The following is a 144,179-nucleotide window of genomic DNA, read 5'->3' on the forward strand; positions in this document are numbered from 1 at the left end:
GATAATTTCCCACGGTACACCTAAAGATCTTGCACAGTGGTTGAAAATCACTGGCCTAGAAGATGAGGACAATGTGACTCTTGTACACATGCAAGAGTTAAAGTAGAAGTTTTATTAAAAAAAAAAAAAAAAAAAAATAACACTTACTTTTATAGGTGGAAAGCTATTGATCCCTCTGTTCAATAGGTTCTGTGGTGTGTCATCTACCTTCTTCGTCCTGGCGCAGACTGGATGCGGGCAGGTGCAAAATTGGATGTTTCCTCCTGAAAATGTAAAACAAAGTGTTAAACTAATTGCAGGCATGTGCAGAAGGAACAGAGTGGATAGTGAAGATGGATCCTGGAACACTTAGAAAAAGATATGTGCACACTTGCCTATTATGGCAAAAGATCATACCAGTAATGTTTAGTTTCATTTAAGGTATCAGAACTAAATATTGGGGACAACTATGGGGTGTAAGGGCCTTATTTATCAAAGCTCCCTAAGGCTGGAGAGGATACACTTTCATTAGTGAAGCTGGATTGAAAACATTTGTTAACCTCCCTAGCGGTAATCCCGAGTGTGGCTCAGGGTGAATTATTCATACCAAAAGCAGTAACCCTGAGCCACACTCAGGGTGAAATTGCCAAGGAATTTAAAAAGTTTACCTGGTAAGCGGTGCCCGCGGCGTCCTTCAGCGGTGCCTGTGGCATTGTCCGGTGATGCCTGGCATCTTATTCCCCTTGCAATGCCGGCCAGGCGTCTGTGTAACCTAGCGATGCCCGTCCGGCATCTATGTCCTCGGCATGTGAACGTTGGGGACGTGAGGCCAGGGGAAGCAGATGCCTGCCAGACATCTGCGTGTGAGCGTGGGGCTGGGACCGTGCGGCTGGGAGGCAGGAAATTTAAAATACTAACTATTTTTTAATGTATCGCTTTTACATTTAAAAATACTTAATATTCATACTGCCAGGGAGGCTAACATATAGCAAAATACTTTTAGGAAATCCATTCCAGGTTTGCTGGACCACACAGCTTCGCTGATGAAAGAGTATCCTCTCCAGCCTTGGAGAGCTTTAATATACAATGCCCAAAGAATCAGAGATTCCAGGCAGTCAGCAAAGTCAGATATGAGAATCACATATCATAAATATCAATGTCAGGTAACAAACAAACCAATGAAACCAACTTCTTGATAGTGATCTTACAGCAAAACCACTCCATCTTAAAAAAAAAAAAAAAAAAAAAAAAAAAAACAATAATGGGCGGAAGTTTGATCCAATCAGCTTCCCACATCCAGCCATAAAAAAAAAAAAAAACGATAGGCCAAGCTCAAAACATGATTGGTCCCAGGTGAAATAATGTGATCACAGAGCAGGCATACTTAAACACATTTGCCCCCAAGGGGAGCTTTTTCATGGACAACTCCTAGACAACTGTTCCTGCTGCCTGAGGCTGCTTGGGGCTCTATTTATAAAATAAGGAATCAAGACATTCCCTCATACCTTCCACCATGGGATTCTTCCTGGTTCATGTGTTTAATGACTATATTTGATTCCCTTGAGGGAATGTCAAATTTCCACGTTTTATAAATAGCCCAAGTGTAATATACATAAGAAAAAAATGAAGTGCCTAACTCTCAGTGTTCTCCCCAGCTCTTTTTATCCGGGCGCACCACTTTTCAGTAACCACCCAGATGTTTTTGGTTTGTTACTGAAAATTTTGGATCATAACACAGAGACCTCCAACTGCCTACAGTTTATACACACCCAAAAGTTTGTGGGGAAAATATTGACTCATGACATGTGACCCCAGCTTTAGGCTTTTTTTTTTATGCCAACAGTCATGTGAGAGTGTATTTGTTGGGAGGGGGAAAGGAGGGATGGAACTTTAATACCAGCTTTAATTTTCCCATGGCTCAAATTATTTATGTCAATATCCAATCAGAGTATGGGGAGCTCCTAGGGAAAATTCCATGCTTTATTACTGTTCTTTCCTGCCTAATGATATTCAAAGTTAAAATGCAGACCATAAAAAAGTTACTTGAAGCAAACCTTTCCTAGTGTAGGACAGAAGGTTTCAAACCCATGACAGGATTACAAGGAGAAAATCAAAGAAAATAAATTGGATGCAACTACCTTGTTTAAATACTGATAATGTGCAATAAAATGCAATTTTACATTGTTTTGATAAATTTTAAATTGTGATTGGGTCCCGAAACATTATTAAACATTAAACGCTGTATCTAAATCTACTAATGTCCTGTAAAGTTATGAGTACCTATTCTCTGCATTGATATCCACATAATAAGCCATGCTTAGGTTTGTTGGTTATACCAGCTGAAATGTAAAATTTGCTGTTGGAGGTATCCAGGTACAAAAGGTCATGTTATTAAAAAGTTCACCACTACGTAAAATTTGCTTTGCGTGGGTCGAGTCACATGATTATTGTATTACATCTCTATGGAAGGTCCGACCAGTTTGTTGTCAATACTAATCCTTCCAGGATGACAGAGGAATCTCTTGGGGTGTCTATTCTTGTGGCTGCATACCTCTCTAATAGGTGACAGTCCTACAATCTGCTCAGCACATTACTAGCAAATATTTATGCTTCCTGGATGACAAATCTGGCACTGCTTGGAGGAATCTGGTTGCTCACAGCTCAGCAGCATTGGATACTAGAGCTTAACAACTTGTGGACTCGGATCCATTTGCATTTAGCTTGAATTATGAACCCCTAAAAGCTTAAATAACCCCCCTGCACTCAGCTGCATACAGCATTAGACTCAAGAAGCTGCCACTTTCTAATATGTTTAATTCAAGGACTGGTATCATTTTAGTGAATCTGACATAAAGAATACAATAATCAGAAATATAAATACATTTTTAAACAAAGAGCATTTATTTTCTTTGTCCTTCCAATCTAACTCCACATATCAAAGTGTCTATAAACACCTCGCCGATTGAGTCTAACTACAAAGCTTTCCTAAATTGGTAACTGATGCTAGACAGACTTTTCCATGCTAATTTCTTGTCTTTTACCTTTTGTTTGTTTTACCTTTTGGATGCTTTACCCAAGTACTACCGTTTCTCCGCTATGTGCTTTTAGTGGCATGCATTACATTTGCAAAATCATGGCAATTCAAGCATCTTTTACTAAATAATATTTACCCCAAACTCAATTGGATTATGGTCAATGAAAAGCTCTCCAGTACTTTTAAAAGGTAACTTTCACAAAAAAAAAAAAAATTCATATATATATATATATATATATATATATACATATATTACTCCAAATATCCATCCAGTGCTGTCTTGTCTTCCCTTTTCTTTTTGCCACTGGAAAGTATGATGAGCATGGCCCTCTCCTTTCTTCTAGGTTCGTTTTCACGTCACTTGAATTTGCACTGTGTAGATGTAAAATTGGGTGACATGTTTAAAAAGTTGCATCATAGGAAAGCCACTGATGATGCATGCCTGATATTGGGCATTTTTTTATTATTATTATACAGTATTTATATAGCACCATCATATTACGCAGTGCTGTACAAAGTCCATAGTCGTGTCACTAACTGTCCCTCAAAGGAGCTCACAATCTAATGTCCCTACCGTAGTCAGATGTGATTAATGTAAGGTCAATTGTTAGGGAGAAGCCAATTAACCTAACTGCATGTTTTTGGGATGTGGGAGGAAACCGGAGTACCCGGAGGAAACCCACACAGACACAGGGAGAACCTGCAAACTCCATGCAGATAATGTCCTGGCTGGGGATCGAACCTGGGACCTAGCGCTGCAAAGGCCAGAGTGCTAACCCCTGAGCCACCGTGCTGCCCGTGCAGCATGTGCATAAGAAGCAGCCCACAGCCACCTGCTGCGACAGTAAAGACAGAAGGAAAGGGGACCTTACCAAAAACTTAAAAAAAAAAAGTTTAAAAAAAACCTACCTTTTTCATTATACAAATGGGATAACCACTTATTCGACTAATAGATAAAATGTGATGTTAGGTCCACATTAAGAACAAGCTTTTAGACTTTGATAAAACATAGGACCTGTGGCTTGTTTACTTTTCTAATTAGGTAATTTTTTTCTTTTCAATACAGTGTTAGGTGTTACAACACCCTTTTCTGGTCCCCTCTCTCTCTGTTCCCATATTTTTTCTTTTATTTTCATGCTGATATATTATTTGTTGGCCATGGCTTGTTATTATTTTTATACAGGCTTTATATGACGCCAATATATTATGATGTGCTGTACATTAAATAGAGGTTGCAAATGACAGACAGATACAGACAGTGACACAGGAGGAGGGGAGGACCTTGTCCTGAAGAGCTTACAATCTAGGAGCTGTTATTCCGTTTACTGAATTGTTGTCTATGTTTCTTTAAGACGTTGGCATGTCCCCTTCTCCTCCCTATTATTTGGTAATTTCCTTTTAAGAGTCCATAAAAACATTTAAATTTAAAATAAGTCCACTGTTTCACAGTTCCGCTGTCTCCTTATTTAAAGGCTGCAAGTCTGGAAGCACCTTTCACATTGTAGCTCTATAGACTTCTGCGGTTGTAATATGCAGGCAGGAAAGGGAAGACTTGGATGCACTATTTGTGAAGACATAGACATCAGTTTTCGTGCCTAACTGGACATAACTTTTTTTCCCGACATTTATTTAGTTATTTTGCTGCAACTTTGAAAGCACCTTTAGAATTTTGGACAAAACATAAATATAGGCAGGTGAAATGCCATCTGACAAAGATAATGTAGGGAGAACACTGTGGCTGAATACCACCAGGGTGGGATTCCTGATAAAGCCATCTAGGATGCCATGATAACGGGAGCAGATTACCCTGATGGGGCTGTTTCCAAAGCAGGTGCCCTCATTTGGGGACCTCAAGTGCCACCTACAAAACAAGGAGCATTGATGGGGCCCCTAAATTTATACCTGCCAACTCACAAAACTTTAACTTTCATAATATGCTACACAAAATGTGCTGTCCAGACATAGCTGTCTCATTCCCTTGTTTGAACCGCAATAGGTAGGTAAAGAAAACCAAAGATTCAGGAGCAATTTAGGGACACTTGTGTTTTTTGGCAGTAAAAAATTATATTGATGTCAAATTATTATTTGATACGTCAAAATCAATCAATAACATAGTGTACAAAAATAGCGATTGGCAAACCCCATTTGCACTTCATGGGGTAAGGGAGCGGTTGACTAGACAAACTGAAACCCTACATAATAAATCAAGATCATAGTAAGTGTTTCTTATTTCTACGCGTTTCTCCATGGGGCTTCCTCAGGGGACACGTTGGAAACGCTGTAACTGGCTGAGTTAGGTCTTACAAGAAGCAAATTTCTTGGAGGTAAGAGGATTTTGGAATCCAAGGTGCTCAGTGGTAGTTTACAGATAGGATAAGCTGCTGAAGGCTATTCCAATGTAGGTGGTTGCAAATTGTTTGTCTAGTCAACCAGGTTTCCTACGCCAGGATGTGTAAATGGGGTTGACCCATTGCTATTTAAGTATACTATGTTATTTATTGATTTTGATGTATCAAATAATCCTTTGACATCAATATAGTTATTTACTGCCAAAAACCCTGGCTTTCTCTGTCATTTCTCACACCACCCTCTAATCATCACATTGGGGCGGCAGTGCAACCACCTAGGGGGAGTATTGACACCTATTCTATGGACACTTGTGGCTAACCCCCCCCCCCCCAAAAAAAAAAAAAAAAATTTTCATTAGTATGGCATCATAAGAACATAAGAACATCATAAGCACATTGCAGGCCACTTACCTTCTGTGAACCCTGATTTCACAGGAAAGGGGAGATGTAGGTGAAGATGTGCTAGTAGGAAAATGTACCCCTTGGCTATCTGTCACGAATTCCATTATTCTGGAAGTATCCATTGCAGAGTTTATGGGGTTCAACAAATATTAGTGGCCCCCATAACTGATAAGATGCATTATATGGTTCGTGTAGTTTCTGCTTTTGTTCAGAAATAGTGAGCATGGAGCAATACATGACTGGCTAGCCAGGTAGATTTAGTTTTGTCTATTTTATGCTGTGGGATGAGGAGGGGGGACACAAGCTCCCGGTCTAGGGGAAAAAAACTATAAATCTGGCCCTGATCGCTACACATAGGAAAATAAAATGTAGCATGTCAATTTTTTAGATTCAGTTCATGATGGTCCTTTTTGTGATTAGTCACTACAACATGCTACACTTATTGTTGTCTATATGCAGTGATCACTAGCGATCAGTAACAGGGCAGCCATCGGTGATGATCGCTATAACATAAAACCACTTAGGCTCTATTTATAAAACATGAAATCTGACATTCCTTCCAACATTCCCTGGTAGGAATCCTCCAGGTAGGAAACCTCCGAACCGATTGACTGCACTGCGGGATTGAAGGGTATTGTTTTTGTTTTGTACGTTTTTGAGTTTAGTTCCTCTTTAAATACATTTTTGGCAGTGCTGGAGGACTGCAATGTGAAATGTGTTCCGATGAATTATGGGGTATAGGACATATTGGTATACGAGCTCCCTGGAAGTGCATAGAACACATAAGTAACCCTGATCCTGCAGTAATTGCCGTACATGTACAAGCTCGTGCTAACTAGATCCGTACAGCTTCAGGCGGATAAGTACACAAACCATCAGTGTGACTAATGTTGTCAGCAACCACATTCACCCGCCTCCCCTCCCGCACCAAGCGAATTTCTCAGCTCCGCCCAAACCACGCCCATCCAAGTGGTCCCGCCTTCTTTGGCAGCTCCGCTGGTCATACAGCGCTCATGCAAAGTAAAGCCCCGCCCCCGGTGCAGTAGGTGTGCGGAGTGGAGCCCCTCCCAGTTGCCAATTATCGGTTTCTAGCTGGCCCGACTTGTCGCCCCTCCTCTAGTTCTATCTACTGTGTTTTGTGCTGGAAGGAGCGGACTGCTAGCTGGAGCAGCGGCCGGAGAGGAGGTGCACCGAGCAGGTGATAAGGCCTGGGGGTGGTGCAGGCTGCACTGGGGTAGCTGACAGGGTTGTGGGGGGTATCTGCTGAGGGTGACAGTGCGCCTCACCCATGTAAAAGCAGTGGTGTTGTCATAGAGACACAAAGCGTCCCCTTCATTAGTAATGGCTGGAGGAGTGATGTCATTGGCTGGAATGTCATTCATGTATAAAATATAAAGGCAGATCATGTGCAAGGTGTGATGGATAGGATGGTGCAGGGGGAGCTGTGATGTGTGATGTGTGATGTGCTGTGTGATGTGTGATTGTGTGATGTGCTGTGTGCTGTGCTGTGTCAGGGCTGGGGACATTGTGTCTACATGTATACAGACACTGTATGACTTCATTCATCCAATCACCACAGCTGAATTATGGGAAATTGGGGCCAGATGTACCATGAACCTGCCAGGCCCTGCACCTAGGCTAGGTATTGGCTCTGCTTATGGGCCAGATCACCCATTAAACACCAGCAAGGGAGTTATTGGCACTCAATGCATTCTTTGTAAGCAGCCACACATCTTACAATCTGTACATTCACCTATCTACCAACAACTAGGGTCAGTCTGCAAAATGATTGGAGAGATCCATATATACTGGCAGAGTAGGTCCCTCTATTACCTAGTTTTGGTAGATCTGAGCTGATCCTACAGCGTATGATGACTCTTCCAATCTTCATTGGAGTGCAAAGTATCCTGGCCAGGACACTATCTGCATGGAGTTTGCAGGTTCTCCTTGCAGGTTCCCCCTGTGTTTGCGTGGGGTTCCTCTGGGTACTCCGTTTTCCTCCAACATTCCAAAAACATGCAGTTAGGTTAATTGCCTTCCCCTAATAGATTGACCTTAGACTTAACGACATATCATATGGTAGGGAAATTAAATTTGTGAACCCCTATATCTAGTGACATGACTATGGACTTTGTACAGCACTACGTAATATGTCGGCACTATACTACTGAGTAATAATCCATACATTTCAATTCCTTGCCTTTGAAAGATAGGGATATATTCCCAATTAATTAGAAACAATACGTCTGTTCCAGTATCAACATCACAAATCACGTTGTATGCACTGATATTCATCCAACGCATTTCTTGGAGCATTTTTTTTTTTTAAAGATGTAGTTCTCAAATTGCACCAATCTTGTTTGCAAAGATCTTTCTATATTTCATTTATTGGCTGGGTTTCCACATAAAATATGTACTGTTATTATTAATATTATTATTAAACGGGATTTATATAGCGCCAACGTATTGCGCAGTGCTGTAAATTAAATAGGGGTTTACTATACATTAAAACCGGAGATAGAGGGGAGCCTCATTTATTCTTTTTTTTTCTTGGCATGGGATGCCCCTTGTTAGGGTTTTTTTATTGCTGTGTGCCCAATGGAGATGTCTGCCTGATGACCATTGTCATAAGGGAAAATCCAGGATACAGAGTTGGAGAAGGAGATAAGGGGGAATCTTTTAATGGGGAAAGTTTTTGTGGTGAGAGTTTTCTTTTCACTTAATATAGGATCACAGTATGTATTGTTCAGGCCAATGCTAGCAAAGGGTTCATTACATCCAGACCACAGGCATTTAGTAGGCACACCACAATCTCACCAATTGGAACACACATGACAATAAAAACCTGATGCAGAACACCATGAAATCCTTTCTGTATTCTGCCAGAAATAGTTCTTTGATGTTTGCTTATCTGTTAGATTACTCCTAATGTTTGCTAGTGACAAGGTTCCAGGAATTAAGGAAAAGTATCAGAACTGGAAGTAGTACAAATCTGGAAAAACTTTTTGTCTCTGTCCAAAACAAAAACATTTCCAATTATATACAAATAACAAAATAGTTTTGGCTGGAAACTGATCCACAAAATGTAAGGGGGTGCTTTAGCCATAATTTATACTCCAGCCTTTTCTTCAGATCCAGCATTTCCTCTCTTCAACCATTGGATAGCCACCAATGATGAAGGTTCCAAGATGGCAGAAATACATAATATTATTACGCGTTTATTGTATTGGGGTATCTAGGGGAGCCATTTCACATGTACATTGATATTCCCAGGTAGCACAAACTAAATATAATTCTGCCCAGGGGGACTGTGGGTCATTTATGATAAAGGACCAGATACACAATTCCATAATGAGAAAATATAGTACATGTGGAGTAAATATGCACAGATTTAGGAAGTTCAAATATTACGGTCCATGTACAACACAATAACTCATTTTTTGTGGAGATGACCTAACAAAATATAATATTACTTATGTTTCAGGTTTAAACTGACTAAATTTGCTTATAGCACCGTCCTGTAGGTTTACCCAAGAATGCTGATTTTTACTGGAATTGCTTAGCTTTATACCCAAAGTCCAAAAACCTACTACTGACTTCCTGAGTCATAACCTTGTCACACGCACGGCTCCAAGACTTTTCTAGAGCTGGTTCGACTCCCTGGAATGGTCTTCCTTGTCTTGTTCAGCTTGCTTCTACTTTTTGCTCCTTTAAAAGAGCCCTCAAAACCCATCTATTCAAACTTGCTTACCCGTCTTCTTCTGTTTCTTAAAACCCTCACTTTTTACCCACCATTCCATAAACTACCTCCTATTGTGTGATACTTCCCACACCTAGATTGTAAGCTCTTTGGAACAGGGTCCTCTCCACCTCCTGTGTCACTGTCTGTATCTGTCATTTACAACCCCTATTTAATATACAGTGCTGCGTAATATGTTGGCGCAATATAAATACTGTTAAATAATACCTATTAGCAGTGTACTTGAACCATTGTAAACTGTCAATTTATTTCTTATTCTTTGAATTTGTTATAAATTGTGATTTGAAAGTGATTTTGATTTCCCTAGTAGAGTCCTGAGGCATCTATCAACTTTCTGATCATACATTTACTTTGTTCTCATTATTGGTCAGGCAACAAAGTAAGCAGGATACTTTTCACTTGTATGTGGAATTTAGAGTCCATCTTTGGGTTTGGGTGGGGGTTAGGTCAATTGTGTCCAGTATGCTATAAGTAGAAATGTAACCATTAAATTTAGCCACTTTGTGAAAGTTTATTTTTCTAGAAAAACTAATTTTGACAATTTGTCAGTAGTAGAATTTTTAGGACATGCTGGAATGGGCAAAGGTGCTCAAAGCTGCTAGCATGGAAACATGCCAAGGTGCAGACTGAAGGACCTGGTCTTCAGGTGCGAACTTGTAATGTAGGAACTTGTGCAATTCCCAATTTAATCTTGCTGTTGGCAGCAATCTATGACCTGGTACCAAGGGACCTTTTTTAGTTTGGTGGTGTCCAATTCATATTAAGGCAGTATTATATCCAGATGCCTTACCATATTTAACTGAAGTTGAAAGTCATAGTGGAGCACACATTTGTACCCTGTAAGAACAGCTAGGTTATGGCAATTTGAACATTGATGGGCTCAATCAAGTCTGCAATTATGGTTATATAAAGTATAGTACAATGTTCTTGAGGCGGAGGGGAGCCAGGCACTGCATGTGGTAGGACAGATAAATAATACTGGCTCCATCATTATCCTGAATCTGTTTAATATAATCAACTTGGTTCCCACATGGCACCATCCCTACAGCCTATGAATCACAAGTTTAGCCATGTCCTCACCAAAAAAGATTTTGAGTGGCAAGCTAAAAAAAAGTTTACCAGTAGGAAAAAGATAGCATCCATCCACCTATTGATAAGGTAAAATCCATCCACACGCAATCAAAGCAGAGCTTCCCTGCTACTCTGATTGTTTCATTTTGTCAGAGCACTTTTACTACTAAGATAAAGAAGGTGAAAAAGGTTTCTTCTGTAAGAATTGTACTTACATCTGTTCCATCAATTTGGTAGTGTGGTGTACTTGTTGAAAAAAACATTCTTTCTTGTCTGAACTTTTTGACCTTGAGAGTTTCTTAAAAACTTTCACCTACTTCTGTTTTCTACTTTCTAGTAGCTCTTTGTGCAACTTCCTTTCTTTTTATCACATCATCATTATGTTAACCTTGTTTAACGAGTTTGATTCCTTGTCTTAGGGATTTTCAACAATCTAAAGAAATCTTTGGTTATCAAAAGAAAAGTGGTTCCCTGACATCTCCAACTAGATTTCTGGATTGTTTATTTCTGATATGGTTTTGCATTCTGTATGTAAACATGATTGATAAGAGGTTTGGGTAGAGCATGGTGGCCAAGGGTTTCTTGAGCAGTACTAGATTCATGGCCTTGGTGACCACTGTTTGGTGACTGCTGTGCTACACTATATATTAGCAAAAAGTGTCTTTACAGTGTTATTTTTCTCATGTAATGATAATCATTACATCATGATGGGCTAAAATGCAGGAATCGAGAATAAATAATATGGAAGGCATGAGAAAAGGAAGAGTTAGATACAGACCCTGAGTACAGTGTAGAGATATTGACTCATGAGATTGTAATGCAACAGATACATTCACTGTTCTCTAAATTATTCATATTTTTTTCAGAATACATGGGCATTTTTCATGCCCCAGAAGTGCAATATAAAAAAAACACATTTTACAATTTAATCCAAAGAGTTATGTTCGTCTAGCTTGGACTTGCATGCTCTGTTTTCTCGGTATGGCTGGAGATCTGTTCTGGTGAATGTATGGTTTTTACCAGTTCTATGTTTTTTTCTCTTTTTTTCAGGGAATGCAATGGTGGAATAAATACACAAAATCAAGATGAATAAAATAAAAGCTCCCACAGAAAAATGGTGAGTGCAGCCCATGTATTATCAGATATATTGTTATTTATGTTAATATTTATATAGTGAGAATGAACATCAGGCCATAGTGAGAGGCAGCTTGTGTGTAAATACTTCTGGTATATAGATCAGAATGAAATGTTTAATTATCCTCAATGCTTCTATGAGATCACATGACTGGGAGATGATCGTCAACACTACTGCACTGACCACGAATAATACTACTACTAATAAAAAAATATAATCTGTGATTGCTTTCATTTCATTTGCTATATTTGATGGTTCCAAATACTTATTTTTACTACTTTTTAAATGATCTAATAATATTAATAAAGTTACAGGAAAAAGTGTTATCATGTGTATCAGGTCAAGTTATAGGCGGAGTCCGGTAGGATGACTTTGCATGTCATTCACTTTGGTGGTGGTAATAGAGATATTCTTGCACGGATCCTGAGATCTACCTCTCTAGGAAGTCAGATGTTCAGATCTCATCAATAGAGTCCCTAAAATACATAGAAATCACTAGGTGACCTGTTTACCATAAGCTAAAATATTGGTTAATATAATGTTTGACTACACTACTTTTTCTAGTACTGTTTAAAATTATTCAGTTCTTGAAATGTGATGTTCCCTTTAATACTGTATTTTGATGAAGGACATTGAAAAGTTCTGTTTTATTAATTCTTGTCTAAATAAAACACGAATTATATGAGAACATAAGTATTGCACAGGAAGTCTGAAAAAATGTATTCGTTCCTACACATGCTGCATACTGCTTATCTGTGTTTTGCATGTGACAAGTTCGGTCCTGAACAAGGTTATTTAACTTCCATTTTATGGCATACATTCTTTGTATGCTAAATAGGTGCTACTATTGTATTTAGATTTTTCTTGGCAGCATAACTTTCCTGATTATCTGTGTCTACCATAAGCTGAACTCCAATCATGGGCTACATACACATGTGCAATGGTTCTTGTCTGATAATCGGCTCAGGGCAGATATTGGAAGAGAATCTTGTGTGTGTACAGTGCTCATCGTCTTGGCAGATCCATGGATGCTGAACGATTTTAATGGAAGTGAAGGGGAGAAAGCGGGGTGCAGCTCCATCATTCTCCCCCTCCCCTCTCCATAGAGCAGAACAGCGCTGTATGTACAGCACTCGTTCATGCATCGTACGTCGTTGGAAAGGACAGTGAAAGGTCATTTCTAGTGACAATTATTGCACATCTGTACATAGCCTTAGCTTTTATCAAGAACAGTTTCCTCTCCAGCCAGAATGTCCCTGGCTTGCCCTATTAATTTATTGGGTTTCAGCTCTTTTAATCCTACAGGCATAATATTAGTAAGTTTTACTTGCAGTATTCTGGCCAGAAACACCCACATTTCTAGCTAACAGCTTCAGGTCCAAACTCTGTAAATCTTGGTATCTGGATCTGCAACAAAATTACATTAGTTGCCTGTAATTTGTACAAACTAAAAGTTGATTGCCTGTAAACATTTATGCATTAAAACTAATAAACTAATAAACAGCAGTGAACAATTAAACCCGTTAGATTTTTTTTCTGTGCCCAGCTAGGAATATTTACCTTTACTTTCCCTTTTAAAGATGCAACATGAAATGAAAGAAATTCTTTGTCCTAAGGCCCAGTGATCACTAGGACAATTAAAAAAGCTGAATGTCTCAGAACACAAACAGGAATAAAAACTTTAGAGGTTCTAACAGTTTTTTTTATCTGTGCAAAATTAAAAAAAAAAGGTAATTGTTAGCTGAACTGTGATTTCATTTGAAAGTAATGCATAAATAAATAGATATGACTGCAATTTTTCTTTAGTCCCTGAAATGACCAAGGTGACTTTCATTTGCCTAATTTTATATATGTGTCCAACTAGCACCTCCTATAATTGGTGGCAGTGCTGTTCATTCTGCAGTAAAGTAACGGGCATTGCTACCCTCTAGAAGTTATAGTTTGTGAAATTATCCGTACTATCTAATGATTTTGGTTTTCTACACATATTGGCTGCTTGTAACTGGATTGTAGGGTTTATTGTCAATATAAATGTTAAATTGGAATCTGATCAAAAAATGTCATACAGTTTGACATGTCCTGTAGTAATAACCTTGAATCGCGTTCTTAGATTTGTTTACTCTTCTCTTGAGGTCACTGCAAAAGATATCCTATCTCCTCAAAACAGACAACTAAATACTGTTGAGACTCATAACTGTGTTTTATTGTGATTCAGATAGCACAGCCAGTTTCAGGATTTCCAGCAGATTACATGGCTAATAAACAATATAGTTTGGCCCAGAACCTGTGAATTATTTCACCTATAACTGGTTGTGGGTTTCCTTCCCAGAACTGCCAATTTAAATACTTTACTATATTTCAATTAGATTCAAATCAAGGCTTTGATTAGGCCACTTCAAAACTCTCAATGTTTGTTTTTAACCTTTTTTTGGTGTTGCTTAAATCATTTTTTGGGTTGAAAAAAAACATTTTCACATTAACTTTTAGAAAGGTAGCTTCACATTCTCCTCCAGAAGTTTTTCATAAAATGCAGAAATTACAGCTGACTTAATGGCAAGCTTCTCAAATTCTGACGCAGCATTGAAATCCTAAACCAAAATACTTCCATCCCCATACTTTAAAAATGTAATGGGGTTCTTTTCCTAAAATGCTGTCTTAAGTTTGCAGCAAACTGTTACTGAGGACAAACAACTCCATCTTGGTTCATCAATCCACCACACATTGCTCCCGTACCTGGTGTTTGCCTGGGTTTTCCTTTCTTTTAGATGTATATTTTAGGTCATTACTTACTCTATTGGAAAATCCATGAGCTGCAACTAAGACATAACATTCTGACAGCAGTATGTTTGTCTCTAAAAGATCTCTATAGTCCTGAATTTGGTTGTTCCATGCAGAAACACTCTGCCAGATGCTGCAAAACAGCCCTAAAACATAACCTACCCTCGTCCAAATTTCTCAGTAGTTGTGGTTTTCTAACTTTTGGAAAACTTAATGTATTCTTTCATAACAGAACATACAACATATGTGACCTACCAAAGAAGATCCAGTTTTGTCATATACATTATTTTATTATTATTACACAGTATTTATTTTCATATTACTCAGCGCAGTACAAAGTCCATAGTCATGTCACTAGCTGTCCCTTAACCACCCTAGCGATAAACCCGACCTTGGTTCGGGTTAAAAAAAATTACAATTATCGATAAACCCGAACTTTTCTCACTGTATGAAAATATAGTGAGAAAAGTTCGGGTTTATTCGTCACTTTCCTGGTCCCGCTGCGATCATCTAGCGTTGTGTTCCAGCGTCGTCCTCCAGCGTCGGGTGCCTTCTCCGAGAAGAAGAAGCCGGCTGGCGGAGAAGAAGAAGCCGGCCGGCTTCTTCTCCGTCCGTAGCGTGTACGTGTCCCTCGGCGATTATGTCGGCGAGTGAGCGGGAAATTCAAATTGAAACTCATTCAAACACATTTTGTATTGGATTGAATACAAACTCCTGTATCCAATCCAATACAAAAAAATTCAAAATAAATACAAAGTATGTAATTGGTAAATTCAAACTCTCATTTTGTATTGGATTGGATACAGGAGTTTGTATTCAGTCCAATACAAAATGAGAGTTTTAATTTTGTTCTCATTTTGTATTGGATTGAATACAAACTCCTGCATCCAATCCAATACAAAATAATAGAAAATATATTTATGTGGTTTTGTCTATAGGTATGTGACGGACACTAGGGAGGTGTTTTAGAAAAATATATTACTATACAGTATACCGAATTATCGCATTTTCAGTATTTTTCATTTATTTATGTATTCTTGTTTAAGCTGATTTTTGCGTCTTTTATTTAATTATAATAAAAGTAATTTTTTTTTTTTTTACATGATTGTGTGTTTCAAACATTTTTTATATTCATTATATCTACTAGAACCCTGTTCAGACATATTTCTGTAAGTTACAGGTCTACAATTAAAAAAAAAAAAAAAAATTCATGAAAAACAGAGTTACGCTTTTGGTACAGAAATCTAGACATCAGTGTAACGCCCAGGTGGTTAAAGAAGCTCACAATCCAATGTTCCTACCATAGTCATATGTCTTTAATACAGTCCAAGGTCAATTTGGGGGGAAGGCCAATTAACCTATCTGCATGTTTTTGGAATGTGGGAGGAAGCCGGATTACCTGAAGGAAACCCACAAAAACAAGCTAAGAACTATCAAACTCCATGCAGATAGTGTCCAGGCCGAGATTCGAACCTGGGACCAAGCGCTACAAAGGTTAGAGTGCTTAGCACTAAGCCACCGTGCTGCATCTACGTATATTCTGTCCAAATAGTCCTTCTGATACAGGACCCATTTCTTTTAAGGAGTATTCCTTACCCATGTATTTTTATACTTTGGATTTGTGTTGATTTAAGCAGAATATACATTGACATGTATCCTGTATTTGGAACAATATATCTGGTTGATCCTTGTGTGACAACGAATACCTATATACTGAAAATACTGTGCAGCTTCTCCATCATATTTTGTGCCTCCTTGTGAACACTTAGCAATCCCATACATGATAACGAAGCAATAAACATATTTTTTGTATATCAAGATATTTATTCTGTTTTATGTGCATGTTAAATATCCCCTTTTAAATGTAACTGGAGTTTCATTGAACCACTTCAGCAGATACCCTGTATGAATGTTTCTATGGTGGGGTTTTTTGGGTGGGGTGTATATTCTTGGCTAATAACTGCTGGTTGTTTCCAAACATAAGGTTGCCTGTTAGAAATGTATACTTCCTCTGTTGCTCGTGAATAAATGAGTCTTCTGAAGCTTTTCCATATAGTTTACTAGTATGTGAAGTGAAATGAGCTTTGCAGTTATGTGATTGCGAACAGCAAACTTTTATGTGAAAAATAACTGCGTGAACTATAGACTAAATAATGAACTGGTAAATATAGTTTAGTTAATAGAACATTTCTCAACATTTCTGAAATTGGGGGGGGGGGGGAGTAGAAATGAAAAATATTCTAGAATATGGGAAGACTTACACAGCTATGAATCCTTTACAGCCCCAAAAAAAGCACTATATTGCTTATGGTATGATGGTTTGTGGTCAGGTTTTTCCTGCAGAGCATGACACAGCACATACTGGAACAAATGCTCTTTATAATCACACATTCAGTATTTATAGAGAATGCATTAGGAATACTGCCGTCTAAGTGTATTAATGTTCACCTGTAAAATAGGCCATTAATCGAAAACTGCATTTTGTGAAGATTAATACATTTGTGTATGAACACTTTTTGTGTCATAGGTAAATTAAATTTCAAATCCTTTCAATATATTTTCCAATAGCTGAAAACTTCTATAGTGCTCAACCCAGGAATTTTTTTGAGCCAGGTGGGAGGAAATTGTAGGCGGGTGGCATCCACTGTATTGTGACCCAACTCTTCAGTAGCCACAAAAAAACAGCCAGGTGGTTACTGAAAAGTGCCGGGTGGTGCGCCCAGCTAAAAGGGCCCGTGGAGAACACTGCTCTAATAGGCTTTAATTTACTGCGCAAACAAGGATAAATAGATTATACATTACATAATGTCCTATTTATAGTACCTTAAGAGGCACAGAATTGGGCACTAAAAAGGAAATACTGTTGGCCAGCCCTTTATGTGCTATAACCCTGCCTACATCCATTTTGCTCAGTTTATAGCAATAGCACAAATTAGGCTTACAAATCTAGTATCACATTGGCTCAGTATTAGGTCTCTGAAGACCTGAAAAGACAAAGATTGATTCCCATGAAGGCAAAGTTCAAAAGTCTTTACCAAAGTTTGATTTATTGATCTCCATAAGAAAAGTAGCAACCTAAATGTTGATAGTACAAAGGTCCAAACAAGGGTTCGTATGTTCAGACGGCATAAAATCTATCTAACAAAGGAACTCTTGGTGTATAAACCCTTGGAGACTACCGAAAGTGCATCTTCTAGTTCAATGACACAAGATGTGGATGGCGTGCCTGCAGGTATATAGGGATGACAGACTGTATTTTTGCCCTCCCACTCAAAATCTGGGCTTAAGTAACAATGATGTTAAATTCAGTAACAGAGATGAAGTCTGGCAATGATACATTTGCAAGTTATTGCACCAGGTTTGCATATCACGTTCTACAGAGCCTGTCTGAGACTATGATGAAAACCAGAATGCTCTTCTTTATATAGAAAAGGTGAGAAAGGACTTGCCTCACTTCAAGACCAGAGCCAGAAGTCCTCTCAACATTGGTTTTGGATCTAGGGTTGTAGACAAATCACAAAACTCAGAGGTAATGGCAAATGTTTATGTAGTTTTCTGGTGCAGGCTTCTTAAATGGAACTAATGAAGAGGAAACTGCCTCAAATGAAGCTACTTTCAGCCCTCAAGCAGAGGGGGATGGATGGCTGGACAACATGACAATGAGAACAGCTGGATTAAAGTAGTTTCTTTCATCGTGGCCTTACTGTTGTCTTTAGTTAAAGTGTTGACTTCTCCTGTGGGAGAAAGATGTCCTGATGCCCTATTAGCAAAGAAGGTTTAAGGCCAGAGCAAACACCTTGGTAAATACCCATGGAGCAGAAGAGGGACAAAGTAGGAGAGCTACAAACTTTTATTTGCAAAATCTTACTGTGAATAAAACGTAGGAGAAAGATGTTCACTGAGATCAGGAGGTCTCCTTCATGGAAAGAGGTTATGATCAAGCTGGAGGATTCCAATAATTTGAATACTGAACTTGTGGTCATTGATGAACACAGTGCTTGCTTAATGATCCAAAACTCTCCACTTTGGTTTGGTTAGAAGATTTTAAAAAGGTTTGAATATAATCCCTTAAATTGCTCTGATGAAGGAACCTGACTATTCCTTGGTCCAAGAGAAACTAAGCTATGTGAAGATCTGAAAGGTGTTTAAGTGAGGTTAAACGTTTGAAATCATGCATACAAGGAATTAAACACTAGTTTGTAGCTTTGGGGCACCACCTCCCATAAACAAACATCTGATATGAAAGCCTTTCGTATGTCTGTTTTTCTTCAATGTCTGCATAGAAAACTTTGATTATTGATTCAGCTCAGCTTGTAGGTTATCATACACCACACATGGTAATTATTGTATTACTCTGTATGATTTTATGCTGTCACAGACAAATTGGTACTCCAAATACATTCTTTTTAACGAAGGGTCTTTTTTTACCATAATAATGCTTTTATTTTCTGAAAATATTCTGGCATTGACTTGCAGATTGTCATTAACAAAAAGATATGGGAAAAACCCTAAAGTTGTTAGGTGCACTGGCTGGTATGTGCAGTGTTTTGTAGACTATATACTAAGCATCTTAAAAATTAGATAAATAAAACAAAAATATATAATATATTTGTATAATTTATTTTTTTTCTATAGTATTTAAATTTATAAAGATAAAATAAATCTAGTTCCCTTTGCAAATATTGTTTTGTGTTTATTTCCATTTTAAGGCAAGTGTGTGATCAGCTTGGCTAGGCCTTGTAATAAAACACAGTTAATAAGAATGTTTCCTTTTCATGTCTTCCATGGCTTTTCTGGCACTGAGTTTGTATCTGCGTTTAGAAAAGATTAATTTATAATGGTAGCTACTGGCTGAGCAGATGTTTGTTCTTTGCGTCAGAACAGTGAGCAGGGTTTTCCTCTTGTTAGTGTCTACAGCAATGGGATCCAAGACATGGTTTATATATCAGCATTACAAGGACAAAGAGCCTGTTTAATAACATTTAAATTCACCCATCAACCTTCTGTAGATTATGACCATGTGTTGATTTGTTATGCAATGCTTTTAAAATAACTGGCAGAAGCCCTTTGCAGTTTTAGAGTCTCTTACTAAGAATCTTAAGAGATGGTAAGATAGAACATTTCAAGTGGGTTCCCTAGCAATATGATATTGCTTACTTTGAATATGGGAACATTTATTAGAGATGAGCTTTCTATTATTGCAATTTAAAGAAAGCTAGGCTTACATATATGTATACAAGTGAATTTGAGATCATACATTATAACCTTCCTTTACCATATTTTTTTTATTCCAGTTTAAACATTCGCACATAATACTGTTGAGGTTTCTTTACAGGGATAATACAAATTCAGCTATAGCTTACACATTACCCAGTTAACAGATATACTAAGACAGTGCAGTGCTTAACCCAGAAAATTTTTTAAGCTGGGTGGGAAGAAATTGTAGATGGGTGGCAGCCCCTGTATTGTGACCAAACTTTTTAGTAACCACCCAAAAACAGCCGGGTGGGTGCTGAAAAGTGGCGGGTGGTGCGCCCAGCTAAAAGGGCCTGAGGAGAACCCTGCAGTGTTTTTCAACCTATTTTGAGCCACGGTACATTTTTTACATTGAAAAAATCCTGCGGCACACCACAAATCAAAAATGTTACTAAATGACACAGAAATGTTGATTCTTTTTTTTTAAGTGGTTAATTCTCTTGTCTTCAAGAATAAACAAGGCAGTTAATCTACCTACTGCCACCTACTGACATAGAGGAGTATTATATTACACTAAAGCACAGACACTCGACAATGGTAATTGGATGCTTTCCCATGGTACTCCTGAAAATCTCTCATAGCACAGTGGTTGAAAATCACTGTACTAAGGTGCTAAAAAGGTAAAAAAGGTACAAACATGATCTCAGTGGTAAGTTCCTCTTCAGGCTGATGTAAAATACTGGAAAGCCTCAGTAACGAAGGCATTTTAGATACGGAAGTGTTTAGTGTCACCTCACTATGAACGTTCCTGTGCCTGTGCCGGACAATTACAGCTTGATCTGTACCAATATGTCTGCCATAGCTCTAGGTCCACAGACAACTAAAAAATGTGTTCACATTGGTTGAATTAATGTTGGTGGAGTGGTAGGACTTGGAAATCCCCACATAGTAATCCACGGTAAGCCATTTCAAACAGACATCCAGAGCTTTGGCAATTTCTGGCTCCTTATCTCTAAGAACTGGCTCTGACTTTGGTTCAGTCATGCATCCACTAGGTTCTGTTTTTCTTTAAACAGTCCAACTGGAGCGGTGATGGTTTAGCATTGGTGCTGTCACTTCCCCAGGTAACCCAGAGCATGCTGTGCGTGGTGTCAGGTGTTGAGACCCAACATTCATCAAAAAATTACCGCTGGAATGACATCCACCCCAGGATCAGAACATCATGGGGATCTGAAGGCTGAGGTATGTAGAGCCAGGGAAGTGCAGTCCAGCGTCAATCAGAATGGCTCCTCCAGACAGCATAAATCCACTGGAAATATATATAATTGCCAACAGGAAATTGACAGTGCCAAATAGTGGTATTTTGAAAGCTATTGTGGAATTTTCAGTTCGTGATCCTGTCATGTGTGGGATGGTGTCTCTCTCCTCACAGAGTCATGTGTCTGTGTCTTTTTCCCACACTGGGCCAGCATGGTCCTATGACCTCCTGCCTTCCCCTATTGGTTCAGAGACCCAGAACATGGCCAGGTTATGTGCCATCTCTGGTAATCCTTAGACTTTCCAGGTTTAAACCAGACCATAAAAGACAAAATTGATCCATATCACAAGATGGCCAAATACTTTTTGGTCTTTTGGCTAATATCTCTTTGTATCAAAGTGTAAGGAAAAAAAGTATTGATAATATTCGATATGATATGACTTTTGGTTTAATAATAAAATTACTCCTGTAAGTTCTGAGGTGGTCATTGGCAAAGCAGTGAACACACAACAAATTACATTCCATTGTAAACAGTCATACATGCAAAAAAGTTTGCCTAACACAATTACAAAACAATACAAATGAAAAATTACCAATATTAAAGGAAGGGCCTTCAAATAGTTACCATCTTAATGTCAAACACATACCTCTCCTTCCAAGCACTCCTTTTTATCCCAACCCGTCTTTGTCGTGTCATTTCCTTATCAACCTACACAATGAAGCTTCATTTGAGTTTTTCTCGTCTACACCAACGAAAATATTGGAACACACAGTATTTTTTTATCTTCGAGTCATGACCGCCCATGCTCACCATGGGCTTGATTTATTAAAGCTCTCCATGATTGGAGAAGATACAATTTCAACAGTGAACCTGGGTGATCCAGCATACCTGAAATGGATCTGGTCCAGGATTGAAAACACTTGCTAACAAATAGCAAATGACTTAAGAATTTAATTCCAGGTTTATTGGATCGCCCAGGTACTCTGATGAAAGTGTATCTTTTCCAGTCTTGGAGAGCTTTAATAAATCAGGCCCAAAAAATGGATTTGTGTAAATCCATTTTTTGGAGTTTATTGTAACTCAACACATATGAAGAGAAGGTTTAGGGTAGCAGTGTCAGAATTGATAGCAGTCTACATCAAAAGCATTTTATACAGACAATAATGACGGCTGGCGTTCAGAATCCTCACAAAGCTAATAAGTTCTTTTCGGCATTGAGTTTTCCCTGTTAATACCAGTCCCAAATTCAGTACCAACAAGAATACTTTTAGGATTATTTTTTTCCAATGAATGCAGCTTCTAGCAAATCACCTTGTTTAATGTCTTTTTTTTGTATAATCATGAATATTGTTATTTCAGGTTTGTTTAGATGGTATGTCAAGTTTTATTGTTGGCTTTTAGGTTGCGTTTTTAGAAATTTAAAAATGCTTCCAGCTGAAGTGTTAAATATAGCACAACCTAAGAATTTTTTTTTCCTCAAAATGCCATTAGAAAAATAATTTAGGTTTATACTTGGGTCACATCAGTAGATGGCACTGTGTAAAACATGGTAAAATACTTACCTTTCCCCTGGCTTCAACCCATGATGCTTGGGTAAGAGTGACATCATCATCCTTGCAGCGAAATCCTGGGAAATGTTGATTAGCTAAAATCATTGAAAATATGATTTTGCATTGTGCTGTATCTCTTCATCATTACACCCAATGTTTCTCAAACTTTTTAACATAGTGGAACCCTTAAAATTTATTTCAGATCTTCAGAGAACCCCTACTATAATTACTATATCCACACCTCACGGTGTATTAGTTTGGTAGTCAGTAGGAAGAATGCCTCTTACATTGCTGGCCCTTTTCTGTATGCCACCCTTTCAGATAGCCAAAAAGATCATTGGTGCCACATAAACTGACCTGAGAGTCACAAATTGCCCAAGGAACTTCTAGCAACCTCTGGAAAAACCCTGGTTGAGAAACTCTGGTCACACCAGTAGATGGTGTAAGATTTGGAGTATTGTGTTATGTATGTATCGGCAATAAAAAACAAACCTTGATTATTTCTCTACCCTGAGTACATTTTCATTAACCTTTTTGTTTTGATTAAACAATGTCTGCTTTTATTTGTGTAATGCAATTGAAATTTTTTGAGACTGGTTTTGTCTGCATCTGTTCCCTAAAGTGGTCACAAATATTATCTGTGCCCCATATTTATGTTCCTGTATATAAAGCAAGGGAAAGGCATTAGATCTGGTTTATTACTAACGGGCATCAATTGGAAACATTAGTTAAGTGCCAGGCACTTGTTTGTGATGAATGTATGTGGAGTGTTGTCAGTGTGTTTATATTACAGGTGTCAGCATCTACTCTCATAACAAAGATTACTAGCAGTGTCATTGGCGTATGCATAAATTATATCTCATGTTTGACTGTGATTCTGGAACACCAGAGATTTTACTGCTTTCATTGTGTGTGGAAATTTTGACTAAAAGACCATATTCAGTTACTCAGATTCCTTGTCAGTATTCTCTGGTATAACTAAATATGGTATTGGCTAACTTAAGCTCTAAAATATTTTTAACCCAGCATTTCTGTTTTCTTAAAAACTGATCTAGCCTTAGACGGACTTTAAATATTCTAACTGGCCCATTAACTGGTTGTGTGATTCACTTAATATAAACAGAGCTCTTTTTTTCTGGGCATTTAAAAACTTTCTTGCTTCTCTCATGGGATGATGATGATGAGATGCAGAAGTAATTTGGCCTCCTAACTCTTTAAATAAAGCTGCTAGAGGACAGGGTAGGATACCGGAGGAGTATTGGCTTAAATGGAAGGATGTGGTGCCATGGGTGTGATATGGAAGGGACTGGTAGCCATTGCCAGACATTAAAGGGATCCACCAAGAAGGTACATTTGGTAACATTGCCTTCTCTGTAAGCCTTGCATATTTGCATAAAGTCAAATGCCAAACATCTGTAGCCTGGAAGTAGACAACTACACAACTATATGAAGCCTAAGTGTGTTGGCATGTCCAGTGTGGCAGGATTTCTTTATGAGACGTTGAAGAAGGTCACTGCTGCTAGTTTTGCTAACATTATACCTATATTTTGGGTCAATCCAATGTAAAGTAGAATTCTAATTTTTGCACAATAGCAATTTTTATTTATTTTATTTGGCTTTACAAGCTTTTGCACAATACTTTGGACATATACAGTATATGCATAAATGCAGTATAATAATTTTATTTCAAAGATTGTTTTTTGTGTGTGTGTTTATGCAGTCACATAATCTAGATTTTCAAGTACTTGATAGGGAGTAGCAGGTTGAGTTTAGGTTGTGGGCTGCCAAAGGCAGGTTGTACTTTTTCAAAATCAATAAATAATCAAAAACAAAAAATATTGCTTACTTAAATGTATGGCTGGGTTGGTAGGTATAGAAGTGTCCATGCCTCCTTTTCCATTCTCTATTAAAAAATACAAAAATGAATACAGGCTAAGCGACATGGTTAGGTTTTTCCCACAGTCAAAGCTTTAATTGCAGATTGCATGTGCCATGGATGCTGTGTGATTTCTGTCAGTGGCAAGTGAAGTGGTGTCACAACAAGAAAAATTTTGCTTTATTAAATACTTGGCACCTATATGTGCCCTGGCGCACTTATTCTTGTATGTGAGGCACTTTTTGCTACTGCTAGCTAGGAATTTGACTGTGTTTGCCAAGACCTCAGAGCAAATGTCTTCCTAGAGTATACCGCATGACATTGTCATTATGCTGGGTCTGTTTTACATCTCCTTTTAATATACAGGGAAAATAAGAAATGATATCGGCTTTACATCCAGTCAATTGAAATTCTTTACAGTTAGTTTGCCAATGGCAGCTTATATCATCTCTCATCTGTAGGTCACATTTTTGCCCACGCCCATATTATGCCTATTTTTTTTCTTGCATTGGTTTCCTGCTTGGTGGTCATTAGTCTTGGAAGTTTAGTGCCCCGGGGCCTTTTCTAATTCTCCATACTTCTAGTTCTTATTATTGAAGTTAGAACATTTCCATGTATCAACGTTTTTTTTTTTTTTTTATTGACTATTGAAGTTACTTAAGTGGCTGCCCACCAGGGTCAATAAAGTGGTCCTTTTACCTATTTTAAAACAAATCCTAATCCCAACCATTACACCTTTGTATCACAAAATCACATACAATTTTTTTTATGCCAAATATGCCTTTTATCTTTTCTATGGATACCTATTTCTCCTTTCCTGTGTAAAGGAGTAGTTGCAGTGCCCTCAGACTTCTAGGATAGTTCTGACTGTTCATGTGTGTCGGTAAATATGTGCAGAAGCTGATGAGCAGAATTATTCTGTTACTAGAGCACTGGGTGCACATTTGCAGGATATGGCAGCTATAATCACACCAGAGCCTGTGCATGCACACCCAGTGCTTAAAACGTACCTAAACTCAACATTTTCACTTTTACATATAAGGGTTGTCTACCCTTTTATGTAAAGGGAAAATGGTATTCATTTAACAAAAAAGGGTGCAGCACCCCCTCTTTAAGTCTGAATTGGAGCACAGCGCCTCCCGGGATACCTACGCCACGCATCCCGGAAGGCTTGGGGTGAGACTGCAGGTGCTCCTTCTGCATATGCCCTAATCTCGGACATGCTCAGAAGGGGCATTTTTGCTATTATGGGATAGAGATGCCAATCTCACGCAAGCGCAGTGAGATGGGCTTTTTTTTTTTTTTCCCCTTTACAGCAGGCCACATCATCCGATCCCGCACCTGTGCAGTGCAAGATCGGTTGACGTTCCTAGAAGACGGAGGGAGAAAGTGCAGAATGAAGATGGCAGTGTCTGACGCTTCCTCAGTGCTGGAACAAAGAGGAATTTCAGGATGACGCAGGAAAAGATCACGGAAAGGACCAGTGCCATCGATGGACCTGCAGGATTAAAGGTAAAAGTCATTTTTTTGTTTTCGGTTTAGTTCCTCTTTAAGTCAGAGAATTTTTGCTGGCATGCCCACCCAGTGAAGCCTAACCCTTTGTTTTTGTAAAAAAAAAAACAAAAAAACAAAAAAAAAAAAAACAACATTTAAACTTTGGTAAAAGTTTCACTTACTTCACTTTCACAAAATAAATGTCTCTGAAATTGATCCGTCATTTAGAATTACCTTCTGACATATATACATACTTTGCTCCAAATAAATTAAGGGAACACTTTAATTGTAATGAATCTCAATCAATGAAATAATAATATCTTGAGAACAAAATGTCTTAAGTGCGGTCAATGGAAGACCATTATTCAATCCAAGGAGGGCTCAATTCAAAATCGCACTGATAATTAAAGTAAAATTTTTAAACCCCAAAATATTCAAACTTGCCTGAATTTCATTACAACAACTCATAACTTGGATGCTTAGCATTTTATATGGCATCCACATGCCTGTATGCAATACCAACAAAGTCTGTGCATGCCTTTGATGAGATAACAGATGACGGCCCTGGGGGATCTTCTCCCTATTTGACAGTAGGATGCACCAATACATAATGTCACAGAGGGGTTTGTATTGGAATCAGGTTTGGGGAACATAGGGACAGTCAGTGGCCAGGAACCAGGGACTTCGTAACACTCTGGCCCCGAGGCCAGGCATTGTTTCGCATGAGGAGGAACTCTGGGTCTCACTGCCCCATAGGTTCCAACCACGGACCTGAGGACTTCATCCCGGTACCTAACAGCAGTCAGGGTACTTGGTTAGCATGTGAAAGTCTGTGAGGCCTTCTAAGGATCTGACCACCCTTTCCCCAGACCATTACTGACCCACTGTAGGACAAGCCAACATTCTTCTTCATGGAGTTCGTTTCTGACAGTTTTTGGTCAGAAACATGCACACAAGTATCCTGCTGGAGGTCATCATGTAGTAGTGGTAGTGCTCTATCTGTATTTCTTCACAAAAGATGCAGGAACTTGTCCTGCTGCTGAGTTGTTAATCTTCTACGGCCCTGTTAGTTTTCCTTGAGTAAATCCCCATCTCCTAGTATCTCCTCCACGCTCTTGCGACCACACAGATGAATTTGCCATGCTGGAGGATCTCAACTACCTGTACAACCTCAGTGGGATTCAGGTACCACATTCTACTTCATAGTAGCAGTAGTGGCCACAGTGTTTGCAAAATGCAAGACTAATGAAAAACAGGATAAATAAGGAGAGAGAACTGTGGTCTGTGGTAGAACCATTCCCTCCTTGGGGATTGGCTGGCTGATGCCTTTCCTATTCACCTATTGTTGCATTCATTTGCACCAAACGGGTGAAATGGATTCTTCCAAACTAGACAGAATGATATTTGCAAAGTTAAATTGGCTTATTTTTAAACTTCATTGATGTATATACACACACATACACTCAAATTAATAAGTAAATACAATGTATATGGAATGATTTGTCAAATTGATGAAGTATAAAAAGTAAATTGTTATATATATATATACAGGTCCATACGGGATAGGGACTGTAGGTTTGTTCGTAAGTTGAATTTTTATGTAAATTGTAACAGGTACATTGTTTTAAAAAATACAATTAGGACAGATGTTGGTCTCAACATATTATTAGGCAGCATTGTGTCAGTTACTGTATAATATCCTCACTGTGAGCTAATCACAAACAAAAAAAAAAAAAAAAACTTAATGGAGCCTAGACATTCATTAACTTCTGGAGCAAGCTGTGCTTTGATATGCAAACAGAAACAACTGCAGAGTTTGTCTTGGCCAATAAAGAGTTACAAGATGTTGCAGAAGTCATGCAAACCGCCCCCTATCAAGCCTCTGTCATGGGAAGCCCGATCATATCTAGAAGTTGCCTGTATGTAGGATGTCCTTTTATATAAATATTTACAAACAAAGCAAAAAAAAAATATATATACACATTTTTTAACTGGACAGACAGCATGTTCTGGTATTGCTTTCCTTTCCACCATATGATCACATGTCATTTGTCAGTGTCATGCTGTTACCTGTACCAATAAACCACATGTTTGAAGCTTACATTTCTAGATTCAAAATCTTTGTATTTCATAGTGGACAAACTACATTGATACCAACTTGATTGTAATGTTTTGACTATAAACCAGAAGACAATCTCACATTAGGAATCTGTGTATTGCATTGCGTTTGCTAGAAGCTTGAATAGAATTGTTTAGTAGAATGTAGCATTGACACATTCCAACAGTTTCAACTTCTAAATCCCCTGATGCGGTGCTAGATATCGGTGTGTCACTTAGTCTTAGCTTTTGGCTGCCTTCTTAGTGTATTGAGTATGAAACACAAACACAACCAGGCCAGTGAATCCTGTATAGCTGATGCAGCAGCTCCAAAGACCCGGAACAGGTGATGATTGCTGAGAATAACATAGTCTGCTAATGCTCTCTGCTGCATATCTCTGGGAACTTTTCTCTGGCAGCTTTTTCCACGACCAAGGACATATTTGATCTTAATCCAGAACATGTTATTATCAGGGACGCAAACCCCTGCCAGTGTACATTCTTTGCACACATGTTCTTTTTGTTGCTTCAGTAATAAACATCCTTGAATTCTGAGAACAGGTTCTATTTTTGTATCTTGGCGCAGTATATGCAAATACATACTGCTTAATGAAGTTTACAAATCAAAACCTAATGCAAGCAATGTTCAGAAATTAGCGTTCAGCAATGGTAGCCTAAACATATTTTCCACACTACTGGTTTGCTTCAAGTAAAGTATTGGTAACTAATAGAATGCTAGAATTCAGTGTACGTGATACCAAAGTTCATCTATAATTAAGAAAGACCAAACCATGTGCACATATAAATAATTCTTAATATTATGCCTACAACCACACTCCTAGTTAACAAAAAAAAAAAAGGAACTAAAATTACATACTAATATGTTTGATCTATCTGTTGCTGTTTTGTAGTCTTTCAAACAATTCCCGTATTGTGAGCCTCCTGTCACAGCTGGAAAGGATCAACTCGGAATCGTCAGCATTGGATTCTGATAACACCAGATTTCTCACTGCAAAAATCCTTCACTTGGCACAAACCCAAGGTACAAAGTTTTTTTTATTTATTAATATTCTTTTTATTTTTACAGACGTGCCTTTGGAATAATAAACACATTAATGAAACATACATTCACTAATTTTTAAATGTTTTATTTGCTTTCCATTATCCTATTCAAAGCAGACTGAGAAAGGGTAGATTGGCAATGTAAGCCAACCAGACTCTAATGCATTGCTTAAACTTCCCACCTCAGCCATGTCTGCCCAGCAATTATATAAGATGCCTACTGCTCATGGTAGATCGCTTTCCAGTCTCTTCATTATTTCCGCCAACAGTACATCCCTTCCCAACCACAGGATCCCCTGGTCAAAACACATACCTTCTGATTCTCATCATCCACCCCTTCCCCATCACAGTATATTTCTCCTTGGCTATCTCACCTTCTTCACAGTATACAAGCCTCCCTGTTGCTTCCATTTCACTTACTGTGCATCTCACCTATTCCACTTTGCCATCCTTTCCCTTGGTAACAACACATGCTTTCCTGGCATCCACTTTACAAATCACCAAATAGTACATCACATGTCTTCCTGGTCCTGTGTTTATTCTTTGTCAGTCCACCACCAAATCACAGTATGTTACACTTTGCATCCAAATCTGAGCGCCCTTCACACTACATGCTTTTTATTAATCCAGCATGAATACCCAAACAAAGTTTTCACTTTGAAGTTATAACCACTTGCAGTTATAACCACTTTCTTGCTTCATTGGTACTAACTTCTCCTAAGGAGTTGCCTAGATAATTCCCCAGTGTTTCCACTGTGCAGTCCTCTCTGAGAAACAGGTCTATTCAAAAAATTTTCCCCACTACCACCTGTATGCTGCTCCCTGCTGTTATGCCCCTGCATGCGAAACTGCTACCCATCACATTCACGTGTCCCACCTCCTACCCCTGCATACATTGCCGTGCTCTGAGAATCTGCTCCACAAACCTACCCAGTGTGGAAAAAGTGGACATTTACTAGTATCTGTATGCGATTATTATTGCATCAAGAAAAAAAATACATGCTTGATGGTGTTTTAAAATATATGTTAGTCTAAGAAAGTAATGTAAGCTTCTGTTTTTTAATGGAAAGTGTTTTAATTGCACTATGCATCTTTAACGTAGAAAGGAAATAGCAGGATCTGAGCTCTTCACATAACTAGATGAAGAAGTGTCCAGAAGAACTAGGCAGGTTCTCATATTTTATAGTGTATCTCATAAAATGAAGAGTGGAGCTTTATTCTCCATTATAATAAAAACTTTCCAAATTTATATTATACACAAATTACATGACATGTTGTATTGGTGTCATAACTTTCTGTAAACATCACATGTAGTGGAAAAATCATGATAGCTAAAAATAATTTAACTTGGGATGGACAGAAGGCTATGTGCCATTTTCAGTAGGTGTGGCTTGGCATTTGTCTGCACTTGTCAGCGTGTCAGGAGTTCTGTAAGTGAGCTGTACTGTAAACTGCACCTTGCTGGGTTATTACTGATGAGCAGATTTCAGGGTGATATCCGTATGCCACTTATCTTGGATGGTAAGTGAAAGGCAAAGTATGTCTAACAGGCAGTGACATTATACCCTATATAATCAATTTATTATAAATTTTGTAATACCCTATATTTATATCATTAATTTCCATCTATACTGGTGGAAACATGCTGTGAAACATACATAAAGTGATATTATGGTATTGTTCTTGTGTTATATATATATATATATATATTTATATTATCATTTATTCCAAATAAAGACATATTTTTTTTTTTTTTTTTTAGCAATCGCCACCTGAACCCATTTCAAGCTTACATGCAAAATTACTGTTGGGTTAAACTTTTATTTGAGTGGGGTAGCCCCATAAAGGTTTTGCTTGGTGACTTGTTTACACCTGTCTACAGGGCTGCGTAATATGTTCGTGCTATAAAATAATAGGTACATTTTAATTTCAAAGTCCAATAACAACTGAGCCATCCTTACATACAAAAAGATCATTAACTAGTGGCAGATTCATTTTTGTAAAATTAATGAGTCACATTTTAAACTTGTGCAGATATATATTTTTTAAACTAGACTTGTGCAGATAGATTGTAAGAATATTACATTTTATAGAATAGTAAATGTGTAAAAAGATTGCTAAACTTTGGAGTCCAACTTGATTCCAAAGTGCTAGTCCTTTTAACCCTTAGTGAGTTTGTATTTGACTTTCCCAATTGGAGTAAGTTGTTTTATTTGTTAAAATTATTAGAAAGGATGGCAGTAGCTGCTTTCCCCTACAGCACAGTTCTGCCATCAACCTACTAAAACAAAGCTTTTGTCAATGTTAAATAAGTGTATATTTGTCTTTCTATGTAAATCAAAGGTTATTCTACAGCCTAAATGTGAGTTTGCATATCTTAGTATTTTTGTAGGTTTCCCATTATCTTAGGAATAATACATTATTCCTAAATAAATGATTATTTAAAGTGTGTATATCTGTTACTTTGCCTAATCAGGCTTTTTTCATCACATTTTTTCCCACTCTTGATCATAGTTATCCCTATTGCACCCCCCCTGGACATAAGCCATGGAAATAATGTACTTCCTGGTATGAGACCTTCTTCTCATTCCTTCCAAGTGTAAATTTTTTGACCTGGCTAATTGCTATGACTAAGCATAGTCATGTGGGAAGGCTAATAACCCATTATACTACATGATACAGGTCTCCATTATGTAAACAGTAAAATGTTATTATAAGTTAGGGATTTGCAGCAGAGAGAGTGGTGGGCGGTCAGCAAAACTGTAAATGGGCAAAGTGGCAGATTTACTTTATTTGGTCCTTTATTATTGTGATTAAGCCAGACCCTACAGTTCTAGCAATGAAATGCTTTTGGAGCAGTTTTTCTCTAGATCTCACATCATAACCGCCAATAGTGGTTTCCATGTAAGGCTCAGAGAGATGTATAAAGTTACTGATTTGGTCAATTGTAAATTTTAATGATACTTTGAGTGACCTTTAAAATGATGTACTGTTAAGCAATGTTGAAATATATCCTTCTCATTTCTTCTGCATGCAGAAAAAACAAGGAAAGAGATGACAGCCAAAGGTTCCACGGGTGTAGAAGTGATACTCTTTACACTGGAGGTAAAAGCTTGTGACTTTTTATACTTATTTTATTTATATATATATACTGAATAAATATTTAATTAAATTTGCTTCCGTGTTTAAGGGACAACTAAAGTATTAGTAAATCGCAGGCATATTAAACACATTGTGATGCTTAACCAACGATTAAATGCACAGTCACAGAAAAAAAAATTAAATATGCAATAATTACCCTCTTTTTGCCCATCCCCCCCCCCCCCCCCCCCCCACAATGGTCATATGACTGCTTTAATATTTGTCCTCCTAGTGAGTATATTTCAACTAGTACAGGGCTGTGTGTAGAGCCTAAAAATAATGCTGGGCACTTTGCACCAATGTCATCTGTCTTTGGAGCCATTGTCCGTCTCCACCCCAGCATGGATTTACTTCTTTACTTGCTGCGGGCAAAATTTTACAGGAAGACAAGGCAACTGGCAGTGCTAGATGTTTGCTACTAACAAATGTTGTTTACTAAGTAAATTATTTGGTAAACGTTGGTATGGACAGAAGAATGCAGTAATAGAATTCCATTTTAACATTTACATTTACAGTTGAAATAAAAGTAAGTTTTAAAAGTAAGGCTTAGTAAGGGAACGTAAGGAGAGCTTGTATGTTTCTTTATGAGGCTTGTGAATCAAAGTAAAAAGTTTTGGTACTAGTTTAGACTGAAATATTTAGCCATACTTTATTGTTTTTACAAATATATTTTAAGGTTTTAACAGAGTCAGACAGACCCCTACTGTCACATTATGTATAGGAATTCCAATCCAAAGTTTTTCATAGTTCTGTCTCTGTTCACACACTTTTTGTGTGCTTTCTGCATCACAAAGTAAAAATAATCTGGGAGAGTGGGAATATCATGCTATCGCCTTAGCAGATGTGCAGGCATGGAAACTTAAAGAATCTGCCCATGAAATTCCTTGATAGATGTTGTAGTACATTTTCCTAAAAAGCAAGGTTAAAAAAAAGTGCCTTTTACTTTTTTATCTATTATTTTTTTTTATTAATGGTTCATTTTTTTTAATTTTTATCTGTACAATTTTCGTTTATGTATCTATTTATATTATTTTTAATTACTTTTATGTATCTATTATTTTATGGTACTGTATGTGCTTTTAATATATTTTGTTTTTATTCTCTGATAAAAAACAAAAAGTACTATCAAAATATTTAATATTATTATATTATTTATTTTTACTAACCTCTTTCTATATTCCTTTCTACAGAATACTAAGGACCTCCAGACAATTTTAAATATTGTAAATATTCTCAATGAACTGATGTCAGCTGGTAAGTCTGTATGCATATATTATCCATATAGTTTTTTTTGTGGGGGCCCTTTTTATTAAGTATAAATAGATGAAAATACTGTGTAACCGACAACCATAATATTCATATGTGTCCTGACATATAATTACATACAAAAATAAATTAATTGTGCAGTCATAAAAAAATTATCAGTAAAAATTGCAGGCTTTTGAAGTATCTATGATTGCTGTGATTGTGGTGTTGACTTTAAGTTACTCCTTATTGTGATGGTTAGAATTTCACCCTTACAGACTGCTAAAAAAGAGCATTGGTGACATGCTGCTGGATTGCCAAGGGTAGATGGCCCCACAATTTATATATAGACACTATCTGATAGGAGTTGCTTTTGCTAAATCTTTAAGGTTAATATAATAGAATTTTTTCATTTTTTGTTACATACATACATGATTCTGTTCCCTGTTTTTCGTGTATGTTCCCCATTGAAACACATTCAATTAGATATATAGATGGAGAAAAAAATGTTTGTAAATGTATGGCTCTTGGTCAAAATGTGATCTATGGCTCGCCAAGAGTTCATTACCTAACACCGATTATCCATTTATACAGTTAATGAGAAATTTCAGCAGTAAGTCAGTAATTCAGAGATGTTCAGTAGCGAAAAAGAAACACAAGGAGAACAATCTGTTACACACACTGTATAGGACTTTTCTGGTGGTTGTTCACTTTTGTCTGTGTAATTTTTTCCATATAACAACCGGTGTTGGACATGCTTTTGCCAAAACTGTCAGTCTGTTATCCAGTGGCTTTTAACTACTATATGTGGCTCATTGGGTATTACAAGAGTAATTACAACAGTTCACACAATAAACACAAACAGTAAAAATGTGTGTTCCATAACTAGGTATTCTTCCATTGTGATCACAGTAAACTGTATGAAAGTGTATGTACACTTATACCTATAGCTTTACCCTTCCCTGTATGCTGATACAAGCTCAAGAAAATGTCGGTGAAGGAAAAATGCAAAGCTTAGCAAAGAAGGTTGGAAATGCTAGAGGTTGACAGTGTGCTCATTTCATTGGGCACTAAAACATCCTCCTTGGATACATCCAGATTTAAGGGTTTTTCGCAATAGGGGCACAGCAGTAGAAGTGCAGCGGTCATTTGCCCCCCTAACCAAGGATTTATCTATGGATACAATACATAATGCAAGTTTGTGTTAGTTGCTGTGATGGATATTGCTCATTATTTTAAAATGTATACATATACCGATGGCAATACAATTATATTTATTACTCTCGATCCTAGGTGGAGGAAGAAGAATAAATGTTCTGATATCTAAAGGTGGTACACAGATTTTGCTGCAGCTGCTCCTCAGCGCTAGTAAGGACTCTTCTCCAAATGAAGAGTTAATCGTTCTTCTCCATACCCTGCTGGCAAAGATAGGACCAAAAGGTTTGTGTAGTTTTTTAGTCATTCTTCTACTTGCACACATCTACATCTATAGGTACTTTGGAAAATACAAAACAATTAGTTACTTAGTTGGGTTGCTTAGTAAAGGCGTTTTTTTATAGAAAAGAAATTTAGCATTCTCTTAAATCCATTTTAATAAAATATTTTTTTTCTGCGCTCTACTTTTGGCATGTTAATATATACCTGCACCAATATTCAGAGTATGCCCACCATTGATTTAATGTCTAAAATCCACTGTTAATTTACATGGCATACATGTGGCCATGGCAGTATTTTAAACTATCTCTACGTTTGTTTAGTAATACTAGGTGAAGGAAGTTTTGTTGTGGTACAGAACTGGTTTAAGATTTCAAACTCATTGTACTGATACATATTGTACAGCGACAACTTTGGAACGACAATGATTGAAGAGGATTTATTAACGTGTGGTCACCAGTCTCATTTGTACAGTAGTGCGGACTGATCTGCCAGATCTTACAATACCAAAGGGAGTGAAATGCATTTTGTTTTTCTGTGATGTTCAATGTCATTTGACCTTGTTGATTCTTTTTTTACAGAGTGTGTATTGAGAGTCTATATTCCACAGTATTCTCCTTGTTGTTCTTTGGCACTGATTTTATTGAGTTTCAGTAAACATGAAAGTAAATTTCCTTGAATATCAATACAACTCTAACAAAAAATATACAGTATATTGATTACGTTACCAACATCACAAATAACTTATTTTATATGGATCAAAAGTTGGGGAGTTTTTTTTTTTTTTTACCACATCTCCATAGGAGTATCTCATTATCAACACTATCAAAATACATATTTTTTTACAATCTTTATATCTGTCAATAAAATCAGTCTATACAGACATTACAGTCTGCATATTATATAACTCCATCCAGTGACTTAACTCAACCCCTGTTTGAACAATAGTTTTTATTTAGCATGGCCTTCTGTATGGGGTTATTCTTGTCTCACAATGCCCATAATGGTAGTAAGGAATTTGTCTCCGTTTCCCAGATCTGCCAGGTTCTCTTGGATCCAAAGGTGTACTGATTCAGATTCCCTTGTACAAACGTTTCGGTTTATTCCGCATTGCTCTGCTGGGCAAAAGTTGCAGGCAGTGTTGGTTCATAAAAAACTATTTATCGCATTAGTTTCAGGGAACTGAAGCAGCATAGGTTCAATAGAGGTTGAAGTAAAACAGATGCCATATGCATATCTGTATTTATTAGCTTTGTGAAAGTAGCCATGTATTTAAAATGCAAGGCAAAAAACTTGCATTAGTTCATTTTACAGCTAACCTTCTATGGTAGGCTTAGTACTATAATGCATACATAGTAAAAATAAATAAATGTGTGTTCTACAAACTTGGTGATGTATTAGGGCTATGCAAATTTCAACTGGTAAAACAGTGTAGACTGGAAAGGAGGTGTTTTCTTGATCTGGGTACAGATTGGGATACCTATAGAAGTGAGGAGGTAAATTGTATGCTACCTATAGAAGTGAAGGGAATGTGCCCAAGTATTGGAATGATAAAAGCTGAAACTTCAACATCCATTTAAAAAAAAACTTTGTTACATGGGCATGATTTTAGGGTCAATGAGGGCATTGTGAAGTCAATTGGCCTTATTTATTAAAGCTCTTGAAGAGTGGAGAGTATACACTTTTATCAGTGAAGCTGAGTGATCCAAACAATCTGCAATGGATTGAGTCCAGGATTAAAAACACTTGCTAATAAATAGCAAATGACTTTAGGTTATCCATTCCAGGTTTTCTGGATCACCCAGTTTCCCTGATGAAAGTGTATTCTGTACAGCTTGATAATAAAGATTGATAATGAAAGTTTAAAGTGAAACTAAATTCAAAAAGTGAATATTTGCTTATTTTTCCTGAAAACTTAAAATGTTGATTATGCCTGATGAAGAACCCTATAAAAAAAGTTTAATTTGCCATAAAGTCTACCCAAATAAAACACTGCATTTACTAGTGTGTGAAGTTGTGTGGAGGCTCTAAAATAAGAAAGCAAAAGCCCTTCTTTTACCAAGATTGCAGAATAAGAAATATCAAGTTCAGTATGGAGGATGGATGAAATGTAGAACATACTAGTGACTAGTCCTTTGTCCACATCCTTCTTGTTTTGGGGCACTGGTCTAAAATTAATTTCCTTTTTAACTTTCACTTTAGATCAAAAACATACCAAGGTCAAATTGGATATCGGTTACCATGACCTAAAAAATACCTCCATATACTATCCAGCACTAACTCTTCACAAGAGCATGGAGCACAACAACAGCCGTACACCGTACAAATCCAAATAACCATAATATGAAAACTTAGTTCTTTTAAAATATCTTTACTATAGTTCCATACCAGCTGCAGCATTCTACATCTACCTTGCCAGTTAATATTTGTCCTACTTTAATATTGTACATGGTAAAAGAAAATGTGTGCAGATTTTTAAATAACTAAGTCACACTGGAAACTTAGGCTAGCCATTCGCATTACAAATCCAATACAATCCTTTTGAGATTTACCAAAGTGGTCGTGTGAAATAGCATTCTGTGGCGATCAACATTTTTCCTAATTGTGATTAACATGAAATCCAATAATAGTAATTATGTTTAGCCTAGAAGGGTGTGTTTTACAACCCTTTTAGTATACTGATGGCACTGTAACTCTCTCTCTGTACACAGTGGAAGACAATTAGTATTAGGAATTGCTTATAATAAAAAGAAAACATGTTGTGGAGTTTGAATAATGCTCTGCCCTTATGCATATATATATATTTTTCAATAAATAAGTGTTGTGTAGCAAAAATGTTTCATTGAAAACAGGGTGAATATGCTAAACTCAAAATGATCTTTTTGGTTATACACTTTATTTATTGATTTACCTTTTCTTTTATAATTTTTTAATCATATTTTTATCATTTTTCTATAATTGGTTACAGTAGAAAACTTGATTTGATGTTTTTTTCACAGATAAAAAGTTTGGGGTAAAAGCACGAGTAAGTGGAGCATTAAACATATCTCTGAACCTGGTAAAACAAAATCTGCAATATCCAAAGCTGCTACTTCCATGTCTTCAAGTGTTACGGGTGTACTGTATGAACTGTAAGTATCATTGCAGAAGGACAGGCAGATACTTGGATGGTTTTAGTAGCTAAACAGAAATTCATATTAATTCACATATGATATAATGTCTATTCACTTTCTATTCACTTTCTACAATGTCTGATCCTTTCTACAGTTCTTAATAATAATATCTGAATGCTGAACCAAGAGCAGTAATAATAGAATGCAACACCTTGATCAGTTTTTTTTGGTTTATAATTATATACACAATTAACAGTTTTTTATGTTCAAGATTATCTTCTGTGTTTACTTCTGTACAGGGATATATCCTAAAAACCTTTTGATTTTGAAAATATTACCGTAGTATTGTGTTTATGTTGCATTAACTGGTAAAACAAATAATAAATAAGCTATCTCTGTGTCATCTGAAATTTCATTTGCACATATACCCGGGTATTTGGTCTCCTGTCAGTGCTCCTGTTCTGCTTATAATTTAAACCAAATAAACTAAATTAAACCATGCTTTTTTGTTTGGATTGAAGTCCCAGGTTTATTTCAAGGTTAGTCCCATGAGCAGCTTTGCTTCCTTTCACATCCCCTGCTCCATTGGGCATTGGGAGCAATGAAAAGAAACCCTGTATACGCTCAAAGTTATTCCTGGAAATATGTTCCTGTCCAATGAGATGACATTGATGTCACAAAGGATGAAGGGAAATGAGTCCCATGCTTCCAAAATTTGAACATAGCAGTTGTTTACATTCAGTCTTAACTGAGAGCAAAGCAGCAGGTGAGTATTATTTTCTAAATGTGCCATTTAGAGCCTTTTAAAGTGGACCTATGCTGTACCCAATTTCTGATCGTCACTAACTAATGGCAGTTTTGCAAGTATTTTACATTGCATTATATTTGCATTCATTAAAACGACAAACCCAGCAAAATAATTAGAGCTGAAGCTCAGGGTATGTCTTATTTACTAAAATAGGTTATCAGTGCCATATTCACACCCAATACCTACATACACTTTATCTGTACATCTTCATCCAGTCCCATTACACGATCTTTGGCCATCTTGACTGACCAGGCGAGAATGATTTACCTTCATGCATGCACATGGGAATTAATTCCTGGCAACCAGTTTTTCCTGGATCGTACACTGAGATGCACCACTCACTGTACATTATAGAGAAGATTGTATTCAGGCAGGTAAGTTTCGTTTTTTCTGTTTGTTTTTTTTTTTTTTTTTGCAGAGGGGTGTCGTCTGCCCCTTCATTGTTATGTTTAATTCTACTTTAAGATTCCATGGGCCTAAATTATTAAAACTTTTCAAGGCTAGAGAGGATAAACTTTCTTCAGTGAACCTGGATGACCCAGCAGACCTGGAATGGATTTCTTAAAGTAATTTGCTATTTTTTAGCAAATGTTTTTAATCCTGGACTAGATCCATTCCAGGTTCTTGGAGAGCTTTAACAAATCAGGCCTCATATGTGGAAATACACTTAGACTCTAACAACAATATCTTTGTAGTATATCCTAACTCAGAAATATCTTTTATTTAGTTTTATAGTTTATCTTTTTAACTTAGTCTCCTTTGGAACCAATCCTTTTTGTTCTTCCTCTTGTTTTTTATTTAATTGTTTTTGTTTGTTGCCTAGACCTTGATGAAGGAAATGAATTATTTACCAAACAATATTTTTACACTTTTCTGATCCCTTGATCCAGCGTGTACATTTTTGTATTTGTTCCTTTGAAAAATGAGGATAAATAATTCAGTAAAGTAACACCCTAGGGTTTAACCAATCCTTTTTTTTTTTTCTTTTGCTGTAACGGAGCAGGGGTGAGCCCTTTGCTTGTACTTTGGGCTATGTGTGCCTTTTTCCCACCTCATAAATTTGGGAAGGATGATATATCCATATTGATTTTAGCACACTAGGCATGTATTTAAATTAATAGGATGACATAGAGTAGCTGTATGTTCCTGTACTTAACTCATAAAGAGTTTTTTGTGGAAATATGTAATTTTAGTATGTTATACATTCCTCATCCATGTTGATAAGTTTAGTAGCTCTCTGGGGTTTTAGTAGCCGAGAATAGGACAAGAAGTCTCTTGTTGCATAGTTCAGCTCTTAATAAAAGTTGATAGTAGTTCTCTACAGGGTCAAAGCACTGTAAACAGTTTTAGTATGTCTTTTTAACAAATAAAATGCAATAAGATTTAACTAATGTTTAGTTTAAAGATGGTTTTCCAGTCTTTAATAAAAACCCAGATTTAAGAAAAAATCGACATCTATTTAAAACTTTGTGTTGTAGCATATTCTAAACTGTTCTAAACTGTAAGTCGGGATAATGTCCTAGTCAGATTTGGTTTATGTGGTAAAATAGGTTGTATTCCTAAATGCAGTGACCCATAGCAGCAGATTAGAATCATGTATGAAAATAGAATTTCAGCGTAAATTCTGATTGGTACGGTCAGTTACTTTTGTAAGAACCATTTATTAAATTTCGTCTCGCAGTGATTGCAAGAGGTAATACTGACCCAGGATCATTGGAGAGAGCAGTTATTGTTTACTGTTTTTTTTTTTTTCAGATAAACATTTTTACTCATTTTATGTAATTGTCAATGCAGAAAATGTTTACTAATCTAATGATTTGAGCCTTGTTAATCGTTGCCTTTTTTTGTTGTAGCTGTCAATTCTGTGTACCTTGGCAAAAATGGAGCAGTTGAACTTCTCATCAAGATAATAGGGCCATTTAGTAAGAAGAATACCAGCCTTATGAAGTAGGTATACTTTTCTCCACTGTCCTCTAATTTTAGGACCGCCTTTTTTAAATGCATATATTCACCCAGGTTGTTCAAATTAAATATAAATCATCATTACATTATTGAAAATATTACTGTTTTTCTTGTTTTTTTGGGGGTTAGCTGTTGTATGATAGAACTATTATAACCTTAAGAGTAGCCACCAAAACATAAGCTTTAGTTGTCAGGAAGGCATGTACTGTGGGACCCAGAAGTGTTTTGTTACTGCAGCTTGTGATAGGTCTGCGTCCAAGTTTTGGGCTTTCCAAAGTGCTAGCAGAATGTCTGAAAGCTCCCGGAGGGCTGTATGTTAACCTGTTGACAACTAAATTACTCTGCTATAATAATAGTTTAAAGATAGTAAAGCTAATAAAACCTACAGAAGGATACAAAAGTTAACACGTCTCCTTATGCTGCCCTGCTGTTTCTAAATGATTGCCAATTATTGTATGCTGCCATTGAATATCTCTTATTCAAGCAGAATGTCTCTGCTTGTTAGAGACCGTCTACAATTACTGTTGTACTGATGACATTTTAAAGCTTTCGAGCAAACATGTTTCCAGACAACTTCCTTGTTTCTAATCCTCCTTGGCATTTTTATAACTTCATGTGAGGCTCTCACATGTAGCACTATTTTAGCAGAACTAATATGTTGATAGTACCTTTCAATAGCTAACAGTGAAAATTCACATTAATTTATTATACCTCATAAGTTATTATACCTTTATTTTTTTTCCTGTGTTTTTTTTTTTTCAATGTACTAGAGTAAATAATATATTTTCAGATTATGGCCAGGTTTATCTTCCTCTCAATGCTGATATCTCTAATGATTTTATTCCTCCCAATGCTGATATCTCTAATGATTTTATTCCTCCCAATGCTGATATCTCTAATGATTTTATTCNCAATGCTGATATCTCTAATGATTTTATTCCTCCCAATGCTGATATCTCTAATGATTTTATTCCTCCCAATGCTGATATCTCTAATGATTTTATTCCTCCCAATGCTGATATCTCTAATGATTTTTTTCACAACTGTTCTGCTGTATATTCTGCCTTTTTTCTGTTTGACCACTCAAAGGCCAATGATGATATGACTCCTGCATATGTTTGCAGAAATTGTTCCTTTTATTCTTTTTTATTCTTCACAACTTTTCTTTGAGAAACTGTCATCTGTATACCTGTTCAGCATTGCATCAATGGATGACAGGACCTAATCTTATTTTACCAAATTTTTCACTTTGTGCAGCTTGGGCTTTTGGGGCTTTACAAGGATACCTGGATTATTTTGGATGAACAATACAAATACATACTAGCATTGCAGGGTTCTCACTTATCACTTTTGTGGGGTTATATAATTTTCATTTAATAAAAACTTCAGGCTAGCAATGGACAGTCCGATGATCTTTCTTTAGAATAAGTAAAAGGGATCTGTGGCTGTATGTATTTTCATAGGTCACCCGAAGAGGTCCTCCAGTCATGGAGTGTTTTTCTGCTTTATTCAGCAATAGGAGCTATGTGGGCCCGGCTGCCTTTATAAATGTTTAATTTGTGTGACATATGGCTTATTTATGTGCTTTTTGTCATAGCTGATATTTAAAAGTCCTCTTTGCAGTTCTGTAAACACGAGGTTTGTTTTAAGGTTGCCTAGTGATGAAATATGTGAAATATGAAAAGGCTAGAGCTCCTTCTGCTGACTGGATAGAAGAAGGCACAGGGCAAAATATGGAATATTTTAGGTTTGCCCTTGCAAAAAAAAACAAAAAAAAAAAACTATCCTTACCATAATAAATACACTGGACCTGATTTAATAAATCTCATTTTCATCCGTGAAGCTGGTTGATCCATCTAACCTTGAATGAATTTGGGTTAGGATTCAAAACATTTGCTAGCCAGTTGCAAATTACTTTGAAAAAAATCAATTCGTGGTTTGCTGGATCGTCCAGGTTCACTGATGGAAGTTTATCTTCTCCAGCCCTGGAGAGCTTTACCTCCTTAGCGCTAATCCCGAGTGTGGCTCGGGGTGAGTTATCCATACCAAAAGCGGTAACCTTGGGCTACACAGGGGGACTTAAACAGCTTACCTGTTAAGTGGTACCCACAGCTTTCTCCAGCGGTGCCTGCAGGGTCCTCCAGCGATGCCCAGCATCTTCCCCTGGCAATGCCGTCCAGGCATCTGTGTAACCTGGCGATGCCCGGCTAGCATCTGCTCTATTTTATGTACTGCATCCCTGGCATGTGAACGTTGGGGATGTGAAGCCAGGGGAAGCAGGGCATCTGCTTGTGGGACTGTGCACCTGGGAGGCAGGACCAGGCGGGAAAATTAAAATACTTAGTATTTTTAAATATACCGCTTTTACCTTTAAAAATACTTGGTATTCATAACGCCAGGGAGGTTAATAAATCAGGCCCACTGACTGTATTTACAGTCAAAACCGCTATTTTTCTTTTTATTGAAAAAAGAATTTGGCATTTTTTAGAGAAAATTATCTCCATAAAATCGGGGTATCCAGTTTTTGTGGTTTTCTATTTACCCCGGGAATACTAGAAAATAATTATATAGAACCTCTTTAATGTAGTAAATGTGTAGGTGCTTCTTGTGTGTTTATACTTCCCACTCATCAGTATTAAGAGTATGGGTATGGTTTCTCAACTACTGTTCTTTTTTTGTTATATTTACAGAGTCTCCTTAGATACACTAGCTGCTTTATTAAAATCAAGTAAGTTGTCTGTATTTTGTGTGCTGTGCTATTTTATTTAATTGTCTAATATTGTAACTCAAAGTTGATTTCTAGAGTTTGAATATGCAGTAGAATTTTAACAAAAGGACATTTTTTATGCAAACACTGCAATCTTCTAATAAGTTTATAAGGACTTGGTGGTCCTTCACTTTAAATTATTATTTCAAGTAGCAATAGTGACAGTGTTAATTGTGCTGGTCAGGTTATACCAGAGGCAAAATATCCTGTAATGTAATGTTATAAGGAGCAGCCCACTCCCTGACCCCCAGGCCAAACAGTAGTCATCTAGGCTTTTATGACTATAGTAAATCCACTAACATCTAATTAAAATTATAGAATGCCTAGCCCTTATTTAAATACTGCTATGTACTTTAATTAAAAACATAATTTGCATTGAAAATCCAAATAAGTTTAGTCAAAAACTGTTTAGTTGTTCACCATTCCATCAATCGCCAGTATTTGTATAGATTCGATTGTATAAAAAATTACCTAATCGTCTGGTTATACAAAAAAAAATAGAAGTGTAGCTACTGAGCAAATCTAGCATTGGTTTTCTTTGTTTGATTTATTTACTTTATCATTTGTATTTGTTTTTATTAATGTTATATTTATTTTTGTTTTGTTTTTTAGAAACAAATGCCAGAAAAGCAGTAGATCGAGGCTATGTTAATGGACTCTTAACAATTTATTTAGACTGGCATCGTCATGACACTCGGCATAGGCATATGTTAATCAGAAAGGGCATTCTCCAGTGCCTTAAAAATATTACTAATATAAAACTGGGTAGAAAAGCTTTCCTTGATGCAAATGGTATGAAAATTCTCTACAACACCTCACAGGTAAATATAGATCAGAACCTTATTGTTTAATATGTAAATAATACATTAAATCATGAAATTGCAACAAAAAGAAAACTGTAGGCAAAGTATGGTTTATATTTTTATAAATCCTATAATAACTTTTTACATTAGGTACAGCCAGTCCTTTACATTGAATTACCTAGACAAGCACAGGATGATTTTTTTATGGAAGGTATCAAGGATTAGAATTGTGGTTGATGTGTTCATTTATCAGAAACAATTATTTTGATTTTAAGTGCCAAAAATTAGTTTACTAAGATCTTTTTCTTGAGTAAGGTGTGCAGCAGTGCAAAACTATTTAGCACATTGGTTGCATTTCCAAGAAGGAGGAAATCTAAAGTGAATTGAAACCTAGTCTGCTATTGTAACCGAAGGCCTATTGCTTCCTTTTTATGGCGAATGGGGAACAATGTTTTAACTGGATGTACAGAGAATCCATTTAAATAGGGCAAATTTTGTGGTAGCTTACCAAAAAGACAGTCATGGATATAACAGCACATGTTGTGCATATAATATCTATGCGTTAGCCAATTGTTTTTATAGCATCAAGGTATGGGTACAAATTAAATTTTATTGATGAGATGGATGTACTGGGATATTTAGATAAATTGAGATCTGACATGTGTTTTCTTCTAGGATTGTCAGGCTGTTAGGACGTTGGACCCGCTTGTCAATACGTCTAGTCTGATAATGAGAAAATGTTTTCCCAAGAACCGTCTTCCCTTACCAACTATCAAAAGTGCTTTCCATTTCCAACTGCCTGTTATACCTACAAGTGGACCTGTGGCTCAGATTTACAGCATGCCCCCAGAAGGTAGGTGTTATGTTCATTCAGTAAGGCGCTTCGAAGTGACATATTACATCCTCCTTTCATCCTTATATTATTGCTTTATTGTTTGATTTAATATATGGTCTTTTCTGGTCTGTGAAGGCAGTGTAAATAAACAAAACGGGGCTTTGCTGGTCGCTCGTGTGCAGGACTGAGGCTTGATGGGGCGGTTCGCTGCACGCCCACCATGCTCTACCCCGCTCCACAGCAACCTCTCCTGACTGGGCGGAGGCTGGATGGGGCAGAGGGGGGGTGTACGTACATTGCAGAAAGTTGACTGGTGCCTTCCTGTTGTGATAGTGTGTACTGTGCAGTGCTGTCCAGAAGAGATCATCTTCATCCTCTTCATCAACTCCATCAACTTCTACCAACATTGTTTAAGGCTGTACTGTATTTGAAAATGTTTAAGCATGCACAGAAAGGTAAAAATAAATATTATGTTGGGACAAACATCTGTCCTAATTGCATTTAATAAAATAATGTACCTATTTCGACTTACATACAATATCAACTTAAGAACAAACCTCCTACAGTCCCTATCTCGTATGTAAACCAGGGACTACCTGCACTGTAATTATCAGCTTTCTTACCTGATTATTCAGACATATATTCTCTGCATTGTTGGGATAGTTAAAGCCTTTCAAGGTGTAAGGATTAGTTGTGTCACCATTGAGAAGATTTTCCTTACTGTACTAGTGACACACTGGACAGGAAGTCAAAGGAAATCACCTCATCAGAAAAACAGTCAACAATAAAAGCCTTACACCAGTCTCTTCAGAGCTTATATATGAAAGACAATAGGAAATGAACAATTGGGCTTAAACGTCTGTCAAAAGAATGTATAAACTATTTAAACAATGTGTTGGTAACATACTCGTTTAGAGGGAAATTGCCACTGAAATAGTTAGGTAACAATTGTTTTTCTTTTTCCTAGTTGATGATGTAGTCGATGAGAGTGATGACAATGATGACACAGAAGCTGATACAGAAGCAGATGCTGAAAATGAAGATGATAATGAGCAAGTCTTAAAGGTGAGTTTGCAAGTCTATTTTATGTACTGCTTTAATTATTCAATATACATAATGGTTTCTATTTGTCTATATGCTGTGTTTTTTGTTCATCAAGATCTGATCTTTCACAGCCATGTAAATCCTTAGTCATTACTTGTATTCAATGCATATGTAAACTATAACTCATTTTGCCACCTAGTGGTTAATGATAAAAGGGCACAGCAGTCACATTGGCAAATGTATCATCTAATGAATAAAGTGTCAAATCTAGGAGAAAGTAGTTTCCTGCTGTTATCAAGTAAATTTTGAACCACGGCATGCTAGCAGCAGTTAGTTGTCTTTCAATTTGCAAAGTTTAAAGGGTCAAAGCAAAATGAACAAAAAAAAGAAAAACAACAAAAAAGAAACATTTGCAGTACATCTATGCTAAATGTGCATATATTATAGGTTTTATCCATTTAAAGCCCTCCAGGACAGAAAATTACTTGTTGGTCTTCAGGAAATGGTTTCAGGTTTATTTCTCATAGTAGGTGATACAACACACACAATATTTGTGTACTGAAAGTGTCAGCCCTACTCAGCTGTCATTGTGCTAAATTACTGAACCCTTCTCACTGTCCCTATTTCAAAACATAGAGAAAACTTGTTCTGTAGACTAGGCTAAAAGCTAGGAGGGCTAAATAGACTCCATGACATAATACTAAGTGAGCACAGGAAAGCTATGATTATCTGACAAGATCAGCAGGTATTATTTAGAGCTTATTGAACACATACAGTGTGACAAAACACTTTTTGTAGTATATTTAACAGACCAAAAGCAAAATAGGAGAAACACCGAGGTTTATTGCTATATACATTTTAAGTCACTTGTTCATGTTGAGTTCAGGCAGCTATTTAAAAAATGATATTTAATCCAGTGTTTTTTTATACAGCTGTCGAACATATACAAATCTCTTTGATTTCATCCCTCTTTAATCCCTTGGACATCTGTAACTATAGTGTGAAATAATCTGCTGTGTGTACAAATAGGGAACATGTAGACAGGAGGAGTTTAGCATTTGTATTTTATTGATGATTTTTTCTTTTGTGCTTTTCCGTTTTTAACAGAACGATGACATAGAGACTGACCTAAGTAAACTCAAACCTGTGCCAGAGTTGGGACGATCTGCAGAAGATCTAAAGATGTATGAGCGCTTGTTTCCAGAGTTGAGAGATGATTTCCAGGTAAACATAAAGATCATTGTTTTGAAAGGATGGTCCTTATCTACCATATTGAGGCACTTTGGAAATGTCTGACTATAAAACTCAAGTCAAAAAATGGTTTTATTCCATATATAGTTAGCCAACAGAGCCAACAATATGTTTTGGTGGTCACAAAGATGCCCCATTAATTATGGTTTAAAATAATAACAAAATGAGATAAAAGTGTGTGTGTGTGTGTGTGTGTGTGTGTGTGTGTGTGTGTGTGTACTCTTTCCAGACTCATTTTGATCATGGCCCAGGTTTCTTCTATTCAATAATTGATATAATTTTACTAATGGGATTTCTACACTTACTAGAATAAGTGTCTGTTATGTCCATTTGTCCATCTGTTCTGTATATTTTTAATGTGTGTTTTTTAGGCTTCACTGATATTAAAGAAGCTGTCTGCAAAATTTAGTGATGGTATTAAGTGGCATACAGACATGGGCAATGTTGGGGCAATGTCCTTTCACACTGGAGGAAAACTGAAAAAAGTAATCCCTTGTTTCTAAGATGAGAAAGATGGTGCTTGCTGTCTGCCCACTCAAGGATTGCCTCCTTTTGGTTCATTGGTGCAGCAAAGGGATCAGGAGTTGTGCTGTATCTGTTTTGTGTTTTGTCCTATTAAGCACAGTGAAACAGGATAATATTTTTGTAACCATATTGTGTTCTTACAAAGTATACCATTTATTCGCAATGCACTTTTTATTATATATTGATTTGTTCTCCTGATAAAGGAAAAATAATTATGCTTCCAATTGTTTTTTTATGGTGTTTGTATTATAAAAAAGAGGAGCCTGGTTGATTCTTTTGCAACAGCCTCCTTTTTGGTGTAATCTATGGGACTGGGCCATCAGTTTGTCGCTTAAATCTTGCAGAGATTAAAAGGCAGGGAGCTTAGACATGCCATGAATTGCTTCAGCTGCAGTTGTATCCCCTCATCTTTCCTCCCAACACCAGCACCACAACACTCAAGACTATATGCATTAGCATTTTGGTCATGTGCTTATGCTAAATAGTAATTCTTGTTCAGGTAATAGAACTGGACTGTTATAAATAGGCATACAGTGGGCCACATTTTTGCTGTAGTGACTGTTCAATAGACCAAAGGAGTTATTATCTTTTTACATGAGGTCAGTTTCTATTTTATGTATGAAGTTCTAGGTAGACCTGAGCAAATACAAGTGTATTTCATTGCGACCAAAAAACGAATACATGGCCTAGTAGAAAAGTTGGGAATAACATCTAATATTAAGCCAGTGTATGTGTACATTTGTCCAAGTTTGCTTAATACTCTAGTTATTTTCTAGTTAACTTTTACTTTGCTCATCTCCCACAGAACTTTAAAACTAGCACTTTTGTTTAACTAATGGCTATTTTAAAAAATTGGTATATATCCCCTTTTTGTTTATTTTCTTATTTAGTATATGTCCTCTTATGATGAAAATTTTATGTATGATAAAATCAAAAGATGGAAATGCAGTGATGTCTCCTAACTGTTACTAAATATTTTACTTCTACTAAATATTTTACAGAACAAAAATAAAAATTGCAAGTAACCTAAGTAAGAATGATTACGTGATTATGTCTTTTGTCTTATATTTATGCTAAAGGACTTTGAATTGGTCTCAAATGATCCAGCCCGTGGCGCAAACCAGGGTGGACCTATCATTGTCCCAACTGCAGAAGAGGAACCAATTTACAAGCCAAGACATATAATTAACGAACTGAACAGAAAAAGCAGTAGTATTTCCTTAGAAGATGAATGTAATAAAAGACCAAACTTCTTAGATGTGCCAAAGAAAGACATAAAGAGAGACCACATAGCCTCTTTTCAGCAGACTCAGGGTGAAACCGAAAAGTCCTCATGCTGCTACTTGAACAACGATGTTGTAAGAGATCTTGACAGACTCTCACTTCAAAAATCTTCAGCCAATAACCTTTGTAAAAATGGTTCTTCTAAAGATAAGCCTCATTCCTGTAGTAAACCTGCACAGAATTCATCATGTAGTAATAATTTGTTTGATAAGCATTCTGTTACCTTGGGTCCATTGTGTTGCTCTACTGCCTCACCTGATGATGAAGAAGAAGACACAAGTCCATTAACAAGTCAAGCCTTGCAGGATTTGCTGGACACCGAAAACTTACTGCCCCTCCACGATCCTGAACTGTATATAGAAATTGTGAAGAATACCAAATCAGTGCCCGAGTATTCTGAAGTGGCATATCCAGATTATTTTGGCCATGTGCCACCATTTTTTAAAGAGCCTATATTAGAAAGACCCTATGGTGTACAAAGGTGAGCAAAATGTTAGCTACACAGTTCATTTTATTAAAACAAGTAGTGCATTTATCAAACACTGACACCATTCAGTTTGTAAACAAATGGGTGTCCACATCCATATAGTCTAATGTGCTACAGGCCAGGACCAAGCTGTTACATTTTCTCTGTAGTACATAACCGTGGGATAGTACCACTGTTGTATCAAGTAAATATCTGTAATGTTGCAGTCCACTCAGTTTGAATTAAAAACACATATTACAATTGATGTATATTCTTTATATAAGGAGTGTTAGTTGGTTTAAAGCAAACTTTATACCCAAGGCTATAAATAAGAGTGTATTTTAAAAAGGACCCCTGCCAGTTTTTATGCATTTCTTATGTTAACCAGTATTTAAGCTGTTTATATGTGAAGGCTCCTAATATATTTTTTAATCTTAATGGGTGTATCTGTACTTGGTAACATTAAAGTAGTGCTGTTGCCTGTTTTCTTCATGTATGTCAACCTGTAATAACCTGGTAGTTAGTTCATCCTAGCTATTGTAATTATTTGGTGTTGCTTGATTAAAAAAAAAAACCAAAAAAAACAACATTTTTTTGTAAATCATAAAAGTGTTATTTACCTTTGTTTATATAGGACAAAAATAGCCCAAGATATCGAAAGACTGATTCATCCAAATGATATCATAGACCGGGTGGTGTACGATCTCGATAATTCTAGGTAGGTTACTTTTATACAACAGCATTGCTAAATACACATTGTGACAAACATCCTGTATTTAAAAGCGCACCTCGAGGCTAAACAAGTAGGCTTATGCAAATGCATTTGGAAAACGAAATTTAAACGTGGTTAGGCATGTTGCCTTGTTTAAGACTGGCAGTTCCTGGACAACTTACTGCGCCTGATTTATCAAAGCTCTTCAAGGCTGGAGAGGATACACTTTCATCGGTGAACCTGGGTTATCCAGCAAACCTGGAATGGATCTGGTCCAGGATTGAAAACATTTGCTAACAAATAGCAAATGACGTTTAAGAAATCCATTCCGGGTTTACAGGATCACCCATGTTCACGAATGAAAGTGTACCTTGAAGAGCTTTAATAAATCAGGCCCACTGTGTCTGCTGTAGAGATTCACCATTGGATCCACCATGAACAAGTACTCAAAACCGTTCAACTAGAAAATTAAATAGACCTGTAAGATATGTCAGGAAGTGAAGCATTACCCAAAAAAGTGCAGTTTTTATGAATAAAGCATATTAGTGTTGCACAAGATTTAGGATGTAATCCAGACAGAGATTAATTAACCACAAGGAATCACAGGTGGGTAGCACTCTTACCTCCTCAATACTTGTTCTGAGGTTCAAATCCCAGCCAGAACACTATCTGCAGGGGGATTGTGTTCTCTCTGAATTCATGTTTATTCCAAGCACTCCAGTTTCCCCTATATCTCCAAAAAATTTCAGTTAGGTTAACTGGCTCCCCCAGAAACTGATGTTGGTACATGTAGAAAATAAGCAGCTCAAATGTTATTAGATATGTTATATTTACAAATATTTGTTTACTGGCTCTCTCTAGCTTTATGCAACCATATAGTTCAGATATATTCACGTAAAAAGCATATTTTCCTCAGCCAGTTAAGAATTTAAAGCTTTGTTATGTCAATTCTAAAAATAAATATAATAATAATTATAAAAACAATAATAATAATGGTATAACTGTCTTTATTTAGGAATATAAAGGTTACTTCTTTTCTAATTCTTTGCAGCTGTCCCATTCCAGATGAGATTGATATCCTGAAGTTCAACTCCAAATTTGAATCTGGGAACCTGCGGAAGGTCATACAGATAAGAAAGTAAGATAGTCCTTCTTTCTTCTAGCTGTAGGAAAATTAAGTTTAACATAACAAGAAGAGTAATTTGATTTCTTTTCCAGAAATGAATATGATCTCATCTTGAACTCTGATATAAACAGCAATCATTATCACCAGTGGTTTTACTTTGAAGTCAGTGGCATGAAGACTGGGACTGCTTATCGCTTTAACATCATTAATTGTGAGAAGTCCAACAGCCAATTTAATTACGGTAGGATTAAGTCTTGGACTATGAGTGTATATAGCACCTGTATATCTGACAAGTCATTTTACCATGTGAACAAGGAACTTGCATACATATTGAGTTCCTGGACTCATCTACCTTTCTATATTTATATGTTTCTGGTAAGTGGTTATATACTTGTCTGTAAACCCATGGAAGGAAAGTGAGCCATTTGTGTAAAGGAAGAAATCATATTTCACTCATTGTGATTTTTCAATATTTTGAATCAAATCTAAAGTATCAAGTCTTCCCTGCTGCAAGCAGTGGAGCTGACTAAAAAAAAATAACTAAAATGTCTGGGTCAACTATACTGGCCACTCAGATTCTGTCATTTGTTATCATGTAAATATATTGAGAGCATTAGGACTTACTGAATCATATTTAGACATAATAATAACAAAATTATCTATGTTTTATTTACAAGGTATGCAGCCACTCATGTATTCTGTGCAGGAGGCATTGATTTCCCGACCCTGGTGGGTTCGTGTTGGAACAGATATTTGTTATTACAAGTAAGTGAAATAATTCAGTCCTAAGAAAAGTACTTGGATTCTGCTATTCCCTTACCTAACAAACATAGATTTTAGATTTTAAAGGAAAAGTACACTTTTATCCAAATGTCGAGCACTAATAGCCCTTTTCCTTGCAGAACCAACTGTGCCTATTGCATCCAAACAAAAACAGTTTATGTTGTAAAGAAATATTTATTTGCCTGGTGCAAGAGGGTCAATAATGCCCTCAGTGTCAGTGTTTTTGTAGTATACCAATAAAGTCTAACTATGCTTGCTGATAAACATTCAAAACAAATTATAATTTATAATATAAATTATATATATATATTAAGTACCTGTACATCCTTTAGAGAGTGGTATTAAACATGAAAGCATATGCAAGAGGGTGTAGTCCAACTAAAAGTAATAAATGTATCACAACATCACGAAGGTGAAAAACATAAAAAAAAAATAATGGCTCAAGATAGGTTAATGGACCTCTTGAAGCATAGCTGCCATATTTTAGTGACTTGGGTTAGCTGTCCACTGATTGACATATTTCTTTTTATCTTGTTAACCCTCTTTGTTACTTCTGATCACTGCTTGCTTTTACAAACACTTTAACATCTTTATATCCTTTTATATATATCCTTTTGTCTTGGCAACTCACAGCTGAAAAGAGCCATGATCTTCTGGCAACTAAGGATGGTATACTTCTTAGAACTTAGTTTAGGTCTAGTCTAAAGGCTCCTGAATAGGCTCAGACTTTTCCACCTCTAAGCATGCTGCAGAAAACTGTTATCAAAATTGTATACATTAGAACATTTATCAACATGGACTTAAGGCGCTAACTAGCTTTTCCTTTAGTCATAATTAACTACTAGATACCATTTAACAATGCACCACTAATGATATTTTTCTCCGCAGAAATAATTTCTCCAGAAGCTCAAAGGCTACAGGAGGGCAGAAGGGAAAGTCATACTACACCTTGACATTCACTGTCGCTTTTCCACATAAAGACGATGTCTGCTATTTTGCTTATCACTATCCTTACACATATTCTACATTGAAGGTAAGGCTTTTCTTATAAACATTTGTTAATTGTGTAATTTGCAATTTGCTCCTGACATTTTTTTAACCAGTGAGTTTGAAGAGAACATGGCCTAAGCAGGAACCAGATTAGTCAGTCTTTAATTCGGACCGCTGTGCAAGCTTACTTTTTAGGAGATTCTATATTTTCTTTACTTACTTTGTCTGAGCTCAATCCTTTATCTGAAGTTTTATACATGGTTGCGGTCCATCAGCTGCCTGAACTTTTACACATGGAAGTCTGGAGACCACTAGGAGTTAAGCAGTTGAGAAAGAAGGAGCCATACTTTGAGTGACCTCTGGTCTCAAAAAAGTCAGTGTTCCTAAGCTGGCAGGTTCTGTTTGAAAGTTTTATTAAAAACGATTGAACTGTCAGTCCTGCTCTGTGCAGAGATATGGCTGTCAGGCCGCAAATAAACAGTTGGCCTGGATTTTAAGAGACAGAAGATGGTTGAAAAAAGGAAAAACTATATGGAAATATGAACTTTGCTATTACTGACATTCTAACATCGATAGTTTTCTGGCTATTTCTAGCGTCAATGTTTTCGGCCATTAACCAGTAACATGTGCAACAAACTAAATCAGAGTTCTTAGTCTGCAAATTAGATCCAGTCTATTGACTTAGTAATGAAGTGGTTAAACAGCCAAGCAACTAGTATTTTCAGGGGAGAATGCATTACCGACGCTGTAACATAAGCATGTAGCAGCCATAAGTGAGAGAGTAAAATTGAATGTAAAAGACACCTAAATATACAGCACCACCCTTGGCAACCAGACAACAACTTTTTGCCATCCCTCCTGTGAAATTAAAGACATACTTAGCTAGTTATTTTAGGGGAACATTCTGTTCTTTTTTAATGGACTTTATTTTTTCAATTTCCACCATTACTGTCTGCATTGGTATATGTTTATTTAGCAAACGACAGAGTAGATGTATACATTCATTTGCCATTCAGTGTGTTTTGGTAAATTACAGTGCAAATATACCTGCCTGAAACAGTTATGTTTGGAATAATGATATATGCATATATTTTATTTATCTTATTTAAATCATTTATTTTTTTTAAAGGATGGTCTATTAAAACAAGCAGTCATGCCCTTTTAGGTTTATGACAATATGGGCTCTATTTATAATACAGGGAATCTGACATTCCCTCAAACATTCACTGATGGGTATCAATTACTACCATTAAAACACGGGAGACATGGAAGATCCCCACCAGGAAATCTAAGAGGGAATGTCTGATTTCCTGTTTTAAAAATAGAGCCTATGACATCTAGTTATGTGCCATTTAATGTACTATTAACACATGTTATGTATTATGTTTATGCGCTGATAGCATTATGTGCTTTTTTTCTGGAACAGATGCACCTGCAAAAATTGGAGTCTCTGCACAATCCTCAACAGATCTACTTTCGCCAAGATGTATTGTGTGAAACTCTAGCTGGAAATGGATGCCCAGTAGTCACCATAACGGCTATGCCAGAGTCCAATTACTATGAGCATGTCTATCAATTCCGTGAGTAGGAATAGTCTGAGAACAATTTTGTGTGCATTCATCCATCATTCTGGGGATCATGTTTCACTTATATAGAATTTTCCTTTAAAGCTTCAGGCCATTTTCCTTGTTGATATTAGAGCAGTTTCAGAAAACTAATTAAAAATCTTTTAATTGGATTAAGTGCATTATGCAGCTTATGTGAACTCCTTATTACAGTAATGTCTAATGGCTATTACAAAGAAACTCTAGAACGCTCAAGAGCTTGAATTTAAAACATTATTGAAACTCCAAAGAAGGTGATCTATTATAATGTCTAACACATTTAGTACAAATATTTTGCTGGTCTGGTTCATGCTGAAGGTTCGTAAAATATTTACACAAATGACATTAAGAGTGTATTCTCATTTACCAAGTCAGTTGGAAAGGTTTATGTATAAGTGTATGTATTGCGGTGGTACCAAGAGCTGACTGTATTTTTAAATGGGCAGTCTTTCTTGTGGGGTCTTAATAATTCTTTATAATGCTGATGTGTGCACCTCGCCCGGAATTGTGAATCTACCAGAGGTGTGTGGGACAGACATGGGAACTTTGCACTTATCTCAGGTTTGGTCCCATCACGCTTTTAACGTCGGTTAAGGGAAACAAAGAACACTTTGGGCAACCATGGCCCCATGCAGACAAAAGTATATTCAAGTATCTATACCCAAAACATTTTGGGGAATCAGAAATTAAACATAGCGTTACAAATATTAAGGTACTTGTCAGGATTCCCAAAGTTGCATCTGTTTCTATCCTTTGTGTGACAAAACATTATGACCACCAACATCAGCTGATAGTGATTTATATAAAGTACACATGTATCCCTTTTTCTGCTGCAAACACTTTAATTGCATGGAAAACCATTTATCCCATTTATGTCTATATAGAATTATTGTACTTAATTGCTACAGGCAAAGATGTTTTTCAAATATAGGACTTAACTGTTTATGCAATTAACCTGTTTCCAAAAACATGCATTGAGGTTTAATTGGCTTCCACCCAAAAGTTGACCTTAGACTGTAATAATGACATATGACTATTAGAGACATTAGATTGTGAGCCCCTTTCTGGGACAGCTAGTGTTATGGCAATGGACCTTGTATATCTCTGAATAATATGTTGGCGCTTTATAAATACTGTGTAATAATAATATGCACTTTAGAAAGTAATCAAATCAAGTAATCACACTTCTTCTTTACAAAAAAAAAAGTTTATTTTTTCAGTCTATCTTCATCGAGAATGAAAAAAAAAAAATATATTTAAACTGCACACAAACAGGCATTAACACTTGCAATATTCCCTGTAACAAATTCAGTGAGAACTATCTGTATGAGCACTTTAGGATATATATTTATATATATATATATATATATATATATCAATATTTTGTAGACTTTGCAAAATCCTGTGTAATATGTCAGTACTATATAAATACAATTGTACAAATTAAAATGAATAATAATGTTGCTATTCTGAAACCAATGAATACATTTTACATTCATTTCCTTGACAATGAATCTTGCACCACCATGTGGTGAAATATAGGCATATAATCTTTCCAAATCTATAGGTAGAAACTACAGTTTTTCACAGTCTTGTGAAATGAATGTTATAATATGGAACTCATCTGTATCCATATTTTTGAGCAGGAACTAGAACTTAAAGATGGTCCAATCAGCTATGATATTTTTTGTAGCACAGTTAGGTTAGACATATAGATTAAATGTAATTCACATAGTTGATAAGAGTAAAAAAAAAATTCAATATGTCATGTTTTAAAAAAATATATAAAAATGTTATTGTGTATTCCCTAAAACTGGCATTACACTCTGTGATGACCAGTGCCTGGCATAAAGCATGGCTGTTACCAAAAATGTGCTAACTTCCGCCTTTATTACTAAGAGTTTCTCTTGCTGTCTATGTCCCTACTGTAGAGCTTTTACTTGTGCTTTGTGTCAATGACGTAAAAAAGGAGAGATCTCATTACAAACAAACTTCCCAATTTTATCCTAAACAAAAAAAAAAAAGTTTGACTCAATTTCTAAATAAAAAATAGTTTTTCATTTAATTAAACCTATACACATCCATGATTAGGCACATAAGATCTGTAACAGTGAATGTAATCGGCTGTATGGTGATGGACCAAAAAAAGAAAAGAAAAGGGGGTTGTATACAATAATATACTGCTAAACTCATTTGTTTTTCCTTCATAGGAAACCGTCCCTACATCTTCCTCAGTTCCAGAGTTCATCCTGGGGAGACCAACGCCAGTTGGGTTATGAAAGGGACTCTTGAGTTTCTTATGGGCAATAGTGTGACTGCACAGAACCTACGAGAATCCTATATTTTTAAAATCGTTCCAATGCTAAACCCTGATGGAGTAATAAATGGAAAGTAAGAACCATTGACTGATGTTGTTTTATAGAAGCCTACCAACTAATATAGGATATATATATATATATATATATATATATATATATATATATATATATATATATATATGTGTATATATATGTGTATATATATATATATGTGTGTGTATATATATATATATATATGTGTGTATATATATGTCTTTTTGATTTGTGACTATATCCTGCTTATCTTTATTTATTTATTTTTTTACCAGTCATCGTTGCTCTTTAAGTGGGGAGGATCTAAACAGGCAGTGGCAAAATCCTAATTTGGATTTGCATCCTACAATTTACCATACCAAAGGCCTTCTACAGTATTTGGCATCAATTAAACGGGTACCCCTGGTAAGTTAAATGATGTTGTATAGTAAATGCTGGTTTGGGTGGATAGGAAGGACTAGAGACAGTTCTTTTTTGCAATAGGCCTTCTGATCAAACAGTCAGACAATCAGTTAATCAAAATCATTAAGTGCTTATTATTCCATGTAACAATGTTCATGTTTTAGGGACTTAGGAAAGTTGATCACACTATTGTGCAAATTGTAGTGTATAGATATTCTATATAGTATATAAATACTATAGATATATATATATGTGCTGTATAAGGTGATTTACATTTTAGAAAGTAATTGCCTTGGTAGACTTCACTGTCCAATCATTTTGTTTGAAAAAAAGATTAGAGTATAGTCTATATAAGCCTCAGCAAGAACAGTGTAGTCACTACTATTTGAATTGGAATTACTCTCCTTTCATTTGCCAAATAGAAAAACGTAAGTCAGACTTTATATTTTGAAATGTAGTTTCCAGATTATGCTAATGTTTTACAGTCAATGTATCAACTACATTTATTCTACAATAACACATAGGTTTACTGTGATTACCATGGGCACTCTCGTAAGAAAAATGTCTTCATGTATGGCTGCAGTATTAAGGAGACGGTGTGGCACACAAATGCTAGTGCTGCTTCTTGTGACATGATGGAAGAGTGTGGTTACAGGGTACGTACATACATTTTAAATTGCCTTAAGTAACCTTTTAGTTTTTGTTTGTTTGCAGATAAGTAATAATTAGACATTGGTTTGTTTTGGCGTCCTTTTTTAATTGAGCACACATTTGAAAACAGTCTAAAAAAAAAAAAAACAAAAACATTTCTTTATCGTCATGTATTCCTTTTTACTTTGTGGTTTTGCTTCTTTCCAGACTCTCCCGAAAGTTCTAAGCCAGATTGCTCCAGCATTTTGCATGAACAGCTGTAGTTTTGTGGTTGAGAAATCCAAGGAATCTACAGCCCGTGTAGTGGTGTGGAGAGAGCTGGGTGTCCAGAGGAGTTACACAATGGAAAGCACACTGTGTGGTTGCGACCAGGGGAAATACAAGGTAAGGGGGTAGTATGAGTACTGTATACTGCTGACCTGCCTGATTAGGCTGGTGTATCTTTCATTGCAGAGTCCTGTTTAAGAGCTCCTTGGTAAACAAAAAGGGAGATCATATGTTGTGGATGATATATACCGATTTTCTAAATCATGCTCATTTTCAAGTATTAATGGTATGTTGTTTGTGATGTTAATGTTTGTGGTCATAAAACTGTAAGAAAAGGTGCAGTCAGAAACCATATCACACAAACTAATCTTTTTCAAATGTATACATTGTGATGTGTTGGTAAAAAGGGAAAGGAGCCCTCTTGATTTTTTTGCTTTATTGCTTTACTGTGGTCTTTTTAGATGGTGTGTAATACAAAGGTCAGGCAACAGTGGGTTGGGCAGATCCATTGAGATAGCAAAGGATTAGGCAGAGAGCAAGGTTGGCAAGTCAAAGCATTGGTCAGGTAAACACATTTCAGATCAGGAGCAGGAGAGTGCATTCATTAAGAAGGCCTTGTTCCAAAGTCTTTTTAAGCCCTGCGTACCACTCAAGCTAATATTCCATGCACATGGTAATGTGCACTAGAATACCCACAGTACGTGCATGCATCTATCTGCATAAGAAGATGTGTCTCTGCAGCCGTGAACATTGCTAGAAATGCTGAGCTGGATGACCTGATAGAGTATCAGTGTAATGGAACCCATTTGGATATATTTTGTTAACTTTAAAGATTCCTAAGCGCTTTCAAAAGCTTGCTGTATTTTAATCTCCTTTGCCATTAAAACCTATCTCTTAATTTCACTATTTCCTGGACCTGTTGACAACTAACGTTTTACAATTCTTGACTGCTAATTCTTAGAAGTGTCGACTACTTCTAAACCTACCACTAGAGGGCCCTAGTTAGATGCTATTTCATGAAGTGCGCTTCATATTAAGTTGCATGCTTATGTTTTACTTTATTTAGTTGGATGTTTGTGCTCTTAACGTTTTTTTCTTCTTTTTTAACGTTTTTTTTTCTCCATTTCTTTACTTCTGAAGGAGCTCTAGTCTAAGGTCCCAGGTATTCAGACACAAATACACATTCTAAATGTCTTTGTAAAGCGCTGTACGATATGTCACAGTTATATATTACTAAAAGTTATTATTAATTGGAATTATTATAATTTGTTCTTTTGAATGCTTCACACTGTATTTATACAGGTTCAAGGGGAAAGTTTTGGGAGGATTGATGTAAACCTATTTTGTCCTTGGATTTGCAAATCATAGGTCTTTTTATGCAAATGGTTAAAGCCCCCTGTTGTCGGTTTTACCCAGTGCATTACTACATCTGCTCAGACCCAGGTTTATATTACACATTATATACAACTACTGTATATCCTCATGATCACTAAGTGGTTTTAGATGTGACAGAGACAAATTATTATCCCGGTGAATCGGTTCCTAGTTAATCTTTGATGCAGTCATCTGATTGATGGACCCTCGTTGTGTTCTAAAACCAAGTCTCATAAATTATAATTAAGTTGTCTATGACCACAGGTTCAGTTTGCTACAATCTGTCACCCTTTACAGTACACTTAGTGTTTGTTGTTTTGAATGTATACATTAGACAACAGACCTTGACACATAAAACACTTAACCCATGTGTAATTGTTAAAAGTGATGCTCTTCGTGGTTTAGTAGTATTTCATATGTTATTCTCTTATTATATTTGAATACAATGCCATCTTTTCATACATATGTGGTATAAAGAACATCTCCTTCAAATTTCATGGAAAATGTAATTGCGTGAAATCTGTGTGGACTCTGTAAAAACCTTGTTTTGACTTCTCTAGAAAATACCAAGTGCAATAATCAGTTTGTATAGGTAGAAGAGAAGGTTCTCAAAATTTCGTAAAGGTGCTTTCCTGTATTATTTACAAATGTAGATTCAGTTCTCCTAATATCATCATCTTGTTTTGCTTTTCAATATTCAAAAAATTCCCTGGCGTGATGTGGGTAATGTGTATATTAAATTGATTCTTTCCTGTTTCTGTGGATATATAACTTATATTTTGCTTTGTAACTAAAAAAAAATCTTAAAAGACAAAAAAGTAACTGCTCAGAGTGGCAAATTCAGATATGTTACCCAGTGTGAGGCAGGGCACTGGACTTGTGCCAAGGTAAAGGGAATATTAGAATTGTTTTATGCAAGTATAGTTTACCTGACAGAACTATTTCCCCAGTGTGCCCTGTTTTTACCAGCACACCACTTTTAAAAGTCCTCAGCCTGAAGTGCCAGGTGGGGAAACTATGTTCTTCCTTCCTCGGTACTGCTAACTCTGGATCAGAACACCACAGAATATCTTTGAATATTGCTGGACCCTAAAATGGTAAGTATTTAAAAAAAGAATAATAGAGGACATGGCAGAGTAAGCTTGTATTTCAAGGCACTCTATCACTTACTTAAAATGGCACTCTTAAACACCTATTTATTAGATATGTCTTGGCTGAGGATAAAAAGCTTATCTTGAGCAGTGACTGTGCCCAGGTAATTAGATGGTACATCTTCCCTGCCAGATGTAGACTGTAGTAACAAAACTCCAATACCCACAGCTGCAGAACTGTGGCTGTCTTTTGTGAGTGCAGCCCATTTGATGGGGAAGTGGGGGTTCCCATTGCAATGAACCCAAGAAGGCCTGGTGAGTTACATTATGCCTCAGACCACATGTATTTTTAGGGTACATGTGTAAGCCATTTCTCGCGGTGGCCGGTAAGTGTATATATAATATGGAGAGAGAGATTGCACATTGGTGCAGAATTAAAGTCCTCACAATTTAAAAATATAATGATCATGCACAGTTTATCTATTGTATATGGTAATGCCCTAAATTTTAAAATCTTAAAAAAAGTGTTAAATTAAAATACACAGTAATTGAAATACGTCATGCTTTGTGGTTTTGTTTAATCAAGCCATTGTGAGAATTTTTACATCTACCTACGTATTGATGGCTTATTTTCACATTAGTCCAATAAATGTTTTAAGGTCTCTGTCCCTTTTGATGAAATATTACAAGATGAAAACTTGAATGCAGCTCAATTAATAAAAAATTACTAAGGCATTAAAATTATTTTTTGAAATATAAACAAAATAAATCTAGATTTAATTTGTCAATTGGCATGCGGAATAGTGATGAATGGAACGCACTCCTTTTAGTGTAGAAAGATGATCCACTGGGGCGAATATTGAGGCCATTATTGTTTATTATACACAGAAATTACATTGATGCTGGAGCCCACTTTGTACAGTCTCAGGGTAGATAATAGGTAATTATAGCGACAAATGGGAACACTTAGCAGGTACATTGAAGCTGGTGGTGACCTGAAATCAATTTCACTTACTCCAGACTCGTAATAGTTTCAAAGTAGCAATTAAAAAAGTAAACATAATTTAACATAAAAAATACATTATATGCATTATATGTGTATTCAAGGGTGGGGGGGGGGGTGAAGCTATTTTTAAAATGTCCAAATATTTATCATTACATTTTAGAGTTTTGGTTAAAAATAAACATTTATAAAGAATAACATGAACATACATACAGTTATTAGTACAGCTAATAAATGTACACTTGCTGATTTGTACTGGATATGACATAACCCTAACCATGTGGTACTCTGTAAGGAATGGACAACAACAATCAGCAAGACAGTCGAGGCTGCCAGAATTAAGTGGCCATACTTTGCAGGGGACAGTGAGGAAGTGGGCTTGTGACATAGGTGATGGGGGAAATACATTTTCCAGTGAGTGTGTATTGTTTTATTTTTATTTTTTTTCATATATTTTCAGTTTATTCTACTGTAGTGTTAAGCTTTAAATTGTGTTCATTCATTTGATGTTGGCTGCCAACATCACCTAAACTGAAAGGCTGATAGGTGAAGCAGTGAATCATGTAATAAATATAGTTGATGCTACTGATGGTTGATGGTTTTAGACTGTGCCATCTATCCCAGCCATTGAATGGCTGAGCAGCTGGCCAGGTGATGACAACGGTTATTGTCAATAATGGCTAAAGCCATTCCCCACACCTGTGACAGGTTTACCATAGGGCTCAGCTAGTCCAGGCAGTATTGCACTTCCATTCTACAGGAATGAAAAATCTTCACTAATTGGCGGTCATTATTTCTTCTACAGAAAGTTTCAGCAAACCTAATTGAATACTTTATAGAACATCAGATTTATATATGTTTCCCAGTTGTATGAATTGGGTTTGTTCCAGTGTTTACAAAGCTTGTTGTGAGGATTTCTTCTAATGATAATAAGGAGTACATAGGTCTTCAAGGTTTGAGGTTTAGCATGAAGCTAACAACCCCATGCTGTAAAATAGTAGGAAAAAAAGTAATTGTTGCAAAGGCTAGGGGCCTTCATAAGCTGCAGAACTATGGAGTTAGCTTCATATGAATATATACTGCCATTCTCAGGATGCGATGAGTATTTATGAACTGTTGGAGATGAGCTGTTTTTCATATAGATGATGTAAAATATGCTTCTACTTCCTTCAGGGCTTGCAGATTGGGACAAAGGAGCTGGAAGAAATGGGTGCCAAATTCTGTGTAGGATTACTTCGTCTAAAGAGACTGACCTCTCCCATGGAATTCAGCCTGCCTCCAAGCCTTCTTGATATTGAGAATGATCTGATCGAGTCCAGCTGCAAGGTTGCAAGGTAATATAATAAATTAGTTTTATGTTTAGCTGTCAAAATATTTGACTTAGTTATATACTAGAACATAATGTATCAAGCAAAGCACTGCTACTTCTGTTGTCATTCCTTGTGACCTCAGCATTTTTTCAAGATTACAAATGCATGTGCTTTCCTACAGCTTTTAACTTCACACATTTGATTATAATGCTTGGTGATAAAGTTTAGCTGAAAAGGAAATTACTTCTTTAGTTAAGCAAAAGGATTGCTAGTGCACGTGGTGCTCTAGAAAAGAGGATTGCCTTTAATTGAGCTGGATGGGAACATGGGGGTGGGCAGCGGGCAACCACTTGCCAAAAGGTACAATAACAAAAGATAAATGAAAAGAACAGCTGGTTTTTCATTTATTACTATTACTGTAGCCAACAAAATCGATGGTGTATAAGCCATTGCAAAGGTGTTAATCGGTCAGTACTTATTTTAGCCCATTTACAACTGTCAGCCAATGGCAGCTCTCCTCATGTGACTGTAGTCATTGTCTAATTGGTTACAACCGCTGTAAGCTGTAGTGTTCATCAGATTTTAATCAGATTTTCACTGATGTTTTATAATTCGAGTGGTGCACAATGGTAATCCAGGTAAATTTACCTGCAATTTATAGTGGTTTCACATTCTATCCAAAACACAAAAAAAGTTTGACTTTTACAGCCCCAAACTAGACATTTATTCTTTAGCAATTAACATTCTCCTTTTTTAAGAGATAGAACTTTACCATATTCCCTTTTACGTTTTATTATGATTAGAGTAAAATTGCTTTATTATATTATGTGTTCCTATGGGTTCACATTACATGCCTCCCATTTGTTGCCTGTTCTAAGTAATCTGTGATGGTCTCATTGATTCCCTATTGAGATAAATATAATTGATAGTGAGTAAGCACCAAACCCAGCACTTGAATAATTGATATGTCGCTGTATTTATTTTGTTACTTCAATCCCAAGTAATACTTTCTGTAATGGTGAAATCATTAGACCAGAAAAGATCATGGTTCACATGGAGAGAGAACATTAATTGTACACTGTAAGTGATGTGCCCTTTTTTTTCTTAAAGCAGAACTAAACTTGCACTTCTTACTTGCCTTTTTTGCAAGTAGGCATTTTATTACTAAAGAGTTGCTAAATTACTTGCTCTGTTTGCATAAAAATGTTACCTTTAAATGTTATCTTTACTTTCAAAAAAATAAATCTTCTTTTATTTGCCCCTTCACCCTTTTACATTTATTGCTACTCTCCCCCACCTCTTAGATTGTAAGCTCTATTGGACGACTCCTTCTGTTTCATTGTCTCTTTTTGCACCTTTGTCATATGCAAACCGTATTTAATTTACAGAGCTGCATATTAGTTGGTGCTCTATACATAAAGAATATAATAATGGTGCCTGTGCAGGGGAAGTTGCATATAATCTGTAGCGAGGATAGATTTGGTGATGGGGCAAATGCATTTTTTACCCTGTTTGTTACCTGTGACATTTTGGTCAATGTAGGGCACACAAGGAAGTGTTCCTTCAGTGTGAATTTACCCTTCAATCACAAGTCTGTGTCCTATCTTGTTCTGTGCATGCACAAAAGCAGACTCTTCATCATATGGACGTGTTCCACACAAGGAAATGTTCTGGCACTTAAGTGAGGGTAAGAGAAAAATTATGAAGGCGTGGGACCTAGTGCAAGCTGCAAGAAATGACGCCAACATTTTTTTCTTGTATAAGTATGAATAAGTATGAAGACATTATATCAACAAAAGTATGGGAATATGTTTTTTTTTTTATTTAGTACTAGAGTTGGGAGGTTTGCTTTACTTGGTGTGTGGCTACTACTTTAGTTTGTAAAGATTTAACATGCTCTAGTTCAGTGGTTGCCAACTTTTCCGACCTCAGCGACCACCAAATCCAAGGAATCTGGCCCACGCATGTGTGGGGAGCCGTGTGTCACTCAAAGGGGAAGAAACTTCGCCAGAGTGACATCATCATGCCAGAACCCGCCCACTCTCCCATCGCAAGCTCAGACCTGCTTGCTAAACATCCTGGTGGGACAGTAAAATAAAATAAAAATGCAATAAAACGTTGTGTCCACAGCCCTGCGCTTCTGCTCCCCCAGGATGGTTAGCAAGCAGGTCTGAGCCTACAATAGGAAAGTAGGCGGGTTGTGTCCATATAGGGGACAGGGACGTGAACCACCAGTTGGTGACCGCTGCTCTAGCTCACTTCTAGTGATTATGCTTAATAGACTTGTATACACCCTGCATATAGAAAGCTAGTTTTGGACCAGCACCTCTAAATGATAATAATTATTTTAGCTTGTGTCTTACATCCAGCTTATCCAATTTATTAATTAACCAATAGATGAAATAGCACAAAGTAAACAGGAAAGAACTTAACTTAACTAGATTACATGCTCTCGGTCAACAGTTCCCATGTAGCTGTCCAGTGGCACTGACAAATTGTAAGGCATTACTATCCTGTGGAAATGATCCGAGTGTCTCTATCTTGTCTGTTCTTCGTCTTTGACACAGATGTGAATAGTATTGTTGTCAGGAAAAGAAGCCAGCTATCGCTGTGAAATGATAGTGTGGGGAAGCTTTCGGGAATTGATCACCCCAGCAGCTCTCTGCAGTTTTTAAGAGAGAAAAAATTTATGTGCATGCTGTCCCTTTGAAACTCCAGACCTATAAAACAGCTGCCTTGTTTGTAACTATGCCAATTTCCCATTAAGCTTTATACTGCTAAGTGTTGGATAGCATGCAAATTGAACAAATAATTAATGCACAGATTGTACTTTTGTCACTAAGCCATGCAGAGCTGTTTAAGGTGCAACCATATTGTAGGTTAAACACAGACTAGGCTAATGCCTGATGAAGTGATCACAATTAGATTTATTTTAACGGTACTTAGATGACTGTGTTAACAAACAACCATTTGCGGATTACTATGCTTTTAATTTAAACCATCAGTGTCATTTTCTCAGGTTCACTTTAGCTTAGTCATTAACGTAAAAATTACAGGGTGGGACCCAAGTCCTATTCCTTTTATTGCATACTTTGCAAAGTTATTAGTAATGCAAGACCACATCTTGTAGCTTTGAAAAGGGTCACATGTAGATCAAAAGGAGGTCAGTTTCTGTTTAAATCCACTTGAAATTCAGAATATTCTCAGAAGTATCACAAACTCAAATGCAAAAAGCATTTCAGATATGTATAGGGGAAAACATAGTGCTCTCCCTCTACAAACACTAGTTTAGTCGTAAAGCTCCCAGCCATCACTTACCAGCTCCACTATAAATGATGGTTGTCTCATATTAGGTATCGGTTTCCTCTACTCACTGATATATGCTTCTCTCTGAACAAAATAGAAAGTTTTTCTGTGGCTTGCACATGCGGTATACTCTGGAGCTGTGTGGGGCTTATTAGCAAGCAAAAGTTGTGCATCAACTGGGCAGGGCTGCACAGCAAGGGTTTTTGTTTTAAGGTAAGTATCTACTTCTTTGGATTGCACTGGGGTTGAGGAAGGAAGGGTCTATGAGGGACTGCAATTAAAAGGTTGCTGTCCTTATATCATTGTGTATGGTTCAAACAATGCTGGTGTAGAATGTACATACATTTTTATCATTTTGCATTGACATTTTTAGATAAACTTCTGAGATGCACCTAAAAAAATATATAGTAAAATTAATCCTACACCTAAATGTGCATGTTTCTTTTCATAAAACTTTTAAATTAAATGCTAAACCTGGGAAAAAAAAGTCCCATAAACCTTCATGTCATGAAGTAGTTAACATGACAAAAGTAGAGTTTTAGATGATCTCAGCATTTCCTTGTTGATTTCATTGAACAACAAAAATAAGTGTCAATTTTGTGTCTTTGATCTTTTATGTGAAACAAAACCTCCCAGAGTTCTTCTTTATCTTAATTCATTCAGACTAGCTAGAAAGCTTTCTGTGTACCCTTTAATCAGACAGCAATTGATGTCCACAATGGCGGAGACTTTCCTTTGATTGTGTGTTTTTAACCACTTAACTGCATCTACAAAAATGTATTTTGTCATGAAGGCTAAAAGGTTTGTCTATGACTTAGAGTTTAGTGAAAAGGAGATGCAAATAATCAGAATATATAATCAATATACATACATATATATATTTAAAAAGTCTATTTTAAAAATATTACTGTATTAGAATAAATTGTCATAAGTAGAAGTCCTGTACAATATTAGAAGAGACTACTACTACATTTTCATGTCCGTTGTACTAGAGGGTTTTTCCATACAATTTTACTGTGTGACTCTACTATCTTTTTGCTTTCCTCTTTAGTGTTTGACTCCCTCAGTGCATTTTCTCACTCAGGGTTTCATAAACTGAATCCAATCTATACCATTGAAAAATGCCTAGACCCTTCTTGGATCCCAGATACAACATGCGCAGGCAGACAGAACACTCACATTATACGTTTAAAGCAAGTAGAAAATAATCACTCCCCTGCTGTCCATTCTTTTCAATTGCATCAGTAATATTTTGCTATTTTACCATTTAAAGTGAACACATGCAATGATCATGTATACTGAATATTTAACATATACTGAACAAACAGTAAGCATATTGTGGAGAAACGTAAATTTTCACAGGTCACTGTTCTTGGCTTTTTTGCTATTGCTTTCTTTTCTTCAAAGGCTGCCAGCCCTCTAAACAGGCACCTGACATTTATATTTAAAAAAAACTGAAACCCGACTGTGGAGTGTTTGTTGTGATCTATGACACTTTTTAGGCACGAATAGCTGCTTAGCTGCTTACCTATCGCCGATCCACCTTCCTTCCCCAACAAAAAAAGGACAACAATGTGTGTACAAGGCACAAGATTGTTTACAGCGACAATCATTTGACTCCTGTATTGGACTTAGTTACTGCTGTCTCAGTGCAGTGCATCATTTTATTGTGTGCTGGGTCGTAGTGTGTACAGTCATGGTCTGGTGTGTCAGAAAATGGCCTAAATGACTGGCTGTTAATTAAACCATTCAAATGCAATAGTAATCAAACCTTCATAACAAGCAGCGGGAAAGTTTAGGGCATGTTAAACGTGGTGGTCACATAATGTGATAAGGCAGGTTGTCCAAATGCACTGTGCAGTGGGCTGCAAGAGATCTATGCCATCTCCAAAGCCTGCTAAAAACTTGGACAACTATAACGCCCTCCCTTTATGGAAAATTGGTGGGTTTAGAAAAAGTGAAAAGGATTTACATAAAACCTAAAAAATACCATATGTATACTTCTTTAATTTATATCTAATTTTGAGTGCGAAGGCTTTAGTAGTACTTCATGCTGTTTTGGTGGCCTTTGTTTACCAAATATGAGAAAAGTCACGTTTTAAGCTACGTACACATGTGCAATAATTGTCGATGGAAATGAACGATTAACGACTGATCATTCCATAATCATTAACAAAAAAAGTTCACAACGACGCCGATGAACAGTGTTGCTGGAAACGAAGGAGCGTTCTGGCGGATCCATTTGGGCCAGGATCGTTCGCTATCTATTGTGTGTACGGTCATGTAGTGACCGTGGATGGTTCTGCGGTACACTTTCTCCGGTACACATCTCTTCTTGCATCATTCAAACAATCGTATCTAGTGTGTGTACATTATTGGTGGATTATATTTGAATAATCGTAAACAACACTGGGGAACAATTTTGAACAAATTTTTTGTTGACTAATTTTTAGGCTTATTACACTAAAATAGATATGCTGATACTAAAAGTGCAGTTAGTTTTCTTCTATCACGTCAGGTTTTTTCTCTACCACTTATAATAATGCGAATATTGTAGCGTGGATTTGTATAGGCTATTCATTTACACGCAAGACAGTGTGGTCAGAGGTTGTGCGCTGCTCTACGTAGTGAATAAGCAAAATGTATTTTTCTACTTACACAGGTATTTTCTTTCTTTCAGATTATGTCTGGCTCTGCTGGTTCTTGTCCTAAGGGCCTAAACAACCCCGATTCAAATTGTTATATCTGTGGCAGTTTCACCATTCCCAGTCAACGGGCGAGCATCAGCACATTTATAGAGCAAGCCTATTTGGCATATTTCAAAGTTAAACATGGTGATCAAGATAAGTCTTGGGCCCCTCATAAGATGTGCAAACAGTGTGTCAAGGGTTTACGGATGTGGACAAAGAGAACAAGTGTTAAGATGCCATTTGGTATACCTGTGGTTCGGCGAGAGCCAGGAAATCATTTTAGTGACTGTTAATTTTGTCTAGTGAAAACTTCAGGATATAACAAGAAAATTTAAATGTAAAATGTATGCCCCGTGGCTCATTCGGAAGAAATCCCAGTGCTGATTTTCGTTACACTACCTTCTCTTGAACATGATTATGGTGATGACCTAGGTGACAACAATGATGAAGAGTTTGAAATTGAAGAGGACTCCGTTCATAAGGGATCAGCATGAGTTGAGTGGTTTGGTATGCGATTTGGGACTATCGAAAAAGGCTTCAGAACTCCTAGCATCAAGACTGTGTGAGAAAACCTACTTAAAAAGGAACAAAGGTAACTTACTTTCGAACCAGAGAAATTGCATTTCTGCAGTACTCTAGAACTGACAGTGATTTTGTGTATTGCCATAACATACCTGGTTTAATGGGAGGAATTGGGAATTCCAATCTATAACTCAACTGAATGACGACTATTCATCGATGGCTCAAAGCAGAGCTTAAACTGTGTCCTCCTTCACAATGGCAATATATTTGGTTCAGTCCCAATTGGCCATTCGGTTTCTCTTTGTGAAGAATATGCAGACATAAAGAGAGTCATCGAGTTGTTGCAATATCACCAACACAATTGGGTCATCTCTGTTCACCTTAAAATGGTATGCTTCCTTCTTGGTCAGCAACGCAGATACACCAAGTATCCCTGTTATCTGTGCATGTGGGACAGCAGAGCTCGTGAGAGGCATTGGGTGGAAAGGAATTGGCCTCCAAGATCTGCCCTAAAACCAGGTGATCCAAACATTCTACATGAGCCACTTGTTGACAGAAAGAATATTATATTCCTGCTCCTGCACATGAAACTGGGTCTGATGAAGCAGTTTGTTAAAGCTTTGCCAACTGAGGGAGACTGTTTCAAGTACCCAATTTTGGCATTTTCTAGCTTGTCATTTGAAACAATAAAGACCAGTGTGTTTGATGGTCCACAGGTTCGGCAGCTCATCAAAGATAAACATTTCAATGGGACAATGTCAGAAGTCAAAAAGAATGCTTGGTTATCATTCAAAGCCATTGTCAAGGACTTTCTTGGAAACACACAAGCAAATAATTACACAGAAATTGTCCAGAAACTCTTGGAGAGCTACTAAATGCTTGGTTGCAATATGTGAGCATCAAGGGGCATTTTCTGCATAGTCATCTTTCTAACTTCCTGGAAAACCTTGGTGCAGTCAGTGATGAGCAAGGTGAATGATTCCACCAAGATTTGAAGGTCATGGAAGGGACGGTATCAGGGTAGATGGGATGTACATATGATGGCTGACTATTGTTGAAGCATCCGGCGTGATTGTCCTAACGCTGAACACTCCAGAAAAAGCTATAAGCGTAAATTTTTACGTTACCGCCTACCTGAATAATTTTCAAATGTTTTACTGGAAAAAAAAATGTCCTGGAAGAACTATTAATCCTTTGTATGAACAAAAGAAATTTAAATAAACAGTACATTCAATTTATTTCAAAATTTTTTCATTTTATGTAAAATTTGTACAATTTTTGAAATAATGGAGGGTACCCTGTATCGTAAAAACTGGATGTGATAGCAAAAAACTAGGGTCATTTCTGGATTCACCATCCAAAAATTAGTAAGTAACAAGTGTAAGATCAAACTCAACAAAAAATGAATTCCCAAGTGCAATCATTATTCTGCCGTTAGTCGTTCGTTTTCTATTGACAATTTTTGCATGTGTGTACCTAGGCCCCATACTGGCTGTATATTCAACTGCTTGATCTGCCACATTATTATACCCATTATACACAAATGCAGTTTTTAGCTTGCTGGTTTATCAATATTGTTTTTATTATCACCACTATCCTAGTAATGAGCTAGCTTTCAGCGAAGTGGGTGCCGAAATAATTGAAGAGTGATCAGAAGAAAGTCGTTTTGGCCCATTTTGAAGCTGCACAGGACTTTTTGGCTAGTTTAGTGACTGAGGATGAAATCTGGCTCCACACCTATGATCCTGAAACCAAGAAACAGTCAAAGGAATGGCTCCACAGCATGTCCTCGCGGCCGAAGAAGTTCTGAAGCCAGAAATCGTCCAAAAAGTCATGGCGTCCATTTTCTGGGACACAGATGGTATTCTGTTGGTGGACTACCTACCTCAGGGTATCACCCGACAGTATTATGCTGACCAGCTGAAGGAAGCAATTAAAATGAAACGCTGTGGAAAGTTGACCTAAGGGATCCTTTTTGCAGGACAATGCACCTGTGCACACTTCCAACCTTGTGTCTGCCAAATTGAACACCCTGGGTTTCAAATTGGTCCACCATCCCCCCTACTCACCTGACCTGGCTTCTTCGGACTATTATCTGTTCCCGAATTTGAAGAAACACCTGAAGGGGCAACGTTTTCAGGACATTTCTGACGTCAAAGATGCTGCTGAGAGCTGGTTTGCGGACCAACCAAAAGACTTTTATTTGAACTATGCTGTACCAAGTGCATCAGTCTCAGGGGGTAATATGTTGAATAAATGTGTTATTTCATAACTCTGGCTCTCTTCTTTCTGGCCAAAGCCAGGAACTTCTTAGCACCCCCTCGTATTTATATGGAGCAAGTGCTGTACAGCAGAGGTGTATTGCGTATACATTATTACATTTCCTGCAGGTTCTGTATTGATCAGGTTATAGCTTCATTAAACTGTACTGTTGTACACAGCACCTAGCAATGTCCTGAACTAAGGTCAGTTTCACTACTGACTTTTTTGATAATGGGCGGCAAAGGGTATTAGAATTTGAGGTAAAAGTAAAGTTACTTTTAAAATATAATTTCCAAAATACAGCACTATATTCCCTACCCTCCTTTTATAATTTTTTTGTTGTGAGGTGTTTTGCAGAGGCAAAAATATGAAATGCAAAGTGAACTTTCAAAAAATGGCCTTTTTGTTCTCTTGCATATCATAGAAGTGTTGTGAAGGCTTGTGGTGGGCCTTTTCTCTTTATTCTCTTTATTCTTGCTTATATTCATATCTTCAGCTGTGTGCTTGTCAGTGGCCTGCTGGTAATATATTAGGAATGCTTAAAACCTGTCTGTGCACAATGTTTGAGATCAATATAATGCACATTATTTGATTAGGAATAAAAATGAAGATGTAGCAGGCTGTAGAAGCTTGTCTGAGATACTTATCCGTTGAAATATTTAGAGGCACTTAAAGCTTCTCAGCAAATATATTTATCTAGCCCCACAGGAGAGCAATGAAACTGGGTGTAGAGAGCTTGTTTTTTTAAGCAAACTCTTTGCCCAAAGGCTTCTTTTCATTCTAGATCATTTTTTGTTTTTTCAGTAACATTAATGGTACATTAACTGCAGAACCTGCATCAGAAGCCCATGTTACTATAATTGGCTGACAAGATTGCTCTAAGTGAGTTTGTATATACATGTCTATTATCTAGAATAGGAATATTTAGACCTTTTTATTTAGATAAATTCTACAGTGCTTGTTATCCCTTTTGTTTATTTTTAATGTGACCTTTTATCCTTTGATATCCTTTATAAATAATTGTTTTAAGTATTTTATAATGTGTGTATTATAATATTTAATTGAACGCTCACAATTACATTTAATATTGAATGACATTTAATATTGAGAAGTGTGAAGTTACTTGGGGGCTAACAAGAAGCATGCTTTACACTGTCATGGGGGGAATTATTTGGGGGAGTCAAAAATAGACCCCCAATGGATCTGGGGGTTCTGGTGGTTCATATACTTAGTAACAGTAACTAAAGCCTAGCCAAGTACTTGTAATAAAAGAAGAATAGACTGCAGATGGTCAGACCTCATCTGGAATATGCAGTCCAGTTTTGGGCACCAGTTCAAAAAAAGAACATTCTAGAATTGGAGAGAGTGCAGAGAAGTGCAACTAAACGCATAAATGGAATAGAGGAACTCTGCTATGAGGAGAGATTAGCTATAGTATAAGGGGGGACATGATCACTCTGTGTAAATATATATATATACAATGGTTCATATAGAGAACTCTCTTCCCAATTATTTACCTCAAGATCATTACAAAGAACAGGACGGCACTCTGCTTATGGAGGAAAAGAGGTTTAAGCTCCAGATAAGAAAGGAATGTGAAATAGGCTCCCTCAAGAAGTAGTTTCAGAAAATACTATAGATTGCTTAAGGAAAAAGCTGGATGCTTTTCTAGAAGCACAGAATTTAACTGGGTTTTAAGGCTTTTAGGGAAAGATTACAGACTGTTGATCCGATTGCCTCATGGAATAAGGAAGGATTTTTTCCCCCTGTTGGAGCAAATTGTACCGGGGTTTTTTTTGCCTTCCTTTGGCCCAACTATGTCCATAGGGTTTTATATCTGAGATATGTTAATTTACCTAGTGGTTGAACTTGATGTCTTTTTTCAACCTGACTTACTATGTAACATAACCTGAACTTCTGGGGGGATTTTTTTCTTTTAATGGGTATGGTATTTATATTCTGACAGGGTCATAAATGTAGATAACTGCCCTTTTGATACCAAACTCTAGGCCCTTCTGCATCCAATGATTGTTTGGGATGCATGACAAAAAAGCGGCAGCCTTCTACTGACCTGATCACTGGTGCTAATTTGATTTATGTATCAGTGAAGCACATATATTTTTCAGTGTACGTTACTTAACAAAATACTTAAATAAAAAAAAGCAATAAACGAATAGCAGTTTTAATAGCTTTGTAGAAACGATATAGAAATAATACAAAAAGTTCATCCAAAGTATCTTCAGTCTTGTTGGTCATGTACCTGGCTTCCACTTTTGAAAACTCTGTGCCCCTTTTAGCAACACATTCAAAGTGCCAGCTCCAATATTTCTTCTCTGACAGGGTAATTTGAAATTTGGGAAACAAACAATTGTAAGTGTAAAAAATTAAAGAGTACAATGAACAAACACCAGATGAAAATGTGCTAAAGGGATTCTGTCTTTAAACCCAGCAATGCAGTTTGCGGGAATTGATTGGGTAGAGGGCACTTCCATGATTTATTGTTAACACATCATTCTTGAATTTCATGGAGGGATAGAGAGTGCATCTCTTGTAATCATTTAGTCAAGTGTGTACAATCTCATATTCCTCTATTGTATTATATTGATAATAAAGGTTACAGCAGGAAACTGAGCCTTTTACAAACGTATCCTCATAATCATCACCTATTAGGGGCAAATAATAAAAATATACATTGTTTTGAAAATTATATAATTAAAACTGAATGCATATGCACAAACACTACAAATTTGTTGTTTTTTTCATCTCTGTCTCTACGTGGGAAAATAAACCAAGATGTGTGCTAGCTAGATTTTTTTCTTCTGGAGCCAAGAAATATACAAAATCATTGGGATGATTTATGGTGGCAATCTGCATTTTTAGGCACAGCCTAATGGTGGAAGGTGGAATTTCAAAAAGCAGCTTTTGTACATTTTTCTTAAGGTCTTCTCGCAGCTATTTAGTGCATATACGTGCCTGAGTTCATACAAATGTAATCAGTTGTTTAGTTGTGCTATTGTATAGGTTAGCGTTAGGTAAGTGTTAAAAATTAACTTTCAGGATTTGAGGGACCCCCTGCTATAATTACTATATCCACAGCTCACAGTAAATTAATGTGGTGGTTAGTAGGAAGAATGCCTCCTACAGTGCTGACCGTTGGGACGAAAGCAACCCTTACAGAAAGCTAAAAAGGTAATTGGTACTTGTTAAACTGACCTGAGAAGCACAAACTGCTCATTGCTCAAGGAACCCCTAGCAAACCCTGGATGAACCCTAGTTTTTTTATATTTTAGATAATAATTTTAGAAAATTTCGGTATTCAAATAAACCTAATTGCAAAATTTAAAATAATTTTGACTGCTGACATCTCATACTGTATAATATGGTGCGTTTTTAACAGGTTGGATAATGGTTACCACCATAACCATTGGCTGGAAACCTGGAGTACAACCTTTACCTCTTTTAAAAATTTTTTTTTTTTTTTTTTTTAGTCCCACCACATATGTCTTGGAAGATGATGAGCCACGCTTCCTGGAAGAAGTGGATTACAGTGCAGAAAGCAATGACGAGGGGGACCCTGATCTACAAGACACTGCTGTGGACTGTGAAACTCCTGCAGTTGATGATGAAAGCATTTCAGAACCTGAAGCTACACGAACTTACTCAGAAACAGCACATAACCAAAAAATATGTTAACATCACATGGGATTGGAAACAAATGTTTTAGCAGGGGGGATCAACCATGGTTAGGTGTAGTTTAAGCCAATGAAATAAATAAAGGTGTTGCTGGCTTGAATAAACATTCTGTTCTGTTTCCTTTGGATTGTGCTGTTTCCACTCTGGGCATATAAAAGTAGCTTCATTTGTTTTCCTGTCTATATTGCATGGCTTTTATGGTGGACTTGCTGCAAATAAATTCTTCAACTTTGATGGTGTACAGGTGGCTGACATCTTTGAAAAGCCGTTCTGTATTGTCTATTGCACAATATTGTATCATATTTCTTGCTATATAACCATACCGTATGTCTGTGTAATTTATTCATATTTGCACTGTTCAGGTTGTAAAACTTGAAAACTTTGGTTAAAGTCTCAGTATACACATTATTGTATTAACTCCAGTTCATTAACTACACTGCTTTTTATCTGGACCGTTTTGTGATTGTAATCTGTTCTTATTAGGACAACAACATGTCAGATTTTTGTTTTTCCCCTCATTGTTTTTATTCTTTTTTTTTTTTCTTTTTTACTTGAAGTTTGATAAATCTTAAAAACCTAAAATGTTCAAATTTGGGCCACTCTTTTCACACAAGTAAATGTAAGACCTCACAATCAGCTTGCTTACTGTGTTGTAAATTTGATTTTGTATAGAAAACTTTTTTATGTTCTATTGATGATAAATTATTTTAAAATTTTATTACCTAATAAATCCCAGTTTCAAATGAGTTGTTGCAATATGGGCAGTTCAAAAATCTAAATGCTTGTGTAACTGTAAAGACTGTTCACTTAGCAAAGTAAATTATTTTTGTGGGGATATTTCACTTTGCTTAGCTAACTTTTTGCCATCCAATCATGTACAAGCAAAAATCATGTTTTTTACACTTTCGTGCCCATGATAGGTTAGTAAAAGTGGCAAAAAATCCCTTTTGCAAATATTACCCAAAAGTGAATTATCCCTTGCAGAGTGAGTGTACTGAAGGAGTTGAAGTCGAAGTGCTTCGTAAACAGCCTAAACTCCCAATACAACCCTATAGTGAACAATATGAAACTGCACATGTAGGTGTATATTTTATTGGCACCAATTAAGGTTTTCTTCACCTACATTTTTGCTTTTTAGTCACTATGGTTGTACAAGAAGTAAACTTTTGCTTTCAATTTTTGCAAAAGTATGTGGAAACAATCTCCATGCCCCCCTTTATTAATTAAAAAATATTGAAAAGGTATAGAAATTAAACTTTATAAACAATTAATAAGATCATTCATTTTCAGCATTCAGCAGACTTAAGTGTGGATGTTCACCAATGCAGTAGTTCTGAGATTAGGAAAACTTGGCTAGCTTGGCAAGTTTTTCCTACTCATCCCAGTGTAAGGAACTGTGTTACAGTATAAACTTTTATGAGACTGATTTCTAAACAGAAGCCCTAATAATGAATTACAACCCACCTATACAACTGGAGAATTCATCTTCTCATCTTCACAATGCCAGTTTGTGATTTTGAATTTCCACTGCAAATAAGTTTCTGAAATTCAGTATTTGTACCTATTTGACCCCTGACAATTCTTGTCTTTGTATTATGGGGTGGAGGTGGGGCTGTGTTAATGTTGCTGAAAGATGGGGTTCATGAGTAGTATGGGCATGCTTACGCTAATGAACAAATATAATTTAACTCACAGTACATGACAAAATTTACTTAAATTAAAATAAGGCTTAGTTTTTAACTATTTTATGCATTGTTTCTTTCATGGGAGATAAGGGGATTATGGAATTGGTAAAATCCATTATTATTAATTATAAAGAAAACAATAGTGTATTATGCACCTTTTGTAGTAGTGTTCTACATAACTTTTTAGGTGAAACATTAGACCATGGCTGAAATTTCTTGGGGTGGAATGTCAAAAAAAAAGAATCCCCTAAATATTCAAAAGCTTTTCTGTCTTCTATCTAGATTTCATATAGCAACAGGTTGTATATAAGTATACTTCATACATATGCTGAGTAGTGGTCTGTTATATATTAATATTGATTCACAAAATGAGCTGAATGCTATTGCACTTCAAGAGTAAGTACACCCAATGCTGTTTAACTTTGGTATGTATGGACGCAAGCTGATTCAGTATTCCCCTCCAATGATTCAATGGTGTGGGTCTATATTACATAAGATGACTTAATGCTGAGCAGTGATATCACTCATATATTTATTTGGGGAACTGATACTATTGCCATAAATAAGATTAGTTATGTAAAGGCTGCTGTATGCTGGAGAAGCTTAGAACCTATGGCAATCTCCTGCAGTATTATAAACGTAATAGCCTTCTCCTTTATTAATCTATAGTGTATTGGTAATATTGCTTGGAGAAATGTAAAATATATTACTGTATTACAAACAATTGATAAAATTCTGCTAAGTAATGGCACATAATTATTAACATAGTTATGTTGGTGTTGGAGGAGTAAAATAATGAAGCTTGTTCCATCAGCACCATCAACTAATCCTAACATATTCCAGATTACAGCAGAGTGGCATTGTGCCCATGTGTTTATTATAAGTATTTATTTTGTGTGCTGTTATCAAGGATTTGTAGGTTTTCTACAACCTATCAACTGCTTTCCTTAAGTGCACCTTATATACTCTAAAATGATTTGTATTAACATGAGATTTGTCTGTTATTTATCACTGATGTCGAAATGGAAACTGGAATTAAAGGGCATATTGGTACTGTTTTGTTTTTTGGTCCTTGGATTTATTCTGACAAACAGATAACGATATTGTACTGTGTAATATTGTGGTCAAGGTTTTGTTATAGTACATGGCATTAAAATGTAAAAAAGTGTCAAAATTTTTTCTCCACGGAACAATAGAGGAAGACAATGAAGTAGTGATTTGTGTTGCTAGTATTAGGCTTTGCTGTGTTTTGGCACAGGGAATGGGGCACTTATGATAAAGAAAGACCTGATAGTTTTTGTAAGGAGGGCATAACATATAATGTTATTAGACTGACTAATAGTTCTAGCTGTATATCTTCACTATAAAACAGAACATTAGGTATGTTGTATTGACACACGTTTTCATCTCTGGTGTATCAAATAATTTAAACATACCCCAGAATCAGTAATAACAAACCAGTCAGTTTGGTATGTTTACTGCATGGTCAAGGTAGGTATATATAACCCTGGCTTATTTGCCTATAAAATGCTTATTTTTTTTTAACCCTTTGTTTACTTTTTTTAATCTTATTTTTCTAATCCTTAATATTTATGACTTTTCTGTTCGTATTTATTTTTAAGTGTCACATCAAAAAAAGCTGACTGTACTTTGTGTAGCTTAGTCTATGTACACAAGTCAGATTATTTTCGCCCGATAATCGCCTCAGAGCTAGTATCGGAAGAGAATCTGACGTGTGTACAGCTCTTGTCCGACAACATTCATGGATCTGTCCTAGCAGATTCATGAACATGAACGATTGTAATACAGATAAAGGGGAAAGAGCGCAGCAGGGTGCCGCTCTGTCGTTCTCCAGCCATCCCTCTCTATAGAGCAGAACGGTGCTGTATGTACAGCACTAGTTCAGTTTTTTGTCCTTTGGGAAGTCTTTTGGGAAGGATTGTGAAAGACAAAATGTAAAAGAAAGTTTTGCAAGACAAGATCCTTTCTTTTAAAAATAGGTGATACCAAGCAGTTTATCACAGCTCTTGACTTTAAGTCTAAAGCTACGTACACACGTCAAATTTTTCTCGCCCAATAATCAGCATCGGCCAGATATCAGGCGAGAATCTGGCGTGTGTACAGCCCAGGTCATTCATCGTCCGTGGATCCGTCCTGGCGGATCCATGAACGATGAGCGATCCTAATGCAAGGGAAGAGGGAGTGCGCGCAGCAGGGTGCCGCTCCGTCGCTCTCCCCCTCCCCTCTCCATAGAGCAGAACGGTGCTGTATGTACAGCAATCGTTCATGCATCTTGCGGTTCTTATCGTTGGAAAGGATTGTGAAAGATCCTTTCCAACGACAAGAATTGCACGTGTGTATGCGGTTTAAGGAAGCGAATATTCTGTTACCAGTTGGTTGCATGACGGATTCTTATTTTTTAAGTGTCTTCTAGATGGTGGTATCCATGGTATGTGCAATATGTGCCATGCCCTGTTTAGACATTTGGCCAAAACATCAAAGTCATGAAACCATCAGACCATTTTTGTTTCATCATGCTAAGCTCTCTGAAGTCACAGGATTTTCAATTAGTACCATAGCATTTTCTGACCATACCCCAGTAGTTTTACACATACCTTGGCACATGACTGGCACTTGAAGTTTAACAAGATTCTTCTGCATGATGTTTCCTTAACCGCTCACCTCTCCACTCAATTATCTCACTTTGCTCACGCCAATGTAACTCTAGGTAGTGACGCCCTCATTATTTGGGAAGCTTGCATAGCTCTTACTAGGGCTTGACTTTATTAGATCCAGACTTTTCAGGATGACAGGAGATCCCTGATCTAATATCCCAAATCAAAACACCATAACCCTTAAGTTAGTTTTAAAATAGATTCAAATTTTTACCTTACACCGGGCTTCTGGCATTCTCGCAGCATTTTGGGAAAACAGAGTGCGAAAAAAAAAGGGAATCCCCCACAGTGCCTTTAGCACTCTCTTGTGAAATTGGGATTTCCCAGGATCCCTTGGGAAAGCCAAATTATGTCAGCAGCAGAAACCAAAAGGTACAAAGTAAGATTATTTTATTCTGTTTGTCTTTAATGCTTTCAATTAGTGTTTTTTATAGTGGAAGGCAGCTTAAAATCCATTTACATTTTGATACAAAGTCCTCTTTAAGTTTGTTTTTTAAATAAATATATATATATATATATATATATATATATATATATATATATATATATATATATATATATCTTTGGACTGAAATCACCAATTAATACAAAGTGTATAACGTTTTTGCTGATGGTAACAGTGTGAATAAAAATGTGACATTAGAAATGTTAATAGTTTATCCTAACCTATACATTATTTGTTGTGTTGCATATTGGATAGGCATTTTTCAAAAGCTTAGACCAGGGGTCTGCAACCTGCGGCTCCGGAGCCGCATGCGGCTCTTCAACCTCCTTGTTGTGGCTCCCTTCGGCTGCCGCGGGGAGATCTCTCATGGGGGATCCCCTTCCTCCCAAGACACCGCGGAGGAGGGGATTCCCTATCCGGTGTTCTAATGAAAAAAATCTACCAGTGAAATAAATCTACCACGGGGCGTGTACAAATGGGTGTGTACAATGACATCCCCCTCCTTTGAACCCCAATTTCTCTGGAATGGGGAGATGTACAAAACCAAAAATGTAGGTGCAAGTGGGGGACACCTGTGACTAACACCCCCTAAAATTTAATTGTTAGGCTATCATCAGAACATAAAGAACTCTGCCCATCAAAAAAATCTTACACATTACCGTTACACATTGCTGGAGGCACCTGAACCCCAATTTCTCTGGAACAGGAAGGGGGTACAGGTGAACAAAATTAGAGGTGCAAGTGGGGGCCACCTGTGGCTAACACCTCTTAAAAACTCCACCCATCAAAAAACCCCCACCCCGTTACACATTGTGTTGGAGGCTTCTAGCACCTAACCCCCAATTTATCTGGAAACGGGGGTACAGGTGAAAAAAATTTGAGGTGCAAGTACGGGACACCTGTGGCTAACACCTCCTAAAAATTCATAAAAACTCTGCCTATTAAAAAAATCTACCCTGTTACACATTGCTGGAAGCATCTAGCATCTGCACCCCAATTTCTCTGGAACAGGGGGGAGGCGGTACAGGTGACCAAAATAGAGGTGCAAGTGGGGGACACTTATGGCTAACACCACCTACAATTGAATCGATAAGGCATCGTCAGAAAATAAAGAACTCTGCCCATCAAAATAATCTACCCTGTTACACATTGCTGGAGGCTTCTAGCACCTGAACCCCAATTACTCAAGATTGGGGGGTACAGGTGAACAAAATTAAAGCTGCAAATGAGGGACACCTGTTGCTAACACCCCTTAAAATTTCATCGCTAAGGCATCGTCAGAACATAAAGAATTCTGCCCATCAAAAAAATCTACCCTGTTACGTTAGAAGCATCCAGCTTGTAATGTAACAGGATGATACGTTAGAAGCTGGAGGCTTCTAGGGGCATAGTTCAGTGTTTAATTTATTTCAAAGTAGGCCTACACATGCACACTTGTAACAGGTAAAATTAAAAAAATATTAAAACTTTAAAAGTTTATAAACTGTGTTATGTTTTGCGGCTCCAGACTATTTTTCTTTAGTGGAAGAGGAGGCAAAATGGCTCTTTTCATAGTAAAGGTTGCTGACCCCTGGCTTAGACTATTTAAACTTCAGCTGTGAGATTCAGACAACAGTCTACATTAGGGTGAATGAGAGTTGGAGTCCAGACCAACATTTCCTCTGTTGCTCAATGTTTTCCTGTTTCCACTAATGAATCCAGACCACAGACTTTTGTTTTATAGAGGTTAGGGAAATCTAGACTTTTGATCACCGTTGTTCTGCGTGTTGCTCGTTGGAGATTTGTGGGAAAGACCAGAGACTTGTGTTGAATGCCCTCTAAATGTATGGCTTGTTTACAAATCAAAAGCTTGGCCTGTAATTGAAATTTCATTTGTTATTCTGGATGACATTTATGCTACAATCTCTGGCCCTTCAAAGATAATTTGAGCGATCAAAAGAACTGCAGTGCACAAAATGTAATTAAGGCAAAATATGTCTATGCTATTTTCTGTAAACTAATTGTCTCAGACTACGTTTCATGCAGGGTGCGCTTCAGACAACAACTTCCTCTATTGTATAGGCTGTATTTTTAAACAATGCTGCTTTTCCTTAATCAAATCCATGACACTTTTTCAAGAAGAAAAAAAAGAAGTCTAGCTATTTCCTACAGTTTTATCCTCTTCACAATTCATAAGTGCATTGTGATTAATGCAGATGTTTTCTCTCCTTTATTAACCTGTCTGTGATTCAGGGAGTCCATTTCACTTCAGAAGTTAATGTAATCTATATCTTGGCACTGGGGAGTTCTCTGGGCTGAACACTACTCTTGTCTTGAAACTTCATTCTATAAGTGCTGCACTTAATGGCTTTTACATACAACCCCTTTTTCATGTTCTGTAAACATCCTCCATGGAAATAATCTTGTTTCTTCCGTCATTGGCACACTTGTACGAGAGACTTATGGGCGAACCCAGCAGTCAAGAGGTGTTAGTTAAATATGTCTTAAATCCATTTGTATTAATATCCCTTAGAAGCTTAACACAACATGGCTTTGATACTTATATCAGAAGCGGAGACCTGTAGCGAAGCAATTAAAAGGTTCATCATTCTCTCTAATCACATGTGTCAAAGGCAATTTTACCAAGGTTTTTTGGGTTGCTGAAACTTAAAACATATGTTGCTCACATTAATTTGCTAAAAGCTCTTAATAAATATCTAGGTACTGTTTCAGGTCCAATTTGCTTATGAGCCCCAGGGTAGTCACCCTTGATAAAAAGTTTCATCAACTCCGGTACATACATTTTCAGGACAGCCCCCCTTGATGGAAAATCTCCTCAGTATCTGTGTAAAAACTTTGGACCTTTTGTCCATAACATTTACATTTATTCTATAGTTTGCATTAGTTACCATAGGCTTTTTATAACACAAGCACATTTTTGGTCTTCTATCATGGTTAGCATGTGTAATGCCTAATTATTAGATACAGTGCTCTACTACCAAACAATTTCCCTGCATTTTTATGTCCTTTTGAATCCCTTTGTGTTGTTCGCTACTGAAGTGGTTTTGTTGAGACAGTGCTGACTTATGGGAGAAGTCAGCACTGTATCACCCGCTCTTCCTGTTTGCAAGGAGAAGCTGCAAGAAGAGTGAAGATTCACACCAGGTATTATAGGACCGCTTTTCCAAGTAAGTGGAGGTTACACTACAGCTTCTTTTTCACATACCTAACGTAGGGATGATATGGCTTTAGATTCACGTATAATGTAGAGAAGTTCCAAGGTGTTCTATATGTATAAAGGAATTGTGGTGCCACCTCCCATATAAAAACCTATATAAGAGTATATATATCCAGAATATTCAGAACCAAAAACCGGTTCAGAAGAGGAAGGAGAGAAATACAGAGTGCATTAAAAGTCCTTCTCTCCTTCCTCATCTGACCCTGTTCTTGGTTCTGGATATACCCCTATGTTGGTTTTAGATTTATTGAATCAAATTCATATTATTAATGCGAAAACAACAAATTAAATAAATTATGTAGATTTTTGAGTTCAACTCAATTTCAATAACTTTGTATCTTGAAAGCCCTTTTTGTTAGAAGTAGAGGTTCTGCTAATAATACCTTAACAGTGGATTAAAAAAAATATATCCGCTTTTGTCAGGGTAACTCCAATTATACAAACAGTATTATGTGCTCAATGTATTTTAGAATGTCCCACCAGGTAAGGGGTAGCACGAGGTCCTGGCAGACAGCATCTACAGCTCATCCCGACTCTTTTCCCACCCAACATGGTGTGCTAAATGGTCCCAATTCACAGTAGGATCGTTGACAATTTGGGTTTTTTAAACATTTTACCAGTGTAATCCTCAATATACATATTAAAGTAGGTAATTCAGCTATTTGATCACCTTTAAAAGAATCCTGTGGAAAAATATGTAAGCTGCCATGATAGACCTTCTTTTTATTATTTTCATTAGAATAAATTATTAAAGTGTATTCTTATATTTATTTGTATTATTATTCAAGTTTATCTCCTTAAATTGTAGCCGTTGCCTAAACAAAATTCTAAATGCACATTAAACAAAAAAAGTCAGCAATCCATAGACATTCTTATGCATCAGCTCATATAGATTTATACAGCTGTAGCAACTGCAGAGGTTTAGTATATTCTGCTTTTGCAACGATCTTTGAACATTACAAATTGTTATGACTTTTAGTACTTTATGAATCCACTATCATTAGCACATTCCATCAGTGTCAGGTTCTTCCTAACATAAAACAGCGTCCGTACTACCTACAGGGCGTATGGTGATAAAACATTGAGACCAGAAAACCAGGACTATCAACAAGGAGTAAGGCATTCCTGGGAAAGAAACCAAGCTGAATTTCAGTAACTGACTGACACTTAAAACTTATTATTATAACAAATCAAATCTTTTCTGAATAACTAAGTATCAGTTTACATGCCTATCATCCATTTAATATATGTGAAGACTGTATGTATACTTTTGCACATGTTGGTAAAGTTTTGTAGTTGCAAAGTTTATCTATATTGTACTGTGTAAAATAAATTTATAGCTGGAAAGAACACACACACACCATCTGTGTTTAGCAAAAGATTTCTTCTGCAAGTCATGCAAGCCTCCGTCCTGCACACAGCGATCAGGGAAGCCCCGTTCGTATCTAGGAGGGGCCCATATATCAGATGTCCTTAACCAGAGAATACCTGTGTGTGTGTATGTATAAATATGTATACAATATCCTAGCTCTGATGCTCCAGTGCCAGGAAAATAACTCTTCCTTATCAAAATACAAATAATTACAAATAATTTTTATTTTATGGCTACAGTACTAAACTTTAACATACTATGTGATGATTTTGCAGTACACATATGCCTTTTTACAGTTTATTGCACTCAAATATGCTTTACATTTGTATTACCCAGACAAGTCTGTTTACTAGATACATATGAAACATTATTTTTTTCATTTAGTTCTTTACTTGTAAGACTGTTGTGGAGTAAAACAGAATATGTTTTCCTTTACAGATCTGGTACCTTGTTGTGTAGTGTTGTAATCAATGTGGTTAAAATTAAAGCAGAACTAAACCTTGTTTTGGATCCCACACCATCCTGGAATCCGCCTTTCCCTCACCTTTCTCTGTCTTCTTTCTTCTTCTGGCAATGGCAGTAAAAACAGAAGGGGAGTGCATTCACCCTTTTTAAAAACAAAAGGTTCAAAAATTAATTAAAAGTAAAAATGTTGGTAATAGGTCAGCTCTAAATTCTTTAGTGATGTCTTACAAACCACCTTTACAGAAAAGAATAAACAAGGTGCGTGGTGGTAAAGACAGAAGCAGGGGGTTAAAAAATAAATAAAATGATTTTTTACCCAACATAAGGGTAGTATACCCTGAGACAGTTGTTGTTCTTACCCTTTTTCTGACCACTAAGATTCCTCCTCTGGATCCTTAGAAGGTTGTACTGCTGGACAGCCAAAAGAAAGTGCTCATGTCAAGTGTACACAGAACAAGGGATTCAGATTTATTATGCTAACTTCTTTGAAAACATATTTTATTGTGGTTGATAAAAGAAAAATAATTACTTTGATTCAAGGAAACAGAAAAGAATGGCAGTATAAAAAGGTTAAACAAACAACATGACATCTCGTAAAGAGTCCACAAGCAGTAAGAACAACATGGCAGAGCTCATATTGCTTATAGAAGATTATCTGCATGGTCAGGAGTCAACACCTGTATGATAGTAGACAGAAAAGTAAAATGTTTAATGTTAAATACAGGACACAGTGAGGACCTATACATTGAGGTGAAGGTTGGTTAGTTTTTTATTTGCAACCCACTCCAAGATCTGAAGGTTTGGGTAGCTCTGAGGACTGAAAAAAATGTCTGCTTTTAAATGCTATGGTATTTGTAATAATGTTGTTTAGACCAGTGATTTTCAACCACTGTGCCGCGGCACACTAGTGTGCCATGAGGGATCTTTAGGTGTACTGTGGGAAATTATCCAATTACCATTGTCGAGTGTCTGTGCTGTAGTGACTGGCAGAGTAATGTAATACTCTTCCATGTCAGTGGGTGGCAGTAGGTAACAGTTTTCTTGTTCATTCTTAGAGACAAAAGAATTAGCTACAGAGTGTCATTTTGTAACATTTTTGATTTGTGGTGTGCCGCAGGATTTTTTCAATGTAAAAAAATGTGCCGTGGCTCAAAAAAGTTGAAAAACACTGGTTTAGACTAATCATTTTCCTCAGCAAAAATGTCCTCCTCAGACTTCTATCACACAAGATCATGTCAGACCAGTGACAAGCACAAAGTGATTCAGCGTTTCCCCCAGCCCCTTTAGGCCAAGTGCACCACCCAGTACTTTTAGTAACCACCCAGGCCACCCACCCATTGGCTTTGTGGGTGGTTACTGAAAAGTTGGGTCAGACTACAGGGGCTTCCAGCGACCTACAGCTTCTTCCCAACCAGCTTAAAAAAAATTCAGGGAGAACACTGTGATGTACACATTGGTCACATTCAGTGCAGAGATCTGTGCTGGATGACATTTGTATTGAATGCATTACTTTTTTTTCTCTATTCTATTCTCCCTCCCTCCCTTTCTGTCTTTTTTCCTCACTTCCAGTCACTCTCTCCCCTCCATCCTTCTCACTGCCCCCAATCTTTCCCCTATTCCTACCCTTCTCTCCCCCCTCCCCTTCAATGTTCTCTCTCTTTCCCTGTCACTCTCTTCCCGCTCTTTCTCTCCTCTCTTATTCTTCTCTCTACTTCTCCTATTCCTTCACTTTCCCCTCGCTTTCTCTTCTCTATTCATGTCTTTCTCATCTTTCTTTCCTACCTTCTCTCCTTTTCTCTATCTCTCCCAACCTCTTCTCTTGTTCTCTCTTCCCTCTCCCCTCTATCGTCCTTTCCCCCGTCTCCCTCCCTCTCCTCTAGTTATCTCTTCCTGTCTTAAGCTACGTACACACTTCCAATTATTATCGTTGGTAAACGAACGACGAACGATCCTGCACGATATCTGCGAACGATCGTAAAGCACCGATCCTGTACATACAGATAACGACACGATCGTTCCCAGATATTGTACACACAATAGATGCGATCGTTTGAACGATACAGGAAGTGACGTGCACCACAGGAAGTGAGCGAACGTTCGTTCACCGCGCATGCTCAGACCATGGACGATCAATGAACGACCGTACACACGATAGATGGTCAACGATCGTCGTCCAATCCGATCCGCCGGTCCGGTCGTTCATTTCCAACGACTATCCTCGTTCGTCGGCGTCGTTGGTTACTTTTTTTACAAACGATTTTTGCCCAATCGATCGTCGTTCGTTCGTCGTTCATTTCCAACGATAAAAATTGGAAGTGTGTACGTAGCTTTAATCCCCTCTATCTCCCTCTCACCCCCATTCCTCTCTCTCCCCCTTTCATGTGGAACAGCACGTCTCCCCCTTTCATGTGTGTTTTGTGTGTGTCAGAGGCTGTTATTGACTTGGGGATGGGGGGCAGCACAAGCTAGGTGGCCCAGGGGAGCAAAAAGTATAAATCCAGCCCTGGGTAGGAGTGATGTGATATCATGGGTAAAAAACCATGGAAAAGTAAATTATTGAAAAACATAAACAGGAAAGAGGGTCAAAATAAAGACAAAATTCCAGCAGGAGTATGCTGAGATATTATATGATTTCATTTATTCTTGACAGCATACTCAAATGTGGGGTTGATTCCATGTGCACCGATCGCACATCACCCTTTATGTAAAATAAAATAAAGAAGGCACTAAGCACAGATAAGCATAGAACCGCAAGCATCATAATATCATAGTATATGTTTCTTTTACATCTGGTGATCACTATTATATATAATATGAATAAAAATGTGAAATGACGAGATTCAAACAAAATGTTAAAGAGAGTAAATTAATACTGCTAAGTGCTTTAACCGTGGTTATGCAGGAACTGAAAGATGGCTTTTCTTAAGGTATAGAAGGTCACATGAGGAGAGGGGGTATGTTAGCTAAAAGGTAAATTATAAAAAGTGTTTATAAAATAGTAGGCACAAGTAACTGAGTACATATTTTTTTTTTGCTTTCTCTTGTTGTCAAAATTGTCCTAAACACCTTTAAAATTATCTAATCTTGGAAGAAAGGGTATGCAATTTTTGACATAGTTTCAAACCCAAATTCTGTTAAGGAACGTGCAGAAATTACATGGACAGTATCCAGGACTCTGCCACATGGTTTTAGAACATATACTATTGTAAGATAGTTAAGCAATACTTCAAACACAGCCAGCAACCCTGCCCATAAATGAGATATAGCAAGTGATGAAAACCTGAGCACTCCACTAATTACACTTCATCAGCAAATAGCACGTAGTCCTGTTCTATTTCCTTAAAAATTCTTGTACACCTTATATAAACAAATCATACTTGTGTCAAATAAAATATTGCTCTGGATCATATTCAATTTTTAAAAGTATAGTAATGACTGTCACATTTTTAAAGGTGTCCTAGCTTGCCCATGACAAATTGTTAGAATCAGTGAATAGTTTTTCATCCGTTGCATATTCTGGGGTATAATTATAAATCTTTTGATTTGAAAAACAAATATTTTTTTTTTATGTATCAGGGTCAATAACATCAGGACTTTAAATGCATATATTCATTCATCATTCATAATCCAGTAATCACTTTTGTTAATACAAATGTTTAATAAACAAATAAAAATATAAACACATTTACATGCTCCAATAATCAGTCTGTAGTTGTTACAAATAGGCTTATAACAGTTCAACACGTTTCTCAGAACATAGTCCGCTTCATTAGGAACATATTGGCCTAAAAAATTACAAAAACATTTTTTCAAAATGTATAATTTCTAATACACAGATGTGACTTATCAATATCAGGACATGCAGGTTACTCACTTCTGTTTCCACATTTAATTCCTCGATTGGACAGATAGGTCAAGGGGTCAGTTCTTTATTAAATAAGTTGAAATAGATCACTGGCTAAGATAAAAAAAAAACTTTGTTATTTTAAATAGGTTTATTTAAATTAATTTATCTAAAATAATATTTAAAATAGCAGACCATATAAAAATGCTGTAAAAGGAGAAGGCAAGGCATATACAAAGATTGGATGTGATTGCACAGAGAGATTATCTGGATGGGGCATAGAACAAAGTAAATTCCCAGTACTTTTATCTGACACAATAGATTAAATAGCATGGCACTGGCAATAGGATTAGAAATCAGTAATTAATGAGAACCTGATTATTTTATAGGACTATTTAAATGGCTAGATGCATGAAACTATCCTAATGCTTGTTCTGGGGGTGTTGCACTGGAACAGGATAGAGCTCAGGTAGGATTTATATTTGCAGTTGATAAGTAGTTCAAATGCGGCTGCTATTGGCAACAGCATATTACAGCGGCGACATGAATACAATGGAATAGGTGATGGGTAACTATTGCATGGTTTAGTTACCTTCCTAATAGTTTGGACAATGGTGCACAAGTATCTGTAAAATTATTGAGAACCTGATTACTTTAAAGAACGTTTTAAATGGCTGGATGCATGGAATTATCCTAAGGCTTATTCTAAGAGTGTTACACAGGAACAGTATAGGGCTAAGTGGAGACTTGGTTTAAATGTGGCTGCTTTTGGCAACAGTACTTTACAGTGGTGATTTGAATTTAATGTAATAGGTGATGGTTAGCTAATGCATGTTATAGTTACTTTTCTAATAACTTGGATAGTGGTGCAAATATAGGTGTAAAATTAATGAGAACCTGATTATTTATAGGACTATTTAAAAGGCTGGATGCATGAAATTATCCTAATGCTGATTCTAAGAGCGTTACACAGGAAAAGGATACAGCTCAGGTGAGATTTACACTTGCAGTTCATAACCTGTTTGAATGTGGTTGCTATTGGCAACAGCACATTATAGCGGCAATTTAAATACAATGTAAAGGGTGATGGGTAGCAAATGCATGTTATACTTACCTTTCTAATAAGCTTGGACAGTGGTGTGCATATAGCTATAAAATTCTGGAAACCATTATGGATAAGTGTTGCCAAGGAACCTATTTCAATTAATAAAGCTTTTTTTTATCCTAGCCAGTGATCTAGATCAACTTATTTAATAAAGAATTGACCCCTTAACCTATCTGTCCAATCGAGGAATTAAATATGGAAACAGAAGTGAGTAACGTGGATGTGCTGATATTGATAAGTCACAACTGTGTATTAGACAATTAAATTAAAAAAAGAAGGTTTTGTAATTTTTTTAGGCCAATATGTTCCTGAGGGAGAAGACTATGTTCGGAGGAACGCGTTGAACTGTTATAAGCCTATTTGTAACAACTACAGACTGATTATTGGAGCGTGTAAATGTGTTTATATTTTTATTTGTTTTAGTAAACATTTGTATTACCAAAAGAGACATACTGGATTGTAAATGAATATATCCCTTTAAAGTCCCAAGGGTATTGACCCTGTTATGTAAAAAAATGTTTGCAAATTGATATTATGGGATGTGGCATAGATTGAACAAGGTTAAAAAATTTGAGGAACGTCTTAATATAAATCGTTTTTTAAACGTTTTAAACATTTTTAATATAAATCTTTTGATCAGAGTTTCATCCTACTTTTACTCATACACATTTTGGACATTGGATTTAATTTAACTTTAGCTCATGATTTATACGTTTTCCAACTAAATTCAATCTGAAAAAAATTGTGTGAACTTTGGGTAAAATGTGGCTGACCTCTTCAAATTGTGTTTTCCCCTTGTACTGAAACATCAGAAAGTAAATTTCAATGAATCTGGTGTCCTCTTGGTGACAAAAAAAATTCTAATTTTCTAGTTTATAAATTTCCTCCAGATAAAAACCATAGGCATGCCCTGATCTGCTAATCACATGCCTTTGGCTTATAGGCAGAAAGGGTGTGAAATTCCATAGTTAAATGAACAAAGAAATTTCACTCATCGGTTTATATAATAAAATGATTGTAGGCAGCAGGCCAAGCAAGGATATGTTGATCACAACTGTTAAAGGGAATGTAAGGCTAAATTCAAGCCTAACCTTTATTCTTCCACACTAAAAAAAGTTTTTTTGCTTTGAAAAGGGAAATGTCACATTTCCCTAGGTACTTCACCTTCCACACAAGGGGCATTAAAAACTAATGCACATATCCTTAGCCCACTTCTTTACCTATTGGTAATCTACAGGCATAATCAAGCCTTCTCCCACTGATTTGGGTTATCATAGCCCTCATCTTAAAACTATTTGCTTTCCTGTATTTTAGTCACCTAGTCTCAGTCATGTTGGGGCCCTACCTAAGGCAGGCAGTATTCAATAATGCCTGCTCCTTGAGCCTGAAATTTGCATTCTTCATGAAAGCAATCTGCAATCCTTTGTTGCACAGTGATGCAATGGTTAGCTGTGCTGCCCTATATGCCTATGTTACTGGGTTTAAAAAATATGGAAGTAATGTTTTAGCTTTGACACATTTAGCTGTAATTTGCAGGTTTTTCTATTTTTTTCTAAAAAAATCTAATATATATATATATATATATATATATATATATATACACTATAATATTGAATAAACTCCAAACTGTCTTCTGTTTTTATTTCATAGTTAAGATATGTTGTTAAGTGCATGGCTGTTCTACTCTCAGGACAGTAATAATTGGGAAAACTTTTATGACCACCAGAATCACTTTTCAGCCTCATGAATAGAACTCATGGGAATTTAAAATACCTTTCCCAGTGCTGAATATTTTACAATTCTCCCCCCAAATTATATCCCTGCAGCCCCTCACTTTGATTGTTTCATATGGAGAACGGCTAAAGGAAAAATACTTAAAACTGCTAACAGTAACATACTCTACCTGCAAACTTTAGTGTGGCTTTTATACTTTTTTAATTTGATATCAAAAAGTAGCTTTTAAAGCTATTATGTTTACATTGACATCTCAGACCAATGTTAATTTAGCCTCAAATGTGATTATAGGACAATATTATGAGTGTTCCATGTAACTTTATACATACAATATAATTAGCCCTCATCATTCTGCCATAAACCTGTCCAAACAATTGTTTGATTTATGTAAATGCTTTTTTTTAGCTGGCAATTGATCCTTGTGTTGATTGCATTTAAGCATGCATCCTATTTCTAAAAAAAGAAGGATCTATTTATGAGATCCATGGCATTCATGCACTGTACATTGTTCAGTTAGATGTTACTAGCTGGCCAAAACAATTTTTCTTTGGCTGAAAAATATCACTGTGACATCAATTTGGCTTATCTTTGCAATAAAGTTTAAAGTGGGCCATACAGCATAAAACCAAATTCCTTTCATCCTTCTCCTAATACCTCCTTGATACATAATCACAAGTACATTTTTATTTTTTATTTGTAAATCACTTGCCTGTTTTCCTATCCTGGTGCTTTCTCTGACATCAGGATTATGTAACCCTGTGCTGGTCCCCTTTTGATGAATAGAGGCATGTGTAGGGTCCTGAAGCCTCCTGGGATGTGTAATGTGGATATCCTAGGAGGCTTTTGACAGTCTGTCTTTGTGCATGTCCATCAGCAAGGTGCCAACTGGTAAAATCAGGAAACAAAAACTGACTTCTGAACCAAAATGGCCGTGCAGGATAGAGTCTGCATTATAGGAGTCACAAAAAAGAAGAAGACAATGCTGGATTTACTGGGCTTGTAGAAAACTTTGTGCCAGTAAGAGAAGAAAGGGGTAAATGGTATTTCATCTGTGTGTTTGATGGGAAGGGGGCGGGTAAAGGTCTGCTTTAAATAGCAAAAGTCGAATTCTGGGTAGGGAGTCTGAGCAGAGATTGTATATGTTTGGGACTAGTGGAGCTGAGATAGAATCTGAATGGAGCAATTCTGCTCTCCTACCTCAATTTCAGAGTTTGGATATCTTTTCCGCAGGCAAAAGTGCCTGTGGTCCGGATCATCCAATGACAGACTGCCGCATTGGCACGCCTGTCACCATCTTTTAAGGGCTGCAGCCAACATCAGGAATGGGAGGACATACTTGGGGGAATGTGCTTGTGAACACTGTGACTGTTACGTAAGTGAAAACATTTGCCTAATTTCTCATATTGGGACAGTTAGTAAGTGAAACTACAGTAGTTAGTTCCAGTAATACAGAGGGATTTTATTTTAAATAAAAATGTTTTTTTCTGTACAATTAGAGGTAAAAAGAATAAAAAATGGGTTCAGACTGCCTCTACGCTGTTCCTAAAGTTAGCTAAGATAAACATTTTTAGTGACTTTTCACCAAGAAAAAAATCATTTCAAACTTTTAAAAAAAAATTCTGAATTCTGATTTGGAATTTTCTAATTCATGATTAGACATGTGCCCTATTGATTCATGGGATATCTAATTTTAATTATAAAGACCTTGTGATTTTGTAGCAGCAAATAATATAAATCGGTAATGCCAGTGATTTTCATTTATTTGTAGCTAGCAATTTAAGTGCCAGACCTGCTGGTTACAATAAAATAAAGCAGTGGTTTGTAGTTAAAGCGGACCTAAATTACCATTTGTACCTTGCATAAAAGGGTAGACAACACTTTTATATAAAGTAAAAATGACCTTCCTTTTTTGGGGGGAGGGGTTTAACACCCTTTTTTTAAAGCCCCTCCCTTCTGAATGGGAGTAAAGAGCCTTCTGGGTACATACATCATACATCCCAGGAGGCTTCTGGATGCTCCTTCTGCGTATGCCCGGAATCGCTTTTTCATCAATGTGAAAAATAAAATGCCGAACTCATGCATGTGCAGTGAGATCAGCATTCTTTTTTTCTTAATCTACTGCGGGCTATGTCACCTGATCTCACTGCTGTGCGGTGCGGGATCAGGTTATGTAGGCAGAAGGCGTAAGAAGAGAAACAGAAGTTGTCTTGGCGCTTCGTCCGCACTGGAACAAAGATGGATTCCAGGATCACGCGGGACCTGATCCCGAAAACCTCTGGCTGGGTCAATGGATTTGAAAAAGTAAATATAAGTACGTTTTTATTTGTTTAAGCCTAGCGATTTGTAGGTAAGCAAACAAAACTGAATTAGGGCTGTGCTCAGAATGGCGATGAGGTTGCGTGCGATTACCACTTCCTTGCGTTGAAGAGCTGTCTTAGGGAGACACGACATGAAGTATCTACCTGCGGTAACCTAATAGGAAACGAATGGAGGGTGGCAGTGAGCGGTTCGGTTGCAAACACTGCATGTTTACCAATCAGCGCTGTGGTAGGAGCTGCCGAGAGGGTGGCAAGATGTCAGCTAATCCTGTTGTAGATACAAAATGTTTCCAAAACTCAGTTGCTGAGTTACAAATCTCTAAAAATGTAACCTGCGTGAAGTCTAATTTAAATAGGAATACCATTTATATAAATATTGGCATGTTCAGATAAGCGCACATGTATATGGAAAACACAGCAAGTTTTATAATAACATAATGGCAGCAATAATCAATATTGAATTTGGTTTGTAGTTCGTCAGAGAGAGACTACAGTTAAAAAAAAAAATCAGGAATAGGCTAAACAAAAAAAAAATAACATTTCATGATGGGAAGAATTCTATTTAAAACGCTAGATGACGTTCACACCTTGTGTGCCTGAAAACATTCTGCCTTTCAGTGGCATATTTCACTTGGTAAACAACCATTAAAATTCTGAGCAGAGACACATGGCTAGCACTGAAGCTTCTCAAAACAGCAGCAGCCCACTCCATCCAGCAAACATTTAATAATAGTAGCTTTTACAAAGATTTTTAAGCCTTTATCAAAATGTAATAAAATGATTTCCTAGCACAAATCTTACTATTCCAAATAAAGAATTCTGTTCTGACCTTCTCTGGGGATGTTGCCATGGTGACGTGGTGCATCAATTGTTAAAAATTCTCCCTCAATCAGTTCATTAAAAAAACACAGATGATGATTTGTCTTTATATTCCTGTTTGTCTTTACGTTCCTGATTTTATTTGATCTCTAAGAGGGGTATATTGTATTTAAAGAAAAAAATAATTGTTTAGTCATTTGTCGTTCCGTATTTTTGATACATGTGATTTGATCGGAAGACTCTAGATGTCAGCAAAGAGTGGAGTATTACATTGTGTATTGGTGCTACAGAGGGGTCATGTATGATGGCCATTGCATGAGGAGGACAATCTAAAAATTCCCAAATTTTATACTACGCCTATGCACTATGCATTTCGCACACAATGACTGAACATAAAGGAAGCCAAAGGACTTATGTAGAGGGCAGATGCATCATGCTTTCAGTTGCCTGAATAGTTTTTGGGTGAATTTAAGATATTTGGGATTCTGAGCTGGTTTTGTATTCCCTTTTCACACTGATGCATACACGTTCCCATGTATGATTGTGAGGAATAGAGGAGGGGGAAAGGAAATGTTATAATTTGTCCTAAATCTTATTTACAGGGTGTATTCTAGTTTACGAGCTGACCGTGTTCATATAGATTTAGGTTTAGCTAGTAATAAATATAGATTGCAAGATTTAATCAATTTCTCCTTCTGATTTGTAAGGTTAGGTATGCCATATTATTAAGTCTTCCACCTTTTTCTGGGAGAAATACAGCTGAATGACATGTTCCTATTAATATCATAGCCAAGAAAACCAATTTTTAAAATTAAATCACCAGCCAGATAGCAACCCTACATAGACAGGTCCACCTTAAACAAGTCTGTGTTATGAATGAAGCCTCATTTGTGGACATAATAGTTAATTTGGGAAATACTGAAGCTATCCTCTGCACAGAAGTCTGTAAGATTTGAATCAATTTTTCAGGAATCTGTTCAAATTTTATATAAATGCACAGGTAAAATTACCCTTAGGAGTTTGGCAAATGACTTTACATTTTATGCCTCACCTTTATTTGTGATCGCATGCAGTCTTGCACTACTTACTGTCCTCCTTCCTTATAACCTCATCCTATGTACAGGATTATGCCATCCCCCAGGCGGCACCCATTGAGTACCTGCTGGCACCATAACCTCTTGCATCCAGCATTCCCTGGACTGTACACCTGTATGGAGGAGGTCATGTTCAGTTCATGGGCTATGATTGTGTTTTGTCTGCAGTTTGTAAACTGTAATTCTTTATTATATCATTAACAGTTCTGTTGTTGTTAATATTAATAACAGTGAAAATAATAAATAGTTGGCTGAGAAAAGTAAGACAGGAAGCAAAGTGATACAAAGGTTTTAGAAACTTTGCCATAGTCAACAAGTGTACCACTGCCCCCGCAAACAGCACACTCCATCACTGAGCACTTTGGTTCGGATTTATTTTTAAAGCTTCCCTACGTTTATAAAAAGAAACACACACGCACAAGTGAGTCAGATTTAGCTGCATTTCTTTCATCGGCTGTCATGCTTGCAGCTAACGACGTGAGAAGCCACCCCAGCAACGGCTGAGCTGATTGTTCGAAGGCTTTAATTTCTGTACAGATTTGCGTAAGAGGAGGGAAGGAACACAACTGGAGATAGGGAGAGGGAGGGGGTCGTCTTACAGACCATGGACAGGAACTCAGACCTAAAAATTACTGATCCCGTGTATTATCTACAATATCTTACTTATATCACTGCACATAGCATGAGGATACCTTTGATCAGATTCGTTATGTACAATAATACCCAGGACTGCTATGGGCTTGAGAAAAGGTCACTCCAAAGATAGCTACATAGAGATAGATAGGTAGATAGATGGATAACACAAGGATAGATAGATAAATAGACAGATCGAATGATACAGATTACTCTAAAGATATATAGCGAAAAATAGCTAAGTGGATAGATAGATAGATAGATAGATAGATAGATAGATAGATGATAGATAGATAGATAGATAGATAGATAGATAGATAGATCTAAAGGTTGATAATTATCTAGATATGTAAACAGATGGACAGAAAGGTAAATCTAAACATGGTTATATGGACAGATAGATAGATAACTTTAAAGATTGCCAGGTAGATAGACCAATTAAACATAATTATACAGATAAATATATATTCATCATTCTAAAGATAGATAGATCATAGTTTAAACTATTCATCATGATTTCTTTACTAATTTGCCTTATTTCATTTCAGGTTTTGTTGGGCTTTAACGAATAAAGAGAAGAGTTTTCAGGTACCTACTGCACTTTTCACTCCCACCTGGTGCATTGATTTGGACCTAAGAGTTACAGTATTTGACCAAAATCCTGAAGCTACATAGAAACTATCTTCTATCAGCTGTCAATCAGCATGAAGATCAGCATGTCAATATCAGGAGTAGAACTTACTTGGAGACTTTATTAATGCAAAACACAAGTCTGTGCCAGCCAAAGGTGCGCTGACCTGGTGCAAGTATGGAGAGGGGAGACTGGAGGAGTAGATTGTCACTACTGTGGATTTGATTCAGTGTGGTCATTGAGTATGGTGAACAAGTCAAAAGGTGTGACTTACATAAGCTAAGCTGTGGTCTAAAGACTTCTGGAGGAAAGTGAAATTTTTGTAGTCTGACTTTTTCTTACCTTTATCATCTGTAGACAAAGTTTGGGGCAATGAATAGATCTGCTGGTGAGCAGAGATGTCTTGTCAAGGGGGCCAAAATAACCAGAAACGTTATCCTATGAGTCTCATGCAAGAGTTGGCGCACATACAGATGACAACCTCAGAATGTAGCTTTACCTATAGTTGCCCTACTCACTGTACACATAGGATGGCATCTGAGGTGGAAAAGACTGACAAAAGGGAAAGTTGAATCAAAACCCTATAAGCAAAATCACAACTAACTGAGACACAAGTACTGAACTGACACAATCAGTAGCAAAATAACACATGCACAAACACATCTGAAAAGAAATAAATTACCATAACAACACATGCAAAAATAGGTCTGTAAAAAGACAGTGCAGGACTGACACATCTACAGTAAGTACAAAGACCAAATACGTATTGTAATGAAAACTAGCACTTGTTCCAATGAACCACAAGCAAACCTTTCTTTTTACAGGGGTCAAGTGTATTTTTAGGTGTTTATATATGTTGGTATGCAATTAGAAATTATGGAAAAGAACCCCAAAGTGTCTTCAACTTGCAATGCTGCAATACGTGTCATATGCATAAGCCATTTGAAAAAATTTCTCCAGAAACAATGCTCCACCTGCTCTCCGGATGCATGTTGACGCTAGTAAAGGTACTACTAGGTAACTCCTGGAAATGTGCATGTTGGTGACACTCTCATAATACCTATTCAGGATGAAATCTTCAGTGAAAGTTGCTGCTGCTTGAAGTCATAGCAGTCAGTTAGTCTGAGCTGTGCAGTAGCTCTGTGCTGTGAGGGGTGACATTTCTCCAGATGTAGGGTTTAGGAGGCAAAAAAAATGTTCCCAGGCAAAGTGTTACTCTAAAGGCTGAGACCTAGGTGGTCTAGGCTGAAGTCTAGCCCTGACTCTTCTGGGGAGACTTCCTAATATTATAAGAGGATCAGGAAGACACATTTATTATTATTATACTTCCCTGTTACAACTTTAGTAGCAAGTAGTAAAGAAGCATAATATAGTCAAACAATGAAAACTAGTCATTAACTTGGGTTGCATTACTGATTGATAATAAAGTGTCTAAATAAAAAATTGCCTGCATTATCTTTTAGCATCCTACCGGACTTGAATTATTTTACAGAATGAAAGTTTGGTTATAACTGCTCGGTGTAGAGCAATCTATAGTGTTTTTGTCACCTCTTATGATGCTAACATACCACGTTAATTATAACTGTATGGTGTGTGGACATGGTATAAGGGTTGAACAATAGTACCATCTCCATTTGATTTTTGTTTTCTTTATAGATAAGGATGGAGAATTTTCTATGCATCACAACCAGATCCTACCCATCTGATTAACATCTGTATGAACATAAGAAGATCTGGTGGCTGGTTCTTTTGGTAGCAGTTAGCTCAACACAATCAGATACAGTATGTATTGTATTATTTATTTAAATTTTCTTGACCAAAAACCCAAATAAGTGGTATCATTTTTTCCGCAGGCCACAGAAACCATGCGGATGAGAAAGGACTGTAGGACCCCATGTTTGGACCTGGCTGGACCTCACAAAGTAAACATCACTTAAAAATAAAGCAATAAAGACATTGGCTCCTAATCTGTAATGTCTTTCTCCTAAGGACTAAGTTACCTGTTTATGGGGATGGGTAAGGGCTATATATATATATATATATATATATATATATATATACAGAGATCCACTGCCTGGCCATTTTTCCCTACCACTAGTCTTCAATCTGATGGCTATCATCAATATCGTGATTTCATCCTGCCTGTATTGGATCTACTCCAGCTTGGGATTGGACAGGAAAAAAGAAGCAGCACAATGATGAGCCCATCTCTGTGTTTTTCTGCTTTCTATTCCCACCAGCATGTTTCCTGTTAGAAAATAATAGGGTAAGGTAAGGTAATTACCCATACCCAGGCTGAGGGGCCAGATATCTGGTGGCCCACTTTTCAAAGGGGGCTTCCACATTCCAATAAGCTCTCTACCTGCTGACCTCTGCAGTGTTCTCTCCCCCACAAAAGTAAAACAGGGCGATAGGGGCAAAAGGATGAAAAAGAAAAAATAAGAAAAGCAGGGGATGCTACATGTAGCTTCTTCCCCAATGACAGCCACATAGAGAATGAATGGGAGTGGCAGTGAGCAGTTTTGTACTGCAGACTGCCACTTGCTGTAAAATGTGCAGATGCTACTTCTTTAAGACCCAGTGCTATGGTGTGAGTGACTGAGCTGGGAGCTGCTATACTCTTTAGATGATTTGAAAAATTGGCAGAACAACCTTAAAGTATGCTTCCTCCCTGAAACCACCAATATACCTGATTTGCTTGCCACTGCCCAAGGCAGTTTTAGTCTGCTGATGGTCTGTCCAATGGACAATGTGGGCTGCTTTTCTTTTACGTTTTGCCTCCCTACTATAATAAAGCTATGTTAAAGTCACATCTGACAATACCAAACTTGGTAAATGCTGTTCATCTCTGCTTTGCCCTGACACTAAGTTCCAAGCAACAGCCAGGGTAGTATTGTGTGATCTGCAAAGACGTTCACAGCAGGGTGTTGCTCTTCCCACTGGCCAGCAATATAAGAGGCATTCTTCCTACTGTCCATCACACTAATGTACTCTGATCTGTGGGTATGGTAAATATAAGCAGGGGTTCCCTGAATACCTGAAAGCTTTTTAGAGGGTTCCCCCATGTTTATAAATTTGAGAAACACTGGTCTAGGTCACATCTTAGCACCCCAAAAGAACTAGTGCCAGTCCATGTGTTCCTTTAGACACCAGAGATACCGGCTTGCCAATTTAAGTGTGCTTAGTATATACATAAATTTATAGTTTGTATTTCAGATACATGTTCAAGTATTCTTTATTCCTAGCACTAAATTATAAGTACTATGTCATTTTTTCACATTTCTTTGTAATATTTTGGCACTGCGCACACACAGTGGAGGTAGTAATAATATTACATTTTTAAGAGGTTTTCTTCATCCAGGAAGACATGTCAGCACAATCATTTGATTAATGAGCCTTTTACATGGGGGATTTGAGATACTGTGTGTGTGAAGTCTGCTGGCAGTTGCCTGTACAGTCCAAAACCTCATAGGGAAGTCTTCATTCAGCTGTGAAAAGGCTGGTTTCACCTTACACTGCAGATTTTCTATATCCTATGTTAATATCCATAACATTAATAAAGCAAAGTGTGTGTGAGTCCTTTGGTTTTATCCAATCATTTTCTTTAACCCTTCACTTGGATAATATTTAAAGAATATTATTAAGCCCTCAGTATACAGTGTTCTTTTGGTGTATGAATGTTGGAATATTTTTTTTTACGAATTCCTTTACACATTTCACATGCATTTTCTTACCTTGAATACTAGAAATCTACTCTAAAAGATGCCCTAGAAAATCAGTACAAATAATCAAGAAAATAGGTATGAACCTGTATCTGTATAATATTTATGGTATACTTCATTCATTTAAAAAATAAATATTTAAAACAGGGTGCATTGGCATTTTGTAAAGAAACATTGTAACAGAAGATGTTTGCTTGAAGATTTTCCATGCAGAAGAGAGAGGTAAACAATAAATACGACAGCTTTAAATGTTTTTGTGTATATTCTGAGCTTGAGCTATTGAAATTTGTTATCAGCAGAATCTCAATTTCAACAAAACAGACCTACCTTTCATTAAGGCTTAAAGAGATACTGCTTCTGAAGGGTTAAATTGTTCAACATAAATTTAAGGATTTATGACCTAGCGGCATATTCTTTGGACATCTGGTCCCACAAAATGTAGTGTGTATTTATTAACATCTTAATAATAATATTTTTTCCATTATCCAAAGTCTTTTGACAGTTTTGAACTAGGTGTTCTTCATTTTTATCTAAGATTTCATGCAAGTCATTCTAATATACAGAAATAAAATGTAAGCCTATAATGTCTTCTTGCATGTCTAGCTTGTTTGTCTTATTTCTTTGTGCAATTTTTGCACAGAGATCACACTGTATGACTAGCAATAAAACTACAAATGGTGATTGGTGAATTTACCTGTAACAATTTACACTTTGTGAATTTTGTGTAAAAATATCAATATTGCAGTCACTTAAAGTTTTCCATCCTACTGACGATCTACAGTGTGTTAATAGCATAGAAACTCATACTAGCTTTTCAATATCCGCTTGTTCCTTCCAGACAATTGGACACTCCTTTACATTTAGAATTCACTACACAGAGACACTTCCTAGAAAACACTTCTTACAAAGAATCTACAGAGGAAAGCGGAGGACACTAGGCTTTTAACTTGTTCATGATAATGATGGACTTCCTTTGAAGCGCACTGGGGCTTTCAAAAATCACAGGAGTGCATAAATGTTGTCCATAGATTTTTGAATTATTAACACATGCTTAACCATTAAAAAGAAAAAAAATATTGATAGGATATCTGTGTTATCAATTATTTACTCCCAGAGAGCAAAGTGTACAAAGAAAATTTAACTTCTCTTGGCGGCATGGGCAAAGTAGACCTTGAATAAATGTAGCACTTAATTTTTTTTTCTTTGCTTAGCCTGTTAATAACTGCTGAAGTAGGTATTGGCCTTACAGTTTGGCTGTATGCGCTGCTGAATGATGCATCACTTCATTAGTGGTCGAGTAAACTTGGACTCTGTGGTTAAACTGCATTTTGATAAGTTGAGGAAAGCTAGAAAAAGAAGCTGTTTTTTTTTTTACTTTTTCTTACCTAAATAAATATTTACACAGAAAATGAAATAGAAAGAAGAAAGAATATTTTTGTGACATCAGTCTTAAGCTTTTTGTTTAATTGTGATGTTTATTTGTTAATTAAAAATTTTGAAACGGTGGATAGTTATGTAAGTTTAAGAAAGACTTTTATAAGTTATGCAGGCTATCAATCAAATCACATAATTACATAGGGTGATACAAACCAACAGTCTTAAGTCTTCCATGCTTTCAAACCCCTTCTATCTTTTAAACAAATGCACTAATGTGAAAATGTTTTTCTGTTTTGAAACTTGGGAGAGTTTTATGGATATCTTAAACACCTCCACCAAAATTGAAATCTATACCTGTTTCCACTATACAATGGGGTAGCTCAATAGAACCGTTAAGGTAAACCCACCCATTACCATTCTTAGCAGTGGACAACACCTATAATGGATCACCTATAATGGACCACACTAATGTGGTTTATACTTGTACTGTTACAGTAGATTAAAAGTTTGCCATCAAGGGACAACATGATGTGTAATGCTTCCTCACTGGTTACTTCGTGTTTTGCATAGCGATTCGGTACCCTTGTATTTTTGGTCTTTGTTGCTATTATTGTATACCTCCCGCTGCATTACCAATTATCCTTTGTACATTAGTCATCTACAATTGCGTACTTATGATAATAAAATATATGAAAAATAAGCAGACATTAATATCATATCATTTCAAATAAAAATGAATAAAAAAGGGTTGGATAATATGTTTTACTGAAAGCATACTACTACGGTTTGTGAAAGCACCAGCCTTCTCTGCAGCACTCTAACATGCTCAATGTATGACCTAAAAATGTCCGATCAGCAATGCATTCTCGGGAGAAATGCCATGATCATGTCTGTAGTTTTATGCAAGTAAAAGGTTTTTGCCATGGTTTAAAGTTTAAAATATTTGCCTCCTTTACAGTGACACTACTGGCATTTTTGTTGGTATTAGAGCTTGAAACATTTTATGCTTATTTTTAGGTATTTGCTTAAAATGGTTTTAATGTACAAGAGATGTATTCTACAGAAAATGTTTGTGAACAGATATTGTAAACAGTATGGCTACAGCCAGTAATTACTAGAAATTGGTTAATAATAAATTAGTCTTTTCAATAGAATGATGGGCACTGTGGCTTTTACAGTACACATCCTTTGGGACATGAGCTCATTAAGGCAAAATGCTTCTGGGAATTCTGGAAAATTGACCTATCGTAAGTATAAGCATTTAAGAGAAAATTAAAAATAAATAAAAAATATATACAGGAGAAGCCATAAAATGAATCTTAGACAGATTCAGATAATAAAGATTGTGAGGGGGAAGGTTCTTTATTGCAGAAGGGACAGGCGATGTTCTGAAACTACATTATCTTGCATATTGTGGTTTTGCACAGCTGCATGTAATGTCCATTGGGGTGGCAAGATATCAACATAGGTGGTAACTGTAACATTTTATGACCTTCATGGCAGGATACCCATGTCATATTTTATTGAAAGCTACATTTTATGTTTTAATCCTTGACCAAATCCATTCCAGGTATGTTTGATTACCCAGGCTCACTAATGAAAGTGTATCTTCTCCAGCCCTAGAGAGCTTTCCTAAATAGGGTTCAATGTGTCCGTGGGTATAAGAGTATATGATTCTTCATGCTTATACATTGGCACAGGCCACCCCCTTCTATTACTTGCACTAATTTCCTCCCTAGAATGTACGCTTAGGGCAGATTCAAAACTACAATAGGATCAAGTGATCTAGATAACCGAAGTGTCACACTTACTCTTGCCTAAGTGTTGGCTCCTCACTTCCGACCCTGGGCCGCACCTGGTTTTTCAGGTTTAATTTGCATTACCCCTCCAGCCAATCGGGAGATAGCCTCTTGATAGTCCCTTGCTATTTAGCTGGCTCAAACACAGCGCTCAGTGTTAGAGCAACATGTCTTCCAACTGCCAAGCCCACTAGCTCCTGCATCGACCCTGGCTATACCTGACTACTCACTTGCTTACTGATTTCGTACTATGCACTGTTCTGCTCACCCTGATGTGCCCAAGGACCAGCAACCTGGTATCAGTCTGCAGTGCAACATCCTCACTTCTAGAGGCCCTGGAGAAGACCAGGCTGTTGCTTAGACTCTGCGCCTTAGCCCTTCTAGGGTCCTCACACCACCACCTAACAGTACATAGCGTACCCTAGTGGTTCTGTCTCTCCAAGAATCACAGATAGTAAAAAAATCCTTATGATTCTCTTGGGAGGGATGGTATGGGTTATACCAATGGCTATCAGTCTGTTTGCATTAGGTAGCAGGCTACATGACCTGGAAAAATTACAAAAACTAAAGAAGAAGGGAAAGCAGCAAAATGGAACAGTTGCACATAGATACCAATCAGATTACTGTTATTATAGTAAACTCCTGTTTTGTAGTATTATTTGCTTTTATGTGTTTTGTTATGTTTATTATGACAACAGGCGGAATGTGAGGACTGGATGCTTCAAGATCCTGTGTGAATCCAAGAAACCGGGTAGTTGTATTAAATCTAATTTAAAACCATTTTCAATCTATTCAGCATTCCAATGTTGGATTCATCTGAAAGGTGGACTAGGATTATTAACTCATAAACCTCACATTACAGTCTATAATATTAAAACTGGATGTTTTAAAAATTCTTTATTGTGAGCCAGAAGGCAAAAATCCAGTTATGTTTTTCTGCAACAGATGTTAAAGTCAAGACATCTTCCTTCAAAAGGTTATGCAACATCAATGGAAGAAATGTGTTTAGCCAGTTCTTTGGATGTTTCATTTTCACAGTTCTATTAAAACATTTTGGAACCATTGTTTCTTGCACCTGTGTATATTTTCTTAAACTACTTGAATGTACCTCTCAGTGCAGACTAGTTGTTACATGTGTAGCCCATGTTGTGAGATAAAAAAATGAGAATAAAAAAAGTGAAAATAAAAACTGTTATCCTTATATTCTCAGCCTGAGATACTATCAAGAGTTTTCAGCATAAAGAAGTAAATAAAGTCCATAGTGCAAAGCATTATATCATCCAATTAGATTTACGTTTGCAGAAGTCAACAATAGGTACCCTGGTCTACTATGCTTTGATCATTGTCGTTTTGAAAACATCTGTACATAGGGGCAAACATACCATATGTGCAGACTATTGGTCTGATTTAATAAAAGTTCTTCAAGTCTGGAGAAGATAAACTATCATGGGAGAACCTAGGTGATTCAACAAACCTGGAATGGATCTGGTCGTGGATTTAAAACATTTGCCAGCTATTAGCAATTTATTTTTAAGAAATCATTTCCAGGTTTGCTGGATCACCCAGGTTCTCCTATGAGAATCTATCTTCACTAGTCTTGGAGAACGTTAATAAATCAAGGCCCATGTATCTACACAAAGGCCTTCGGAGATTTAGGAGTGAACGTAAACGGGTTATTGGTTGAGTGTGTGCTGGCACTCCCTTCCACTCTCATGTAGAACTAGGCACTGTACATTTATAGGGCAGGTGAGAAACAGTTGCCATTCTTTATTATGTCCCTATACAGTGTTTCTGGGTTATAATATCCAGGTGTTGTTTGATGGCAAACACTTTTTTCAATCCCTGTACAATCATCACTGTGATATGCAAAACTTGCAATGCTTCTCCCATTTTTTCTTGATACCATTTGATTTGAGGTGAAGGGAGCTGACTGACCTAGTTGAATGGTATAAACCAACCTTTCTGAACGTTTTAACATGGAGAAACCCTGTAAAGTCTTAGGGAACCCCCACCAATATTTATAAAATTCCCAGGGTACATTAGCTTGATGATCAACGGGATGAATGCCTCTTACATTGCATGCGAATGGGGAGAATGCCACCATATAGCCAAATAGTGGTAACTGACATGAACCACAAACTGCTCATTGCTCAAGGAACCCATAGCAATATCTCTGGTTTAGAAAGGCTGTTAGATGACTATGTCCACTACTGATTTTCATCATATTAATAAAAATATGTATACAATTTTAGTGCATCAATGAGCAGTTTTCCTCCAAATACATTCGTGTTTTTGTTTTTTTTACATTTATGTTCATCTGAAATTGAAGCAATTGGGATGATCCAAAATATTCACTATGATTAATCCCGGATGTAGAGATTGCTACAGATAGCTTCTTAAAGTACAAGAAGTTTTTGCTTGCCTTCCACAAAACATCATTACATCTACTGATATTTTTGTTCAATAAATGATTGAAACACACATTCTTGTGTCTATCACCATTATCTGTATGCAATGTGCTAAGAAATTTCCAAAGTTTGTCTATTTTAATATGGTAAAAGAGTCAATATTTTTCAAACAATTTAGGGTGTGAGTACTTTTTCAGATTACCTCAAATGTGACTTTGCAGTGCCTAAATACTGGCTATCCAAGCCACTACATACATAGAGTTGTAGATTTGTTTGAGCTTCCTTCTGGTACTTCACCTAGAATGAAACATGAAACACTTACAATAGTACAATGGCCTTAGAGAACTTTGGTTACTTTGTGACTGGCATAATGATACATTTTATGTTCCACTCAAAGTAACTAATATGCAGCAGATTTTTGAAGCTTTTTTTATAAATACATTGCATTACTTTACCATATGATATGAATATGTTGTATAAGATTGAAGGTCTCATGAAAGGAAGCAGCTATGCCCCTGAGTGTTCAGAGAGCACAGTAGTACATTTGTCCTGCAGGTGGCCATGCATTACACATTATACCTCTTAAATGTTAAGCATCTCTCTTCTTCCAATGACATTTGAGAATTGCTGAAGTGATCTTTTCCCTTTCAGTCTCCTGTGAAATGTTCAAAGACTCCAATAATTGTCATTGTCTTTGCTCTAGCTTTGTGTTTATAAACTTTCTTTTTTTTTCCAGATGACAGCACAGGTGTAAAAACATTAGCCCTTGGCTATTGGGCTCTGACTCTGGGTGGCTGTGTTGGCCACAGATTAAATCCAGTTCTTTGTGAATCACAACTACTTAGCCAGGGATTTACAAATGTCAGGATCGGTATATGTACCATAGTCATAGTATTTCCCAATAGCCTACAGATGGTAATCACTTGAATTTAATGAGGTGGTTTTAAAGAGGGTCCATACAACTATATCCAATAAATGCTTCCTAAGATTTAGATTTTGGTAAAATCTTAAGGCTTGTTTTAAAGGCATATTTTATTCTATACTGTTAAAATTCTAAAATATCTAACACACTCTGTGGTTTATGGCTATTTACTGCACTTGAACTAATGATGCGACAGTTGACTATAGTCCTTTTAGGCATGAGGATGATGATGATAAAATCACATTTCTTTGAAGCAAATTAAATTGTATGTATTGTTTGTGCCTTTTTGTTTCTTTTTGTTCTTTATAGCTCTTCTTTAATTTACAAGGGTGGTGCAACATAGGTGGGAAGCCAGAGCTTTGGACGACATTCTGGTACTTCTGTCCCATAAGAATATGAATACGTAAGTAGCTGGTGCAGGTCCAATTTAGTCAGATATACATGGTTCAGCTAAACACTGGTTCCATTCAGTTCATTTGTCTCCCTCTTTTAGGTAAAGCGGAACTCAAGTTCAAATAAAAAAATAGCTTTCCTAGATTGGTCCCAGGCCATCCTGTAAGCCTTCTTTGTCCCAGCACGGAGGAAGCACTGGGCACCGCCATCTTCCTTCTTCTTCTGGCTACATCACCTGATCTTGCACTGCGCAAATGCCAGATGAGGTGACGTAGCCCTCTGAAAATGGGGGGAAAAAAGAGTGCCCATCTTAATGAGCATGCGTGAGATTGGCACTTGTTAGACCAATTGCAGGTAAAAGCCCTTTGAGCAGCCTGAAGCTTCCTGGAATTCGTGACATGGGTAAAGACAGAAAGGGAGGGGTTCTTCCTTTAAAAAAAAATAATATTCATATTTTAGAGAACAAAAAGCTAATTTGTATCTTATATAAAAGGTAATCTATCCTTTAATATGAAGTAAAAGTTTTGGTGATAGATCCGCTTTAATACCACTGTAAAGCCCTTATCAATTAATTTCTAGACCTGTCGCTCTGAATTCTGTTTAGAGAAAGAAAAGGATGCTCTCATAACTCACAACTGAACAAGCAAATTCTCATTGAGATCAGGTAGATAACTAGTTATACACAATGTACATAATCTGTTTCATGTGCCATATGTCAAATGTGCATGCACACTGCATTACAGTTATTTCTATCTTATCTTTTCCTATTTTTTGCCTTGTTTGATTTTGAGAACACCACATGGGAGACCCATGTAATAATTGAAATTTTGTAAAAGATGTGTGAATTTTTGGTAACAGTTGGGTGATTGTACACTGCGTATGAAAAGGTAGGTAGTTAAATTTAAATTATTAGAAACAAGTAAACATCATTCTTTTGTTTTAATACTCTGAAATACTCCATCTCCATAATCTAAAGTAATCCAATGTGCTTTTCGGTCCACTTTTCCACAGATGCACATGTGATAGAATGTTTATCCAACTAGATTTAAAAAAAAATTCTTGATTTCAGTGTCCATGGGCTATGGAAAGCACTTACCATCCAGGTGTTTGTGAATATTGATTGTCTGCAGTGAGGTCTTTTTCTAAATGGGTCAGAATGGATTAGAGGAAAATGGTAGGTATGGGCCAATTTTGTATTATGCCAAGAGATATGCTCTGATATGTAGTATGTTATTTTAAAAATCTAGTTCTTGCACTTCATTCTTTAAAGTAGCTAGGTAACCACTCAATGGTCTAGCATTGCTATTCCCTATGACAAGTTTGCATTATGGTCTATAATGCTAATGTTGGCACAAGCCCCTTTTGACGTTTATGACTAAGCAGTTGCAATGATAGGGTATTCATGAAATGAAGGCAATATGGGAAATGTAGTTTGAGGCTGGCAGTGTACATGATGATGATGATGTGTGCACTGCTCAAGCCTCAAACCTGAAGATCTGGACAGTGTTTCCATGTCCATTTAGACAAATTAGACTATTAGGTCTAATCATCTATTAATAATAATTTGCCCATGTTTGTTTAGCAAGTGTTTAGTGACACTTCTAGTTCTGTAATTGCCTTGTCATAAAATAACAAGACATACAGGTTGTCCCCGGGTTATATATGAGATAGGGACTGTAGGTTTGTTCTTAAGTTGAATTTGTATGTAAGTCGTAACAGGTACATTATTTTATTAAATGCAATTGGGGCAGATGTTTGTCTCAACATATTATTAGGCAGTGTGGTGTCAGTTACTGTATAAAATCCTCACTGTGAGTTAATAACAAACAAAGCAAAAAAACTTTATGGAGCCTAGATATTCCTTAACTTCTGGAGCAAGCTGTGCTTTGATATGCAAAAATGAACAACTGCAGAGTTTGTCTTGGTCATTAGAGAGTTACAAGTTGTTGCAGAAGAGCTCAATCCTTAAGATCACCCAAACCTCAGCTGTGTTTAGCAAAAGATTTATTCTGCAAGTCATGCAAACCGCACCCTCCCCCATCCAGGCTCTGTCCTGCACACCAGCAAGCAGTAAATCCCCCTTTGTATCTAAGAGTCCTCCATATGTCAGATGTCCTTAACTCTTCAACTACCTGTATGAAACTCATAACATGTATCATATGGTATAAACACTCTGGTCTAAACTGCATTCATGATGCAGTTTTTTATTTAATAGATGATATGTGTACACCTAGTGCTTGGTACATCTCCATCTCTTTCATTCCTGAAAAGTTTTTTCATTCTTCTCTTAGGGAAAAAAAACAAATTCCAAAGTTTAGGACTTGTATGACTATGATACAAAATGGACTAGAGCCACCCTACTTCCTATGTTTGAGGTTGTTATTATTGATATTAGGTTTATCTGCTTTTTGTTTGCTTTTTTGTACCCCCATGTATGTTTTCATTGGCTTGTTGCTTAGTTGTAGCTTCAGTTGTATTTGACCTACATAAAGAGATCAGCATACAACAATTACAGCTTAAAAGTATCTCTGGAGGTAGCTTTTGCATGCTGGCAAATATATATTAATATACTTTACGTATACCCTTAATCACAGCCCTGAGCCCATACACCTCCCACTGAGACGCTTTGTGGTCTTCCACATATACAACTTTTCCACTCTCCGTTTCCTCAGCTGTCCCATTAATATGATGAAGCTGACCACAGAATTATACATTGTAAATGTAGGCTTTAAACCACACACAGAGAGGCAAACGGCTGAAATGCCTCTGATTTCAGCACTGATCGTGATTACTGTTAGCATCTAATGACCATGTCCTTTGATTTCTGAATGCTTCCTAACCTATCATTAGGCATTCAACACAAGCTTCCTTGCAAAGTGTTATTTACGTTATGGGGGAGCAATGTTATGCAAATTTTTAATGACGTACAGCTGCTGGATAATCACAATGTAAGCATGTTTCTAACCACTAAATTCAATGTGCAGCATAATGGCTCATCAAACAATATTTCAATGAATACTGTATATGTATATTTATAAATACATATATATTCATGCACTTCTCATTTTTATGCCAGCTGCTTGTGTGAAATATCTGCTTCAATAGCATACACCTGCAAATCAGAAATATTTGTCTGAGTGTATTGCATATTTGATAGATTTGAAATTACATTCATTTTTTTCCTTAAAAAGATCCATGAGCCATTTACTTCCCTCTAACTCAGACTGCACTGGTCATTAGAAGACAATTACAACCTTGTATATGGGGTATATACTATTTAACAGGTATGGCACATTGTCATGGGCAACCTGGTAGTGGTAAAGGTAGTGTCTGTTAAGAAATGTTAAAATGTATATGTTTCTGTATATTTATTACCTGTATGGTCACCTCTGGAGAGTTGTCTTTTAATTCCGAAGCAATGTTTTGAGAAGGAGTCTAAAGTGGAGGAAACTACCGGGAGTGATACTATTGTTTTTCAGCTTAGATCACATACAGCTTGTTCTTGTCTTTATTATACATAAAAGCATCTCCTGTGCTCTTCATGTTCTATTTCACTGTATTACTTAAAGTTTGGCATTCCTGAAAATTAATGGCTCCTCTTATGCTCACCTTACTGGCCATTGAGATAGTATCGTAGTAGAGGACAGTGGAATAGAATACTGGTACAGCTTACTATATATAAGTCCTAGGTGGACAAAGCAGAAAACTTTGAAAAGCAGATCTATTTGAATAGTCAAGAGTAAAAGTCACTAAAAGTTCCTATGATATATTTTTTTGGTGTGGATTAGTGTGTTAGGTAAATGGTAAATGTTGTACATATTATTTGTTTTCATGATAATATATTACATTTGAACAAAGGGCAAATGCAATACATTTTCTTGGGATTTGGATATAGTCGAGAAAGGTTAGAATCACTATTGTGATTTTTTTCTGTCTGTGTCAAGAATAACTTTTGCTTAGTGCCGTGAAAGCCAATGCCTCTGGGAATGATAGTAAAGGTACATCTAAACTTTTGAGTTGGCACCAGAACAGGAAAAGATGGGAAATTTTCCAATCGAGGCACTTTTACCCAGTAAAAAGAATATTTCCTAATATTAGGAAGGTAACTTCTTATTTCCTGTTCTACAGGACAGGAAGTGAAGAGAAATCTCACTAGTGGGACACAGTAAGCAAAAACAACAATGACAGAAATTCCAACACTCCTCCACTCTATTAAAAATGAAAAAAAGGTTTTGGCTTTATATATATTTTAAACAGAGCATTACCTGGAATTAAGCTTTAAAAGTAAAGGTACCATTCAAAGACTATAACAGTTGTAACAACGATACATATTTTAACAAAGTTTGGAAAATATTGTGTTCATTAGTACTTATTGTTCTCTGTAATGGTGATCAAGTAATGGGAAGAATTAGCTCATGTTTGTTGTTTCCATCCTTTGCATGATTTGGAAAGGCAAAGATGCTTTTTGGATTTCACATTCTGGCATGAATAAACCTAAGTAAGTCTTTATCTGGCTCAAGTTCTTTGCATTGGCTGAGTTCACTAATGGAAATGATTAAGTAATAACATTATTTGTAAAGTTGAGTAGCTGAAAGCATTGCAAAATGACAGCACTCACAGTCTCAGACAGTGCCCTTGATCTTTCACATAGTTTTGCATATCTGATTCTTCCTAGATAATACCAAGCTCAACTTCTGCTTAGTTTAATTGTTTCCAAATATTAACAGGAATGTTCACCAATAGTCACTCACATATAACTACATTACATGGGAATTTTTTTATAGTAGCAAAAAATAGCATATTGTAACTCATTAAGACATACTTGAAAAAAATGAAAGAACTGTTTTTATGTATAATAATTCTGTTCGTAATATTGTGGAATATCATAAACTATGTATTTGTAGATATCTGCTTATTAAAAATTGCTTGAGTCCACCTGATTCATACAGGTCAGTACCACGGACAGAGCCTGGACTGGGAAAAAGCTGGCTGCTATACCGTGTAATCCTAATTTTGTGATATACTGTACATCCACTACTTTTCAGCTTGGAATGAAAATGATATACTGACTTGCTTTAGTCTTTTTTAATAATAAACAACATTTACATATTGTATTTTCACTGTGCATATTGGTCTGCAATTTAATACAATCACTAATACTATCTTTTACTTCCAGATTCCACATTTGCCTCTTTGGTTGTTTTTTAAAAAAGAGTTACAGAATCTTGAGCATTACTTCCACAAGGAATTTAAAAATGGTTATGCCCAAATGTTATATGGGGTTTCCATTTTATATTTGATTTCCTGGCTGAGTAATACTTGGGTTACTGACAAGTATTCAGGATAATAAATTGTTGATCAGAATGGTCAAGTGGATGAAGTTCAGTGAACATCTATTCAACAAGAATAAATGTAATTAAATAGAGTTCTGACTATATTCAGTGTCCTTGGAAGCAGTGCAAGGAAGATGTCGGTGGTCTAATATACCTCTGATGTCTCTAGCAATAAGGACTGTCATCTGCGCTATCTATCTATCTATCTATCTATCTATCTATCTATCTATCTATCTATTGAGAGAGAGAGGCTTATCAGCCCTTTGTGATAGTAAAAGTGAAAAAAAGTAGAAGTTAAAAGTTGAATAAAGTACTTTAGTGGAAACAAAAGAAATACACTGCCTACCCTAAATGCATGTGACAAACATGGGTACCACCAAAATACAAACAGCACAAAATACATACCAGATTATCAAGTAAGGAATAGAAAATGCTTTATTAATGTGTTAATATCCACCATTTTAGGCATTGGAGATGAAGGGAAATCACATGTGAGGCAAATGGAATTCTGTCTTAGATTGAACCCTTTACTTATTCTTCCCTTCACTTCTTTCCAAAAAAAGATAGTTTGGCTATACACTTTTATTGACCAGTTGACCAGTATATTGATATTTTCTAATTTTCTTTGCCTTATGTAAATGCCCCTTACCCATCTAGCAATTTATCTAAGAATCTCAGTCCAAATTTAGGTATGGGACAACTCGAAAAGACAAGGATTGTGCTGCAAAAGTCACTGACCTCAGTTTTTGCATATCCATTGTGTTCATTGTCATGTTTAACTATACTTGAAGTTGCTGTATTGTTTACAACCTTGTTTTTGTCAGTTAACTAGAAACATGCCTTCTAAAATACATTTTAAAATGTCATGCGTGAAAACTCATTGCAATTGCAGATGTACAAATATAGTAGCAATTTCAAACGGCTTTAATTTGATAGAAAACATATATATGAAAGGTTCTATGTAGGAATAGTGCATCATGCAAATACACTATAAATCAATGAAATGTATTTAGGTGGAGTGCCAGTAGACTGTGACATCATGTAGAGTTTCCAAGACATAAATAGGGAAAAGACTAAACAGCATATTGAATAAACTAAGGGAGAAAGGAACTGAAAAGGCTGCATACTGTAAAATGGATACATGACAACAGTAATCAATTCTGCAAAAAACACAATAATAAACCATATTATTTACAGCAGGTTGTGGAAATATGCAGTACTGTATGTCATGTGGTAAAAGGTACTAGTAAATTTTCCTAACACGCTTTTAATCTGACCCATTTATAGCAACTAAAATCTTATATATAGTCTTCTTTTCTATGGAAGAGCATGGAACAGTAAGAAAATTGCAATTTTGCAATGAGGTTGATATGTTATAAAGTACATTTATAAAGATTTGCTAATGGATGAAATGCCCAAGCTTGGTAAAGAGAATTTAAATATAATTTTTTTTTATCGGAACCTGATTGGTTGTAAAATGAACACAGCCTTAAAATGTGCCCCTTTAATACATGATCACCCTAGACTCCAAAGGTCTGAAGCACTCTGCAAATTGTATGTCCATGTATGATTACACCCTTAAGCATCAGGTTTGAGCTGTGTTATTACAAATCCCAATATCTGACGTAGTCAAGCATAGCGTTATTACAAATAAGGGTTGGGGGAGCCATTGCATACACTGCTGTCAATAGTCAGCTGTTGGTCAGGACTCATGAATATTTAATAAACTTTAGGTCCTGCCAAATTGGGCAATTTATGTGAAAAGCTTAGTATACCCTTGCAATAATCCAAAATGCCAGATTGTGTTCAGAACACAGTTTTGAAATGACTCCTGCAGGGAGCCAAGCAGTCTGTTCTGTTTAATGGTGGGGCAAATAGGAGAAACCATCCCACTGTGTTGTTCTACAAGAAGTATACCAGTAGTGGTCAATGACAGATGTTTATAGCACAGGCAGTGATCCAGCCTTTTAAATGATGTCAGTGGACACCTGTAAAAATAGGTTTTTGAAAATGACAGTGCAAACAATTGACTCACAACAGAAATTTAAAGTGTGTAAGAACCCGAAGGGTACCCTAATCCCCTCCTTGAAGTCACAATTTTTGCATAACAAGTTTAAAATTTATGTGACCTTCTGTGTGACTGACACAGGGGTGAATGTAAATGGAGCTTGAACACTGGTCAACAAACATTTTCTTGCCAGAATAAAGTCATTTTTGGTTATGTTTGATGCACAGATTCCAAATATGGTATTGGTTTTGCTTGATTGGCTCTGGTTTTTGAAATAATGACCTCAATAATAACCTCATGGAAAACCAATGAAACATGAAAATTAAGCAAAATTAAACTAGATATGCCGACATGTACAAAATAAAATTTTTGAAATACTGAATGTCAATATATTCTATATAAGTATTTTCACAGAACTAATCACAAAGAAGTCATTGAAGAACTCTGTGTGTTTCATTTCCTTTTATGCTGATGATCAGGACAATCACGTTGAAGGCTCCAGCAGTAGTCTGCCATCATGTGTCTATCCCATCTGCCCTGATACCTTTATTCCATCACCTTTATATCTTGATGGAACCTCTCCCTTGGTTCCTCACTGAAATTGCCTAGGTTTTCTGGAAATTTTTGTAAATGGCTATGGAGATAGTGTACCTTTATGCTCATAGTGGCACACCCAAATTTTTTAAAGTTTAAGAGCAAGTTTTGTACCAGTTTTTCATATTTTAGTGCTTTATGGTTACCCAAGTAGTTCTTGACAATTATGACATAGCTGTGCCAGGCAGACGCTTCAGTATCAGTCATGTAACTTGTGAAATTTGAATCATTTATCAGTTTCCGAATATGGGGTCCATCAAAGATTTCTGCTATTAATTTTTCAGGGAAGAATCTACAATTGTATTTGAAGCAATCACCATCTCTGTTCAGAGCTCTAACAAATTACATAAATATTCCCAACTTTATGTGTAGTGGAGGAAGAATGATTTTTTTCTTTGTCAACGATTGGCTCATTAAAGATGTACGCTGCACCTTTTTTCATGTTTTACCTTGGAGGCCATGTCACTTTTTTCCAGTGATCCTGCTTTGCTCTACTATCCCACAAGCAGATGAAACATGGGTACTTTGTGTATCCACTTTGCTGTCCAAGTAGGAAGTTCACCATTTTTAAATCGATACATATAGACCATTGGTAATTATGATAGCAAAGCTTTTGTAAGACTACTTTGATATTTTCAAACTCTTCTTTTTGTTTTGCTAATGTGACCAATTGTTCTTTATGTGACCAATTGGAACAGATTTCAAACTTTGAGTGGAACTGTCTATGCTCAGTCTACGCCAGTCTTCTGCTCTGTATTTTGATACTCCCATATGAGCTAGTAGTCCAGGGATGTTACAACGATACACAAAGTCTCCATCTTCACTGAAATATGGTAGGAGTGTCACCTCTCTTTTACACTATTTTAAGTACCAGTCTCAGACCTGGATGCTAAAAGTTCAGATGCTTGTTTTGACAGACTTAGGTCACATATTAAATTATTGAGCACTTCTTGGGAATACTGCTGGTTTGAATAAACACTTCCTTCATATTCACTTCCACTGCTAACTTCTGTATTACACTCCAAACCCTGTATGTCCTCCATGTCGTATACAGGAATATCAGGGAGTGTACTGAACACTTGTTTGGGAACATCAGCACCATGCGGCACAAGTCGTCTTGCTGATTCCAAATCAGGGTACTCCCACTTGATTTTCTTGTAACTATTTAAACTTTTTACATTCACAGCACAAAAATAACAATCATTATGATGCTCTACGAGGTACACCAAATTCCAATTCCTGTATCACAAGAACTAGAGCCAATTCAATGAAACGGATGTCATTTCTGGATTCAGGAGACCTGAAATACACTAAATATATTGAAAAATCCTAGGCAAGTGAAAAGTTTTTTTTTGTTGAGCTGTGAATTTAACCCTCGTCTGCATTGTTAATTTTAACTTTTAGAAAAGAACATTCATCTCAATCTAAAATCTCAGAGTGGGTGTCCTGTTACAGAATTCTTGGAAAACCTGGAATACAGTTTAACAAATTGTGAATGTGTATATATATATATATATATATATATATATATATAAAATATATATATATATATATTAAATTTAAATTAGTACAATTAAACATTTATGATTTATTGTTACCCCTGCTTAACAATACTAATTTCCTTGGTTTGAAACAACAGTCTCCAAAACTTTTTACCAAACATTCTTCTCCGTGTCTTTTTGCCATGCTACCACCCACTTAACCTTAATTAGTCCTACCTGCTGCTAGGGGAAACTTGGAGGGCATTAGGTAAACCCCTTATGTAGTGATCCTGTTCAGTGTTACCTAGGAAAGATCCAACAGCATTAACGTGATATCCTTTAAATGTAAACACTTCATTGTTCCAGACAACAAAACCAAAACCTTGTCTGGGACCTCCCCTGTTGTTTTCCACCTGAAGGCAAAGTCCCAAAGATTAGGTTTGAACCATCAAAAATGCTGGATCTTTTTTTTCATTAAGCTGCACATTTGTCTGGGAATGTGGACCTTTTTCCAGGTTGTTCATTTAATCAGTCTTTAGGGAGTGGCCCAGCATGGGGCTTTGAATCAGTGGATAAACCTTTTCCACTTTGTGTTTACCTTCAACACTGACCACAGATGTTTTCCAACTTGGTAGCACCAACTGCTGACCTGCTGTGCTCTAACCAGGATAACACCCAATCATTTCAATAATTTCTGTTGGACCTTGTTGTAAACTAAAACATTTGCAGACTTTTTACAACTAGCCAGTTAACAAAGGTGGGGGGGGGGGGGCATAAGTCTTTGGGTCAGCATTTCATATTGGAAGTTTTCTCAAATATTACTAGTAAGACCCCTGGGTAATCATCCACAGTTTCACAGTTTATCCACAGTTTAAATAAGAAACCACCAATGAAAATGGTCACAGAGTTGTTGGAAAGCAGATGATGAAGCTAATGTAGCCGAGTTGCTACATTAGAAAAAACAATCATACAAAGTTATACAAAAGGTTGGCTAACTATCTAATTGTTTTTTTTATTTTTTTTTTTTTTTTTGGTGGGGACCCCTCCCCATTCATCTTTATCACTGTGTTGGTAAAGACTGATGGGGAAATTCACAGCCTCCTGGGATATATATATATCACACTTTCCAGGAAGCTTCTGTCTGCTCCTTCTGCACAAGCCCAAGATAGGGCATGTGTCATGGGTGGCTTTCCTAGAATGTTAAAAAAATGATGTTGATCTTAGGTATGTGCAGTGAGATTGTCAATTCTTTTTTACTTTTTCAGGAAGCACATCTCCTGATCCCATTATAGGTCACTGGTTATGTACTGGTCTTTTACTCAGCACAATCTGCATGCAAAGGAAATTACATTAACCGGTATTTGCACTCATTGACAGGTGCAGTCCTAGGATGGATCAGAGGTGTTAAAGAAGCCTGTATAAATATGAATTTATATAAGTATGAATATAAATAAATATATATATTAGGCAGGATCATGGAATAAAGCATAATAAAAAAAAAAAAACTGGTGGAAAACATAAAACTATCATGGCTGACACAAATTCAAGCCCTAATTTGGCCCTAATATTAGCTGTTGTTTTCTGTACTGTTCAATTTCATCTGTGCACTAGGTTCTTCTATTTCACTTGTAGTTGCTGCATTATTGATTCCACAGATATGGTTTAAAAAGCATTTAGATTTGAGCAATTAGTTTGTGCTTAATGCAAAATGTCAAAACACAGTTATCGATCTGCTAATTGATCAGTGGGTTTATTATTTCCTCTAGGTTTTTGATATGCATTTGAAAACCAACAGAGACATTAAATAAGATTCAAAAATAATTTTGCTCCTCTTAAAAAGTTTAAAATAACAATATCTAAAAATAGAATGTTTTTGTTACTCCGAGCACCTAAGAGCTTTTATTACAATCATTTTACAAATGAACATTTACATTTGGATGCATTGAGAATAATCCTTTTGCAGAGCATTCGGAGTTTTCTAAAAAAAGGAGCACAGCAGCAGTATTTCCCTTTTCTGTTATTCTCTAAATAAATCATTTTACAACCCTATCCAAACAGAGCGGGCGGGGTGGTGGTTGTGAATCAATCCTAAAGCTACCTATGGAATTTTAGCTTTAAAAACCCACAATCAACAATTGTTTTCCCAAATCAACTAAATACAAAGATAAAATACATAAATATATGAATTGTTTAACTGGCAAAAGATTTGTATTTATGTGCATCTCATTTCAGATTTTCACATTATTATCTAATCCTTATATTGTTTTTTTTACTATTGGGATGCCTAACATCCACTTACATCTATTTAAAGTGAAAGTTTGACCTCCAATAATTATAACTGTTTCTGCATTTACAGTTTTCTCTCTCCTCTGTCCTACAAATACCTGTTGATCCTGACAGTCATACCCTACTAATGTACTTTACTGTTATAAGGTGGCAACAATGCTGCACTGCTCCTGAATTCAGAGAACAGTTGCCACCCCTAACTAGGGCAGTGCCTGTTTGCACTACAATGGGATGGAAATATTTTGTAGGGGATCTGGCTATCATTGTTGTGATTGCCAACAGAAAAGTATAGGAATTCTAATAACAGAAATAACACAGTAAATCTCCTCTGCAATATAAACACTGCCTCTTTAACTATGTTGAATTTTTAGCCTATTGCTGAAGTTTTGCATATGTATGTATTGCAGATGTATTGGAATAAGAGTAAGAATTAAATAGCATTTCAAGGTAATATTGTATTATTATTGTATTTTTAAATAACTTATTTCTGGTTGTTTGCGGGTATCCAAAAAGTCCCATATGCATTGTTATTATAATAAAGTTAGCCTCCAATGTAGCAAAATTAAGTAGCTGTTGCGATCAGGGACCCTATATATAAAGAAGGTCAGTAGCAGGTGGGAATAGCTAATTATGCTGGATATCTATGTGTATAAATGTAGCAGATTCTAATTATAGGAACGTCTGCTTGGTTTCCAAGTGGTTTCATAGCTTAACAGTACAGTATTATTTATACTTGTAATTTCATCAAGCAATCTCTGTTAATGGAATTGTTATGATAATGCTGCATGATGGCAGTAAAGCAACTAAAACTACTGTCCGAGGTTTAAATGCAGATACAGGAAATGTGAAGATGTATCCTCTTCAGTTTGCCACTGCAAACCAACAAAACATGCATTTTTTAAGGCATAGTTCACAATAAGAAGTAGTACATTTTAATTCATCTCTGCAATAAATATTTGGTGCGGAATATCAAATACAATATGTATATAATGTTGTTTAGTCTACTATTACATTCTAAACTTTTATAAAAAAATACTGTTTACTTTCTTCTTATGCAGCAATAATTCTTATTATAATATTGAATACTATTATACCTTTAAAGAACATAAATCATTACAGTTTTTGCCCCCCACCCCATTACATGCCACAGCAGCAACTCAGATGTGCAATAATGAAGATGCAGCATGTAATCAATATACCTTTGTCACAGGGCAATGCAGGCAGATGATGTCAGCAATGTAAAGGTTTGTCCCTGGCATAATATAAACAGGATTACTGAGGGGCAAAAAAAGACTGGAGGAAGCAAAAATAGCCGGTACCTGCCACAATGGTGCCACAGGGAGGTGCATATTTTTAAAAACATGTAATCTGCGTAGGGTTGGTTTAATAAAATAGCAAAATTGAAACATTAAATTATAGCTAGAGTACAGGCCAGCACTGCATGATGCAGGTCATGTCTCCTGCAGCCATTATATTCACCATTGCTTTTTCTAGGTTATCAGGCACACTCTTCAACCATTCGGCAGTCCCTGATGATGTAACCCCTGTGTATGCGCGCAAAAGTTGCCTTTTTCCCACCACCTGGCCCTGAACCTGAATAAGAAGGGAGTGTACAATACATGGTACATGAATTGTAGTGTATACACAGATAAAAAAGATTGCTAGGAGAAAGAGGAAGAAGGTTCCTCCTAACCTTCAGAGCTACTTAGATCTGGCAGGACTCATTCTGCAATGTTAACCCTACGAAATGAGTATCCATGAGTATATTGGACAGAACCCGCTGCCACTTTGTGAGGTTTTAAAATGGAACTATGGTGTCCATTTGTCCATGCGTCTAACATTTGCAATTATACAGGTCTTTATTGCAAACAGGGAAAGGTGGTGTCCCTTCTGCACTAAAACATACTTGCCTGCCAGATTGTTATGTTCTTCTAAAAATTATTCCGGGACCACTTGTCTCTCCAAAAATAAACTACCTCAAACAGCATCAAATCTTAATTTTGTTTAAAATTGTACTATTCTAAATGTAAACCTTGAGGAATCCATTGTCGGCAAACCATATTTAATTCCACACTCTCCGTCCATTTCCTTAAACCTGAAGGTAATTTTTCTTTGAAAGGAGTCTTTAAATTTGACTCCTAATTTTTTCTAGTTAGCCTTGGAAAATTTGTGTCCTGTTCTTACATTCTCCTTAAAATGTTTACCCCTTAAAACATTTTTTTTTCATTCATGTATTTATTTCAATATGTTTCCTTTTAAATAAGGTAACCAGCAAATAATTTTTAAAAATCCCTCTATTTGTGTGTATATATATATATATATATATATATATATATTTATATAAATTAGTGAACTTTTGGTGTATGTCACATTCACTGATTTAATTATATGCCCCCAGATGTTCTATAACATAAATCAGCATAAATAAATGGAAATAAGAAATGTCATAAATATTGGGAGAAAGTACAACTAAAACACATTATTTGCCCTGAAAGAAATATAAAATATATATTCTCTAATTATTTCATATTTATGTATTATTTTATAGATATATCAGTCAGACATATTCAGTTAAGTTATTTCTAAATTATTTGGTTCCTTTTAAAGTGAGAATTTAAAGGGTTAAGCCTAGAAGAAAAATAAACTATACATATTCCTAAATCTGCTCTGTAATAATGTAATACACTTTAAATGTTTGTGAAGGTGAAAATAGGGTACAATGATTTGTTTTTAATACAGAAACAACTGCATAAACAGAAATTAAGTAACTGAGTACTCCTTTTCCTGAAATCACCGACTGGCGCCACTATTGTGTATTTATATGGTCTTGCTTCTTGAACATATGATAATATGCTTTAGATATTTTGGGAAACAGATGATATGGTTTAAGATTTATAGAGTTAAATATTATATTACATATACTAGTTTTTATGTTAAAGTTTTGTATTCCTTAAATCAATAAGGTTGTAGGGCATGATTTTAAGATGTCTTAATGCAGTGCTTAAATGGCAGACTTTCGGAATTCATCATAAAATATTACCTTCTCATATCTCAGTGTTCGTGTATCATCCAATGCTCAGAGGTAATCATCTATCTATATAATCCTTTAAAGATCACTCTGAAAAGTACGGTGATGTAACCAGAAACCTGTAAGGCTTTAGAATAGGTGCCATTCTGTATCAAGTTACTGGGTAAGGTTTTTTATATATGATTACTCCATTAAAAGGAAAAATTTAAAATATGGGATGTGCGTTACTAATCTCATATGTATATAATTGTGCCTGCTGGTTTTATGTGATAAAATTAAGGTGATGAAAAAATGATATATTGATTCTATTGTTTTACCAATGCTGTATGGTTGCATTTAATTGGGTCAGGGTAGGACTTGGAAACCTGAGGGCAAACATAACTGATTGGAATGGAGTGTGCCATGGTGATCGGTGGCCATGATGAAAGGTGGGGTTTTCTTGGAGAACATTGTTTATCATTAACATTGTTTAAATCAATTCTTCAATGGCAGCTTCCTAAAATCCTTCCATATCCAGTTTAAAGCTAAGTAGAATATTGGGGCTAAGTATTTGCTTTTAGATTCTGCATTTTTACACTTTTGACAGGTTGTCAAGTCTCTATTTAAAAGAAAACCTATGATATCAATTGTTAAGCATTATGAAATACTAGAACTAAAACATGACTTTTCAGCTAAACCTACACTGCATATAAAAAGGGTTCAGTAGTTCCTTTCAGAATGAATGCTGCATAACATCATCTTAACCAAATTAAGACAATTTATATGGTCATAATGTTGACCGTATTATATTTCTTCTGCATCATTTCATGTCATAATTACATTTTATGGAAACTTCTCATGTCAAGTTATAGCATTTTAATATTGAAACTGTACCAAAGCAATGCCCCCGCTTTTATCACAACAACATAGAAGTGTTTTAACAACTATATAGTGTAAGCACTGGTGACGTTGTTCACCATGTGCATACTGTTAGTTCAGAAAAAGTAAACTTGAAGTTCTACAAGCCCAGTTACTGAAATCTTTAATAGCTTTAACATGTTAATGTAACCTAAAATTCCTTTTCAGTACTTAAAATTCACAGCTTCCAATAAAGAGTTCTTGCTATGAAGTTCCTTGTTGAGACATTTCCTATTATAAGTGACCCGTAGTCCATGTATTCCAGTTGTATCCCTGTGTTATCCCTCTATCACACATGTTTTTATTGGGGATTTCATGTGGGCAATATACACGCATAAATACATAAAATACATACATGCTCCATGAATACAGATATTTGCTAACCTAAATACTTATTACTTACACCTCGTCAAGCAGCCATCATAATACAAGTTCTGTGTTTTTATATGTGGGCTTGAGTGTCCGTTTCAGTGCTTCTGCTTAAACATATTACAGAACACAATCAGGCTTATTCAATAAGGCAAAGTGCAAAATGTAATAAACCCAATTTATTTAATCAACCCAAATGTAATACGATTTATTTCTATTAGAAGTTGCATAATGAGTATCATTTAGTAAAGAAAATAATGACAGAACATCTAAAATCAAAATCTAATGGTAATACCAGTAAAATTCTGGCTATGTGGTCTGATTAGCTGAAATTGCAAATCCTTTGAATTCCAGATCCTTTTTGTGCAAGGCTGAATTCGCTGTGAGAACAAGCCAGACATTGAACGCAGACAGTCATCTCACTAAAGCTGCAGCAGAGGAGACAGGCTATTCAATTGTTACTGAGACCAGGCTGACCTTACTTAACTTCTTATGAAGAGTGCACTGTTCGGTGGATAAAAAGATATGCAAATATATATATATATATATATATATATATATATATTATCTATGTATTTATATCCGAGTAATCAATTTGATTGTCTTTTGTATAATATGACACTTCTTATATCTCAGGGGATGCCGACTGCCAGCGCTCAAGGGCCATATACAGGCCGTGATTTTCATGAAAACAGTCATTTTCTAACTCTTTATAAAACATTCTCTGAAATAATTAAAGTGGTATTGGATCCTGGCCCTTAAGGACTAGATTTGGGCACCCCAGTTATATCTAATAAACTTTTGAATAAAACTTTTCATAGTTCCTCAACAGTTACAGGTCAGATTGTTAATTAGATTTGCATTTGTGGTAAGAAAACTGTCAGGACATATGCCCAATTCTATTGCAACCTGTAAGTTAGGACCAGTCAAACATACTGATGTTGTAGAAATAGACTATTAAAGAGTGGTAAAATAATAAATATGCTTCAGAAGATAACATGTAAATAACACACTCCAAGCATACAAGCTGTGAACTAAAGCTAAATGCATGATGAGTAAATAATGATGACAATGCTACAAAGAGTGGCTCCATATTCCGCCATAAGCTATTTTTTTCTCCTTCTGAGTTGCCTTAATGCTCACTTCTCTGTAGCTGAAACCAATATTTGTCAAAGTATCAGTTTCCCCCTGGGCAATTTGCGGAGTACTGCAGAGTAAACCTGACACCTGAAACAATTGCAATTTTTTTCTTTGACTCTACTTTGTGTCTTAAGAACCACTTAAGTCAGAGCCTATTATAATTGCATTGCATTCCTAATTACAGTATAAATATTGTGACAACAATTATTTACATGTGAAAAAAAGAATATTTAAAAATCAATATGGATGGCTAAATATCAGTTGGTGTTTGTTACAATGCAGATAAAGGGCAATTACCCATACAAAAGAGCCAAGCAACAGACACTTAGTTTTTGACAAAAGAGGACCTTAACAGTCTTATTTTTTTTAGAAATTTAATTTATGTCAGGATTTTTTCAAAATGTTAAATGTGAGTAGCTATATACGACTATATAAAGGTTCAATAATGGAGAGGTTTACAGTTTAGTATATATTGCTGACTGCCTTGCTCTGCCTGAAGGTCAGTGCATTCCCCGCTTAGGCAGAGATCACATGACCTGCACTGCAGCACTGGAAGAATGCCAAAGTTTGCCTTTCCCAAATAACGATAAGGCTAAGCCAGCTATTGACATGTATTGGCATTTTGTATGTTAACTGTTTAACACAGAAAATTTCAATATAGGTCCAGCTTAAGGACTCATTTAGCAGTCAAAAAAAAAACATTTGCTCCAATAAAATCTACCATGGAGGGCACAGCCATCTGATGAGCTGGTTATTGCCTTCTTAGACTGTCACAACTTGCTAGAGAATGGTGACAGCTTTACGACTGGACAGACCCAAATTCCAGAGAAAGGTGTAATCCTAATTGGCTGGAAGGCAGAATTATACTCTGGCTAATATCAGATGGCCACCAAGCACAAGCTTTTAAAGTTTGTTGTTATTATGAACTCCAGAGGCTTAGAAATAAATGGCAAGCTTTAATGCCTGGGTGGCATGATGGAACACAAAGCCTAGTAATTACATAACAAACTATTTCTTACAAGAAATTTTCTTCAAAGATCCTACATGTAATGCAAACTGCTGCCCATAGCCAACTACACTTAGACTTCACCTAGCACTAGTGAAATTATAGAAATGGTTTTCTTCTATAACTTCTACTTGTTTTTTCTAAATATGTACTATTCATTTTTTGATTAGGCATTTTATTATTGTTTGCTTTTTATTATAATTTGAGTCTCACATAAGGGTACAAACAAGCAGACACTCTGCCATTTTTTACTCAACTGACCAATCTGATCAGTTTTCCAGTTAGTAATCAGTTAGAAGCCCTACAACACTGTAAAAATAACTACAATATTCTGCCATTCCATGCATATAGCATTTGAGAATAAAGTTTGTATACATGACTTGTGTATTTTCTATTGAAAATTACTACCACATCTAAACTCTTAATAATTAATCAAGGAGACGAAAATCAATTTCTCTTTCAATGATCTGTTGAGGGTAGAATTTACTTTGGATTCATTTTGATTTTTAATTTTTTTCTTTTCAATACATTTATACTAGATTTTTAATCTCTACGAATACAGTTTTAAGGTCTTCCAGTGCATGACAATTCTATATTTAATGATCTCTCCTCATGAGATACTGCAGCCCTGCAAAATGGCGCTTTACACACACAAAAAGCAGCGCAGACAGACTAGGTACAAATTAAAGGCTTAATAGTCATCAAAAGTCATTAAAGTCATCAAAATCAGAAATACACTTCAGACTTGTATTGGTACTTTCTAAACTTTTCTTTTAGAACAAAAACACATATCACTAGCTTCTTTTTTCTTCTTGCCCCAGAACCTGACTCCTTCCCTTCCTCTGAAGTTGATTTCTATTCTCAAAACCCTAAACATGATGCCAGTTCCTGTAAGGTAATCTATGGCACCTTCGTAAAAGGTGTTCTAGTCTAAACATTAAGGAGTTCTCCATCTCTTTATCTCCTCCACAGACTGGTTATCAATCTTTTATATTGATGTCTCCTTTAAGTGAAATGCTGTGCAAAAAAGTTTCACTTACTTCTTCTTTCATTATTATTATTTAGAACCTAAATTATTTGATGATATATTTCAACAATATGTTTTTTTTGCATTATTTTTACTTCTTTTTTTAATGTGTTGAGACATATATGTGGGAATCCCCTCTTGACCTAACCAAACTTACTTCTCCCCTCCACAGATGCCCACTTACCAAGATCAATTTGTTGGCCATAAGTGTCCTCCCTCCAGATATGCAGTACATCTCACAAAAATGTTTGGTGCTTTTTCCCAAGGTGATAGACAAAGGTAAATGATTCCCTGGCCTCCACGTCGCAGTTTAGGATTTTTAGAAATAACAAGCCTGATGCTTTAGAAATGTCTCACATGTAAAAACTATTTATTTGTCCAGATGCTTATATACCCATTTTGTTATTTGTACAAATCTTTAACCAAGTGAAAAGGAAGACTGATGTTAAGATAAGAAGAAGGTGGCAGAGCAATACATAGGAAGTAAGATGTGGGAACTTATCTCTTGTCTTGACTGGCAAGCTCAAGGATACTGCGCCCTTGGCAAGAACATACACAGATCAGATAACACAGCTCATTCTGTCTAATATCAGTTTCCTTCCTGTAGTACAGTCTCTGAAACGGTTGGCAAAATGTTGAAGTCAGTATTTCAGTAAAAAGAGGTCACTCATCTAATACTTTTTCCATTATCAAAACGCAATGACAATTGCATTTTTTGTCAATTTGATCTCTCAAAAACACATGCCATTATATCAGAGCAGACTAAAATTTTAAAGAACAAAGCTTTACATGTCTAGTTTAATTGCATTTTAATACATTCCTTTAATCCAATATGTAGTAAAAGAGTTTGATAAAATGAGATGCTATGCCATATGTTAAAGTATGTGATACTTTAATCAGAAAATTCCAATTCAATTCCAATTCAATGATGAAAATCTTGCAAACTCATAACACTTTTGCTATAGATTTAGAAGTTTTCTGCTTGTTTGCTATTGACCTTTACATGTGAATTGTTTTCTTTTTTTTAAAACTGAATTTTTATTAGAAATTTTCAAAAACAATACCAGAAAAAGCAGAGAAAGGACAAGATATAAACATCAACATTATGTGCAGTATACCGAATAATTAACAGTGCATCAAATAGGATCATACAAATAACATATTTAAAAAATAGCAGCAAAATGTAAACAAAACAGTAAAATCCCATATGGTGAGAAAGTAAAAAATAAATGTCCAGTATACACAAAACATTAACATATAATAAAAATACACAGGTAGGGGGTGTACACAGGACAATAAGGAGGGGGGGGGGGGGGGGTCACCAGAACGATGAATAATAAGGAGCTCACATAGTCAGATCAATACTTTATACCTGTAAATGGGCATAATAGGCATCCCAAGATTCCCGGACTTGTTCAAACTTAGCAACATTATTTCTGAGGAGAGCGGTAAGATATTCCATCAAACGGACCTCCTGGACACGAGCATGTAAGTCCTCCAAAGAGGGGGGGCTGTGTGGATTTCCACTTGGCTGGGATTAAAGTACGGGCCGCTACCAAAATATGTGTGATAAGCTTAGATGTGGGTTTGGGGGGCCCCGTGATGGGCAATCCCAGTAGATGGTGGAGAGGGTCAAGGCTGTAAATTGTTTTCTTCTGTCATTTTTATGTTCCTTGTGATGTGTTAATTTTGGAATTCCCAGCCTCAGTTCACTTTGCCCAAGTTTAATTATAAATTAACTTCTTAAATTCCTGGTTGTCCTAAAGTAGAATAGATATACTTTCTTTTATTCTTGCTCTGTTTAAATATAAAAGATTGTCCCAGGCACAAAAATTAGCTAAATGTTTATGACTGAGTAAAGAAAACTATAAAATACATGTAGTCCGCAGATTACATACGACATAGGGACTGTAGGTCTGTTCTTAAGTTGAATTTGTATGTAAGTCAGAAAAGGTACATTTTTTTAATAAATGCAGTTAGGACAGATGTTTTTCTCAACATATTAGGCAGCATAGTGTCAGTTACTGTAAAAAAAAACCTCACTGTGAGTTAATCACAATCAAAGCAAAAAAAAAAACTTTATGGAGCCTAGACATATCAAGCTGTGCTTTGATATGCAAAAAGAAACAACTGCAGAGTTTGTCTTGGTCATATATAGGGGGACAACCACATAAGGGCTACCACTGAGACCCGGTGATAGCCCAATTCACTGGGGGCGTAGCACTCGGTGAGTGGTCTGTGATAACCAAAGATTTAGACGTAAATGTGGATGCCTCTTTGGTCATTGGACCTTTATTGCCACAGATCAATCCCAAGATGCACCTTTGAGTGGTCGAAGGGCCTTTTGGATATATTTTAAGGTTAACTACATTTAATCGCAAGCTAATCAGGTAACAAGCTCTACCTCAAAGAACCAAACTGAGAGCTGGGAAATATAAACAGGAGCCCATAATTCCAGCTGCTGGCTTAAATTAAAAAAATTCCTTTAGATAGATAAAGTAACAAATATGTACAACACCCCTGTACGTTTCCTTAATGTAACAGTTTAAATGTTTGAAGGTAGCAAGACACTTTACTATTTACACTCACCATACCCTATGTATTTATTTATGACATAAAATTAATGCACATATAACCTCATTAATTATTATACCTAATATATATATATATATATATATATATATCATGGTTTGAATGTTTACAAATTCATTAAACCAAACATTTTTTAAAAATATAAACATTTATGAAAATAGACTATTTAAATTTAAACATTGTTTACATTAAATAATTATTTTAGGGAACAATAATGGAGGGTGCTTTCATGAAATGTTTTGTGCAGTGCATTCTAGATTTTTTAATAAGGAACTCCAATACTAACTGTACACTTTTTGACTTGTTGACAGATGGAAAATCTTCCTGGGCACTGTCTTTGCTGGCAGGGCTGGGAGGGGGAATGTGTCACTTTAAAATATTTAGCCATGTATATGCAATCTGTTATCCTAAAGCCATTTTTTATACCACATGCCTTTCATATCTATAGCATAGCTATGAAAATACATTTTCTGAAAATAAATATGACTTTGCCACCTGCTGCTGCCAAATGTGAATTTGAAATTTGCCATATTCTCCTGAATACATATATTTCAATATATATATATTTATATATATATATATATTTTTTTTTTATTTGGACATTTTATGGGGAGAGGGACAGTGAAGGGACTGCAACCATTTTTAATTTGTATTATCATTTATAGAAGACATATTTTGTGTGGTGTAAATCCCCAGGAGTACTTTCTCTCCCACTCTGTTCCCAAGTCTCTAGGCTTTTCGCCAACACAGGGTGGAGCAGTGCTTGCCTTAAAGGGGACATATCTCCCAAATTTTTACTTTATATAAAAGCGTAGACAATCCTTTCATATAAAGTAAAATTTATCTTCTTTTTTAATATTTTTTTTAAAAAGTTTAATAATTTCTTTTTTTTAAAAAAGAGGGGAAGCCTGCTCCCTTTTTGTCTTTACCGCGACGTCACATACCCTAGGCGGTTATTGGATGTTCCTTCTGCGCAAATCCAATTTTGGAAATGCACAGAAGGCAGAATGCAAAGAAAAAATTGCCGATGAGATCAGCACTCTTTTCCCCCATTTTCAGCAGGCTACGTCACCCATTCTCGTACCTACCCACCACCCAAGAACAACGATGGAGGGATCTGTGGAAGTAAAGGTAAGTGGGATGTTTTTAATTTTAAGTTTAGTTCTGCTTAAGCACAAATAAAGGTTAAATGCAATTGTTGAAAGTTCTTTTTTTCAGCTTTTTTTAGTGTTGCTTTCTCTCGTCCACATTTTTATTCAAGGTATTTTGCATGTCTCTCTTCAGCCATTATTGTTGCAATAGAGCTTTAACTGGGTATCGTCTGTCTTAAAAAAAAAACACCTGTCAAGAATACCTGCAGGAGATTCCTTTGCTAACACTTGCCTAGAAAATTATGTTTCTATTAGTTTGGTTTCTAGGGTATAGTATTGGTAGTGTCTTGCAAGTTTCCATTTTTGTCTTGAATGAATATAATGTCCTGTTTCTTTCCTCCAAATTGGTCCATCCTAGGGAAATTACTTTACATTGGTTAAATGTAGTTAGGGTGATTGGGGTGTGTTTGAATATTGTGTATGGGTTTTGCAGGTTCTGATTCTCTGTTCATGTTTCTAGAGGTCAACTCAAGGGCCTTTCTACACCAACTGCTACTATGTCACACTGGATCAAGCAAAATACTGTCCAAGCTTTTGCTTTAATGCACAGAGTATCACCCTATCTGGTATGGTACATTGTGAAGGAGCAAAAAGTACATCCTGAGATTTCTGCGAGCAAGAATTTATTCTCAGATTTGTCACTTGGTTGTCAGTTCCTATGTTCATTAAGTTATACTAGGTACATGTAGCAGTTCAAAGAAAGCAGTTAGACTGGCTTCAATGTTTTTTTTTTTTTTTGGAGCCTTGTTTTCTATTTTAATGTTCTACCAACTGTAGTGTTGGCTTTATGTGGTCCCATTGATAATATTCTAAAGTAAAGTTGTTTTCTCAACTAAACAAAAGAGAAAAAAATATGTTTTTGTATGTACCACAAAGCACTTTACTCTGCACATGCCGGGACACTGCACCCATTCCATGCAGCTTTCCTTGAGTTTCAGTATTTTGTTTCCATGCACAGTGGCAATGTTCTGAAGCAGAACTATGTCTTCCAATGAACGCAGAGAAAATTTTCTTTACCATCAGTTCAAAAATATGCTTAAGCAATTAATTGCAGCCTTTCCAGTTACATAAGTGATATGGGAACTGCCAAAGTAATGTTGGACTGACACCAAGTTACCCAAGCAGTGACCTGGCTTCAAACCTGATCCTTAATTACAGCAGTTCTAAAACCACTGAAATGGGAGCTGTCGCCAGAATAGACCTTGGGTAGAACTCTTTGCAATCTTATGAGCTAACTTAGCCTCCAGAAGACCTCTAATTAGTTATTCTTGGTTTTGTGTTTACCACCTATTGATCTTTGGTGTCTTCCTGTTACATCTAATTGCAGCTGAATTACCTCAGTTTAATGACTATAGAAAGGGATTTCTCTATTTCCTATTATTGTGATATCACAAAAGCTGACTGTGCATATATATATATATATATATATATATATATATATATATATTTATTTATATATATAATGGAAAAAATATATAAAGATATAGACTAAGAGCGCTGTGGGTCTAAAAAGTTACAAGTAAACTGATAAACTGATAATCTCCAGTAAACCACATAACACACATCATTCTAAAATAGGTGACCTGATGATAGTACTCTTACTGTGAAGGTAATGTTGCTGTGATTACAGTTATTTTCAATGACAGTAGCAAAATAGATAACACACACAACATGTGGATTGGAAGGATTGGGGAAGCGGTATGGGTGTAAAAACATCCACCAACTGACTCTATTGTGCGTGTTTCAAACAATATCACGTGACAATTTGTATACAAGTATGCCAAAATATGTCTTAACAGTTCATCTGACAATTAGATGATCATATAACACTTATCTAATGGTGCCATTATATTGGTGTAAAGTGTATTTAATGACCGGTCACTTGTTATAAACATAGAAAAGATGGAGGCATAGACTTACTGAACATAACACAATATATTCACATGTCACAACTCCTCCTCTTAGATACTGTTATGGGTTGCCTCCCCCAGTTAGGTGACCTGAAATTACTTGAGGAACGGAGTCTAAGTGGCCACCGGACTACTTTGCTGCAGGGAGGTCACCAGGTTGTGGCCCCCAGGCTCTCTCTACCAGGAGGTGAAAGGGTTCGGATGGTCTAAGTGTAGGAATGGCTGTCAAGCAGTAACACAGCTAGTCAAGATGAGGCCATTGAACAGGCAGGCAGCAAATGAGGCAAGGTCAGGTAACAAGCTGAAATCAGGGCAATCACAAGTTCAATCAAAGTCAAACTGAGGTCAAATCCAGAGAAGGAAAATAGAGATTAAGCTGGCACAGTAGTGGGAAATACACCGAGGATCCAGCAACCTGAGCCTGGAACTGGGAGGTTTAAATAGGCCTAGTAGCAATTGGCAGGACATGGTTGAACTCAGAAAACAATCTGCCTATTAGCTGTAAGACACAGCCCCGAATCCCTCTCAGCTGTGCACAGCCTCAATTTCTGTACAAGAGATGCCGAGAACAGTGGAAACTCCATGGCTCATGTAAGGCAGGTGATGCTGCAGGTTGTGGAACTGTCAATCTGCAGGTGTAATGGTAACAGATACCCTCCATATTATTAATGGAGCCCCTCTATGCACACTTTTAGAGATTCCCCACAATCATTCAGCAGTTCTCTACTCCCTTCCATTGTTTCCCTTCCTTACAAACATAGACCAACACTCTAAGTCCTTTAACTTTTTCATAGCAGCCCAACTATCCAGAGTTAAGTGAGTGGAAAACATAATACCCAATGCGAAACTTGCAAGCATTTTAAAGAAAAAATATGATAAATATATGGAATCCCTGGTCAAAACATTTTCTTTTGAAAATAGAAACCAATAGTTCAGGATGTCTCTGAAATGGTGTAGGGGTAAAGGGGTTGCAACTCCACAACCTTCTTTCCTGTCCCCATTCCACAAACCTAACCTGCTGGAAGCATTGGACGCTATACATCTTCTCTTGCTCTTTTCCTTCTTTTTTTTTCCTTTAACTATATTTTACATACACCTTCCCCATTTCAATAATTGCAAATCATTAATTAATCCCACTTCGAAAACCTTTAAAAACTCATATTTAAAGCCCAACTGAAGCCAAAATTCCCAGAGGCAAACTAATCATGATAGTTACTGTAAATTTTAAGTACTATTGATAGAACTTCAAATTTAAAAACTAATTTTGTAGCTGTGGTAGCCTAAAGCTGCATACCTAAACATACAGACCTAAGCTTTGGTTTTATGTCAACAGACTGAGGTATCATAATTGCTAACCACCTACGTCCTGTGGACTATGACCCCCATCCCCTCCTCATATAGATTCATGGTTTCTTCTTTAAAATAAGAATCATGGGAAATAAAATCTGGCATTAATTATTGACCATTAGCTGAATTCAGGGGCAAATGGAAATAGCTCTAGCTTGCAGCATAAACTTGACAAATGAAACAGCTAATATTGGTTTAATTTTGGTTTTCTACACAATTTGTATTCACTCATCAACCTGATTACTATCAAAATGTCCCTTGTTCAGTTATTGGTTTACTTGAGTTTGTAAAATCAAGGGAAGCAAGCCAGTTTACATCTCTAGATTTTGTTGTTTTGGCTGCTGAATTGAATGTGATAGTATAGTAAACTGGCACACCTTCACTAAGCAAAAAAAACAAAAAATGTATATATACAGTAAGTGATGGGGCTGAAAGTAAAAGTTTTGCAAGTTATGGGTTCTGTTATTATCCCTATTAATTTTATCACATAGATAAACATTGTATAAAAAACCTATCATCTCAATAGACCCCATTATTCTGCAAGAATAGAGTAGTAAAGCATAGTAAGCTGTTCTTATGTCATCAAAATGGATTTTTCACTGCTCAATTATCATCAAGGGAGCAATTTGCTGACCCTTTTTTAATCGAAATGAAAATGTGGAACTGTCAAAATATAATGGCTTGTTAAAAAGCACTGGAGATCTCTGATTTTGTAATCATGATTATATCTTAAATAATGAGGTTTTGATTTATAAATGAAATGGAAAAAGTCGAATAAAACATTTTGTTCTACTAATTTCCTATATACTACTTGAAATGGTAATTTACTGAATGACACCAGATCTAAAAAGCACTTTGAGTAAAGAACATCTTCAAGACATTGGTCTTTGTGAAACAGAATATGGACTTATCAGACGCTTCACATTCTCATTTGGGTATGGTCAATAAATGTATCCAGTAGATGAGGGAAACATTATGCAGTCATTATGAAAACCATTAATCATAAGTTAGTCATTTTAGGACTTAAAATGTAGCTGTGCATATACAGTGGCTTTACAAAGTATTCAGACCCCATTCCTTTTTTCAATTTTGTTATGTTGCAGTCTGATGATTTTCCCATTAATCTGCACTCAGCAACCCATAATGATTAAGTGAAAACAGAAGAAAAAAGAAGACAATTTTGTAAATGTATTAAAAAGGAAAACTGTAATATCACATTTACATAAGTATTCAGTGCATCTGCTTCAAACTTAGCTTAGGAGCTTCCCATTTCTTTTGATCGCGGCTGAGATGTTTTTACACTTTGATTGGAGTCCACTTCAGGTAAATAAATTGATTTGACATGATTTGAGTAGGTACACACCTCACTCTATATAGAAGGCCTCATAGCTGACAAAGAACATCCAAGCAAAAACCAAACCAAATCAAATGAACTGCCTGCTGAGCTCGGACACTGGATTATTTCAAAGCACAGATCTGAGGAAGGCTACAAAAATTCTGCTGCACTGAAGGTTTCCAAGTGCACAGTGGTCTCCATAATTCTCAAATAGAAGAAGTTTGGCACAACCGGGATTCTTCCGAGAACTAGTCAACACGATGACAACGAATTTCACCATAATTGGCTTCCTCAGGTAGAGACATAATTCTTGGTGAGTGGAAGAAAAAATATTTTGAGAGGTTTGTTTAAGCAATCTACATGCTGATTGAGGTAGCACAGGTAGTGGGGGGAAAATATTGACTGTAGGGGGGAATTTGCTATAGTTTAGGTTTTGGTAAGAATGATGGAGAGGCATGGACCATTGGGTGAAGAGAGAAGAGACAATTGTCTTCTAGTGTCTCTACCTCCCCTGAGAATACGGCCAAATACGGCGAAACATGCTGGAAACTGGGAAGATCTTATCTGTATCAATGCAGCTATTTTTCTTACGTTTATATATAATCTTATAGTTGAACTCTGTTTAGCATAACAGTTAACTTTAACACAATACTGTTTTGTTCACTTTGTATAAAAAATTTACGAGTAAAAACATTTTTTGTTATTTTCTACCACTATAAAGCCCCTTCTGTCTACTTTTGTTGTATCTATGTTGGTGCTATGTAAGCACTGGAAATTTACATATTAATAGTTATTAAATTTAACACTATTACGCTTAGAATTATTATTTATACTGCTTCCTGCACGACTGGAGGCTGTTGCTTACAAATGGTCTCAGAAGTCTCCTGGGTCCACTACAGCTCTTACTGATTCCTGCTGTTGACCTTCACATCACTAGAAGATACAGTAATGACATAAAGTTAGGTATGAGGAAGGGGAAGAAATTAAAGCTGCTATGGACCATAGTCATCAACACACATTAACGGTTTCCAATGTGAAAATAATCTGCAAAGGAAACTATGAAACTAATGAAAATACAATCTGCAAATTTGCTTTGGGTCTGAAATGAGAGAGTGCCCCTTTCCTGTGATCCATAATAGAAATCTAAATAGAATTTTTGCACTGAAAGTTTTTTTCAGAACAGAACCTGGGATTTGTTTTTTGTAACAGATCCTAGGACTTGTGATTTTCCCAGGAGAGCCTCTGCAGTCCTCGACTTGTTTTACTTGGCTTATATATCATTCAACATAAGGGATTAAGGTGATCATTACTCAATGTCAGAAGCAGAAATCTGTGGTCATTTGACAGAAAATTAAAAGTGAACATGTGTGCTACAATATTTTATCACTGATTTGCTCTACAGTCTAAGTATGTATGTATGTATTAATGATTGTATTAATTGTATCTATCCACATACTTATAGGTACAATTCCATTGAGTACCTGTGATTTTTATGTGTTTTCACTTAAGGGAAAATGTCAATTGAGAAATACATGTTCTGTCTCTGCTGACCTCTTAACAAACTGGCTGCCTATCTTTAATGCTGATCTTTAATTTCACTACTAAGTCAGTGGGCCTGATTTATTTAAACCTCTCCAAGGCTAGAGAGGATACATTTTCATCAGTGAAGCTGGGTGATCCAGCAAACTTGGAATTGTTAGCAAATGTTTTCATGCCTTGACCAGATTAATTCCAGGTTTGCTGGATCACCAAGCTTCAATGATGAAAGTGTATCCTCTCCAGCTTTGGAGAGCTTTAATAAATCAGGTTCATTCTCTTAAAACATCATCATCATCATCATCAGTAATTCACTGTTCACTTTAATTTTATTCTAGGTCAGATACTAAGGGATCACAGTGAGAATAGGCTAACAAAGGAACCACACATATTTCTCTATTTTCCAAATGTCTGAAAGTTCAAGGGTAAGTATGTTATTTTGAAAATGGTTTTGAAGTGTATGTTAGGCTAAGTTCAGACACGAGGTAAAAAGCAGGGTTTCAACACTTTTCAACTCCAACTGACCTGAATAGACACTTGACTAATATAAGCTGATATGTTTTTGTTTTGCAGATGATGGAGCAGTTGAGTTTTTCGGGATGCTTTATAAAGCGCCTAAAGGTAGTCCGCAGCAGAAATGCTTTGATAGACTTGAATAGAATTGCTTTCCAACTGCATTTCTGCATTTTGCAAGACTTCAAAATGTTCTGCCCATGAGCCTTTGTAACCTGGATTGTACGCGAAAGTGTACCATAGAGGGGATATCTGTGATGATGAAGTCCTGTGATCCAATGGTAATTTTGGATGTTGTGCCTGCCAAACTTGAGATTTGGGACCTTAGCTGCCCTATTATTTATTTAAATACAGTGCACAGTTCCAGGGCCAGGTATGTTGTTGCTCTGGATGTTTGTATCCAGAAGCAGAATGCCAACAAACCCCAGGCAATATTGGGTTATATTAGCATTATTCCATATCATCATAATATATTGTTCTGCTTTTTTATTTTTAAAATTTTTGATTTGGGCTTTCCCAAGTGTTCATACATCATGCTACTTCTAATCTACCCAGAATGCACACACACACCACACCTTTTTAAAATGAAATCTAATTTAACTTTAAACATGAATGAATAATACAATTCTTTTTGTGGAAATGTAAATATTTGTTCATTTGCACATACTATCATATTTATTACAACAAGTGTTTTCTGGGGACAACATTGTGGCCATACCAACTACATAACATTTGCTAGCAAGAATGCCAGATAAGCATTCCATATACCTTTTGTCACATGTAATCCTGTAATTGAAGATCTTCTTAGTAGAGTCCAGAATCCCTCAGTCTTAGGACTTCGTAAGTATGCTGTCTAATCTAAAGGCCAAGTCCACACCAGAGTGTGGTAAGGCTTCACCTTCCTCCACAATAAGCTTGGGGCCTGCAATGTTCAGCTTTCCAGAGTAAACTTTGTTCCTGATACTAAAAGAAGTTAAGAACATTTGTGGCAGCCACATTTGTTCCCTATGCTTCTACATCGATGGCTAGGAACTTGCAATGGGGGTCAGTTATAGTCATAAAATGATGGAAAAGTACTTTTTATAGATGAGGTACTTCAATCTATGGAGAAGGACATCAGCATGCAAATGTGCTTTCCATCCACAGCTCCAACAAAGTTATTTTTCTGGAATCTCTTCAATTCCCTCCACAACTCCAGGGATTAGGCATGCATAGCGGTTACAGCAGCTCCAACAGCACTCTGCGGACACAGATCTTCAGGAAACAACACAATAGCACCCATGAGTAGAGAAAGTACAAAAAAACTACATGCTTTCACTTCTTTCTACCCATATATCAGCTTCAGCTGCTGCAAGACAACTGCATGGAGCCGCAACCGCTTCAATAAACTTCAAAAAACTGAAAAAAATGAAGAACAGTCCATTTGAGACCTGCTTGTTTTATGACTGGCTCTTCTCCAGTCATGGAGTTTCTCCAGACTGGGAAATATACAGATTCTCATTATGTGGTATGAGTTATCACAGAAACATGTCCTATAGGCTTCCTATTTTTAAGATATCTGATGGCTTTGTTAATACAGTAAGTACAGAGTGCAGTAATGACAAGATTCACACATTTTACAGTTGAATCCACATGGAAAAATGTGTGAATCCTTAAGTAGAGTTATATGACTCCTGTGTAAAAACAAACCCTTAAGATATCTTAAAAGCGTCAGACGCTTTTTAAAGTCTGGGCATGGATAACAACAATAACATATAATCAGAGCCTAAAACATGAGTGAACATTGACTCTAAAGCTACCTACACATTAATTGTCATCCAAGCTCAAGTTTTGTGATCGTTGTTGCTTCACATTATTTAGCTATCTTTTGTGGCATATTACAAAATAACAGACCGCAAACAATCGCTGTCATTTTCCCCTCTTTATAAAACTGAACAGCACCATGTGTACAGCTGATGTTCATTCCATTGTCCCTGGAAACTATCACAATTGATTCCAGTGTGTACAGGTCTTAATAGTATGCTTCTGTTTAAGGCTTGTTTAATAGAGTTGTCCTTTTGTACCTCGGAAAATTTAAATACTCTCCTCTCTTGTTTTAGAAATAGGAAAAGTAAAACAAACCTAATAAATTTAACTGAGAAGATGCAAAAGCCAAAAGAAATGCTGAGACACACCATTTACAGAAATAGCTCCTTCATAAATATTTCATATGAAATTGAAAATCTTCTGTTGACCTCGATTTCAGCCTTATACTGCAGCTCCTTTTCGCAGTAGTATAGACCATCTGTGCGCAGATCCTTTAAAACATCTCTGCATGTCCCATGCAAGCAAACGGTATCATCTATCTACAAGGACACAGATCACAAATAAGTGCTCACTTGTAACATGCTACCCCAAAAAAGGATGAAATACAATAGTATCAGGTGACTCTCTCCATTATATATTTATGTTTATAAGATATATTTGGGCTTCCATATATTACTTGCTTGAGGAAAACATTTATAGTATTTCCTATAGGAAGAGGTGGCTAAAATATAAAAAAATTACTTGTTGTTGGTGTTGGTAACATTTAAAGGCCAATAAACCTATATTAGAAATTGGGTAACCAAAAACAGATTTTATAGATTTAAATGCTTAAAGTCTTTGTTTGCATATGTATAGATGATATGATAAGCTAGCTGTTTTTGACTGACAATCTTTATCCATAATTGCTAAATATCATGTCCTCTGTTCAATTTGATGTGCTTCTGAATTATGTCTGCTTTATCCTGATACTTCTACAAATCAGTTACTGCCAAACTTAGCGAATAGTTTTTAATTATGTAAAATAAACTGTATTTTAAGTTCAGTATTTAATAATGAGGAATCCAGATCTTTTCTGTAATATTCTACATATTGATAATGTTAAAGGCTATCCTGATCCTTTGATCTGTTTATTGGCCAATATAGCTGTCCATCCTATTATTGGGTCAGTAGGAAGAGGCAGGACCCCCTAAATGCAGCTGTATTGTTCACATTATGTATGAGAAGTGTGAAAGTGAAAACAAAACACAATATAGACTAAATAAAAGGTAATGTAAATTCACAAAATGGAATAAGCCATTGTGAAATTGTGAAATCTTTTACCATAATTGTGAAATCTTTTAGCATAATTTTTACATGTTGTGCATTTATAAAAGTTTTTTTGTAGGGGTCCCTAGGGCTGCTTTCACACCTGTAGTAAAAACCACGGATTTGGATGTTCCTGGGCACAAACGGGTGCTATATGACTGAGAGTGGCCAACCGTGCAGGGTGTAACCACCTTTATATGAAGTGTAAAGTTTCAAACAACAACTGTGCAGCCAAAAGCAACCTGTCATTTTTGTAAACCATGATCTGTCACAGCCATATGCAAAAAATAGATCCCAATTGCTGCTATTCACTTGAAAGGGAGAGTTTGGACCGCGACTGAGCCCACAGCAAAATGCTGCGATATCTCTCCAAATCTCCCCTTAACTCTCACCGCTGACTCCCTTCACACCTTCAAACCCCTATACACCAATTTCAAACCCACAACCTCCCTCCATTTTTATTAACTCTTATTCCCTTTCTGCTCTTCTATCCTCTGTTCTCTTTTACCCCCTATGACAAAACACAATCTCACTCTCTTATTGCTGTTTCAACCTACCATATCTCCTGAACATTGCAAATTATGTAAAATTTAATAGGCTAATCACAATCACAAATATGCTTTTCTATGCAGTTCTGTATAAAAAAAGTCTACCTAATATATTTCACGTGTTTTATTAAAATACAAACAACTTAATAGACACTTAGCTGAGCAGCTTGGTATTTCGTGGTTGAAATACATTAAACATGCATAAAATATGAAAATAGAAAAACATATCACTTGCCTCCTTGACAAATGTTCCTAGTAATCTATGAATGAACAAATTACAGCTTTGATGTTTAGGAAAAAAGAACCAGATGTCTAGACTTCATAGGGTCGCCAACCACTATGATGTTGTTTGACATACCATACAAGCTCTCAGTTTGAGAATAGCAGTGAACACTTGTGATTACTATAACTTAAAATGTCACCCACTGGATAATATCACCAGTAACAGTTTTCCTAAGTGAAATGATTATCCTTTTGGAGTTAAGGCGTATTATGTTTGGACTTCAAAAAGGTACTGGGAAACATCCAATATTCACATAGCCTTTCTTGCTGTTGTTTCTTTAAAATTGTCATTTGTATATACTGGAATGTGTCCAAAGTGTGTTCCTCTTTTAAGATCAAGTATTATTCGAGACATTCATTGAAAATGAACGTTTTACCCTAACTGTTAGGAAGATCTGTCTCGGAGTCTATAATTCCCGAAAGGTGGCAACCAGTTATTCTGCATTTTTAGGATGCAAGGGGCTTATTATTTTGAAATCACTGTCTTCTTAGTAGTTATATTAGCAGTGCAAAGTTTACAAAGATAAACAGATTTTTTGAGTAGGCCTTTCATTATAACCTTTAAATGACATTCTTTTTAATGATAATTCCACTTGCCTACACAGTGTTTTTTAGATCTGAGAATCCATGGGATTGGGCCAAACATTGTCATGGTAACTGAAGAAAGGGAATCACTTAAAAAAAGGTTTCCAATAGCAAGATCCGCTAGCATTCAGTTAGTAGCCTTCAATAGAAGCTGACATCTGCTATTCATTTGTTGTTTTTAGGATTGTCGAAAGCAGGATAATTGAAAGTAGTACAGTGTTCTGGGAACATATTGAGTGAAATAGCTCTTAGAAGTTTTTAAGTATTTTGTATGTACCTGCTTTGTCCATTTAGAAGCTGGACAAGTTAGTATATAGGAGGCTGTCTAAAGTGAATTATTTGCAGGCAATGAATATACAAAAGAAAGTTCCAAGTATTCTACTGGGGTCAGCTACTCTTCTGTAGTAATTTCAAAGCATTTCTTCACGAATAGTAAAGATTAAGCAGTGTAATGGCTTTTTAGAAGAAGGAATTTGTGACCACCTCATGGAAAGACATGACTCATAGATCATACTGAAAACTACACACTATTTGCAGCAACTAAAACCATATGATTTGATGTGTTCCAGTCCTATGCTCCAACTCCCCATGTCAGATGATTGTTGCCCGAGACAAGCAGTCGCGCTCGTCTCAGGTGAAAATCTGTACAGCAGCCCCCAACGTTGTTCATCAATCTGCTGTGGCTCATGTTTTTATGTGGCTTTGCCTACCCCTTCCCACATTCCACACATCCCAATTGGTCAGTTAGAGAACCAAGTATGGTGACAGTCTAGTTGGAATTTGTGGAGGTTGGTGTCACGGTCCCTTCCGTGACTGAAGTTTGAGGATCTGTCAAACAAGCTGCATGTGAGATTATCTGACAGTCTCTTTGGTTTTACTTGTTTCTGTGTTGTTGTTTGTAATGACCACTCCCCTTGCATCAGGTGCAGCTGGTGGTCATTACTGCTCCTCCATTTAGTTCGGCCTCACACTTCATGCTGTGCGGTTGATATTCACTGCTGGGTTGTGAATAGCTGGAGTGTTGTGCCATCCTGAGTTCCTGTTTATATCTGCTAATAAGATAAGTTGCTTTACTTTTGGTCTTTTGGTATTTTTGGGTTTTATGGTTATTTAGTTGTTTACTAGGCCTCAGGGAGACACTGGGTCCTTCATAGGGGAAGGAACCAGCAGTCTCAAGCCAGACACTACTGCTAGGGCTATACAGGGCTAGTAGGGCCTAGGTTCCTGTGTATGAGTATCTCCACCATCAGGGGATACTCATACGGTTAGGAGTTAGGGCAAGGTTAGGGTGTCTGCAAGGGGTGACCATTCCCTTTTCCCCAGCCACTGGAGGCCTAGTCCAGAGTATAACCCTTTCTGTTTCCCTCCCCTCCCCTGTTATCTGTGACAGTTGGAAGGCAGTAGACAAGTTTCAGAAGTGTATGAGAACTGTTTGGTAGGGGTACTTCATAAGGCTGACTTTTAGTCACCTGTCAGACCAACTGTTGGTATAGAAAAGGGTAATCCCAATATAAGTTATTACAGGCAAAAAAGGTATATCAAAAAGATTTGTAACTTGCAGTCAATTTACTGATAACTAACGAAC

At 36.4% G+C, this 144,179-nt stretch overlaps 1 protein-coding gene and 1 long non-coding RNA gene across 4 annotated transcripts; both read left to right on the top strand.

The window, feature by feature from the left end:
- Nucleotides 1-6,808: 6,808 nt before the first annotated feature.
- On the top strand, nucleotides 6,809-78,599 carry AGTPBP1 (ATP/GTP binding carboxypeptidase 1). Of its 3 annotated transcripts, XM_072404078.1 has the most exons (26): nucleotides 6,809-6,961; nucleotides 11,645-11,711; nucleotides 28,891-29,021; nucleotides 32,079-32,146; nucleotides 33,373-33,436; nucleotides 34,721-34,867; nucleotides 37,861-37,992; nucleotides 40,636-40,729; nucleotides 43,435-43,472; nucleotides 44,124-44,332; nucleotides 44,990-45,167; nucleotides 46,117-46,214; nucleotides 47,301-47,417; nucleotides 49,049-49,734; nucleotides 50,354-50,437; nucleotides 51,483-51,569; nucleotides 51,650-51,798; nucleotides 52,235-52,322; nucleotides 53,229-53,373; nucleotides 54,757-54,910; nucleotides 57,145-57,325; nucleotides 57,561-57,690; nucleotides 58,212-58,343; nucleotides 58,546-58,722; nucleotides 63,247-63,407; nucleotides 75,652-78,599. In XM_072404078.1, the coding sequence occupies exons 2-26, from the start codon at nucleotides 11,680-11,682 to the stop codon at nucleotides 75,854-75,856; spliced, it is 3,687 nt and encodes a 1,228-aa protein (XP_072260179.1). In that variant the 5' UTR covers nucleotides 6,809-6,961; nucleotides 11,645-11,679; the 3' UTR covers nucleotides 75,857-78,599. The 3 variants fall into 3 exon arrangements, with proteins under 3 accessions (XP_072260179.1, XP_072260180.1, XP_072260181.1); XM_072404079.1 differs by lacking the exons at nucleotides 6,809-6,961; nucleotides 11,645-11,711 and adding an exon at nucleotides 30,804-30,957 and having other exon boundaries at nucleotides 28,890-29,021; XM_072404080.1 differs by lacking the exons at nucleotides 6,809-6,961; nucleotides 11,645-11,711; nucleotides 28,891-29,021; ... (2 more) ...; nucleotides 34,721-34,867; nucleotides 37,861-37,992 and adding an exon at nucleotides 38,011-39,156.
- Nucleotides 78,600-97,810: 19,211 nt separating this feature from the next.
- On the top strand, nucleotides 97,811-99,872 carry LOC140327682 (uncharacterized). Its single transcript, XR_011920075.1, has 3 exons — nucleotides 97,811-97,850; nucleotides 99,550-99,675; nucleotides 99,747-99,872. It is a non-coding gene; the product is annotated as an uncharacterized lncRNA (long non-coding RNA).
- The last annotated feature ends 44,307 nt before the right edge of the window (nucleotides 99,873-144,179 follow it).

Source organism: Pyxicephalus adspersus, chromosome 3 (genome assembly GCF_032062135.1).
Source record: "Pyxicephalus adspersus chromosome 3, UCB_Pads_2.0, whole genome shotgun sequence".
NCBI lineage: Eukaryota > Metazoa > Chordata > Amphibia > Anura > Pyxicephalidae > Pyxicephalus > Pyxicephalus adspersus.

What these genes read in the sequence shown, in the direction of transcription:
- AGTPBP1 (XM_072404078.1), top strand. Translation starts at nt 11,680, where the DNA reads ATGAATAAAATAAAAGCTCCCACAGAAAAATG. An exon ending in GGCAAAGATAGGACCAAAAG is followed by an intron (nt 34,868 to 37,860) that starts GTTTGTGTAGTT and finishes TTTTTTTCACAG; the next exon opens with ATAAAAAGTTTGGGGTAAAA. An exon ending in TGAGCATGTCTATCAATTCC is followed by an intron (nt 54,911 to 57,144) that starts GTGAGTAGGAAT and finishes TTTCCTTCATAG; the next exon opens with GAAACCGTCCCTACATCTTC.